Source organism: Chlorocebus sabaeus, chromosome 16, assembly GCF_047675955.1.
Source record: "Chlorocebus sabaeus isolate Y175 chromosome 16, mChlSab1.0.hap1, whole genome shotgun sequence".
NCBI lineage: Eukaryota > Metazoa > Chordata > Mammalia > Primates > Cercopithecidae > Chlorocebus > Chlorocebus sabaeus.
In genome coordinates this window covers 16,060,309-16,182,204 of record NC_132919.1, presented here as the reverse complement: position 1 = coordinate 16,182,204, position 121,896 = coordinate 16,060,309, and the positions used below count along the sequence as shown (strand labels likewise).

Sequence of the window (121,896 nt, the reverse complement as noted above, 5' to 3'; positions counted from 1 at the left end):
CTTGGCCTCCCAAAGTGCTGGGATTACAGGTGTGAGCCACGGCGCCAGGACTTTTTTTTTTTTTTTTTTTTTTTTAATGGAGTCTTGTTCTGTTGCCCAGGCTGGTGTGCAGTGGCACGATCTCGGCTCACTGCAAGCTCCACCTCCCGGTTTCACGCCATTCTCCTGTCTCAGCCTCCCAAGTAGTTGGGACTACAGGCGCCCACCACCACGCCCGGCTAATTTTTTTGTATTTTTAGTAGAGACGTGGGTTTCACCGTGTTAGCCAGGATGATCTCGATTTCCTGACTTTGTGATCCGCCCGCCTCGGCCTCCCAAAGTGCTGTGATTACAGGCGTGAGCCCCCACGCCCGGCCGAGGCCTTTTTTTTTTTTTTTTCTTTTAAAGAGATGGGATCTCACCGGGCACTGTGGCTCACGTCTATAATCCCTAGGATTTTTGGAGGCCAACAGAAGGGGATCGCTTGAACCCAGGAGTCGGAGGTTGCAGTGAGCGGAGATCGCGCCACTGCGCTCCAGCCTGGGCAACAGAGCGAGACTCCGTCTCAAAACAAAACAAAACAAAACAAAACAACAACAACAAAAACCCCAAGCATTTAGCAGGCATGGTGGCGCACACGCCTGTGGTCCCAGCCACTCGGGGGGCTGAGGTGGGAGGATCACTTGAGCCAGGGAGTTCGAGGCTGCAGTGAGCAGTGATCGCGCTAGGGGACAGAGCCAGAACTTGTCTCAAAAAAAAAAAGAAAAAAGAAAAAGAAAAACAAAAAACCGGCCAGTGTGTGAGGGGCGCACGATTTTTAAGATGTGAGAGGGAATTGTGCTTCACGGTCACCACCAGATGTCGCGACATCGGGTGCCGCGCCGTCCCGCGTCTGTGGCGCAGTGGCCTGAGAAACTGGCTGCAGAGCCCGCTCTTCCTAGGCTACTGCCCGAAAACGCAGAATTTGGGGAATTGGAACTTTGGAGGCGGGAGCGAAAGACCTCTTCTTCTCCCGCTGGAAATACCCCTTTTTTCGGGAAGCGCGCCCCTGCCTTCCAGAAAGGAAGAACTGTGATCGCGCCACTGCACTCAAGCCTCTGGGTGACAGAGCGAGGAGACCCTGTCTCCAAAACACAACCAAACAAAAAAGGTAATGGGGGGCCGGGCGCGGTGACTCAAGCCTATAATCCCAGCACTTTGGGAGGCCGAGGCGGGTGGATCACCTGCGGTCAGGAGTTCGAGACCAGCCTGGCCACCATGGTGAAATCCCGTCTCTACCAAAAACACACGCACACAAAAATAGCTGGGCGTGGTGGCGGGTGCCTGTAATCCCAGCTACTCAGGAAGCTGAGGCAGGAGAATCGCTTGAACCCGGGAGGCGGAGGTTGCAGTGGTCTGAGATCACACCATTGCACTCCAGCCTGGGCCACAAGAATGAAACTCTGTCTCAAAAAACAAAAAACAAAACAAAACAAAAAGGGTAATAGGAACATTGCTGGTAATTGCTGTGTGAGGACACTGTAATGCCACATTTATACCTGTCTTTCTGAACTTCTATGCCAATGTAAATATGCATATGTGTATAGATATCTCCATATATAGTTACTCTCACCTTGTTCACGGCTGCATTTACACTAGATATACCATTTTCTCCTTCAAATAATGTTATTGCTAACTATGAATGTAATACATGCTCAGTGTAGGAAATTTGGGAAACATAGGAAAAGAAAGCACTCATTATCCCTACCATCCAAGGATATTCACTTTGGCATGTTTCCTCTTTTCCCAGTATTAATTTTTTACTTAAATAACAACGAATACAATGCAGTTGTAAGGACTCAACCAGCAGACACATAGTGAGTAAAAACATTGAAGTCCTTTTTCAGTGTCCTTTCCCAGCTGTCCTCTTCCCACGCATCTTTTTCTGTGCCACTTGCTAGAAGTTTGGTGTATTTACCACCAGATTGTTTTCAATGTGTCACATATGTTTGTGTTATATAAAAACATACTTTAAAAATTATATATAAATGGAATTATACATTACATACCCATCTTTCTTGGAGACATTTCCATGCTAGCACATATAGATGTGCCTTATTCTTTTCAAACTGCTGCAAAATATTTCATGGTATAGATACACCATATTTTACCCTTCTCCTTGCTGATGGTATTTAGATTGCTTCTAATTTTTTACTATTAAAACAATACTGCAATTAATATCCTTGTAAATATCTCTTGTCACAAATGTGCAAGTATTTCTTCAGGATATACTAGAAGTAGAATTGCTGTATCAAAGATTATGGCATTCAAAAATTGGGGATTGTTACAAAATTACCCTTCAAAAGACTGTACAACAAACAATGGAATATTATTCAGCCTTAAAAGGAAGAAAATTCATTTAGCAGAGCAGAAACTGAAAAATAAAAAAAGGAACTTCTGACTGGGCGCGGTGGCTCATGCCTGTAATTCCAGCACTTTGGGAGGCCGAGGTGGGCGGATCACGAGGTCAACAGATGGAGACCATCCTGGCCAACATGGTGAAACCCCGTCTCTACTAAAAATACAAAAATTAGCTGGGTGTGGTGGCATGCACCTGTAGTCCCACTCAGCTACCTGGGAGGCTGAAGCAGGAGAATCGCTTGACCCTGGGAAGCAGAGGTTGCAGTGAGCCAAGATCAGGGCACTGCACTGCAGCCTGGAGACAGAGCGAGACTCTGTATCAAAAAAAAAAGAACTTCTGTTGGGCGCGGTGGCTCACGCCAGTAACCCCAACATTTTGGAAGGCCAAGGCGGGCAGATCACTTGAGGTCGGGAGTTCCAGACCCACCTGGCTAATATGGTGAAACCCCGTCTCTACTAAAAATGCAAAAATTAGCTGGGTGTGGTGGCGCACGCCTGTAATCCCAGTTACTCCGGAGGCTGAGGTAGGAGAATCGCTTGAACCCAGGAGGCAGAAGTTGCAGTGAGCTGAGATTGAGCCACTGCACTCTAGCCTGGGCTACAGAGCGAGACTCCACCTCAAAAAAAAAAAAAAAAAAAAAAAAAGACCAGCCTTACCGACATGGTGAAACTTGTCTCTACTACAAATACAAAAATTAGCCGGGTGTCATGGCAGGTGCCTGCAATCCCAGCTACTCTGAAAGCTGAGGCAGGAGAATCTCTTGAACGTAGGAGGAACTTCTGACACATATTACCACATGGATGAATCTTAAAGACATTACATTAAATGAAACAAGACAGACACAAAAGGACAAATACTGTGTGATTCCACTATATGAGGTAGCTAGAGCAGTCAAACTCATAAAGACAGAAAGTAGAATGGTGGGCGCCAGGGACTGGGAAAGGAGGGAATGGGGAGTTAGTGTTTAGTGGGGAAAAAGACAAAAAGAGTTCTGGAGATGGATAGTGGTGATGGTCACACACAATGAATATTAATTAATGCTACCAAACTGTACGCTTAAAAATGGCTTAAATGGCACATTTTTTGTTATCGTTGACCACAATTTTTAAAAAGACTGTACCAATATCAATTCCCACCAATACTGCATAAGAGAGAGTATCTAGTCCTCCACCACTTCATTAATATTATACTTTGGACACATTGAGGGGCAAAAACAACACTTTATTGTTTTAATTTGCATGTGCCCGATTACTTCTGAGATTGGATACCTTTTGAATGTTTATTTAACACTAATTTGTCTTGTGAATTATCTGTTCATTTCCTTTGCCCAATTTTAGTATGAATTTGTACAAGTTCTTTATATATTCTAACAACTAATAATTTATCTAATTGTGGTAAATATTGTCTTTCAGACTTACTTCACTTTTTTTTTTTGAGACAGTGTCTCACTCTGCTGTCTAGGCTGGAGTGCAGTGGTGTGATCTCCGCTCACTGCAGCCTTCACCTCCTGAGTTCAAGACTCCTGAGTAGCTGGGCTTACAGGTGCATGCCACCACACCCGGCTAATTTTTGTATTTTTAGTAGAGGCGGAGTTTCACCATGTTGGCCAGGCTGGTCTCGAACTCCTGGCCTCAAGTGATCCGCCTGCCTCACCCTCCCACAGTGCTGGGATTACAGGCGTGAGCCACTGCGCCTGGCCTTACTTCACTTTTCAATTATGGTGTCTTTTGTAAAAACAGACGTTTTTTTTTAAAAAAAAAAAAAAAAGCTCCCATCTCTCCAAAAATACAAAATTAGCTGGGTGTGGTAACACACACCTGTTGGCCCAGCTATTCGGGAGACTGAGGTGGGAGGATCACCTGAGCCCAGGGGTCAAGCCTGCAGTGAGCTGTGATCTCCTCACTGCTCTCCAGCCGGGGTGACAGAGCAAGACCCTGTCTCAATCATCATCATCATCATCTGACAATCTTTTTCTTTATGGCTTCTGGGCCAAAGGATTAAATGAAGGTTTAAGGCTTGTTGATAACTATTAATAACACACATTAAAAAAAAAAAACTATACATAACACACATTTGAAATCTACGGCACATTGCCTGAAGTTGGCATGTTGGGTTCTGGCTCTGTCTCTTGCTTGAACAGTGTTTGGAATGAACAGACCAGGGTGCTCCCTCTTCCAGCCTCTGATCGCCTCCCATCTCCTTTTCACTTGCAGCCTCCGACGCCATCTTCTTGGCAACCTCCTGCTTCGGGGCCCAGCCAACACTGTTTTTGTGGTTATCTGCTTCTTGTCCCCAAGCATGAGCTCCCAGATGTGTCAGAATGACTCCACCCAGGTGGAGGAAGCCACCAACTGCCTGGTCAACCGGCATCTCTCTGAGCTTCTACTTCGGCCTCGACGATGTGGCTCTGGAAGGCAAACTGGTCAAGTGTCTCTGGAAGATGCAAAGCCAGCGTGGCGTCTCCCTCTTTTGTAGGACCTGCAGATGAGATGAGTGGGATAAAACCCTGGATGCTGCAGGGGCAGCCTTGGCCCTGGAGTGGAGCCTGAACCAGCCTCTTCTGGGTCTTCATGCCCCAGGTTCTGCTGGCACAGACCTCATCTCTGGGACTTCCTAGAGAGGCCTTTCCTAGATGTGGTAGTGAAACTCGTCAAGAGAGTGGATGATCGCCTGACCTCTGCGGGCTGGCCGCCAGGAACCAGGCCAGGCAACTGTCTTTTCCAAAGTCTTGCCACCCTCAAGCACGACTGGGAGCCTAGCGAGCCCAGCGACCTCTGAGAGGCTCCTTTCAAAGGATCAGCGTTTCTGCCTGCCTGAGCCTCCCACTCCAGGCACTAGGCCGCTTTTTAACCACCCTGGAGCCCTCGCCCAAGCCTCGCCCAAGCCAGGGACAAAAGAGGGGCAGGGCCTGGGGTGGGGAAATCAAATTCATGACCTTCTTAGGGTAAGGATGTTCCAGGAAGAGGAAACCTGCCATCCCACAACCCCTAGACCATAATAGCATTTATTCCCTCCAGGGATCAACAAACCAGTGATAGACTGTGGAGCCATTGAAATCTGCTATTTAAGGCCGGGCATGGTGGCTCACGCCTGTTGGCACTTTGAGAGGCTAAGGCGGGAGGATCACGAGGTCAGGAGTTCGAGACCAGCCTGGCCAACATAGCAAAACCCCATCTCTACTAAAAATACACACACAAAAAAATTAGCCAGGTGTGGTGGTGGGTCCCTGGAATCCCAGCTACTCAGGAGCCTGAGGCAGGAGAACCACTTGAACCTGGGAGGCAGAGGTTGCAGTGAGCCAATATTGTGCCATTGTACTCCAGCCTGGGCGACAAGAGCAAGACTCCGTCTCACCAAAAAAAAAAAAAAAAAAAAAGAATCTACTGATTAATGCCTATCTTAACTCCAGTGTCAGTAGCAGCTTTGACAAACGCCTTTTATATCACATGACTATACTTTGCCAAGCATACTGAACACTATTATAATTGTTTCCTAATACCTCATGTGATACCCCCATGCTTCTTCATAAGTTCGTAACACATTTAAAAATAGCATGATGCCGGGGGCGGTGGCTCATGCCTGTAATCCCAGCACTTTGGGAGGCTGAGGCGGGTGGATCACCTGAGGTTGGGAGTTCAAGACCAACCTGACCAACATGGAGAAACCCTGTCTCTACTAAAAATACAAAATTCACCAGGTGTGGTGGCCCAGGCCTGTAATCCTAGCTAATTGGGAGGCTGAGGCAGGAGAATCGCTTGAACCCAGGAGGCAGAGGTTGTGGTGAACCGAGATTGCATCAGTGCACTCCAGCCCGGGCAACAAGAGCAAAACTCCGTCTCAAAAAAAAAAAAAAAAGAATTAGCTGGGCATGGCGGGTGGGAGCCTGTAATCCCAGCTACTAGGGAGGCTGAGGCAGGAGAATTGCTTGAACCCAGGAGGCAGAGGTTGTGGTAAGCTGAGATCGTGCCATTGCACTACAGCCTGGACAACAAGAGCGAATCTCCATCTCAAAAAGAAAAAAAAAAAATTTCAGATAATCTGGAACGGTAAAAAGAAAAGAGTAAAATTACCCAAATAAATTACCAAATTCCCATCATCTGGAGGTAACTACTGATAGCACAGATTTTTTAAAAATGGGTTATCATATAATGCTTTCTATTTTTTATCCTGCTTTTTTAAACTTAATTTTTCTACTTAACATTGTTTTATTCTAATAAATATATATCTTCATTTAAACAGCTGCATAACTTTCTGTTGTATATATCATAATTTATTTAACTCATACTAATGGGGCACTTATAAACAACTCTATGATATAAATGCATCTCTTCATATATTTATATGTGTGTGTGTGTGTGTGTGTGTGTGTGTGTGTATTTAGAGATAGGCTCCCACTCTGCTGCCCAGGCTTGTGTGCAGTGGTACCATCATAGCTAACTGTAACCTCAAATTCTGGGGTCAAGTCATCTTCCCACTTCAGCCTCCTGAGTAGCTGGGACCACAGGCACGTGCCACCATGCCTGGCTAATTTATTTTTATTTTTAAGTTTTTGTAGAGCTGGGTTCTCACCATATTGCCCAGGCTGGTCTCAAACTCATGGCCTCAAGTGATCCTCCTAACTCAGCCTCCTAAAGCATTGGGATTTAGAGGCAGGAACCACTATGCCCAGTCTCTTGACATATTTTGTAAATAAAAAACGAGGAAGAAATGTTTACAACAGAGGCATGTGCCACCATGCCCAGCTAATTTTTTGTATTTTTAGTAGAGACAGGGTTTCACCATATTGGCCAGGTTGGTCTCAAACTCCTGACCTCAAGTGATCCGCCCACCTTGGCCTCCCAAAGTGCTGGGCTTATAAGCATGAGGCACTGTGCCTGACCTTAAATGACTAATTTCTTCCTTTTTTTAAATTTTCTTTTGAGACAGGATCTTACTCTGTCACCCAGACTGGAGTGCTGTGATGCAATCAGAGCTCATCGCAGTCTCCACGGGTCCCAGGCACAAGTGATCCACCTCAGCTTCCCAAGTAACTGGGATTACAGGGGCACACCACTATACCTGGCTAATTTTAAAAACTTTTTGTAGAGACAGGTTCTTGCTATATTTCCCAGAGTGGTCCTGAACTGCTGACCTCAAGCAATCCTTCTGCCTCAGCCTCTGAAAGTGCTGGGATTACAGGCATGGGCCACCGCACTCACCAAAAGGACTAATTTCTTCAATATATAAGCGGTTTCTATAAATATATGAGAAACAGATTAATAACACAATAGGAAAATGGACAAAGGACAGGATCAGACAATTCACAGAAAAGAAAATTGTTCTTTTTTTTTCTTTTTTTTTTTTTTTGAGACGGAGTCTTGCCCAGGCTGGAGTGCAGTGGTGGCGCTATCTCGGCTCACTGCAAGCTCCGCCTCCTGGGTTCACGCCATTCTGCCTCTGCCTCCTGAGTAGCTGGGACTACAGGCGCCCACCACCACGCCCGGCTAATTTTGTTTTTTCGTATTTTTAGTAGAGATGGGGTTTCACCGTGTTAGCCAGGATGGTCTCGATCTCCTGACCTCGTGATCCACCCGCCTCGGTCTCCCAAAGTGCTGGGATTACAGGCGTGAACCACCATGCCCAGACGAAAATTGTTCTTAAACACATGACAAGATGTGCAGCTTCACTTAGCATAAGAAAAATGACCATTCAGTGTATGAAGTGGCTTTTTTTTTTTTTTTTTTTTGAGACGGAGTCTCCCTCTGTTGCCTAGGCTGGAGTGCAGTGATGCGATCTCGGCTCACTGCAAGATCCATCTCCCGGGTTCACGCCATTCTCCTGCCTCAGCCTCCTGAGTAGCTGGGACTACAGGCACCTGCCACCACACCTAGCTAATTGTTTTGTATTTTTAGTAGAGACAGGGTTTCACCGTGTTAGCCAGGATGGTCTCGATCTCCTGACCTCGTGATCCGCCTGCCTCGCCCTCCCAAAGAGCTAGGATTACAGGCGTGAGCCACCGCACCCAACCCTGAAGTGGCATTTTTTAATATTTCAGATTGACAAAGATAAAATGAGACTGTTAATACTTTTGTTTCCAAGAGTGCAGAGAAATGCATCCTCATGCATTGTTGATCAGTGTAAACTGGTACAACCTCTTCAGAAGGCAGTTGGGTAAGTAGCTATGAAAATCTCACTTGCAGCTAGGTGAGGTGCCTGTCATCCCAGCACTTTGGGAGACCAAGGCGGGTGGATCACCTGAGGTCAGGAGTTCAAGACTAGCCTGGTCAACATGGCAAAACCCCGTCTCTACTAAAAATACAAAAAAAAAAAAAAAAAAATTAGTCAGGCGTAGTGGCAGGCACCTATAATCCCAGCTACTTGGGAAGCTGAGGCAGGGAGAACTGCTTAAACCCAGGAGGCAGAAGTTTCAGTGAGCCGAGGTGGCACCATTGCACTCCAGTCTGGGCAACAGAGCGAGACTCTGTCTCAAAAAAAAAATAAACAAAAGAAAATCTTGAGTGCACATACCCTTTGTGCCAGCAATTCCACATCTGGGAATTTTACAGATACTCTCACAGATGTGAAAAAAGAAGTATGAGCACAGATGTTCCCTGCAGTATTGTTAATAGAAATACACTCAAGGCTGGGCACGGTGGCTCATACCTGTAATTCCAGCACTTTGGGAGGCCGAGATGGGTGGATCACTTGAGGGCAGGAGTTGGAGAGCAGTCTGGCTAGCATGGTGAAACCCTGTCTCTACTAAAGATACAAAAATTAGCCAGGCGTGGTGTCGCACCCCTGTAGTCCCAGCTACTCGGGAGGCTGAGTTGGGAGAATCACTTCAACCCGGGAGGCGGAGTTTGCAGTGAGCCGAGATCACACCATTGCACTCCAGCCTGGGCGACAGAGAGAGACTCCATCAAAATTAAAATAAAATAAAATAAAATAAAAATAAATAAATAAAATAAAATAAAATAAAATAAAATAAAAAAGTAAACCTTAGCAGCAGCAAGGCAGCCATCACCTTTGCTCTCTGAAGCCTGCAGTAGGGATGGGTATGAATTAGCTGTGGCGGGAGGGGCTGAGTAAGCTCTGAGACCAGGTGGCTGCTGGAAATAGCAGAGGGAGGCAGTGGCCCAGGCTTCCCAAAAACCAGTCTTCAGGAATAAAGATAATGCTCCCAATTTTCAGAACTGTTCTGCTCACTCTGAATCAGAGTGGAAAACACTGACTGCTGCATCTAGCAAAGGAGATGTTTCAGCACTGTTTTGGGAAGAAGGGCCTGTAGGGCTTATCTGACGAGGGCCTTACTGTCATCTCCCCACCATGCCAAACAGCCTGTCCTTAGACCCAGGGCTCCCACCCCCACTTTCAGATTAGCTGCCAGCCTCCAACACTCTGCAGTTTGCCTTTCCTGCGAAGCAGCCCCTGTGAAAGCTGTTTGTCTGAGCATCAGGCCTGAGCATAATCTGCTTTAGAAGCTGACGTGACCTGTTCTTCTTTTACTGACAACACTTTAATACAGAAATTCTGTTGGCCTTTTAGATTTATATATGCTTCTCCTTCCCCCTGGGCTTTTCCTGGAAGCAGGTTGGCAAGGTTTACTGGAACAGTATGGTTCCTACCCCCACACCAGCCAAGTCCTTGAGAAGGGAGAAGGTGCTGAGCCACTCAAGCACATGGCCAGGGGAGCTTAGAAAAACAGGGACTTGCAACCTGCCTGGGCAATACAGTGAGACTCCTTTCTCAAAAAAAAGGGGGGGGGGGAAACCAGAAAAACAGGGACCTCTAAACACAAGGAGGGAAAAGCTGAAGAAGTGGGTGCTAGAAGAGCCTGGAGATGTATAGATGGCAGCCTGTCTGCTGCTCTGGGCCTTGGCCATCGCCTGTGCTGCTCATGCTTCTGCTGTCTCTTCTCCTTTCACAAAACTATAAGAGCTCAGGTTGGGGCTGTTCAAAAGCTTCCCGCAATGTGCTGATTCACTCTAAGTGCCTGATCCTCTGCAGACTGACTTCATACACTTAAAATAATTCACTCGTTTCATTGTTAGCTCTGTCCTCTCCACTTGCATTTCAGGCCAGAGCAGTACAGTGAGGTCCCAAGCTCTGTCCTGTAAACCACAAATACAATTCTAAGGCCCCTCCACAACCATCTGAATGGGCCCTTCTCCTTGGCTAAGGACATTCCCAAGCAAATCTGAAAATCTGGTTCAGGCCATGATGGAAGAGCAGGTCCCACAGGCATCATTATAACCTCCTCCCTTTTGGAATTCAGGAAAAGCCAACCAGCATTAACATCAACACAGATCTTAAGTCTGGTAAGAAACATTTGAGATCTGTTTTCTCTGAAGCTTGCTATCTGAAAGCTTCATCTGCCTGATAAAACCTTAGTCTCTACAACCGCTTATCACAACCCAGACATTCCTTTCTACTGATAATAACTCTTTCTTCTTTTTTTTTTTTTTTTTTTTTTGCTAGACAGTCTTGCTCTGTCACCCAGACTGGAGTGCAGTAGCGCCATCTCGGCTCACTGCAACCTCCTCCTCCCGGGTTCAAGTGATTCTCCTGCCTCAGCCTCCCAAGTAGCTGGGATTGCAGGCACGTGCCACCACACCCGGCTAATTTTCTTTTTTTTTTTTTTTTTTTGAGACAGAGTTTCGCTCTTGTTGCCCAGGCTGGAGTACAATGTCGCAGTCTCGGCTCACCACAACTTCTGCTTCCTGGGTTCATGCGATTCTCCTGCCTCAACCTCCCTAATAGCTGGGATTACAGGCATGCACCACCACACCCAGCTAATTTTGTATTTTTAGTAAAGATGGGGTTTCTCCATGTTGGCCAAGCTGGTCTTGAACTCCTGACCTCAGGTGATCCACCCGCCTCGGCCTCCCAAAGTGCTGGGATTACAGGCGTGAGCCACGGCACCTGGCCAACTCTTTCAACCAATTGCCAATCAGAAAAAATTTAAAATCTGCGTGTTACCTGGATACACTCCCCCCAAGCACTTTGAGTTGTCCTGCCCTTCCATATGGAACCAATGTAAGTCCTATATGTATTTGACTGATGTCTCATGTCTCCTTAAAATGCATAAAACTAGGCTGTGCCCTGAGCACCTTGGGCACATGTTCTCAGGATCTCCTGAGGGCTGTGTCACAGGCCATTGATCACTCATATTTGGCTCAGAATAAATCTCCTCAAATACTTTTTTGTCAACAGTCGAGTGGGCTCAGGTGAGCAGGGCCTGAAACAGATAACATGGAAATTTATAATAAAATAAGGGGCCCATGCCTTAAGACATACCACAGAGTAAATATAACACTGTATAGGCTCTCCCGGGTGACCCTGGACTACAGAATGTGGGTTGTGGGGAGGGAGAGACGTGGACTTTTTCCTGCAGGTCACAGCTTGGGTGCACCTAGAAACAGGCAAATACCACCCCTTCTTTTCTGGAAAGGTGGGGCCTGACAGCTTTGTGTGGGGAACCAGTTCCCTGTTAGAGTCCAGGTCTAGCTCTGTCGCCCAGCCTGGAGTGCAGTGGCGCGATCTCCACTCACTGCAAGCTCCGCTTCCCAGGTTCACGCCATTCTCCTGCCTCAGCCTCCCATATAGCTGGGACTACAGGCGCCCGCCACCGTGCCCGGCTAATTTTTTTTTGTATTTTTAGTAGAGATGGGGTTTCACCGTGTTAGCCAGGATGGTCTCGATCTCCTGACCTCGTGATCCGCCCGCCTCGGCCTTCCAAAGTGCTGGGACTACAGGCGTGAGCCACTGTGCCCGGCCTAGAGTCCAGGTCTAAAATGCCTCCTCAGTAAATAAGCATGTTGTTCTCAACCTAACCCTAAAAGCCTGATATTTGTAGGAATAAAATTGATCTTTCCTACCCTGGGCAAAGTGCTCCCCTGACAAATATGCTCAGTCATGGAGTGGAGACAGATAAGTCAACAGATGCTGGGAATAGAGTGGAGACAGATAAGTAAACAGATGCTGGGGATATGTCGTGATACAGAGCCAGGCCAGAGTCAAGCAAGGTCCTGCATTGAAAAGGTGTGAAAAAGCTATTGCGGTGATGGGAAGGGGTGTACTGTTTTGAAATGGGAAGATAAAAACAGAGCCACGGGGGTTCTGCACCATCGCCTTGGAACAAACAGTATCTGCCTCCACATCTGCAATGACTCAGATCTCTGCTCTGGGCATACTTGCAGTCAAATCAGGGCTACCCAGACATCCTGTGTTTGTGAAATGCTGAGAAAAACAGATGGGGACTAACTGGCTTCCAGCAGTTGCCTACTCATCCACCCTCTTCCAAACACCCAGGCTGGGGAATGACATTTTGGGGATGAGTCCTCCTAATGCTGCTTCTCTTTGGAGAGCAATGTGTGAAAATTGACCCAAGGAGTTGTCTCATGGAGTGAGGCATGATTGGCTGTCTTTTTTCAGAGCCTCCCTGAGCTCATCTACCCCCATTCCCTGAGATCACTGGAGCCTGCCTGGCCAAACAGAATATACCCACTAAGGGAAATAAATTTCCAGGCCACAATAACAAGCATCACCACTTTGAAAAGAAAAAACCATAAAATGAAATTCTTCAGAATAAGAATTTTTAATTAGCCTAATAAACACATTAAAAGATATAAGGAAGATACTAGAACTATGAAACAAATGAACACAAAAACACCAAAAAGAACCAACAAGAAATACTAAGTTGAAAATATAACAGTTGAGGCTGGGCAAGGCGGCTCATGCCTATAATCCCAGCACTTTGGGAGGCCAAGGAGGGTGGATCACCTGAGGCCAGGAGTTCGAGACCAGCCTGACCAACATGGTGAAACCCCGTCTCCACTAAAAATACAAACATTAGGCAAGCATGGTGGCGCCTGCTGTAATCCCGGCTACTCAGGAGGCTTAGGCAGGAGAATTGCTTGAATCTGGGAGGCGGAAGTTGCAGTGAGCAAAGATTATGCCACTGCACTGCAGCCTGGGTGACAGAGTAAGACTCCATCTCAAAAAAAAAAAAAAAAAAAAGAAAATAGTACAGTTGTTGCCAGGCTTGGCAGCTCACTCCTGTAATCCCACCACTTTGGGACTCCGAGACAGGTGGATCACCTGAGGTTGGAAGTTCAAGATCAGCCTGACCAACATGGAGAAACCCTGACTCTACTAAAAATACAAAATTAGCTAGGTGCGGTGGCGCATGCCTGTTATCCCAGCTACTCGGGAGGCTGAGGCAGGAGAATTGCTTGAACCCAGGAGGCAGAGGTTGCGGTGAGCCAAGATCGTGCCACTGCACTCCAGCCTTGGCAACAAGAGCAAAACTCCGGCTCAAAAAAAAAAAAAAAAAAAAAAAAGGCCGGTCGCAGTGGCTCATGCTTGTAATCCCAGCACTTTGGGAGGCTGAGGAGGGCGGATCACGAGGTCGGAAGATCGAGACCATCCTGGCTAACAGGGTGAAACCCCGTCTCTAGTAAAAATACAAAAAAAAATTAGCCGAGCATGGTGGTGGGCGCCTGTAGTTCCAGCTACTCTGGAGGCTGAGGCAGGAGAATGGCGCGAACCCAGGAGGTGGAGCTTGCGGTGAGCCGAGATCGCACTACTGCACTCCAGCCTGGGGGACAGAGCAAGACTCTGTCTCAAAAATAAAATAAAATAAAAAATAAAATAAAATAAAATAATAAAATAAATAAAATAAAATAAAATAGTTGTACTAAAGAACACAAATGATTGAATAAACAGCAGAATGGACAGAGCTGAGGAATATATTAGTGAACTGGAATAACATGAATTCCCCAAAAGGAAGAAGAAAAAATAAAAGAACAGGAAATAAAAAAGAATAGCTAAGAGATATGGAGAATAAAAGTGAAATGGTAACATTCAGAAGATAAGATTCCTGGAAAGAGAAAGAGAAAAATAGAGAAGAGGAAATATTTAAAAAAATAATGAAGAAAAAATTCTCAGAATTAGGAAAAAAAGATGAAGTGTGAACACAAGATCTGTATACAGATTATTCCTCATTAAAAATAATTTTGGCCAAGCGTGGCCAGGCGCGGTGGCTCATGCTTATAATCCCAGCACTTTGGCAGGCCAAGGCGGGTGGATCACGAGGTCAGGAGATCGAGACCATCCTGGCTAACATGGTGAAACCCCGTCTCTACTAAAAATACAAAAAATTAGCCAGGCGTGGTGGCAGGCCCCTGTAGTTCCAGCTACTCAGGAGGCTGAGGCAGGAGAATGGCTTGAACCCAGGAAGCGGAGCTTGCAGTGAGCCGAGATTGTGCCACTGCACTCCAGCCTGGGGGACAGAGCAAGAGTCTGTCTCAAAAAAAAAAAAAAATTTTTTTTGGCCAAGCGTGGTGGCTCACACCTGTAACCCCAGCACTTTGGGAGGCCCAAGGCCAGAGGATCTCTTGAGCCTAGGAGTTAGAGATCAGTCTGGGTGGGCAAAACCCTGTCTCTCAAAAAAAAAAAAAAAAAAACCTAAAAAAAGTTAGTCTGGTGTGGTAGCACAAACCTATAGGTAGGAGGGTCGCTTGAGCCTGGGAGATGGAGGGTGCAGTGAGACATGATCACTCCACTGCACTTCAGCCTTGGCAACAGAGCAAGACCCTATCAAAAAAAAAAAAAAAAAAAATGAGTTGGAATATGTCAATGAGGAGAGAGAAGGAAAAACTTACAGCCAGGGCCGGGCACGGTGGCTCACACCTGTAATCCCAGCACTTTGGGAGGCAGAGGTGGGCAGATTATGAGATCAGCAGATCGAGACCATCCTGGCTAACACGGTGAAACCGTGTCTCTACTAAAAATACAGAAAAAATTACTAAAAATACCACACAGCTGGGTGTGGTGGCAGGTGCCTGTAGTCCAAGCTACTTGGGAGGCTGAGGCAGAAGAATGGCGTGAACCTGGGAGGCAGAGCTTGCAGTGAGCCGAGATCGTGCCACTGCACTCCAGCCTGGGTGACAGAGCAAGACTCCGTCTCAAAAAAAAAAAAAAAAAAAACAAAACCAAAAAACTTATAGCCAGAAACATTTGGGGGAAATTTAAGAATATCAGAGACAGAAAGAGCATTCTAAAAATTTCCAGAGAGTCAGATCACAGATAAAGGAAAAAGAGATCTATTTATTTATTTATATATTTTTGAGACAGAGTCTCACTCTGTTGCCCAGGCTGGAGTGCAGTGGTGCCATCTGGGTTCACTGCAACCTCTGCCTCCTGAGCTCAAGCGATTCTCCTGCCTTAGCCTCCTGAGTAGCTGGGATTACAGGTGACTACCACCAGGCCCAGCTAATTTTTGTACTTTCAGTAGAGATGGGGTTTCACCATGTTGGCCAGGCTACTCTCGAACTCCTGACCTCAGGTGATCTGCCCACCTTGGCCCCTCAAAGTGCTGGGATTACAGGCATGAGCCACTGTGCCAGCTGAAGAGGCCTATTTATTAACATTAGATTTTTCAACACCAATACCAGGTGGAAGAAGACAATGGCAAAGAATTTTCAAAGTAATGAAGAGAAATATCTTAGAACCTAGAATTTCTTTTTGAGACAGGGTCTTGCTGTGTTGCCCAGGCTGTAGTACAGTAGTGTGATTATAGCTTACTGCAGCGGCAATGTCCCACGCTCAGGTGATCCTCCCATCTCAGCCTCCCAAGTAGTTGAGACTATGGGCACACACCACCATGCCCAGCTAGTTTTTTTTATTTTTAGTAGAGACCCGGTCTTGCTATATGGACCAGGCAGGTCTTGAAGTCCTGAGCTCAAGCAGTCATCCTGCCTTGACCTCCCAATGTGTTGGGATTATGGGCGTAAGCCACTGTACCTGGCTTTGACCTTTAAAACAAGAAACCTCCCTACTGCCCATGGACCCCGTATCTCCTTCCAGTTAGTTGCCACCTCTCTGCTTCCCTCTACAATGAAGCATCTCCAAAGGGTGATCTGCAGACATTGTCTCCACTCCCTCCGCTTTTTTTTTTGTTTTAGATTGCCTTTTTTTTCTACAGTCCTGAAAATCATCACATATAGATTGTCTTTTAAAAAGAAATAAAATAGGCTGGGCGCAGGGGCTCATGCCTATAATCCCAGCACTTTGGGAGGCCGAGGCAGGTGGATCATCTGAGGTCAGGAGTTCAAGACCAGCCTGGCCAACATGGTGAAACGCTGTCTCTACTAAAAATACAAAAATTAGCCGGGTGTGGTGGCGGGCGCCTGTAATCCCAGCTACTCAGGAGGCTGAGGCAGGAGAATTACTTGAACCTGAGAGGCAGAGGTTGCAGTGAGCCAAGATCGCGCCACTGCACTCCAGCCTCGGCGACAGAGTGAGACTCCGTCTCAAAAAAAAGAAAAGAAAAGAAAAGAAATGAATATGACAGTTATGTTTGGCTTCCAGTTTAAAAATGGCTTCCTGCATAAATCCCTCTAGAATAATTATACAAAAATTAAAAAGTTGTCGGGTGCAGTGGCTCATGCTGTAATCCCAGCACTTTGGGAGGCCGAGGCGGGTGGATCACCTGAGGTCAGGAGTTCAAGACCAACCTGACCAACAATGGTGAAACCTCATCTCTACTAAAAACACAAAAAATTAGCCGGGTGTGGTTGCGGCGGGCGCCTGTAATTCTAGCTACTCGGGAGGCTGAGGCAGGAGAATCATTTGAACCCAGGAGGCGCAGGTTGCAGTGAGCCCAGATGGCGCCACTGCACTCCAGCCTGGGCAACAGAGTGAGACTCCATCTCAGAAAGATCTTATTTTCTTCGTGTGTTTTGTTGTTGTTGTTGTTGTTTTGTTTGCTTTTTTTTTTTTTCAGAGACTGTCTCAACTTGTTACCTAGGCTAGAGTGCAGTGGAACAATCATAGTTTACTACAGCCTCAACTCCCAAACTCAAGTGATTCTCCTGCCTCAGCCTCCTGAGTAGCTGAGATTACAGGCATTCACTCCCATGCCTAGCTAACAAGGAGTTCTACCTTATAGGAACTGGTTTAACATTGTTTAACCCAGCGTTTTCCAATTTTCAATTTCAGTTTCTATTTCAGTTTTTGTGTGTGTGTTTGCGGTGAGTGGGGTGGGGGACAGAGTCTTGCTCTGTTGCCCTGGCTGGAGTACAGTGGTGCAATCTTGGCTAACTGCAGCCTCCGGCTCCCTGGTTCAAGTGATTCTCAGCCTCTGTCAGTAGCTGGGACCACAGGCCCACTCCAGGATGCCTGGCTAATTTTTGTATTTTTAGTAGAGACAGGGTTTCACTGTGTTGGCCACGCTGGTTTTGAATTCCTGACCTCGAGTCACTTTAGGAGATCCTCCTCGGCCTCCTAAAGTGCTGGGATTATAGGCGTGAACCACCGTGCCCGGCTTTGTCCCTGGTTCTTTAGCCAATGTGTCATCCCCTCAAAACATTCTTGCCCACTCTCCTTTTCCCCAAGCAGTGGCAATAAACTTTCCTTAAAGTCTGTGAGTCTGGTGGAAGGCGGAGGCTGCAGTGAGAGGTGATCGCACCACTGCACCACAGCCTAGATGACAGATGACAGAGAGAGACTCCGTCTAAAAAAATTAAAAAATTTAAAAAAAATTTTTAAGAAAAGACTATGGGTCTGGGAGGCAGGTCAGACACTGCCAACGGCAACTGCAGCAAGAATAAGAAACACAGTCCCTTCAAAGGAGCCAGGTGCACAGATGCGCACCAGGGGACTCCACTCCTGTGGCGACATGGCAGGGATGCAAGGATAGAAATCAGATTAATGATTATCAGAGACTGGTGGCAGGCGAGGGGGGTGCGAAGAGGCACCAGGGCACTTTTTTTTTTTTTTTGAGATATTTTATCATTCTTGTCACCAAGGCTGGAGTGCAGTGGCCTGATCTCAGCTCACTGTAACCTCCACCTCATGGGTTCTAGCGATTCTCCTGCTTCAGCCTTCCAAGTAGCTGGGCTTACAGGCGTGTACCACCACTCCCGGCTAAGTTTTTCTATTTAGTGGAGATGGGGTTTCACCATGAAGGTCAGGCTGGTCTCGAACTCCTGACCTTAGGTGATCCACTGGCCTCTGCCTCCCAAAGTACTGGGATTACAGACAGGTGTGAGCCACTGCGCACCAGGACACATTTTGGGGTGATGGAAATTCCCTATATGTTAATTATGGTGCTGCCGGGTGTGGTGGCTCACACCTGTAATCCTAGCACTTTGGCAGCCCGAGGTGGGTGGATCACGAGGTCAGGAGATTGAGACTATCCTGGCTAACAGGCTGAAACCCCTTCTCTACTAAAAATACAAAAAATTAGCCGGGTGTGGTGGCGGGCACCTGTAGTCCCAGCTACTCAGGAGGCTGAGGCAGGAGAACGGAGTGAGCCGGGGAGGTGGAGCTTCCAGTGAGCAGAGATCGTGCCACTGTACTCTAGACTGGGCAACAGAGCAAGATTCTATCTCAAAAAAAAAATATATATATATATATGGTGCTGCTCACACCGTTTGTCAAAATTCTTTGAACTATACACTTAAAAAGAGCATAAACTTTTAAAAATTAAATGAGTGTAAATTAATGTTAAAAAGGGTGTAAATTATACCACAATAAATCTGATTTTTTTTTTTTTTTAAGTAGGAGATGAGAAGGTAAAGGGAGAGAATACTGTATTGTAGTCTATAGGAATGAGACCTTCTGGGTTCAAATCCCACCGTCATCACTTGCAAACTGTGCAGTAACCTACAGCAAGTCAGTTACTTTTCTTTTGACCGAAGTGGAGGTTACAGCAGAACCTACCTCCTGGGGTATGGAAAGGATGAAGAAAGAAAGCGGCAGGGCGCAGTGGCTCACACTGGTAATCCCAGCTCTTTGGGAGGCCAAGGCGGGCTGATCACGAGGTCAGGAGATCGAGACCATCCTGGCTAACACGGTGAAACCCCGTCTCTACTAAAAATACAAAAAATTTGCCTGGCGTGGCGGTGGGCGCCTGTAGTCCCAGCTACCGGAGGCTGAGGCAGGAGAATGGCATGAACCCGGGAGGCGGAGCTTGCAATGAGCCGAGATTGCGCCGCTGCACCCCAGCCTGGGCAACAGAGCAAGATTCCATCTCAAAAGAATAATCCTAATAAATAAAAGAGAAAGAAAAGAAAGAAAGAATCGGACTGTGGCGGTGGCTCACACCTGTAATCTCAACACTTTGGGAGGCCGAGGTGGGCGGATCACCTGAGGTCAGGAGTTCGAGACTAGCCTGGCCAACAGGGCGGAATCCGGTCTCTACTAAAAATGCAAAAACTATCCAGGTGTGGTAGTGGGCACCTGTAATCCCATCTACTCGGGAGGCTGAGGCAGGAGAATCTCTTGAACCCGAAAGGTGGAGGGTGCAGTGAGCCAAGATCATGCCACTGCACTCCAGCCTGGGCACAGCCAGACTCCATCTCTAAATAAATAAATAAATAAACATTAGCCAGACGTGGTGGCACGCGCCTGTGGTCCCAGCTATCCGGAGGCTGAGGCAGGAGAATCGCTTGAGCCCGGGAGATGGAGGCTGCAGTGAGCCGTGATGGGGCCGCTGCACTCCAGCCTGGGCGACAGAGCAAGACCCTGCCTCGAAAGAAAGCGTCCCAAGGCGCCTGGCTCACCGCTCCAGAGCGCGCTCCGGGGTCGGCCCCCGCCCTCCAAGCCGGAGGGAGATGCTGTGGTCCCGCCGTCCGCCTGCATCCTCAGGTTCCTTTGGAGGGAAGGGGAGTGGAGCCCACAGTCCCTGACACCCTTACAGTCCAGCTCAGTGACTTGGGGAAGGGAGTGGCGCATGAGGAGCGCGAAGCCGGAGTCCAAAGGAAGGTCCTTCCGTCCCGGCCCCCGACCCCGGATCCGCCGAAGCGACTGCGGACGCGGTTCCCAGGCCTGTCCCAGGAGGGCGTGTCCGGGAGGGGGACCGATGCCTACGTCAGAAAAGAGCGCGGGAGACTCGCGGGATTCGTGGAGAGGCGTGAGGGGAAACAGCAGGGAACGTGCGCGGGGGATGCGGTCGAGGCGCAGTGGGAGGGGCCCAGGATTCTGGGTAGTTAGTTGGGGGGACGCGCCTGAAGCTCAGTAGCTAGAGGAACTGGAGTAGCGGTGGGGGTCTTAGCAGAACCGCTGTGGAGCCGACTACCCGAGAGACGGGGTGGGGGGCGCGGCTGAGGCGGGTCGGGGTGTGAGGGGTGGGAGGCGCGGCTGAAGTGGGATGGGAGGGCGTGGAGAGGCAAGGGTGGGAGGCGCGGCTGAGGTGGGGTGAGAGGAAAGTAGCGGGGTGAGGGGTAGGGGAGGCAGAGGCGAGGGTGGGAGGGAGGTGGGGGTGAGGGGTAGGGGGGTGAGGGGTGGAGGAGGCAGAGGTGGGGTGGGAGGCAGGTGGGGGTGAGGGGTGGGTGGTGAGAGGTGGAGGAAGCAGAGGCGAGGGTGGGAGGGAGGTGGGGATGAGGGGTAGTGGGGTGAGGGGTGGAAGTGGCAGAGGTAGGGTGGGAGGCAGGTGGGGGTGAGGGGTAGGAGAGGCGGATGTGGGGTGGGAGGCAGGTCGGGGGGTGAGGGGTGGAGGAGTTGGAGGCTGGAGGGGCCGGGGTGGGGGAGGAGGAGGCGCGGTGGGAGGCAGGTGGAAGAGTGAGCGGTGGGGAGGCGGAGGCGGTTGGGAATGCATCCTGTGCCTGCGGAAATTGGGGGAATTCCCCAGAGGGGTAGGGGCTTGGGGCTGGGCTCCTAGATTTGGCCCAGGACCTACCTGGCTGTGGCTATTCTTGGTCCTGGGAGAGACGGAATGTCCGGGCCTGGCCGAGCTGTGGCCTCTGGGGCTCCCTGGGGCGGTGTGGGAAGGGGCACGCTTTCCGTGAGAGCGGAAATTCTCTCAGGCCGGGGCCGTCTGTACCCAGCCAGCTGGTCCCCTTTGGTCCCCTCCGGCCCTGTTTGAGGACCAGCTAGCATTTTTTTTCCTTCGCCGCCTCAGTCTTCCTTGCTCCAGGAAGCCTGTGCTGCCTGCTAAACTGTCTTATTCTTTCTTCTTTTCTGTCAAACTCAGACACAATCTGCTCAGGGAAGCTACATCTGGCCAGTTAGACATAGCCCCAGCCCTGGCTCGGGGCCAAGTTTCAGAATTAGTACAAAGAGAAGCAAAGGCTGCAGGTTCAGGCCCTGGCTTGTCTACACCGCTCCAGTCCCTACCCCCAGCACCCTCAAGTGTCCCACCGTTTTTTCCTTTTAAGGCCAGGGCAGTTTCCACCTTCCAGACCCTGAAATCCTCTCTCCCACCTCTTTTTTGAATTTATATTATGCACAGGCTTTAGACATCTCTTGCACATTTGAGTTGAATTTTTTTTTTTTTTACATCTAAATGAGATGCCAATTCTATTTTTTAAAGCCAGTGGCAAAAATTTCAAACAGGCGGGGCGCGGTGGCTCACGCCCGTAATCCCAGCACTTTGGGAGGCCCAGGCGGGCGGATCACCTGAGGTCGAAAGTTTGAGACCAATCTGACCAACATGGAGAAACCCCGTCTCTACTAAAAATATAAAATTAGCCGGGTATGGTGGCGCATGCCTGTAATCCCAGCTACTCGGGAGGCTGAGGCGGAGGTTGTGGTGAGCTGAGATCCTGCTATTGCACTCCAGCCTGAGCAACAAGAGTGAAACTCCGTCTCAAAACAAACAAAAACAAAACAAACAAACAAAAAAACCGGGCGCGGTGACTTACGCCTGTAATCCCAGCACTTTGGGAGGTCGAGGTGGGTGGATCACCTGAGGGCAGGAGTTCGAGACCAGCCTGCCCAACATGGCGAAACCCTGTCTCTACTGAAAATACAAAAAATTAGCCAAGTATGGTGGCGGGAGCCTATAATCCCAGCTACTCGAGAGGCTGAGGCAGGAGAATCGTTTGAACCTGGGAGGCGGAGGTTGCAGTGAGCCGAGATCGCACCACTGCACTCTAGCTGGGCGATGAGCGAAACTCCATCTCAAAAAATGAAAATAAAAATAAAAAATAAAAAAATTTCAAATATACAAAGGATGTATCTTATGTGCCTTCCCGTCCCTGACCTCTAGTTCCCTGCTCCAGAGGAAACATCTGCTACATATTTTTGTGATCTCTCTTTGCTCTTATTAAAAATCTATCTGAAAGAAAATTCAAATAAAAGAAACATTTACAAAAAGTTACCAAATGAAATGAAGCACAATCGGAAAAATAGGGTGCAAAGCCTGCTTGGGGTAGATTTTCCTTAGGTGGACACTGGAGTGAGTGAGGCTTCTTTTTTTTGTTGTTATTTCTTTTAATGGAGTCAGAATCTTGCACTCCATCTCCCAGGCTGGAGTGCAATGGCACAATCTCGGCTCACTGCAACCTCTGCCTCCCAGGTTCAAGCAGTTCTCTTACTGCAGCAGGACAGGCCACAGACAAAACCTTTCAGACACCAAGTTGTAGAAGGAAGGGCTTTATTCAGCTGGGAGCATCGGCCAAGCTACCATCTCAAAATCCGAGCTCCCCGAGTGCATAATTGCTGTCCCTTTTAAGGGCTCACAACACTGAAGATTTCACATGAAAGGGTCATGATTGATTGAGCAATCTAGGGGATACGTGACAGGGGTTTAATGCACGGATAGAAACAGAACAGGGCAGGGAGTTTCACAGTGTTCTTCTATACAGTGTCTGGAATCTATGAATAACATCGGTTTCTAAGTTATGAATTGATTTTTAACTACTGGGTTTAGGCCAGGCAGACCCAGGCCTGGTTTTGGGCCTGGCGCCGGGCTGCCTGTCTTTGGTTTTACCTCCTTGTTTTTTTTCTTATAACAGGTACTGAGTATAAAACAACATAAAACAATGTGAGAGGATCTTTTTCTTTCCTCATTACCTCAGCTTCCGGAGTAGCTGGGACTACAGGTGCGTGCCGCCATGCCCGGCTAATTTGTGAGACTTCTTTTTTTTTTTTTTTTTGAGACGGAGTCTTGCTCTGCTGCCCAGGGTGGAGTGCAGTGGCCAGATCTCGGCTCACTGCAAGCTCCGCCTCCCGGGTTCACGCCATTCTCCTGCCTCAGCCTCCCGAGTTGCTGGGACTACAGGCGCCCGCCACCTCGCCCGGCTAGTTTTTTGTATTTTTTAGTAGAGACGGGGTTTCACTGTGTCAGCCAGGATGGTCTCGATCTCCTGACCTCGTGATCCGCCCGTCTCGGCCTCCCAAAGTGCTGGGATTACAGGCTTGAGCCACCGCGCCGGGCCTGAGACTTCTTGAAATATGAATCCAGTGGTATTGAGATTGAGGAAGTCTTGCTTCCCGGCTTGATTCACTTCCCACTAAAAACACAGGCATTGTTCCCTACACAGAGGACTTTTTAAAACAAAGATATAATTCACATACAATTCACAAATATAAAGTGTACATTTAATTGGTCTTTTAGTATAATTCACAAAAGTTACACAGCTGTCATCACAATCAACTTTAGAACATTTTATCACCCGCAAAAGAAGCTTCATACCTGAGCTGGGTACATTGGCTCACACCTGTAATCCCAGCACTATGGGAGGCTGAGGTAGATGGCTTGAGTCTAGAAGTCTGAGACCAGCCTGGGCAACACGGCAAAAACCTGCCTATATAAAAATGCTATACATGGCAAAACCTGCCTATACAAAAAAAAAAAAAAAAAAAAAAGACCCAGGTATGGTGGCATGTGCCTATAACTACTTGGGAGGTCAAGGCAGAAGGATCCCCCGAGACTGGAGAAGTTGAGGCTGCAGTGAGCCGTAATCACGTGCCACAGTATTCCATCCTGGGCGATGGAATGAGACCCTGTCTCAAAAAAATAAAAAAAGAAATCTCATACATTTTAGCAGTCAGTCCTTTCTACACTCACCCCCCAACCCCCCCTTGCCCTAGACAACCACTCTACAGTTCCCTGTTTTGGATGTTTCATATAAATGGAATCATGCAGATTACTTCTTGACCTTTCAGCTAAAATCAAGTGTAATATCTGTTCTTATCAGTTTGATGTGTCCCCTATCTGAGGATGTAATAAAAATAAACATAAATAAATGGAATCATGCAATATGTGATTTTTGTGACTGACTTCTTTCATTTAGCCTAATTTTTCAAGTTTCTTCCATGCTGTAGTGTATATCAGTATTTAATTTCTCTTTTTGTGGCCAAATAATATTCCATTAAATGGATATGCCACATTTTATTTATCCATTCATCAGTTAATCATCATTTGGGATGTTTCTATTTGGTTATTATGAATAATGCTGCTGTAAACATTCATGTACAATTGGTGTGGACATATGTTTCCATTTATTTGAGTACATACCTAAGAGTGGAATTGCTGGGTCATATGGTAACTATGTTTAACTTTTTTTTTTTTTTTTTTTTTTTTTGAGACAGTCTTGCTCTGTTGCCCAAGCTGCAGTACAATGGCAGGATCTCAGTTCACCGCAACCTCTGCCATCCGCCATCCGGGTTCAAGCAATTCTCCTGCCTCAGCCTCCCCAGTAGCTGGGATTATAGGCATGTGCCACTGTGCCCCTCTAATTTTTTTTTCTTTTTTCTTTTTTTGAGACAGAGTCTTTCTCTGTCGTGTAGGCTGGAGTGCAATGGGGCGTTCTTGGCTCACTGTGACCTCCGCCTCCCGGGTTCAAGTGATTCTCCTTCCTCAGCCTCCGGAGTAGCTGGGATTACAGGCATCCCCCACCATGCCCAGCTAATTTTTGCAATTTTAGTACAAACAGGTTTTCGCTGTGTTGGCCAGGCTGCTCTCGAACTCATGACCTCAGGTGATGCACCCGCCTTGGCCGCCCAAAGTGCTGGGATTACAGGCATGAGTCACCGTGCCCGGCCTAATTTTTGTATTTTTAATAGAGGAGGGTTTTCACCATGTTGTCCAGGCTGGTCTCAAATGCCTGACCTCACATGATCCACCCACCTCGGCCTCCCAACATGCTAGGATTATAGGAGTGAGCCACCGCACCCAGCCCTCTATGTTTAATCTTTTGAGGAGCAGCCGGACTGTTTTCCAAAGTAGTTGGACCATTTTACAATCTCCCAGGAGTGTAGGACAGGTCCAGTTTCTCCACACCCTTGCCAACACTTTGTTGTTACATATCTTTTTATAATAGCCATGCTAGTAGTGTGAAGTGGGACCACATTGTGTTTTTGATTTGCATTTCCCCGATGGCTATGATCCAAGGCCTTTTTGTAACCAGAATTTGCAGTTAAGGTTGTTTGTCTAGCCAATTGTCATTTTCACCAGATGTGGTGATGGCTCTGGAGGACTTCAGGTTGTCCACTTTTCACTTTTTTCTCAGCAGCACAGCAGTGCCCTCTGCACTGTGATTATAATTAGCCACCCTGTCACTCAAAGCCTTCTTTAGCACCACTTGCATGCCAGGCACTGTGCTGGTTGTTGGGGAGACAGCAAAAAGCAAGATCTCACCCCTTGGAAAGTATGGTGGTAAGCATGTGACCCTGGACTTGAATCCCTGCTTTCTCACCTCCTAGCCTTGTGGCCTTGGCCTTTCCCATGCTCAGTTTTCTTGTCTGTGAAATAAAGTTGCTCTGGGAGTTACACATTGAGCACTTAGCACAGTGTCTGGTACATAGTGAGTGCTCACTAAGTATTTTTTATTGTTAAAGGTGAAGGCAGGCATGGTGGCTCCTGCCTGTAATCTCAGCACTTTGGGAGGCCGAGGTGGCTGGATCACTTGTGGTCAGGAGTTCGAGACCAGCCTGGCCAACATGGTGAAGCCCCGTCTCTACTAAAAATACAAAAATTAGCTGGGTGTGGTGGTGTGTGCTTGTAATCCTAGCTACTGTGGAGGCTGAAGCAGGAGAATCACTTGAATCAGGGAGGCGGAGTTGCAGCGAGCCGAGATCATGCCACTGTACTCTAGCCTGGGCAACAGAATGAGTCTCCATTTCAGAAAAAAAAGTGAAGCCAGACAATATAATAAATATTACAGTAACAGATAATGAGATGTGATAGGGGAAGTACAGAGTGTCATGGGAGCACAGAGTGGCCATCCCCAGCCCAGTTCAGGGTCTAGGAAAGGCTATGCAAAGGAAGTGATGCTTAAATTGAGAGGTGATGGATGAGCAGGAGTTGGCTAGATCAGATCAAGAGCAGTGTGTGTGTGTGTGTTCCTGGCAGGTGGAACAGAAGAGGCATGGTATACTGGGGAGACTGAAATATGTTCAGAATGTCTGGAGCAGTGCTGTCCAATAGAACTCTATGTTTACGAAAAATTTCTCAGGCTGGGCATGGTGGCTTATGCCTGTAATCCCAGTACTTTGGGAGGCTGAGGGGGGCGGATCTCCTGAGGTCGGGAGTTTGAGACCAGCCTGACCAACATGGAGAAACCCCGTATCTACTAAAAATACAAAATTAGCCAGGCCTGGTGGTGCGTGCCTGTAATCCCAGTTACTCGGGAGGCTGAGGTAGAAGAATCACTCGAACGCAGGAGGCGGAGGTTGCAGTGAGCTGAGATCACGCCATTATGCTCCAGCCTGGGCAACAAGAATGAAACTCTGTCTCAAAAAAAAAAAAAGAAAAAGAAAAAGAAAAAAAAGAGAAAAATTTATCTATCTGTGTGCTGCCCGATATGGTAGCTACTAGCCACATGTGCTGATTGAGCATTTGAAATGTGGCTAATGGGACAGTAGAACTGAATGTTTACTGTTATTTTATTATGTATTTATTTTTGAGACAGAGTTTTGCTCTTGTTGCCCAGGCTGGAGTGCAATGGCACAGTCTTGGCTCACTGCAACCTCTGCCTCCCAGGTTCAAGCGATTCTCCTGCCTCAACCTCCCAAGTAACCGGGATTACAGGCATGCACCACTACGCCTGGCTAATTTTTTAATTTTTAGTGGAGACTGGGTTTTACCATATTGCCAAGCTGGTCTCGAAGTCCTCACCTCAAGTGATCCACCTACCTTGGCCTCCCAAAGTGCTGGGATTAGGGGCGTAAGCCACTGCGCCTGGCCTAATTTTGTATTTTTAGTAGAGATGGGGTTTCACTATGTTGGTCAGGCTGGTCTCAAACTCCTGACCTCAGGTGATCCACCCACCTCAGCCTCCCAAAGTGCTGGGATTACAAGAGTGAGGCCTATTATAATTGATTTAAATCTAAACAGCCATTGTGGCTAGTGACTATCTTATTGGATGGCACAGGTCTAGAGTGTAACGTGCATGACAGGGTTGCCATGAGTGACGGATAGCGATGGAGAAGGGCATCTGGACTTTGAGGGCTCATGGTATGGAGTTTGCATTTTATTCCAAGCACCATGGGTGAGGTTTTGTGATTAAGTCAAGGAGTTAGGTGACCTGGTTTTCTTTTTTTTTTCCTTTCTTTTTTTTTGAGACAGAGTCTCACTCTGTTGTCCAGGCTGGAGTGCAATGGCACAATCTTGACTCACTGCAACTTCTGCCTCCCAGGTTCGAGCGATTCTCCTGCCTCTGCCTCTCAAGTAGCTGAGATTACAGGTGCCTACCACCACACCCAGCTAATATTTGCATTTTTAGTAGAGATGGAGTTTTGCCATGTTAGCCAGGCTGGTCTTGAACTCCTGACCTCAAGTGATCCATGTGCCTCGGCCTCCCAAAGTGCTGGGATTGCAAGTGTGAGCCACCGCGCCCGGCCTTGGTTCCCATTTTTAAAAGGTCACTTCAGTTGCTATAAGGAGAAGTGGATTATGAGTGTGGGGCAAGAATGAAGCAGGGAGACCAGTTTGGAGGTGGCTGCAGTTGCCTAGGGGAGCAATGATTGTGGCTTGGACCAAGCAGAAAGACAAATTTTGGAGGCAGAGCTGATGCCAGGTTTTGGGAGTGAGGGAGAGGGAGTCCTAGGGCTACTTCGGTGGCGGCTGGGTCCCCAAGCTCCAAGACTGAGTCCAGACCAGGGCCCAATCGGTGGTGAGGTCTGATTTTAGCAGTGTGTGCCCACCTCCTTGTCTCCACCTGCTGGCTGGTGCTGGGAGCATCTTTAGGGGAACTTTAGCCATGAGTCCTGGGGTCAGGAGGCTGGGGGAAGGTCCTGGGAGGTGGGAAAGTCCCCCAACTGCTGGGTGAATGGGTGGGTGGGACTGTGTTCCCAAGGGCATCTGCTGGGCTGAGCCTCTCCCTGGGGGCTGTCCACATCAGCTCTCTCCCCTGCTGTGGGTCAACTCAGGCCCATTTATGGGCTATATGGCTGCTGGAAGGCGTGTGGTGGTGGAGAATGGGAGGGGATAGCTGTCAGTGTACTTGAGGAAGAATCCCCCATCCATGGCAGCTTCCATGGGAGGCAAGGCCCCAGCATCCAAGGGCTGCCTCTGATTGTTACCCACCCCCAACTGAGACCTTAGTGGTTAGATGGGGGAGGGGTGGGGGCGGGGCCTGATTCGCAGCAGGGTGTGTCCAGATGGTCAGTCTGTGGTGGCTAGCCTGTCCTGACAGGGGAGAGTTAAGCTCCCACTCTCCACCGTGCCAGCTGGCCAGGTGGGCTAAGGGTGACCCAGAGACCAGAACCTGCTTGCTGGAGCTCAGTGCTCAGAGCTGGGGAGGGAGGTTCCGCGGCTCCTCCGCTGTCAGCGCCCGCAGCCCCTCCCCTCTTCACTTCCTCCCGCAGCCCCTGCCACCGAGAAGCTCCAGGATCCCAGCAGCCGCCACACCCAGGCTTCAGCCTGCGCAGTAAGTCGGTGAGCAATGCTGGGGATGTTGGAGGGGGCCGGGTCCTCAAGCCTGACAGCGAATGATGGGGTGGGGAAGGCTAGTGGGCTCCTGGCTTCTACAGCCTGGAGTCAGGGTCTGTGTGGGGCTCCGGCTCCCTCTCCCTGGACCTCCACACCCCTTCCTCTGCTGCCAGGGTGGGTGGGGGTCCCAGGAGGTGGGGTAGGGGCTGGACAGACAGCTGTTGCTGCTGAGGCTTGGGAGTCTTGGGCTGGAGGAATGGGCCAGGGTTTGGTTGGGGACAGAGATGGGCTAAATGGTACGAAACAGAAAGGACGCCCTCCTGCCCCAGTGTGCGTAGAAAGGGTGGTGGGTCACATCTGCAAACTGAGGCAGTCAGACAGCTCCCCGCCTCCCATATTTCCATGGGAAAATGCCCCACGTGGGTCCCCAGGGCCTGATCCCAGCCTACCCTCTCCACTTCCCTCTGCTGCTGCTGCTCCTCTCTGCTCTCTGCCCCCGGCCCCCTTCTCCACCCTTCTGTCTCTTTACCACTCTCTGACTTGTTTTTCTTCTTTCTGATCCTGCTCACTGGGCTCACGGGGGTTGCCCATCCCTGACCGAGGCCCCACCCTTGCCAAGTGATGGAGGCTGTGGTTTCAGTTTTCCTGTGAGGGTGAGATTGTGCTGTTTGCTGAGCTTCCTAGGCCAGCCTAGGGCCCAAGGCAGGGTGGTGGAGACAGCCTGGGCCACAGGCTAGGGGCCTCCCTCCCCTCGTGAAGCCCCCAGAGGCCCTGAGGCACAGAGGTGGCATTCGATGCCTTCAGAGCTGAATCAGACTGAAAATATAGACAGACCCTGAAAGACTTTGAGAACAGAAGAGGAACCTCATGGTAGACGCGTGGTGTCAGATCCGGCTCTGCCAACGACTGGTGACCTTGGGAAAGCCACTCCCCCTTCTAAGCCTTAGTAGTCTTGGCAGCAAAATGAAGGGCTTGATAGTTTAGTGGTTTTCCCAATTATTTCTCCTTAGAGCTCCCCTTCTGTGGTGAGGGGTTGAGTGACTGGCCCCATCCCAGCCATCGCACTTTTCTCTGTTGGAATATTGGCCGCCAGGCAAGATGTTGTGTGAAGAAAGGATTGTGCTGTTAATGCAAACGGGAACAGGGGTTGCGACCCCTCAGATACCAGGAAGTCCCAGAGGAAAAGTCGGGGACAGTCATGGCTCTCCCTGGGGAACAACATCAAAGGGGTGGCCCTGTTGGTTCCCTGCTTCTCACACCACAGGCTTCCCTCCTTCTCCTCACCCCTGCTCCTCATCCCTCCTGGCCCACTTCCCCTGTATTGCGGCTGGGCTCCCACACAGCGGGTGGACCTACTTGCGCTTGGCTTTTTTGCGATTAGAAGTAATGAGAAGTAATGGCAAAAACCGCAATTCCTTTTTTTTTTTTTTTTTTTTTTGTGAGACAGAGTCTTGCTCTATTGCCCAGGTTGGAGTGCAGTGGTGCCATCTTAGCTCCTGGGTTTAGCAATTCTCCTGCCTTAGTCTCCCAAGTAGCTGGGATTACAGGCACAAGCCACCATGCCTGGCTAACTTTTGTATTTTTTTTAGTAGAGCTAGGGTTTCACTATGTTGGTCAGGCTGGTCTTGAACTCTTGACCAGCCTGCCTCAGCCTCCCAAAGTGCTGGGATTACACGTGTAAGCCACCGCGCCCAACCTTTTGCATCAACCTAATACCTCCTTTTTCAGGCTCCAGTAAGGCCAACACCGACCCGCAGCTGGGAGGAAGACGGGACCCTTGACATCTCCATCTCCACAGAGGTCCTGGCTGGACTGAGCAGCCTCCTCCTCCTAGGATGACCGTACCCCCCAGCTCTCCAGTTTTCAGGCTGGAGACATTAGATGGAGGCCAAGAAGATGGCGCTGAGGTGGACGAAGTAAAGCCGGCTTTGGGGAGCGGGCTGACTCCCATGGAGTCACCGTTCCAGGGCGAGGACCGGAAATTCGCCCCTCAGATAAAAGTGAACCTCAAGTATGGAAAGGGAGCAGGTGCCAGGTGAGGCAACAAGTGGGGTCAGGGAAAAGGGGGTCCCCTGGCCAGCTCCAGCAGAGAACCCGGAGTGAGACTCATTGACCAGCCCAGCACCAGTGCCCCTTCCCACAGCCTGTGGCGTCCTCAGTCTGCCTCTGATGGCTCCTGGGCCTGACCATCTGACCTCTGCTCTGCTATCTGGCATTGCTCTTTCCAGAGGCTTCCCCATTCTTGGCCTTCTGCCTTCTGAGGTCATGTTCTTTGTGAGATACATTCTTGAGCTCTAAGTCCTCAGCTGACCCTCAAATCCCCCATTCAGGCCAACTCCCACCCCTGTCATGGTCCCTGCTGGGGAAGGCAGCAGGATCCACACTCCATCCAGTGAGAATCAAGGACATCTGGAAATGTCCCAGGCTCTCCTCAGTTCTGCAATGCTGAGCCTGTCACTCAGGGGACGTGAACTGTGGGATTGAGGATAATGGGCTTCTGCTTGGAGTCATCTGCACTTTGATTTTCCTGTGGTCTTTCCACCAATTCAGATTGTGTGAGCCCCATATTCCTGAGAGTCCCGCTTCCAGTCCTGCTGCATCTGGCACCACTTACCTCCCTGCCTGGGGTGGGGGCCTGCCCAGTGAGACTGGAGAATCTTCATGGGCCAGGCTAGACTCTGCCACAGAAGCCCCTTCTTCCCTTGATGCTTGAGGTGCTTGAGGTACAGCCACCAGCTTTGGCCTCCCAGGCTAGAGCCGCTTCCTGTTTGTGCTGGAGGATTGTGGTCAGATTCAGCACCAGGGTAGGGGAGGTTGCGTGAGGAGCTTCTGGGAGCTGTGGAGCCTGCCCGACACAGGCAGGATGGGCCCTCGATGTCTTCAGTGCCTCAATCTGTGCCCTCGTTGGGCTTCTCTACCCCAGGACCATGATGCCACCCTGGTGACAGAAAGTCATTTGTCCAAATGGCCACTTCTGTGAGCCAGACTGTCTACAGGGCTCCTGTCAGCAGCAGATAGAGCCGTCATGGTCATGTGTGGCTTCCTGGTGCTGACGAGGGAAGCCTGGCTGTAATTACAGTCATAGCTGTTGGCTTAAAAAGTCAACCCTTGCAATCCCCACCAGAGTCAAGGAGGCAGAGGTTGCAGTGAGCAGAGATTGTGCCACCATACTCCAGCCTGGGTGTCAGTGAGACTCTGTCTCCAAAAAAAAAAAAGTGACTGATCCCAACAGTCACCTTGTCACCAACTTTTATTTGGTCGACCCATTCCACAAGAGAAGTTAAGCTGGGATCTGAGGGTACACAAAGCATCAAATAGCACCCCCTGTTATTTGTCTTCGCATATCTGCTGGTGGTGGTGCCAGAAGCCCCAGAGGCAAGTTGGCCCCTGTGAATAGTAACACAGCCCAGGAGCCAGGAGGGAATGACTCATGCCCTTCCCACTTCCAGTCACCAGATGCTGCTAGATTGGGATAAGCTACCAGACCCCTTCTGGGGTCTGTGGGAGAGATTTCTCCTTAAGTGTGCCTTCTCGGTGGTGTCTGATATGTTTCAACATTGGGCCCAGTGTTAGGCCCAGGTAATGCTCTGTTTCTGGGAAATTTCTTGCTGCCAAGCCTAGAATCTCTCTGGGGGTTCAGAGTCAGGGTCTAAAGTTAAACAGCCCTGCTGAGATTCCCAGTTTGGCACTGTGTGACTTTGGCAAGCTACATGACCTCCTTGCTTATCTAAAGGCAAAATGAGTGGTTTCCGACCGGCAGGGCTGAAGTGAAGATGAAAGACACAGAATATTCTGTAGTTAATAGCTGGTTTCTGAGAGGAGAAGGGAGCTTTTCTCCATTCTTTCTTTGAGGGCAGTGAGCATGCAGCCACTGTGAGTCTACGGGGACCTCCCACAGCCCTATCCAGACCCAGGCCCAAGTTCAAGAGCCACCACAAGTTGTGTGTGCTGAAGGAGACCCAGTGGGATATCGAGGCTGTTGAGAGATGGTACATCAAGGCACCTGGCACATGACAAGCACCTGATGCTGAAAAGTGTCTGTGATGACTGGTGTCATGGGGATGAAGCAGCTTAGTGCCTGGACAGGCCCCTTTTCCTTCTCCCGGGGTCTCCTTGGTTGGCTGTAGGTGGATAGAGGCCCTCAGAAGGGCTCTCACTGGGCTCTTGGGCCTGAGGGGTGTGCAGTGTGTAAAGGACTCCCTGAAAGGGCTCCCTGGGATGAAGGGCTTTTGGAGGGGCCTGTGGTCCTTGTCCAGCATGAGTCACAAACAACATCCTCCACAGTCAGCCGGATCCAAACCGATTTGACCGAGATCGGCTCTTCAATGCGGTCTCCCGGGGTGTCCCCGAGGATCTGGCTGGACTTCCAGAGTACCTGTGCAAGACCAGCAAGTACCTCACCGACTCGGAATACACAGGTAGACCCTGCCCTGTGCATCCAAGGCTAGGCATCCTGTAAGCTGATAGTTAGGTGGGCTGGGTGGGCGTGATCCCTGGTCAGGAGCCGAGGAGTGAGTGTTCTCAGCAGCCCTCCCACTAGAATTATTGCTGGGGGAGCTAATCAAAGATGGCCTCCTGTTGGTCTTGGCTGTGCCTCCCACTTCCACCCACCCCTCAGAGCTCCTGGCTACCTCTGTCACCTTTAGCCCATTAGCCCATTGCAGTGGCTGAATGGAAACCCAAAGCAATCTTTTTTTTTTTTTTTTTTAAATAACAGTGTTGTTGAGATATAATATATAATGGGCATACCATATACTTAACCCATCTCAAAGCACTCTTTGCCGAAAATCTAAATATCTGTATTATTTGGGCTGATCAGAAAAATAACGTGGCCGGGCGCGGTGGCTCAAGCCTGTAATCCCAGCACTTTGGGAGGCCGAGACGGGCGGATCACGAGGTCAGGAGATCGAGACCATCCTGGCTAACACGGTGAAACCCCGTCTCTACTAAAAAATACAAAAAAAACTAGCCGGGTGAGATGGCGGGCGCCTGTAGTCCCAGCTACTTGGGAGGCTGAGGCAGGAGAATGGCGTAAACCCGGGAGGCGGAGCTTGCAGTGAGCTGAGATCCGGCCACTGCACTCCAGCCTGGGCGACAGAGCAAGACTCCGTCTCAAAAAAAAAAAAAAAAAAAAAAAAAAAAAAAAAAAAAGAAAAATAACGTAAGTACTCTAGAAGATTCAACAGTAAGGAAACATATACAGCCAAGGTTAAACACAGTCTCTCATCCTGGGCCCCTATTAATGGTTTGAGAATGCATCTGTTTGGAGTTTCTTTCTTTCTTCTTTTTTATTTTTGGAGAGATAGGGTTTTGCCATGTTGCCTAGGCTGGTCTCAAACTCCTGGGCTCCAGCGATCCTCTCACCTTGGCCCCCCAAAGTACTGGGATTATAGGTGTGAGCCTCCGTGCAGCACCTGTTCAGACTTTCCCTCCCTCCCTCCCTCCCTCCCTCCCTTCCTTTCTCTTTTTTCTTGAGAAAGTCTTGCTCTGTCGCCCACACTGGAGTGCAGTGGCGAGATCTCAGCTCACTGCAAGCTCCGCCTCCCGGGTTCACACTATTCTCCTGCCTCAGCCTCCCGAGTAGCTGGGACTGCAGGTACCCACCACCATGCCCAGCTAATTTTTTTCTTTGTTTTTTTTTAGTAGAGACAGGGTTTCACCGTGTTAGCCAGGATGGTCTCAATCTCCTGACCTCGTGATCCGCCTGCCTCAGCCTCCCAAAGTGCTGGGATTACAGGCGTGAGCCACTGCACCCGTCCTGTTCAGACTTTCTTAATACATAAGTATATATTTACATAAATGAGGTCTTGACATATATACTAATTTGTAATGTGCTTTTCTTCCACTTAATACATCTTGTAGCACTTTCCATTTCAGTACATGTCTAACTTAGTCACTTTGACAACTGCAGAGTGAGTTTTCCACTGTGTCCTTTATCATAATTTAGTTAACCAATTCCTTACTTATCAATGGTCATTTAGGTTGTTCGTAGTTTTTGGCTTCAACTAGTTGTGTGCCAGGCCCTCTGTGTGCTATCCACTTTGTTTATATTATTCCTTTTTTTTTTTTTTTTTTTTTTGGAGACGGAGTCTTGCTCTGTCGCCCAAGCTGGAGTGCAGTGGCATGATCTGCAAAACTCCACCTCCCGGGCTCACGCCATTCTCCTGCCTCAGCCTCAGCCTCCTGAATAGCTGGGACTACAGGCGCCCGCCACCACGCTCAGCTAATTTTTTGTATTTTTTTAGTAGAAACAGGGTTTCACTGTGTTAGCCAGATGGTCTCAATCTCCTAACCCTGTGATCCACCTGCCTCGGCCTCCCAGAGTGCTGGGATTACAGGCATGAGCCACTGCGCCCGGCCTTTTTTTTTTTTTTTTTTTTCCCTGAGATGGAGTCTTACGCTGTCACCCAGGTTGGAGCGCAGTGGCGTGATCTCAGCTCACCGCAACCTCCGCCTCCCGGGTTCAAGCAATTCTCCTGCCTTGCCTCCTGAGTAGCTGAGATTATAGGCGCGCACCACTTTGCCTGGCTAATGTTTATATTTTCAGTAGAGATGGGATTTCACTATGTTGGTCAGGCTGGTCTCGAACTCTACCTCATGATCCGCCCGCCTTGGCTTCCCAAAGTGTTGGGATTACAGGTGTGAGCCACCGTGCCTGGCCTTATATTCCCTTTGAACCTTACAATAACCCTGGAACATTCCCATTTTACAGTAGGGAAAACTGAGGTTAAGAGAGGCCACGTGACTTGTCAGAGGGGAGAGAGACATTAAGTGGTGAAGTCATGTACAAATACTGCTCTGAATATTCTCGTGTAGACAGCATTTCATGAATGATGACTTATGTCTTAGAAATGTAGTGTCTAAGCCAGGTGCGGTGGCTCACACCTGTAATCCCAGCACTTTGGGAGGCCGAGGCGGGCAGATCATGATGTCAGGAGATCGAGACCATCCTGGCTAACCAGTGAAACCCCATCTCTACTAAAAATACAAAAAAAAAAAAAAAAAAAAAAAAGCTGGGCATGGCGGTGTGGGCCTGTAGTCCCAGCTGCTGGGGAGGTTGAGGCAGGAGAATGGCGTGAACCCGGGAGGCAGAACTTGCAGTGAGCTGAGATTGCGGCACTGCACTCCGCCTGGGTGACAGAGCAAGACTCTGTCTCCAAAAAAAAAGAAAAAAAGAAAAAGAAAAACAAAGACATTTAGTTTGTAGGGCAGAAATTGTAGTCATACCTGTTGGTATTTCTTATGTGTTACTTGGAGCCTTAATACCCTATAGCATGGTTGTGCTCCCACCAGTTATGTGTAGCACCTCTTTTAGTCCTCCCAAGGGGGACTTGGAGCCAGGCTTGCTATACCAGCTATCGGGCAGTCCAGCCACTCCAGGTCTTAGCACCACTGTGCCCCTTACCCTCCCTTCTTCCCACAGAGGGCTCCACAGGTAAGACGTGTCTGATGAAGGCTGTGCTGAATCTTAAGGATGGGGTCAACGCCTGCATTCTGCCGCTGCTGCAGATCGACCGGGACTCTGGCAATCCTCAGCCCCTGGTAAATGCCCAGTGTACAGATGACTATTACCGAGGCCACAGCGCTCTGCACATCGCCATTGAGAAGAGGAGTCTGCAGTGTGTGAAGCTCCTGGTGGAGAATGGGGCCAATGTGCATGCCCAGGCCTGTGGCCGCTTCTTCCAGAAGGGCCAAGGGACTTGCTTTTATTTCGGTGAGTGAGCCTTTCTTGGATAAATTGAGGCAAAGAGCGGGTAAGGCCTTGTTCAAGGTCATATGATTAGTGTATGACAGAGCTGGCAGTTAAACCTAGGTCTGTCTGACCCCGACACCCTGCTTCTAACCACTAGGCTGCCTGCGAAAGCAGTTTGTTTTTTGCCCAGGCCAGTCTCAAACTCCTGGGCTCTAACAATCCTCCTGCCTCAGCCTCTCGAGCTGGGACTACCAGTTGCACCACTACATCCAGCACTAATTTGTCATAAGAGATGTTTCATCCTCGTCTGGCCACAAGATGGGCATGCACCCAGACCCAGGGAAGGGAGTAGTGGGCTGCTAGCACTGGCATGTGACTTGACCAGGCAGAGCCTGAACAAAGAGGCAGCGTGCCTGGGCTCTGGCAAAGGAGACAGCAAAAGGCAGCAGGTTGGCTGGCCCCTGTTCTGCTCCCTTCAGTGGTAAAGAAGCCTGATCTGCTTCAAGGAGGGCCGGCCTTTTGTCCAAGGAGCATGAGGAGTAGGCAGATGGAAAGCAGGAGGCCTGGGGCCCAAGCTGCTCTCTTGGCCTGCAGGTGAGCTACCCCTCTCTTTGGCCGCTTGCACCAAGCAATGGGATGTGGTAAGCTACCTCCTGGAGAACCCACACCAGCCCGCCAGCCTGCAGGCCACTGACTCCCAGGGCAACACAGTCCTGCATGCCCTAGTGATGATCTCAGACAACTCAGCTGAGAACATCGCACTGGTGACCAGCATGTACGATGGGCTCCTCCAAGCTGGGGCCCGCCTCTGCCCCACCGTGCAGCTTGAGGACATCCGTAACCGGCAGGATCTCACACCTCTGAAGCTGGCCGCCAAGGAGGGCAAGATCGAGGTGAGTGGCTGTCCCCTTCCCACTTTCCCTCTCCAGGAAGCAGTAGGTCTCACCCCAAAATTTCTGCAGAAAGAGCCCAGGGGTGGTGAAGAGCAGTGGCTTCTCTGCTTTTCAATGGAACACTCCTGTTAGTAAGAAAATTTTCAGTATGTACCTCTAATATATGTGTGTTTATTTATAAATTGTATATGAACTATTGAATATATTACATTATAAAACATTGGGATTTTTGTTTTTGTTTTTTTTTTTGAGACTGAGTTTCACTCTTGTTGCCCAGGCTGAGTGCAATGGCGTGACACCGGCTCACCACAACCTCTACTTCCCAGGTTGAAGCAATTCTCCTGCCTCAGCCTCTCAAGTAGCTGGGATCACAGGCATGTGCCACCACACCCAGCTAATTTTGTTTTTGTTTTGTTTTGTTTTGTTGTTGTTTTTTTGAGACACAGTCTCGCTCTGTCACCCAGGTTGGAGTGCAGTGACACGATCTCAGCTCACGGCAACCTCCACCTCCCGGGTTCAAGCAATTCTCCTGCCTCAGCCCCCTGAGTAGCTGGGATTACAGGCACCTGCCACCACGCCTGGGTAATTTTTTTTGTATTTTCAGTAGAGACGGGTTTCACTATGTTGGTCAGGCTGGTCTTGAACTCCTGACCTCATGATCCACCCGCATCGGCCTCCCCAAGTGCTGGGATTACAGGCACACACCACTGCACCCAGCTAATTTTTTGAATTTTTAGTAGAGATGGGGTTTCACCATGTTGGTCAGGCTGGTCTCGAACTCCCGACCTCAGGTGATCCGCCCACCTTAGCCTCCCAGTGTTGGGATTACAGGCGTGAGCCACGGCGCCCAGCCAAACATTGGGAATTTTTAAAAGTCGTTTGGGTTTCTTTATTAAGAGATCGCCTTTTTATATCTCTTGTCTATTTTGCTATTCTGTTTCTGCATATTTATTGATAACTTTATAATGAATTTAGTATTTTGTCTACTATAGCACTTGTAAAATTTTTCCTAGTTCATCATTTGTTTTTTGAATTTTATGATTTTTTTTTTTGCCATACAGAATTTACAAATTTTTATACTCTGCAAGTGTAATTATCTTTTCCTTTAATTTTCCTTAGTTTTGCTATTGTCTAATTCCTGCTGCAAGATTATATATATGTACATAATATATAACTAGTATACATTATATTATAGATTATAATTATATATAGTATATATATAATCTTCATACCCATATTCTTTTCCAAACTTTTGCAGCTGCATTTTTTTTTTTGAGACAGAGTTTCGCTCTTGTTGCCCAGGCTGGAGTGCAGTGGTGCAATCTCGGCTCACTGCAACCTCCGCCTCCCAGGTTCAAGTGATTCCCCTGCCTCAGCCTCCCGAGTAGCTGGGATTACAGGCATGCACCACCACGCCTGGATAATTTTGTATTTTTAGTAGAGACGGGGTTCCTCCATGTTGGTCAGGCTGGTCTCAAACTCCCGACCTCAGGTAATCTGCCTGCCTCAGCCTCCCAAAGTGCTGAGATTACAGGGATGGACCACCACGCCCAGCCTGCAGCTGCATTTTTAATGCTAAGGCTTTGACTAGCTGGAAGTTTTTCTGGTAGGAAGAGTAAACATGAGGCGGCCCCCACTTTGTTCCAAATAGCTTACCAATGACCTGTTTCAAATAGTTTTTGCCAATAGCTCACCAGGGCTGGTCTCATGGGCTTACGGCGGAGATTTCTGAAAGGTTAAGGAAACGATAAACATAAATAGAAGTTTTAACCCTTTTTCGCTGCCCTCCCAAGTTTCTTGGAGTGCTCCCTGGGGTGTGTGAACCTCACTTTGTTGTCTAGAGGCACTGCTGTGTAGCCTATGAAATCAGTGCCCTGATCTGTTCCTCCTTTCCCGTTCCTCACGTGTGAAACCAGAATGCTTCCTAACCTGTTTGGATTAGGGACCACTTTCTAGTCTGCTGAAAACTCTGGATTCTAACCATGAAATTGCACACACAGATACAGCTAGTAGACTCTGATCTCCGGGGCCTCAAAGACCCCAGGGCTAAGGATCTCTCTGCCATTTGAGGAGTTCAAGGAAGGCCACAGGGTTAGGGAGGGGAAGGAAGAGCCAGGCTGGTTGGCAGGCTGGGGCAGATGTAGCTGTGTGTGTGTGTGTTTAAGAGTTTAGACACACAAGGACCTGCATGTACGGGCGCATGTGCACGTGTCAGCTGCAGCTCTGCAGACCGTGGGCAGCTGCAGGGTCCTGGGTGTTTCCCAGCCTTGGTCCAGGATCAGTGCCAGGAGGGGACCATAAAGGCAAGCTCGTATGGCCACCCTGCAGATTTTCAGGCACATCCTGCAGCGCGAGTTTTCAGGACTGAGCCACCTTTCCCGAAAGTTCACTGAGTGGTGCTATGGGCCTGTCCGGGTGTCGCTGTATGACCTGGCTTCTGTGGACAGCTGTGAGGAGAACTCGGTGCTAGAGATCATCGCCTTTCATTGCAAGAGTCCGGTGAGCCCACAGGGGCGTGGGTGCACATAGAGGACCCAACAGAGCTCCCAGCAAGGTCCACAAATTGGAGCTGCCTGCTGGACCATATCTGCCCCGTTCCTGTGCCAGTGGGGGTGTGGCTGCATGTCCCAGTAGGCATGACCCTGACCCATACTGGGCCCATACTCAGTCCATACTCCAGTCCCATCCAACATGGGGATCATGCCAAGGGCCTTGTGGCAACCATCCAGGTCCTCTCTGTTAACCAGCATCTCATTTGGAGGGCAAGCCCCTTGGTCACACTGTAGCTGGGAGGGTTGGGGTGAGGTCCTTTGGAGCTCCTGGGGTGTGGAAGCCTGCTCCCTGTCCTCTCTCCTCATTTCCTGGGCCCTTGCTTTGATCCTGACATGGAGTGGGCAGCCTATTTGCACTTGTTGACTGTACCCGTGGCTCTCCCCTCCCCACCCCAGCACCGACACCGAATGGTCGTTTTGGAGCCCCTGAACAAACTGCTGCAGGCGAAATGGGATCTGCTCATCCCCAGGTTCTTCTTAAACTTCCTGTGTAATCTGATCTACATGTTCATCTTCACCGCTGTTGCCTACCATCAGCCTGCCCTGAAGAAGGCAAGGGCGGGAGGTGGGTGGGGGGCACATCTTGGGGGAGGCCTGCTTGAAACAACCCTGGGGGAAGATGGGGCAGTAATAGTGCTGAGGCAGGGCTGCTGGAGTGACATGCCCAAGCTTATGGGAGCCAGCACCCCAGTGCTAACAGTGATACAGTGAAGATTTACTGAGTGCTCACTGTATGTGAAAAAGGATTCTAGGTGATGGACATGTGTTGACTAATTAATGTTCCCCAAAACCCCTGAGATGGTGAATTATAATCACCCTCAGTTTACAGTAGAGGGAAGGGAGGCACAGAGAGGTTAAGTCACTTGTCCAGGGTCACACAGGCTGAAAGTGGTGTGGAGAGGGAATCTGAATTCAGGCAGTCTGGCTTCAGACGCCACATTGAAATGCTACACAATGTACCTCTCAGGATCTGGTGGTCCTTCCCTGGAGCCCATGTTCCCCTGCTGTTCTGAGGGGTTCTCCACAGCTCAGGCTCAGAGTGGGCCCTCAGCTTCAGCTCTCAAGGGTGAGCTGCTCGAGAGAGGACCCAAAGCCCTAGGTCTCATCTGAGTGTGTCTTCAGCAGGCCGCCGCCCACCCGAAAGCGGAGGTTGGAAACTCCATGCTGCTGGCAGGCCACATCTTTGTCCTGCTAGCGGGGATCTACCTCCTCGTGGGCCAGGTGAGTGCCCCTCCCCTTCTCCCACCAAGAAGTAAACCTAGAATTCTGCTTCAGGAGGCTTAGAGCAAGTTAGCTGCATCCCCTCACTGACAATAGCCGGTCCCATCCAGAACAACCAACCTCACCGAAGCTGAGGGCCAGAGGTTCTGGCCTTGCTTTCTGAGTCCCCGGCAACCCTCTGCCATGCTTTTGGGGTTCCTCGGGGTAGCAGATAACTTCTCTGATTCCTTGGCAGTACACGCTCTGCTCCCCCAGGAATGGAGCTGGAAGCCCCTGTCCCCAGCCAGGCCCCTCGGCTGGGAAGTTCCCCTCTTAGGGAGCACAGAGACCGGGGGTAGGTGGGGTTCAGGCCAATCCACCCAGTAGGGCCTCTTCAGTGGGAAATGCTGTAAGCCTGCAGGACACAGGCTGGACACCAAGACATTGGGACCTCCTTAGAGTGGGCAGAACTTGGGCACCAAACCCAGGTTGGCTGGGGTATGGGTGCTCCCTGTGAGGCCAGGGAGAAGGGAAGGGAAAGGCGTCCTTCCCCTTCCTGCATGCAGTGCAGAGGTTCTTCATCTGTACCCCCCGGCCTTGCCTAGGTGGCTGCTCTTTCTGGAAAAAGAGTCCCAAGCTATCTCAGCTATCAGAAGTATTCATGAGTCCCCCAAAACCAAAGCTGCTGACTTAGCCCTAGCCGGGGTGACAGGCTCCCGCTCAGCCAGGCCAGCAGGGGGCATTCGGGAGAGCAGGTTTCACAGCCCTCTGTCCTCTCTCCGCAGCTGTGGTACTTCTGGCGGCGCCACCTGTTCATCTGGATGTCGTTCATAGACAGCTACTTTGAAATCCTCTTGTAGGTGGATTCTCACTCCTCCTCCCCTCAACTGTCTCTGAGGCCTGGAAGGGGCAGGTGTGGCAGAAGGCACCAGGTTGACTTTAGAGGCGAGGACACGGGGCCCAGGAAGTCGGGACCTGTGTACAGGCCAGACCCAGGGGTCTGGACTGCTGTCCAGCCTGGGGCCCTTTGTGCTCCTATCACTGTAGATGGTGATAGTGACATTTACTAGGCCTCGGCACACACCTGTTTCACTGAGTCCTTGAAAACACTCTATGTGTCAGGCATCATTATTATGATGCCCATTTTACAGTGGGAGGGAACTGAGGCCGCCGAGGTTAAATGTCTTGCCTAAGATGGAGGTCAGGACCTTGGTCAGCGCAGGCCAGTGGGGGCTCAGGAAGCCAAGTGGCCAGCAAGCCCACCTGGATCCTGCTCCCATACAGCCTGTTCCAGTCCCTGCTCACAGTGCTGTCCCAGGTGCTATGTTTCCTGGCCATCGAGTGGTACCTGCCCCTGCTTGTGTCTGCGCTGGTGCTGGGCTGGCTGAACCTGCTTTACTATACACGTGGCTTCCAGCACACAGGCATCTACAGTGTCATGATCCAGAAGGTGAGAGAAGGGGGTGGTCCAGAGGGACTCTTTTGGCCTCATCAGGCAAGAGCCTTCCTCCATAGCTATCCTAGGCAGAGGAGGGCATGTGTACATCTGCCTGCGTGCCAGCACCCAGATACTTGCTGGATGGAAGCTTAAGTACAGGCATGCATATACCTCTCTCAGGGTTCTGCATGTACATGCAAACACATGCACATATGTGTGTTTGCAGGTGTCCACACGGGAGCATGTGCATCCTTCCACATGCAAGGAGAAAATAATATGTGCATAAGCTCATCTGCGTGTCTGTGTCCCGGGATGTGTGGGCGCGGGCATGTAACTGCGTTCATTTATGTATTCAGCACATGTTTAGGGAGTGCCTACTGTGGGTCGGGCCCTGTTCTAGATGTTGGGAATATAGCAGAGAGCAAAACAAGTCCTTGCTCCCCTGAAGGTGATGTTCTGGTGGGAGGAAATGAAAACCTTAAGAAAACAACTGAGAACACTCCACACTACTAAATTCTATGAAGGAAAAAAAATGCACAGGACAATGTGATGGGGAATGGCTAGGATCAAGCACCCTTTAGATGGGATGGTCTGGGAAGCCTCTCTAAAGAGGGGATGTTTAAGTTGAGACCTGAAAGAATGATTCAGCCACCGCAGGGTGAGGAGGAGATATTCTCAGCAGAGGGCACAGCAATGGCTGCCGTGAGCCAGAAGCAGCTTGGGGTGCTTGGGACAGGGCGAGGAGGCTGGGTGGCTGGGGAGATGGCAGGAGGGTGGAGGTGAGGAGGTTGGGAGGAAGGGAAGGGCCAGGGGCCCCTTCCACGGGGAGGAATTTGGAGGCCCCCAGAGGCTTTTTTTTTTTTTTTTTAATTGTAGTAAAATACATCTAACGTAGAAAGTAACTGTTTTTTTTTTGAGACGAGTCTTGCTCTTGTTGCCTAGGCTAGAGTGCGATGGCATGATCTCGGCTCACTGCAAACCCCTATTCCTGGGTTCAAGCGATTCTCCTGCCTCAGCCTCCCGAATAGCTGGGATTACAGGCACCCACCACCATGCCTGGCTAATTTTTGTATTTTTAGTAGAGACAGGTTTTCACCACGTTGGCCAGGCTGGTCTCGAACTGCTGACCTTAGGTGATCTGCCTGCCTTGGCCTCCCAAAGTGCTGGGATTACAGGCGTGAGCCACGGTGCCTGGCCCATTTTAACCATTTTTTTAAAAATATACAGCTAAGTGTCATTAAGTACATTCACACTCTTGTATAACCATCACCACCATCCAGCTCCAGAACTTTCTTGTCATCCCAAACTGAAACTCAATGCCCATTAAAAACAACTCCCCATTCTCTCCTTCCCCCGGTCCCTGGAAGCCACCATTCTACTTTCTGTTTCTACGAATTTGACGACCATAGCTACGTTGTATAAGTGGAATCATACAGTATTTGTCCTTTAATGTCTGGCTTATTTTACTCAGTATAATGTCCTCAAGGATCAGCTATGTTGTAGCATATGTCAGAAATTCCTTCTTTTTTTTTTTTTCTTTTTTTTTTTGAGATGGAGTCTTGCTCTGTTGCCCAGGCTGGAGTGCAGTAGTGCAATCTCGGCTCACTGCAACCTCCGCCACCCAGGTTCAAGTGATTCTCCTGCCTCAGCCTCCCAAGTAGCTGGGACTACAGGCATGTGTCACCACACCTGGCAAATTTTTTGTATTTTTAGTAGAGATGAAGTTTTTCCATGTTGGCCAGGATGGTCTTGAACTCCTGACCTCAGGTGATCCACCCCTCTTGGCCTCCCAAAGTGCTGGGATTACAGGCTGAGCCACCATACCCAGCAATTCCTTCCTTTTTAAGACTGAGTAGTATCCCATCGTGTAGATACATATTTTGTGCGTCCATTCATCTGTCGATCCACTCACCTGTTGCTTCCACCGTTTGATCTTTGTGAATAATGCTGCTATGAACAGGGGTGTACAAGTATCTGTTAGAGTCCCTGCTTTCAATTCTTTTGGGCATATACATACCCAGAAATGGAATTGCTGGGTCATACGGTAGTTCTATATTTAATTTTGTGACCCTGGAAGGTTTTTCTTTTTTTTTTTTTTTTTTGAGATGGGACTCATTCTGTCACCTAGGCTGAAGTGCAGTGACACAATCATAGCTCATTGCAGCCTTGACATTCTGGGCTAAAGCAATCTTCCTGTCTCAGCCTCCTGAGTAGCTGGCACTGTAGGCTTGTGCTACCATGCCTGGCTGCTGGAAAGTTTTAAGCAGGAAAACAATGTGATCTGAGACATATATACATACATATATTATTATTATTTTGAGACGAAGTCTCACTCTGTAGCCCAGGCTGGAGTGCAGTGGTGTGATCTTGGCTCACCACAACCTCTGCCTCCTGGGTTCAAGCGATTCTCCTGCCTCAGCCTCCCGAGTAGCTGGGATTACAGGCGCAGGCGTGCCACTGCACCCGGCTAATTTTTTGTATTTTTAGTAGAAACGGTTTCACCATGTTGGCCAGGCTGGTCTTGAACTCCCAACCTCAGGTAATCTGCCCGCCTCAGCTTCCCAAAGTGCTAGGATTACAGGCATGAGCCACTGCACCCAGCCAGATCTGAGATATATTTTTAAAAGACTCCTCTGCTCAGTGTGGCTCCACAGGGCCCACGCATGCATAAGTATGTGTGTGTATGTGCAGTGTACACGGGAAACATGCTGCTGTGGGTGAGGCAGGGGTCTGGGGCCGTGACTGGTGGCCCAGCTACCCACCTTGGCCCCTGGGCACATGTGTTCTAGGTCATCCTGCGGGACCTGCTGCGCTTCCTTCTGATCTACTTAGTCTTCCTTTTCGGCTTCGCTGTAGGTAAAGGCTCCCTCCGGCCCCCTTCCCTTTCCCCACGTTCCTTGTCCACCCTGTATACTCTCAAGGCTGCCTGCCAGTCTCCTGGGCTGAGAACCCCTCTCCCTTCATCCCATAGCCCTGGTGAGCCTGAGCCAGGAGGCTTGGCGTCCCGAAGCTCCTACAGGCCCCAATGTCACAGAGTTGGTGCAGCCCGTGGAGGGACAGGAGGATGAGGGCAACAGGGCTCCGTACAGGGGTATCCTGGAAGCCTCCTTGGAGCTCTTCAAATTCACCATCGGCATGGGCGAGCTGGCCTTCCAGGAACAGCTGCACTTCCGTGGCATGGTGCTGCTGCTGCTGCTGGCCTACGTGCTGCTCACCTACATCCTGCTGCTCAACATGCTCATCGCCCTCATGAGCGAGACCGTCAACAGTGTCGCCACTGACAGCTGGAGCATCTGGAAGCTGCAGGTGCCCCCAGAGAGACTCCCTGCCCCCACCCCACCCCACCCCGCACTCAGGTGGTGGGGAGTGCTCTGGACCCTGCAGAGTTGGGCCTTCCCTAGCCAGGGGGTGCCGGGTTGGGCAGCTCTACCTTGTCAGTCTTCCTCCTCCTTTTTTTTTTTCCCTGGAGACAAGGTCTTGCTCTGTCACCCAGGCTGGAGTGCAGTGGCACGATCACGGCTCAATGCAGCCTCGGCCTCCTGAGCTCAAGTGATCCTCCTTCCTCAGCCTCCTGAGTAGCTGGGGTTACAGGCAGTTGACATCACACCCGGCTAATATTTTTATTTTTTGTAGAGAAGAAAGTCTCACTATGTTGCCTGGCCTCAGGTGATCCTCCCACCTTTGCCTCCCAAAGTGCTGGGATTACTCCCTCCTCCTTAAGCAGCTCATAGATGTACTCAGGACAGTGTCCAGCACCAAGTAGGTGCTCAATGTGCCACCAGCTACTATTATCATCATTGTTGTCCAGTTTCTTTCTTTTTTTCTGAGTCAGAGTTTTGCTCTTGTTGCCCAGGCTGGAGTGCCATGGCACAATCTTGGCTCACTGCAACCTTTGTCTCCTGGGTTCAAGCAATTCTCCCACCTCAGCCTCCCAAGTAGCTAGGATTATAGGCATGTGCTACCACACCCCCACTAACTTTTTGTATTTAGTAGAGACAAGGTTTCACCACGTTGGTCAAGCTGGTCTTGAACTCCTGACCTCCGGTGATCCACCTGCCTTGGCCTCCCAAAGTGCTGGCATTATAGGTGTGAGCCACCATGCCCCACCCTGCTGCTAATTCATTGTTGATCTTGGGGAAAGTCATTTATCTCCTCTGAGCCTCGGTGCCCTCCTCTGCAAGGTTCTGTGCCCCACCTGACTCACTGGTATGCCTCTGGGCAGGCACATGTGTGGGGTGAGCAAATGAAGTTCTGTTCCTGGTGGTGTGGCCATCTGGAGCCTGAACGATGTAAGAACAAGTAGCTGTCAAGTACTTATAACGTACAGACTTCCCATTAGCTGTCTGAGGCACTTTGTCCTCAGTCTACAAATAGGGAAACCAAGATGCAGAGAGGCTGAGGGCCCAACCCCACACAGGTAATCGGATGTTGGAGTCGAATTTGAATCTGTGTGTTTAGTTGACTTTGGGTTATACTGTGAAGTGCTGCAGGGCACTTTCCTGCTCCGCTTGCCTTGTGTGCCTTTGCCCCCAGGCAGGGTCCCAGGACGTTCTGTCTGATGCATCCTTTGTCCCCAGAAAGCCATCTCTGTCCTGGAGATGGAGAATGGCTATTGGTGGTGCAGGAAGAAGCAGCAGCGGGCAGGCGTGATGCTGACCGTCGGCACTAAGCCAGATGGCAGCGCCGATGAGCGCTGGTGCTTCAGGTGAGTGAGTGGCGGGAGGGTCTCCTGGGGCCTTGCTGTCCAGCAATCCCTGGGGCACAGCTGCCAGGAGCCAGGTCTGGTGGGAAGGGCAGGTACAAAGAGCACCAGGGACTGAGCCTGAGCAGATGAGGTCAGGGGTCTGGATCTCACAAGCCATGGCTGCCACATGACTGGCCATCTGCCTGTCCCAGTGGCTTAAACTGAAGATCCCCTCCTGGTGATCTCAGACTCCTCCTTGTAGCCTGAAATGTGGTACAGTAAGGAGGCCAAGAAGTCAGAGGGACCCTTGGGTTCCCAGCACTCTAGCCTTGCCCTGGCTGCTCTGTGTCCCCCCACCTCCAATTCTGCCAGCCTGATCTCGGAGCTACAACCCCTTCCATGGAGAACGTGCCCTTCTGTGTCCAGGAAAGGCTGGGACACTGGGAGAGGGAACCTAGCGACAAACACACAGCTAAAAACAGATACTGTCGTGAGGCAGCAGATGAGCAGAGAGAGCAGAGAGCAGAGAGAGCAGATGAGCAGAGAGAGCAGAGTCTCAGGCGTGAGGAACAGCCGTGAAAGTCCCCAGAACCCGGGAGCACAGATACACCTGATCTGAATTCCTCTTTTCTAGTTGCTCTGGGCAACCCAGGCTGCTGTGAGCAGCCAGAAGCAATGGATGCTGATTCCTGCAAGTGGGCACCTGCCTCACAGGACAGGGCTCCAAGTGGGTGGCCCAGAACCCTGCAGAGAGAAAGCCTGTCCTCCTCAGGGCCTCTGTGTCCACCAGAGCATCTCTGTGTAGTCTCCCAATTTGGGGGGCCAGGCCCCTCTCTGGGGTGGGGGGGCACGGTCAAAGCAGGCAAACCTCAGAGCTCCTCTGTTGCCCTCAGGGTGGAGGAGGTGAACTGGGCTTCGTGGGAGCAGACGCTGCCTACGCTGTGTGAGGACCCGTCAGGGGCAGGCGTCCCTCGTAAGTAGGCTGGCGACTGGAGCCTCTGCCCTGGGGTGTGTGTCTCTGCTGCTTGGCCACAAAGCCTTGGAGAGTCTGGGGCGGGACCCAGAGACCTCCTCATAGTCACTTTGCAGATCCCTGCACACCAGCTCCTCTTACAGGGATTGCCTCCTTAAAACAGTGGTTTCCTCCTTTCCTTTCCATCCACACCTTGCTTTCAGGCAGGAACCAGGGAAAACCTCTGAGGCTCTTAGCGCTTCCACCAGCCCAGCCTCTGGCTGCCCTCTCTCCGATGCCAGTCAGTCACAGCCTTTGCCCATTCAATTGATTATCAAGGGTCTGTCCCTAGCCAGGCCTGGGCTGAACCTGGGGACTCAGCAGGGGAATAAGTTAGGAAGGGCTGTGTCACAGCACAGCCCACAACAGAGGCAGCATCTCCCTGGACCCTCAGAGGAACTGCCCTGCATAGGCCCTCAGCCCCTTCACACCCCAAGTCCCCCACCTCTGAGAAACCACTTCCCATGCCTCCCCCATGTCCGTGGCCTGTGTCCTCTCCATTCTAGTGTAGTGATGGCCCCTCCTGTCCCCACCCTGCTGCCTCCACCAAGATCGGTTCCTTCCTCCCACCCTCAGAGGCCTGAGGATTAGCTGTCTCCCCTGCATACCCTTTCTTTCTAGAACCTTCAATAGCTCCCACCTTCCACTGGTTCACCTCCTCTCCTTTCTCCATCTCTTTCCTGACAAATTTCACTTGCTTCTGCCTGTTGTCCCCCACAATAGCCTCCTGAGTCACCTATGGCCCCTGTTGTAGGGAGGCTACTCTGGCCTCTTCTGCCCCACAGCCTGCTGGTTTCCCAGGCTCCTGGGCCGTGACCATGGCCTCACATACAAACAGGTTTCCCTTCACCCTCTCTTTGCATCTCCCTCCCTTCACTACGATGCCAGGAAAGTCACCTCTGAAAGTCATCTTGTCCCTCCCTCATCTTGCCCCAAGCACTCCACACCCCACTGCCTGCTGGAGCCTCCAATGTGACATTCCCAACAGGAGCTGCCTTGGGGTTGCCCCAGCAGGTCACATGTATGTCACCTCACCCCCTCCTTACCCAGGTAGAAGGCCTTGAGTCTCAGCCTATTCCCCCCGCTATACCGACTCTCCCACCTGGAGCTGAGTGTCCTTGACCTCTCAGGCGGCCACTCATCCCTCTGCCCTGCCTCTCACTTCTGCTTCTGCACCACTGCAGGGTGGCCCAGCCTGCACCTTATCCCATTCCAGTCCTGCTAATGTGGACAAAAACTACATGCAGCCCACACTACACAATGCCTCCCGCTGCCTGGAAGGCTGCACTCCTCAGAGCGGAGGTCAGGGCCCAAAGCTGTCTAACCCACTCCCCACACCTCCATCCAAGGTGGCGTCTGCAGTGCCCCTTGTTCTTTGCTTTCCTTGGTTCATCTCTGGATTTGTCTCTGTGAGAAGTGCTCTTCCTCCCCTCTGGGTGTCCAAATCTGCCACCTCCCCTGCGGGATGGGTCCCCTCTCTCCTCTGAGCTCCCCCCAGCATGTCTCAGGTGTTCTGATCTCTGACACACAAGTCTGTCACCTCCAGGCACTTTAAGCTCCTGGGGGTGTTGGGAAGCCCCTGATATGGCAAGAGATTGGGAAATGCTTGTGGAGTGAGGGAAGCAGGGAGAGGGACTGCTGGCCTCCAGAACTGCTGAGGCTGTCCCCATGGCATGACATGTTTTCATGACTGTGGCCCCTTGTTTCCCTGGTGCCTGCTTCCTGGGGACACACTCGAGGATTAAGCTACAGTGCTTGCCATCTGTTAACAGGAACTCTCAAGAACCCTGTCCTGGCTTCCCCACCCAAGGATGAAGATGGTGCCTCTGAGGAAGACCATGTGCCCCTCAAGCCTCTCCAGTCCAACTGATGGCCCAGATGCAGCAGGAGGCTAGAGGACACAGCAGGGGATATTTCCAGCCACATCTGCTGGCTCTGGGGTCCCAGTGAATTCTGGTGGCAAATATATATTTTCACTAACTCTTCTGGAAACATTATTTGAGCAGAGTTGCTGGGACCCATAGAGCTGGTAATGTCTGCATGTCTCTGTGTACACAGGTCTGTGTATGGGACTAGGTTGCTCCTGCCCTTGCCTGGGCACAGAGACCCTCAGCTGCTGTGTCCCCACCCTCACCCCCACGTCCCCAAGTCTGGAGACTGCCCTCTTCCTGGGTGCAGGCAGCTGGCTGAGGTGCTGTGCCCATTGTGGCAGATATATGGTGGTGGACATGGGCAAACAGCCACCTCTCCTCTCTCTCCACCACGACACCCTTTGCTTTCCACACCCTCCCTGCTTTTGGGCAGGCACCTGGGAAAACCCGTTAAAGCCACCTCTCTTGCTTTCTCTTCCTACTGGGCTGCTTGCTCAATTCCCACCCCTCCCAAGCCATTCTCTGCAGGGCAGCCAGAGAGGCCTTCCTAAGATACAAGACAAACATGTCCTTTTTGTGCTCTGAAGGCCTGAGAGGCTCCCCAGTACCCACGGAATGCCCTAGCTGGCATCCCGAGACCCCCACGGTTTTGCCCAAGCATTTCCAGACACCTCCTCCCCTCCACCTCTGTTGCCCTTCCCTCCTTAGCACTCTCCCCAAATACAGGCAGGCCGAGGGACCTCGTGCTTGATCCCTTGACCTGGCTCTTGCTGGAAGCCCCCTCCTCCATTAAAACCGTACTCTTGCCAGGCATCTGTAATCCCAGCATTTTGGGAGGCCGAGGCAGGCAGATCACCTGAGGTCAGCAGTTCGAGACCAGCCTGACCAACATGGAGAAACCATGTCTCTACTAAATATACAAAACTAGCCCGGCGTGGTGGCACATGCCTGTAATCCCAGCCACTCGGGAGGCTGAGGCAGGAGAATCACTTGAACCCGGGAGGCAGAGGTTGCGGTGAGCGGAGATCGCGCCATTGCACTCCAGCCTGGGCAACAGGAGAGAAATTCCGTCTCAAAAAAAAAAAAAAAAAACCACAAAAACTAACAACAACAAAAAACCCTACACTTATTTCTAAGGCCAGCTCAAAAGGTGTTACATGACTGCCTTCCCAGTTTCTTGCAGTCAAAATGAATTTCGCTCCCTTGGTATAACGTGTGTGTGCAAAACGTGGTTGCATGCATTATTTTTCAAGGAGAGAGCTGAGTATGTTCATAGGCTGAAAGGAAAGCTTCAGTAGAGAGTTTTCCATGGAAAGTGAGACAGGGGCATAGATGGATGAGGCCCCAAGGAATGAGAGGAAAGAAGGTGGGCAGAGCTTTACCCCAGAGGCGAACAGAGGATGGACGTGGATCCAGATAAGACGTCAGCTCGTTCCCTAAAGGTCGTGCTGAAGGAGTAATGAGGGTGGCCAGTGCGCAGGGGTTTGAGAGGCCCCGTGGATATGGTGCTCTGGGGAAAGTATTTGGCGATGCTCAATAGTTCAGGAGAAGATACTAGGATGAATGGTTGCTGTGTGCCACGGTTCTATAGGGTTTCACGTGTGTTATCTTATGTGATCTTCCGGGGCGCCGGTGTCTCCGTCTTCTGGATGACCAATCGGAAGCTCACAGAGAATGAGTAATTGGCCCTAAACCACCCACCTAAGGCGTGGCAGAGGCGGGGCCGAAACGCGCGCTCCAGCCCTCGCGCAGGCGCCCTGGAACTCGCCCGCGTGTTGTGACCCAGAATTCCTGGGGCTGTGGAAGAGACCATAGGCTCAACAGGAGGGTGAGCCCTGGGTTGCGCGCCGGTCTGCATCGCTACTTGGCGGAAAGTTCCCATGAGTCTTTGCCAGCGTCCCCCTCCTTTTGTGAGGAATAGGATATCCCGACTCCTTAAGGGCCTGGAGCGCATAAGTTGTGACCTTTTCATTCCCGTTGTTATGGAGGTAGGGTCTCCGCGAATCTGGGAGTGGTAGCTGGGGGCAAAAGCAAATAAAGAGCTCGAGCTTCTGTGGTCTCTGGGGAGATGTTCCCGGGAAGCCTGGCTAGAGGGCCGAGGGCAGCTGTTGAGATGGCGTGGCTCCCCGGCTCCTGCGCTCGCGTGGCCTTCGGCCCGGTGTTGGACAGCCTGGCAGGGCAGCGGGGGGCTGAATCCGGCTGCCGTGGATGAGGCTCATGGATCACCCTTTTGTGGTAGGGCCACATCTGCCAGAGCCTGGAGTCTGCGAAGGCCGGGACCCGGTTCTCCGGCCCGCCGTGGGGAGTGTGCAAACCCGAGAGAGCTGGGTAAGTTGGTGTCGGCTTTGCAGTTTGGGGTACCCCGAGGGCGGTGTACGTCGGTAAGATTGTAACAGGATTACTGGAAGACTTACTCGACTGTCCTGATGATACTTGTAATAGGAAGTGCCGTCAGAAGCGATAACTGACGACGTTTAACGTCTATCTGACCGCAGTCGCTGAAACCTTTACAACTTAGTTGACCGTAACTGCCAGAACCTGCCCTGAATTCTTGTTCTTCACTCCCTCTTTCAGATTTCCTGCCCACCGCAGAGTGCTGAAGACCGGGTAGCCATGAGGTAAGAGGCCCTCTAGGGTAGGGTTTAACGTGGAACGTAGTTTTGTCATCTTGAATGCACGGAAATTGGCGTTTTGACAGTTTTCTACGTTTAGGTGTTTTATACACTTGAGGGTAATGTGTCAAATCATTGCATATGATGGAACTTAAATAGAAACTGGAGATGGCTGCCCACATTCCTAACCTAGAACTGCATTTAAAGCAAAGTGATAGGCAGAAGCAAACTCCTTCGTTAAGAAATGTCTCCAGTGGCAGCGTTAGATTTTTCAGGTAGGGTCTAGATCTCGAGCAGTACTGGAGAGTTGTGAGGTGCTTGACTGCTCTGATGAAATCACTAATAGGAAGTGCCGTCAGAAGCGATAACTGACGAAAACTACTCCTGTCTGATCGCAGTTAAGTCTTCACCACTTGCTGGTTCCCAGGAGTAAACTTGTCTGAACGGTGACCTAATTGCTATATTCACCTAGGTTGCAAATTCGTGAAGATATCAGCAGCATGTTTGGCAGCTGAGTATTGGAGCAAGGAGCCTGCCACAAGGTAAGCCTTGCTCTATGGGGAGGCTAGTGGCTGACCATGCCTAGCTGTCAGGTGGAATGTTGGCAATTGGATTTGGTTAACCTGATACCTTGTAACAGTGTAGCCTATCCCAGAGATACCGATTTTGCTTTCCGGTGGCATTGGAGCCAGGGTGGAATAGCTAGAAAGAGGGGCTACTCTATTTACCTCTTGGCTGTTTAGTCTTGGGCAAATTACCTGTCTGCTGAGATGTAGTTTTCCTCAGATATGAAAAGGAAAAGTAAGCTCTGTGATGTTTAAAGTGATGTGACTGAAATGTAGATTGCAACTCCCCTGAGGCTGGCTGGGCACGGTGGCCTATAATCCCATCACTTTGGGAGGCTGAGGTGGGTGGATCACCTGAGGTCAGGAGTTCAAGACCAGCCTGGCTGGTCAACATGGTGAAACCCCGTCTCTACCAAAAGTACAAAAATTAACCGGTGTGGTGGTGTGTACTTGTAATCCCAGCTGCTTGGGGGGCTGAGCCAGGAGAATCGCTTGAACCCGGGAGGTGGAGGTTGTAGTGAGTTGAGATTGTGCTACTGCACTCCAGCCTGGGCAACAGTGAGACTCCATCCCCCCCCCCCAAAAAAAATTACAACTCCCTGAGAAGCTAATTAAGATTTGTAGTCCTCAATAATTTACAAAAATTTACAAAAATTACTTCTAATAAGGTCTTAAGGGGCTTTTGTTAGGATGGACTTAAATTTGTAAAGTCATTAATTGACGCTGTCATCAGAAATGCCTCTCCTGCTCTGCAGTCTCTAAGATGTATGCACCTTCTCCATTCCCCCAGGTTTTGAGAACAGAGTGCCATTTTAGAGCTGGCGGCAGCATCTTAGCCCAAAAGAAGGTAAGCCTTGAGCTGGCTAATGACCCCCTCAACCGAATAGTGGAATGAATAAACAGCTGATCTTCTTAAAACTCGCTTGAAAAAAAGATATCAAATGATGAAATCACCCAAAATAGCTGGAATTACCGGCAGATTGTGTAGTGGTGAACCTACCTACGGTTTTCTGAAGATATCTCTTACCCTGTGATTGACTGTCAGTTGGTGCAGAAAGTGAGATTGAAATGTAGTTTCTTTGCAGGTTATATTCCCAGAGGATGTCAATCCCAAGGACCAGTAGCTGCCGTCAGTTTGGATTATGAAAACTTTAACCAGCATCAACATTGGGTGTAGAAACATGCTTGCTTTGTGTATCAGAGGACATGCTCAGCAGATCTAAGAGATATATTTGGCAACTTTTTATAGAAAAGGCACATTGGGTATCATTCATTACATTCTTGAGTTTTTTTGGTTTTTTTGTTTTGCTTTGTTTTGTTTTTTTTTTTTGAGACAGTCTTGCTGTGTTGCCCAGGCTGGAATGTGGTGGCACAATCACAGCTCATTGCAGCCTCAATCACCCAGGCCTAAGCAATCCTCCTGCCTTGTAGCTGGGACTATAGCTCACAGCACATCTGGCTAAAATTTTTTTTTTGTTGAGACGGATTCACTGTGTTACCCAGGCTGGTCTCAAGCTCCTGGGCTCAGATGGTCCTCCTGCCTCAGCTTCCAAAGGCATGGGCCATGTTGTAGCTTTGTCCCTTGCCATCCTGCCCAACAGGGGGTGCTGTACCTTTTAATGAATTGACTTTCATAAATTGGTTATGTTGGTGGGCAAGTTCTTTAAGCTGGAAATTGTAAATTCTTCCTGAAATGTTTTTTCATGCAGTTACCATGAACTAATACTACAATAAAGGATCGTCTTGGGTATCGATTCTTAAAAATGTGTATTTGAAGAAAAAGTAAATTTCGCCTACTATTGTCAGATATTAGCAGTCCAGATATTTGCTCTAGCTTGTAAACTTCCCTGTGGTCTGCCTAAGCTCTTAACCCCCATTCTACAGCTTTAGACTGAAGGCAGAAATTCAAAGCATTTCGGCCCCTGCTGCTCTGTTGGCTGTTCCTTGGTGTAGCTTTCTTCCAGCTCCTGCAGCACTGCACCATTCCTAACCACAACCTTAACAGCACGCAGGGCCCATACTCTAGGCCCCATCTTGCTGTCTTCCTGTGTTGGAATCTTGCTTACCAAGGCCTGTCGGAGCGTACTCCCCATACTGTTTTCTCACAAGGTTCAAGAGTGATTGGCTCCCAATCTCCCAGCTACTTGGGGGTCTGAGCCAGGAGAATCGCTTGGCTCTTAGATCTAGGGGTTGCCTGTTATTTAGAAGAGATTCCTTAACTGGTAGGGCCCTTTCACTAGGAGAGCATTTGGGTAAGGGGAGGGTGTAAGATGAGAACCTTTGCTAAGTTAGGCTCCTTTGGGAGCCCCCAGTTTGTTTCTCCCTCTCCCCAGTCATCTTGCTGGATCTGCCAAGAGACTGGACTCTGTCATGGTCCTAGGTTTTTAAGGTTTTAAAGCCCACCTTCTGCAGCAGGTTTTCTGGAATGTGTTAGTGGATTACTTAAGAGTTATGGGAAAAGAGTTCCTGTGGCCTGTCTAGGTCAGTGAAGTCATACTGGCAAGTGACGAGAAGGAAGCCAGGCCTGTCACTTGGACTGCATGCTAAGGACATCAGATCCCACACAGAAGTCTGGTAGTTTTTCAGCCAGCAGTGGGTAGGGAAGGTTGATAAGGGATTTCTGAACAGGACTTTATGCCTGTATGCATGGGCACCATGTCTGTCCTGAGCACTGCCACAGGGCATCATAGGCTGCTCTGATTGTTAAAGGGCATAGTGATAGCTGGTCCTATGGGTAGATACCTGAAATCACAAGGTGGGCCTCAGAAATGGGACTGAGTCTCCATAAGGAGGTAGACCACGTTCAGTCCACTCGTAGCATAGATGGAACTGGGGTCTCTGGCAACCAACCCCTTCCCCCCAGGTTCTTGAGTTACAGGAGTTTTGCTAAAGATTCCCACCTCCCTTGAGTAAGGACACGTTCATCTGGTTGGAGCTTGTTCCCCTAAATGAAAAATGTGATGCAATGCAGGTAGGGGCCCTACTGTATAATTTTTCTGGGGGAAAGCTCTTGGTTTTCACAATGGCTCAGGCTTCTAGTACCTCCAGCCATGTGCCCATTTCCACGTCTTTGGGGAAGGCCATGGGCTGAGCTGAGAGAGTTCTCTGGGGCCTGGGATGACTTAAGAGCCAAATGGCAGATAATGGGATTGGGGGCAGATGGAGAGGACCAATGGGAAGTGTTAACACATCACCTTCCCCAGATGCTATGGTTTGCCTTTCTGTAGGTGGGTGGCCCAGGCCAATTTTTGGCAATATCCTTAACCCACCTGATAGAAGCTCCCTCCCCTTGCGCATTCTACCCAACAAGGACTCCCTGGTGAGGCCCTTCACTTCCATGTCACGTCTGAGCTGCAGCTACAGTCTCCTTGCCCTCATGGTGGTCTTCGGCAGGTGCCACAGGGCCCCCTCCAGGGTCTTCCTGGCCTACTGTGCCTTCCCGGACCTCCTCCCCACTACCCGGGCCCTCACCCAGCTCCAGGATGGTGGGTAGGTGGCCCTGCTTTGGTGAGCGCTTGCGCAGGCTGAGCAGGAAGGGCTGGGGCAAGGAGAAGATGTCCACGTTGTTGCCCAGGTCAATCCACGTGACATTGGGGAACTTGCTGGGATCCTTAAGGATGTCAGTGAGGTCGCGCAGCACAGCCCGGGTCAGCCGGTTGCCATTGAGTGCCAGTGTGGTGAGGCGGGGCAGGGTGCTGAGCGCCGGCAGCAGCTGCAGGACCATGTCATCCGTGAGGCCTGTGAAGCCCAGCTCCACGCTGTCCACCTGCTCCCCACAGCGCTGTAGGTAGCTGGTCACCCGCTCCAGGTCTCGGGAGGTCAGTGGGATGCCCGACAGGTCCACTGTGTTGTCTGGGGGGTTCCCGGCCAGGACAGCCTTGAGGCTGAAGGGAAAAGGGACAAGGAAGGCTCAGGCACATGGGGCAGGCCTTTCCCCCAGAAGCTGCAGTGCCAGCCTCTGCTCGGCTCTCTGACACTAGGGACCGCTTTTACGAAACGCTTGGAGGTTCGGACGCCACAAGTGCAGAGGTGGATGTAACCAGGGACCTCAGTCCCCTGACATTGCTGCACATCTCAGCTGTCAGGGCCCAGCTGGCCATAGCCTGAGGTATATGGCTGCCCTCATTTACCAGAAAAATTGAGTTAAGAGTACCATTGGGCTGTTACATGAAATAAGTTCATAAGTGCAAAATAGTGCCTTGTATAAGTGAGTGATGAATAAACATTTGCTGCTGTATTCATCACTTCGACTCAGCTTCCCACTTCTACCACCCTTGGGTGGCAGCTCAGCTCCCATGAATGGCACAAAGGATATCTGAGTCCCCTCTTTCAAGACCATCTTCCCCACCGAGAAGGATTCCCTAGGGGGAGCCGGTAAGACAGCAGGCAGGGCAGGGCTCAGGGGCTCTGAGCCTGGTGGCAGCTGCTGACTCCTGGAGGCTGAGTGCCTTACTCCTTGCTTCTGCTTGCTCTTGGGACAGACCCCAAGCAGCTCAAGCTGAAGGCAAGTGTGCCTTTCCCGGCACACCCCCACCCCCCACCCCACCCCCGCTGTCTGTTTGCTGGCTCCAGGCCCAGGTGCAGAGGTGAGATGTTCATTTTCCGCATTTCTTTTCTTTTTTTTTTTTTTTTTTTTTGGAGACAGTCTCACTGTCGCCCAGGCTGGAATACAATGGCACGATCTTGGTTCACTGCACCCTCTGCCTCCCGGGCTCAAGGGATTCTCCTGCCTCAGCTTCCTGAGTAGCTGGGATTACAGGCGTCTGCCAACATGCCTGGCTAATTTTTATATTTTTAGTAGAGACGGGTTTCACCATATTGGCCAGGCTGGTCTGGAACTCCTGAACTCAGGTGATCCACCCATCTTGGCCTCCCAAAGTGTTGGGATTACAGGCATGAGCCAACACGCCTGGCCATTTTCTGCATTTCTTTTTCTTTTTTCTTTTTTTTTTTTGAGATGGAGTTTCATTCTGTCACCCAGGCTGGAGTGCAGTGGCACCATTTCGGCTCACTGCAACCTCCGCCTCCCGGGTTCAAGCAATTCTCCTGCCTCAGCCTCCCGAGTAGCTGGGACTACAGGCATGTGCCACCACGGCTGGCTACTTTTTTTGTATTTTTAGTAGAGATGGGGTTTCACTGTGTTAGCCAGGATGGTCTCGGTCTCCTGACCTCATGATCAGCCCACCTCGGCCTCCCAAAGTGCTGGGATTACAGGCGTGAGCCACGGTGCCCTCACCTCGGCCTCCCAAAGTGCTGGGATTACAGGCGTGAGCCGCGGTGCCCAGCCCCATTTTCTGCATTTCTAAGTGTGCTGGGAAGGAGAGGGAGGTGGAAGGGGCTCCCAGCCCGCTCCAAGAGCATATGCTACTGTCAGCAGCTCAAGGGTCATGGCCTGTACTTCCTGGCAACACAGGGCACATTCGTCCTTGAGATCTAAGCTGGGAGGCTGTCCACAGTTTGATCATTTTGATTCTGACTGGGGTCCAGCCCCAGGGAGCTGGAAGGTAAAGCTCTCAAGGCGTGACATTTAAATGCTTAGAATGCTGTCAGCCATCTGTGCAGCTTGATTTAAGTGTTGGTGCTATTATCGATGCCATTCCACCAGGGAAGCAGTGTGGTAGTGAACAGCCTGAGCTGGGTTTGAATTCAGCCCCACCGCTTACCAGCTGGATGATCCTAACCAGTCAATTGACAACAGTGATATCTCCTCCCCAATTTGTTGCTTTTTGTTTTTTGGAGACAGTCTCACTCTTGCCCAGAGGGGAGTGCAATGGCGCGATCTTGGCTTGCTGCAACCTCTGCCTCCCAGGTTCAAGTGTTTCTCCTGCCTCAGCCTCCTGAGTAGCTGGGATTACAGGTGTGCACTATCAGGCCCAGCTAATTTTTTTATTTTTTTATTTTTTATTTTTTGAGACGGAGTCTCGCTCTGTCACCCGGGCTGGAGTGCAGTGGCCAGATCTCAGCTCACTGCAAGCTCCGCCTCCCGGGTTTACGCCATTCTCCTGCCTCAGCCTCCCGGGTAGCTGGGACTACAGGCGCCCGCCACCTCGCCCGGCTAGTTTTTGTATTTTTTAGTAGAGACGGGGTTTCACCGTGTTAGCCAGGATGGTCTCGATCTCCTGACCTCATGATCCGCCCGTCTCGGCCTCCCAAAGTGCTGGGATTACAGGCTTGAGCCACCGTGCCCGGCCAATTTTTTTATTTTTAGTAGAGACAGGGTTTCACTATGTTGGCCAGGCTGGTCTTGAACTTTCTACTTCAGGTGATCCGCCCATCTCGGCCTCCCAAAGTGGTGGGATTACAGGCGTGAGCCACTGTGCCCGGCCCATTTGTTCTTTTAACAAACATTTGTTAAACTCACCTGTGTGCCAGGCAGTATCCTAGACACTAGGGTCACAGTGGTGAACAGGATGGACAAAATCCCTGTTCTTCCTCTACCAGGGGGAGACAGACCACACACAAAACCATGTGAGTGTGGGGTGACAGAGTAGCGTGGGGCTGTGGCTACTCAGGAGAAGGTAATGTGTGAACTGACACATGAAAAAGCAAGCATGGGCCATCAGAAGAGTTTGCCGAAGGTTCCAGCAGAGGGCACAAAGGCCCCGAGGCTGGAAAGGGCCTGGTGTGTCTGAACCAGCAGGAAGGCCAGTGTGGCTGGGGTGGGAGAGCAGGAGAGGTGAGACCAGGGGGCGAGGACGGCAAATCAGAGGCCCATGCTTGAATTTTTTTTTTTTTTTTTTGAGACAGAGTCTCGCTCTGTCGCCCGGGCTGGAGTGCAGTGGCCGGATCTCAGCTCACTGCAAGCTCCGCCTCCCGGGTTTACGCCATTCTCCTGCCTCAGCCTCCTGTGTAGCTGGGACTACAGGCGCCCGCCACCTCGCCCGGCTAGTTTTTTGTATTTTTTAGTAGAGACGGGGTTTCACCGTGTTAGCCAGGATGGTCTTGATCTCCTGACCTCGTCATCCACCCGTCTCGGCCTCCCAAAGTGCTGGGATTACAGGCTTGAGCCACCGCGCCCGGCCTTGAATTTCATTCAGGTGCCATGAGATTCCACCCGAGGGGAATGAGACCTCATGACATGGCTTCCGAATGAAGAATAGACTGAGCATGCGTGTGTGTGGGGAACCAGGAGAGGCCCTTCCAGCAGAGCTCAAACTTCCAGCTTTCCAATGCTAAAGAACCAGCTCAGTCTCCTCATGGCTTTTCAGGTTCCAAGGGCCCCCTGTCTTGCTTGACATATATCCCCATATATGTCCCCTCTACCCAGGTGGAGCCCCTCCCGTGGCCAACACCAGGACAGCCTTACACTCTTCATCCACCTGGGAATGAGCCTCTCCAGGATCCATCTCCTGGTTGTGGGCGGGGGTGGGGGGCGGGTCCAGAACAGAAGGAGGCACCAGAGTTCTTTCTTCTTCATGAGGGAAGGGGACAGCCCCTCCCTCCCCAGCCTGCAGAGACCTGCAGGGATGAGCTAGCAGCAGCACCAAGGCCTTGCCAGAGTCTTTGTGAAGGCACACCACTGGGCTACCATTTGCAAAAAGATAGGTGTGCTTCCTCCTCCAGGAAGCCTTCCTTCCAGGCTCCCCTCTACTTGCTTCCTACAGTGTTATCACAGCCCACAGGTTCTGTGTCCTATATGCCCCTCAACCCCTACCAATTTTCAAGGGACTCTGAACCCCCTTGTTGCTGTATGGACCAGGGACATGGCTGGGGTCTGGGTCCCTATGAGGACATCCGAGATAACTGAGGAGTTCAGTAGGGAGTGCTCTGTTGCCCAGGCTGGAGTGCAGTGGCGCCATCTCTGCTGACTGCAACCTCCGCCTCCTCGGTTCAAGTGATTCTCCTGCTTCAGCCTCCTAAGAAACTGGGATTACAGGTGTATGCCACCACGCCTGGCTAATTTTTGAATTTTTACAGGGTTTCGCCATGTTGGTCAGGCTGATCTCGAACTCCTGACCTCAAGTGATCCACCTGCGTCAGCCTCCCAAAGTGCTGGGGTTACAGGCATGAGCCAAACACTGTGCTTGGCAGGGAGTGCCCACTTTAGCACACCAGGAATTAGAAATTTCTCAAATCTTCCTCCTGCCCATCCCATCTCAGTGGGCCCATACTCCCCAGCTCCCACCCACCAGGCCAGGGTCCCCCTCTAGCTGTTTCCCCATCCTGGAATCCTCCTTCCATCTTACCTCTTTCAGGCAGCTTCTATGACCGCCCCCCATGACTCCCGCCCTTCCCTTCCCTGCATCCCTGAGAGGGGCGCCCTGTATCACACACTCAGCCTGGCATAGACCCACCCAGGGGACTGTAACTCACCAAGCCTGTGGCTTCCTTTTCACCAGCCCCCGGTGCCGCCTCCACTGGGAGTGGGGGCTGAGGTGGTATGTCAGCTGCCGGCACAGCTTCTCCATGGCGCCCAGCGCATCGCCTTCCTGCAGAGGCAACCAGGGGTGGTGGGGCCCTGAGTGGCTGGGTGCACCAGTCTCAGCCCCCAGGCTTCCTGTCTCCCGGGTACGAGCCCAGCTCCCCCAGGCTGAGCTGGGGGTGGCCTAGGGTGGGCACCCTAGGCAGACGGCAGTGGCTACAAACAGGTCTGCAGGATGGTTTTAGTTTTTGTGAATTAGTTGCTAGCATTGAAAAACAGATGTATGTAAGTCTGGATTCCAGGAGATTGGACAACAGTTGGCTGGAGCCAAGTGCCTGCTGACCCCCTGGCTGGGACTCGTCATGGTCCCCGCCACTCCCCAGTGTCCAGGGCTGCTCTGTGCATTCTCTTGCTCAGCAGATTTATTGAGCACTTACTGGGAGCCAGGCACTTGTTCTAGGAAGCTAGGATACGGCCAAGAACAAATGTTCATGTCCTTGTATTTCACATAGTAAAGAGGAAAGTGAGATATTTTTACCAGTGTCTCCCTCAGAAGTGAGAACAAATGAATGAGGAGGCCAAGTCTTTCCCAGCCCAGTTCATTCACAGGCATTCTTGTCTGGCCCGTCGGCACTTGAGTTTGAAACCCTGGGTGTCATAGGCTGAACGGTGTCCGCTGACAATCACATATTGATGTCCTAACCCCTAGTACCTTGGAATGCAGCTGTATTTGGAGACAAGGTCTTTAAAGAGGTGACTAAGGTAAAATGAGGTCAGAGGAGTAGGCCCTAATCCTATATGACTGGTGTCCTAAGAAGAAGAAATGAGGACACAGACATGCAGAGGAATGACCACTGGAGGTCATAGGAGGAGGGGCCGACAGACCTAGGAGAGAGCCTCAGGAGGAAACCCACCAGCCAGCCTTGGATTTCTGGCCTTTAGAGCTGTGAGAAACTAACTGTCTGCTGTTTAGACCACCAGTCTGTGATTTTTTGTTATGGCAGACACTGGGTTAAATGATGCAGCTGAAAGATGCTACAGACTCCGACTACATCCCTAGGAAAGTCCATCCAACAGTCCCCGGAGCCAAACTGGTGCTGGACAGGGTGAGGGCATGAGTCACTCCAGGCAGTGAGGGCCACAGTGTGCTCTTGCCAGTGGGCCAGTGCTGAGGCTTGGATGCAAGCGCTGGGCTCGAATGCGAACCCACATGCGGCCAACGACTCGGTGTGGGGAGGTCCGGCGCGTTAACCACGCGCAGTGGTCGGCGTGGTGCCTGGCACAGAATGGGTGCTCAGTAGGCCGCTTTGTCATTACAATTCCCACACCCCTCTGCTAGCGGACAAACAGCGTATTGAGTAGTGAAGAGCAAAGACCTGGGGCCAAACTGCGGGGATTCAAGTCCTGGCTTTGTCCCGTTCTGTGTGGCCTTGGACAACTGCTTGACTTCTCTGTGCCTCCAAGCCACATCTGTGAAGGGATTACAGTACAGACCTCACAAGAGTTTCTGTGAGGATTAAATGAGTCACTACTAGTAGAGTGCTTTGAATAGAGGCCAACCCACAGCGACCTCTCCAGGCACGCTCTCTAAGTGAATACCGGCACCAGCATAGGGAACTCTGGCAGGGCAAGGAGGGAAGGTGACTTCTGCCTAGGCTTAGATTTGAGCTCAGCTTTGTTTTAATTTTTTTATTTTGTTGAGATGGAGTCTTGCTCTGTTGCTCAGGCTGGAGTGCAATGGCGCGATCTCGTCTCACTGCAACCTCCGCCTCCTGGGTTCCAGCGATTCTCCTGCTTCAGCCTCCCGAGTAGCTGGGATTACAGGCACCGGCCATCTGCCCAGCTAATTTTTATATTTTTAGTAGAGATAAGGTTTCACCATGTTGGTCAGGCTGGTCTTGAACTCCTGACCTCAACTGACCCACCTGCCTCGGCCTCCCAATGTGCTAGGATTACAGGTGTCAGCCACTGCGCCCAGGCTGAGCTCAGCTTTTGAGAGCGATGGGTTAGTGATTTCGGATGGAGAAAGAAAACGTGAGGCATCCCTGAGTGAGGAGGAAACAGTCTGTGGCAGGGCTTGGGGATGTAGCAGCCATGGGGTGTGTTACTGACATGAGGGCAGGTGAAGGCCTGGGGCCTGATCACATCTGGTCCCTCCATGGTTCAAGCCACTGTCAGCCCTGCACACCAGACATCATGCAAGAAGGTTATGGAATTCCCACAGCACCCCAGGGCAGTAGATACTTTCGTTATCCCCATTATGCAGTGGGGGAAATTGAGGCCCAGAGGGCTGGGGACGGGCCTGGGGCTGATGGGAAGGCAAGAGAAGGAGAATCTGAGGAAGGGGGACGAGAGAGAGGAGGTGGGAAGATGGGAGTTGAATTTCCAAAGGAGAGAGGCATCTGTGGAGGGACCCAGGAGGCAAAGGAGGGTCCGAGACTGAACTGAGCGGATTTGGAGGAGCCCCCTGGGCTCCAGTTCACAGCCCGTCCCCACCCCTGCCCCCAGCTTCCTGGTGCCTGGCCGTCTGATGAATAAGCTTGTATCACCTGCCACTTGTGCCTGTATCATACCTGTGTGCTACACCTGTGTGTCACTCTTGTGTGTTGCAGATGTGGAGGCAGGTGGGCATCTGTCTTTACAGCTTCATTCCCCACCCCTGGAGCTGACACCTTTTGGTTCCTAGACTTGGCTTCTTGCTGAGCCTGGCCACACTACTGTGCGGGGGGAAGCAAGGCGGGTGAAGCAGGAGGAGCTGGTCATGGGGGCTGCAGGGGAGTCCCTGAAGGGGGCTGTTCCTTGGACTGGGAGATGGAGAGAGGGGTGGACAGGAGATGGAGAGGGTGACTCAGGGCCAGGCTATTGGAAGAGGCTGAGGGGACAGAGGTCACGCAGCTGACTGATATGCTGGATGGAGAAGGTGTGGGCAGGGAGGGTGAGGAGGGTCTAGGCTTTGGGCTTGGGACCTGAGTAGAAGTCAAGGGGCTCAGGACAAGAAGAGGGTGAGAAGGCAGGAGGGTGAGCCCACGTGGGGCCACGGTAAGTTTGAGGGGCTCACAAGACCTCCAGCTGTGGATGTCACTGGACTTACGGGGCTGGGGCTCAAGACAGGTCCAGGCTGGACACATTCATCAGTAAGATTAAACCCCTGGCCAGAGAATGAGCCGAGCAGAAGGGAGAGAGGACACTGGACACACAGCGGTCAGAGAAGACTCCGTCAGAGCAGCAGGAGGAGCGGAGTCCGGACACCAAGGAGAAGAGTGGCTAATGGGGTTAGACCCCCACCCAGAGGCCACTGGGTCTCCAACAAGGAGGCCATGGCCAGCACAGGTTCAGGGAGAGGGGCCATGGTGAGAGCTGACCTTGGAGCTCAAAGGGAGAATAGGGGCTGGGTGCGGTGGCTCACACCTGTAATCCCAGCACGTTGGGAGGCCAAGGTGGGTGGATCACCTGAGGTCAGGAGTTCGAGACCAGCCTGGCCAACGTGGCAAAACCCCATCTCTACTAAAAATACAAAAATTAGCTGGGCGTGGTGGCATGTGCCCATAATCCCAGCTACTCCGAAAGCTGAGGCAGGAGAATTGCTTGAACCCAGGAGGCAGAGGTTGCAGTGAGCCGAGATCGTGCCACTGCACTCCAGCCTGGGTGACAGAGTGAGACTCCATCTCGAAAAATAAATAAATAAATAAATAAAAATAATAAATAAATAAAAACAAAGGGAGAATAGGACGTGACACTGGAGATGGCCCATCTAGAGCTATGCTTCTTTACCTTGGAATCTTGCATACGGGAATCTCGCATACTGGAATCTCAGGGGAGCTTTAATGTTCACTAATGGGCCAGGTGCTGTGGCTCACTCTTGTAATCCCAGCACTTTGGGAGGCTGAGGCAGGAGGATCACTTGAGCCCAGGAGTTCAAGGCTACCCTGGGCAATACAGTGAGACCTGCTCTCTACAAACAAACAAACAAACGAACGAAGCCCAGCATGGTGGCATGTGCCTGCAGTCCCAGCTACCCGGGAGGCTGAGGTAGGAGGCTCTTGAGTCCCGAAAGTGAAGGCTGCAGTGAGCCATGATCACACCTCTGCACTCCAAACAGAGTGAGACCTAGTCTCAAAAAACCAAACCAAACCAAACCACAACAAAATAACACTGATACCTAAGCCACCCCAGTGATGGGTGGGTGGCTCAGGCACGGGGAATTTTTTTTTTCTTTTTTTTTTTTGAGACGGAGTCTCACTCTGTTGCCCAGGCTGGAGTGCAGTGGCGTGGTCTTGGCTCACTGCAACCTCCATCTCCCAGGTTCAAACGATCCTCCTGCTTCAGCCTCCCAAGTAGATGGGATTACAGGTGCCTGCCACCACGCCTGGCCTAATTTTGTATTTTTAGTAGAGATGGGTTTTCACTATGTTGGCCAGACTGGTCTCGAACTCCTGACCTCAGGTGATCTGCCCGCCTCGGCCTCCTAAAGTGCTGGGATTACAGGTGTGAGCCACCCCACCTGGCCACATGGGAATTTTTAAAAGTTTCCCAGGTGATTCCCTAGTGCAGCTGAGGTGGAGAAGCACCAGTTCAAAAACCATAGGTGGGATCAGGTGGTCTGCCCAGCATCGCTCCTGGAACCACCCCAGGACAGAATGTTGCCAGTCTCCAAAGCTTAGAACTGAGCTCCTCAGCTGCAGCTCCTACTTCAATCACTTCCCAGGGTTTCCAAAATCTGGGGCCAAAATCCCTGTCCACCCTCTCAGTCCACCCTCTCAGCCTGGGCAGTTGAGCCTTAAAAGAAGAGAACAGAGGTCGGACGTGGTAGTTTATGCCTATAATCTCAGCACTTCGGGAGGCCAAGGTGGGCGGATCACAAGGTCAGGAGTTCAACACCAGCCTGGCCAATATGGTGAAACCGTCTCTACTAAAAATACAAAAATTAGCCAGACATGGTCGTGGGCGCCTGTAGTCCCTACTTGGGAGGCTGGGGCAGGAGAATCACTTGAACCCCGGAGGTGGAGGTTGCAGTGAGCCGAGATCATAGCACTGCGCTCTGGCCTGGGCGACAGAGCAAGAGTCCGTCACACACACACACAGAGCAGAGGACAAGGGGGCATCACTGCACTGCCACTGCCACAAGGGGGCAGCCACGCACAGGGCCAGGCTCCGGATGGACGTGCATCTGCCACTATCGGAGAACTGAGGATCCTTGGTCTCCTCACTGGCTAGACAGGAACAATAGATATGGACACCTCATAGAGTTGCCTTGAGACCACAAGTGAGCTGATGTTCTCTCTGGAGTGAGAGTTCCCTTCTGCTTGTCTGAACACGTACTGAGCAGCTGCGATGCATTGGGCATCTCCTCTCAGCAGTGTTTGCATGAACTTTTTGGAGCTCAGCATACAATTCCAAAGCATGGTGCCGGGGCCAGCAGAGAGCTTTGAACTAAAGGAAATTGGAAAGCCTCAGAAGCAAAGTTTTTCTGCCCTTCTGCTGCCCTCCTGTCTCTAGCCCTTCTCCCCCAGAGTGAGTCAGAGAAACCAGACTTCTTCTTCCCCAAGGCAGGTCACAGAAACTAGAACCCGTCTCCCTCAAAGCAAGCCATAAAACTAGGTAGGTCACTCTCTCCCTTCTGTCTTGAAGACCATTCCAGAGGGGTATGAAGGAACACTGCACAGAGAGGCCAAGAAGAATCTGCGCAGACAGCCTTCCTGGGTCCCCTCAGCCTATCACCATTGAATCACACCCTTTGTCCAATTGCATTGCTACAAGCTGTGTACTCTTTACCAAACCTGAGTACAAAAACAGATAGCTGGCTGGGCACGGTGGCTCACGCCTGTAATCCCAGCACTTTGGGAGGCCAAGGTGGGTAGATCACCTAAGGTTAGGAGTTTGAAAGCAGCCTGGCCACCATGGCGAAACCCTGTCTCTACTAAAAATACAAAAAATTAGCTAGGCGTGGTGGCGGGCGTCTGTAGTCCCAGCTACTTGGGAGGGTGAGGCAGGAGAATTGCTTGAACCCAGGAGGTGAAGGTTCCAATGAGCTGAGATCACGCCATTGCACTCTGGCCTGGGCAACAGAGTGAGACTCTGTCAAAAACAAACAAACAAACAAACAAACAAAATTACTTTGCTCTGCCTCCCAAAGTAATCCCAGCACTTTGGGAGGCAGAGCAGGCCCGAGACTAGCCTGACCAAAATGGAGAAACCCCATCTCTACTGAAAATACAGAATTAGCCGGGCATGGTGGTGCATGCCTATAATCCCAGCTGCTCAGGAGGCTGAGGCAAGAGAATCACGTGAACCCAGGAGGCGGAGGTTGAGGTAAGCCAAGATCGCGCCATTGCACTCCAGCCTGGGCAACAAGAGTGAAATTCCGTCCAAAAATTAATTAATTAATTAAATTAAAATAAAAAATTCAAACAAACAAAAAAAAAAAAAAAAAGAAAAAGACATCTTTCCCTGGGTTTTGGGGTCATTTCTTTCTCTCTTTTTTTAAAGAGATGGGAGTCTCACTATATTGCCCTTGCTGGTATTGAATTCCTGGCCTCATATAATCCTCCTGCATCAGCCTCCCAAGTAGCTGGGACTAAGGGTCTTCATTTCTTTTCTTTCTTTTTTTTTTTTTCAGTGACGGAGTCTTGCTCTGTCGCCCAGGCTGGAGTGCAGTGGCACCATCTCAGCTCACTGCAACCTCCGCCTCCCAGGTTCAAGTGATTCTCCTGGCTTAGCATCCTGAGTAGCTGGGATTACAGGCGCACGCCACCATGCCCAACTAATTTTTGTATTTTTAGTAGAGATAGGGTTTCACCATGTTGGCCAGGTTGGTCTTGAACTCCTGACCTCAAGTGATCTGCCTTATCTACAGTTTTAGCACCTTGATCTAACTTGGCTGTCTGTGGACACCACAAGACACCTCGGTATCTGAGGGACACATTTTCTTCCTTGCTGGAGCCAGCCTGCCTGGGCTTCTGTTATGTACAGCAGAATCCTAACCCACCCAGGAGGCGCAATGACTGTGTGCAGAGTCAACTCTCTGCAGTCCTCCCCCGATCCCTGAAGAAGGCAGGAGTGGAATGTGGCACAGTCAAGGTGACTGTGAGTGCAGGTCAGGGCAGCAGCCTCTCCAGACCTTCCCAGTAAGGCTGCCCAGGTCCTGGGGCAGAGTGTGTTTGAGGGGTTTCACATTAATCTGTCAGGAAAGATGGCATGCCGACCTGCAGGCTGACCTGGAAGGGGTCCCAGCACCCGACACTGCTCTGGCCGTCAGCCATCAGGCAGTGATACCATCTGCCATCTTCACTCCCCAGGCACCTCTGTAACTGCTCCAGGACCCCGACAAGCACAGCCCTCCACTGCCCTCCATTCAAGGGTATCCCTCCCTCATTCATAAATTCATTCATACATTCATCAAATGTGGACTGTCCCGCTCATTATGCTGGACACCATTCCAGATGCAGAGACTGTGTGCCGGCTTTTCTGTCTCCTCTCGCCCCACAGTCCACTCTGCCCTTCTCTGCTCAGAAGGCTGGGCTCTAGAGACCGCGTCACGGGGCTGTCTTCCCCCTGGCTTCCTCTTAGGTTCAGCTAATGGGAGCAGTGGCAGCAAGACCAGAGGGCAGGAGGAGAGACAGATGGGGGGCTTTATTCTGATTTCCACACTTCGGCATGTGCAGCAGCCAGCCTCCGAGACAGCCTTGCTGCTCTTGGCTCCTGGCATCTGTGCCCCTGTGTAGTGTCCTTCCACATTGTAGCAGGGCTGGTCTGGGTGAGCAACAGAATCATCAGAATCAATAGAATGGCAGCAATGATGGTTTGTGACTTCTGAGACTGGGTCTTAAAAGGTATTGTGGGAGTTGGGCTCACACCTACAATCCTAGTGCTTTGGGAGGCCAAGGCAGGGGGATTGCTTGAGGCCAGGAGTTTGAGACCAGCCTTGGCAACATAGTGAGGCCCCCATGTCTATAAGAAAAAAACCCAAAAAATTAGCTAGGCATGGTGGTGCCTGCCTCCAATCTCAGCTACTCAGGAGGGTGAGGTGGGAGGATCACTTGAGCCTGGTAGTTCCAGGCTGCAGTAAGTTATGATCACACCACTGCACTCCAGCCTGGGCATCAGAGTGAGACCCTTTCTCAAAACAAACAAACAAACAAACAAACAAAACAAAACAAAAAAACAAGGCCAGGCATAGTGGCTCACGCCTGTAATCCCAGCACTTCGGAAGGCTGAGGTGGATCACCTGAGGTCAGGAGTTTCAGACCAGGCTGGCCAACATGGCAAAACCCCGTCTCTACTAAAAATACAAAAAATTAGCTGAGTGTGGTGGCAGGTGCCTGTAATCCCAAGCTACTTGAGAGGCTGAGGCAGGAGAACTGCTTAAATCCAGGAGGCAGAGGTTGCAGTGAGTCGAGATCGCACCACTGCACTCCAGCCTAGGTGATAGAGTGAGACTCTGTCTCAAAAAAAAAAAAAAAAAAAAAGGCATTATGGCTTCTATATTATCACCTGTTGTGGGATAAGCCAGCTGCCAGCATGTGAGGACACTCAAGCAGTCCTATGGAGAGGCTACAGGGCGAGTGTGCCGCCCTGGAAGTGGACCTGCCGACTTCTTCTTTTTTTTGAGATGGAGTTTCGCTCTTGTTGCCCAGGCTGGAGAGCAATGGTGCGATCTCGGCTCACGGCAACCTCCGCCTGCCGGGTTCCAGTGATTCTCCTGTCTCAGCCTCCCAAGTAGCTGGGATTACAGGCATGTGCCACCACTCCCAGCTAATTTTGTATTTTTAGTAGACATGGGGTTTCTCCATGTTGGTCAGGCTGGTCTCCAACTCCCAATCTCAGGCGATCTGCCCCCCTCGGTCTCCCAAAGTGCTGGGATTACAGGCGTAAGCCACGGAGTCTGGCAGAGCTGCCAACTTCTGCAAAGTCTTCTGACACCTGCAGCCCTGACCAATGTCTTGAGAGACCCAAAGCTAAACTACCTAGTAGCTGAGACTAGAGGCAGGCACCACCATGCCTCTGCAATCCTGACCTGCAGAGACTATAACAATAAATGTCTATTGTTTTGGGGTAGTTTGCTATATGGCAACGGATAATGCAGCATGGCTCCGGACCAGGTGTTCTCACCCTGCCTCTGGCAATACAGCTTGTCCTCCTGTGAAACAACTTCCTACCGCTGCTGTCTCTGGATGTCTCAACATCCCCTGTTGACTTCCTTTATCCTGTCCTCAACCCTTTACTAAACTCTCTTCAAATTTCACAATGGAATATGTTACCTCCTTCCCGCCTGGTGCAGGATGGAATTGTGAACAAGACAGACACCCTTCCCTTCAGAGTTTATATTCTAGTGGGGAAAACAGACCATAAGTTAGCCAACAAGTAAATAAGCAAGGTGATTTCAGAGACCAGTAAGTAAAATGGAGAAATGAATGGAAAAATAAATGGGGCTCGAGACAGGCTGATCAGGAGCCTCCATGAGGCAGGCTTGTCAACGAAGGCCTCTCAGAGGCCAGAGGCTCAGTCTGAACTCAGGAGAAGGAAGCTCGGACAGAGGAGGCTGGAGCAGTCAGAAAGAGCAGTCAGAGGGAGCAGCGATGTCCCTAAGGTAGGAGAGGGTGTGGAGGTGTCAGGGGCAGAGGAGGAAGGCCCACATGCTAGAGCAGAGCTTGCAGGGTGGCAAGTAGGAGAGGGGAGCTCAGAGACTCAGGCAAAGCCAGGTGAGGAGTTTGGGTTTTATTTAAACTACAGCACGGCCCCTCACTGAAGGATTTTCAGTGAGGGTCTGTGTAGTATCCAATTTACCTTTGGAACGAGCTCTCCGGTCTTGACACCTCTGTCCACAATGTCTAGACCCATAACGTGGGCTGACGTGAACTCAGATGCAAATTGCTCTGACCAGGACATCCTGGTCAGCCCTCTGGGGTGGATGGAGGGGCTGCTCCTACCACCAGCCTGGGGACCTCCCACCCCTGCCTCATCCAGAGAGCCTCGCTTGCCACATGGGCACGAAAGGGGCCCCCCAGGTCTCTGGGCTTCAGCAGGGCTCGCCCACTCCGGCAGGGTCTGACTTGTTTTGAGGAAAACAAAGTCCAGGTAATGAAGTGGTTTGAGGAAGGTTACACCATGCAATGGACTGAATGTTGGTATGTCCCCAAAATTCACATGTTGAAACCTAATTCCCAGGGTGATGGTATTCAGAGGTGGGGCCTTTGGGAGGTGATTAGGCCACGGGGGTGGAGCTCTCACAAAGGGATTTGTGCTCCTTTGCCCATTTCCTGCCATGTGAGGACACAAGAAGGTGACTGTCTGTAACCCAGAAAAAGGTCCTTGCCAGTCACCAACCAGGCTGGCACTCAGATCTCAGACTTCCAGCCTTCAGAAGTGTGAGAGATAAATTTCTACTTTTGTAAGCCACCCGGTCTACGATAATTTGTTACAGCTACCTGAATGGACCACAACAACCCAGGTAGGCACCCCCCGGCCCCGCCCTACCCAGACAGAAAGGGAAGATCAGAAGGCAGGAGTTCCCGCCCCTCCTCCTGGCCTCGCCTGGCCCTGTCTCACAGGGTCTCCCGATGGCCCTTACCCACTCCCTGGCCTGCCTCTCTCTCTGAGAGGGTGGGTCCTTCTCCCCACACAGGCCATCCGTGAGGCAACTTGTGAGGGGCAGGTTGGGGAGGGAGGGGAGCTCGGCTGCTCCGACCAGGCCCCTCCTCCTGCCCCTTGGGCACTGACCACCCAGGGACCCCCGGCCTGTGTCCCGCCCAGCTCTGAGTCACTGCATAGGCCCAAATCACACCCATGGTTCTCCTCGGAGGTGTAACCTTGCTCAGATCACTTGACTGAATTTTGTTTTCCTCAACTCAAAGATGGGCATACACATAGCCCTCCTATTTCCTTTTTGCTTTTTTGAGAGCCCCATTGCCTTTCGCTGTCTCATCTCTGAGCAACTCCATTCCTGCTCTAGGAAAGGCAGGGTCTGGCACCTGGCAAGGCCTCCTCACAGGCCTGACTCCCGTCCCTTCCCCCCTCCCCAGGCAGAACCAGGTGGAACTGCATGAGAAGCGTCAGAGGCGCCAGCCCCAGCCAGCGCCCTGTGGCTCCTGGCACCAATCAGGCCTCAAGGCTTCCTCAACACCAGCTTTCCTTCCCCTCCCATTGGGCCCTGTATCCCGACCTTCTGCAACATTGTGCTCCTGACCCTGGCCAGCTCCCAGCCCTCCACAGCTGGGCCCCCACCTCAGAGCCTTCATATCAGGTGGCCCCAGAGTCAGAGAGAAGGCCCCCGAAAAAGCCGCAGATAGAGCTCAGCCCCAGGAAACGCCTTTCCAGAGCAAGGCTCCAGCTCACTGTAGGACCACGGTCAAGTCTGTGTCCAGGCCGAGCAAGGGGTGGACTTGGGAACCATCTCACTCCTGGCCTAGATCCTACACCAAAAGGAAAAACTTCCCTCCCGCACCCCTTCATCCTGCTCTGGTTTCCTGACTGCCAGCAGGGAAGCACTTCTTTTGGAAGCCACTGGAAATTGACGGATGAGACAGAAAAAACCAAAGCAACAGAGAAGCGCTCAAGTGTGGAAATGTCCCCGCCCAGCCCTCCCCTTCCCACCGGGTCCAGCTGCATAGCCCCGGGGAAGCCTAGACCTGGAACTGCAGGAACAGGGCAGAACCTCCCATCCAGGAGGGGCTAAGCGGCAGATGTGGAGCCTGGAGAGCCATGGAGCTTTCCCTTCCGAGCTCCCAAGGCCAGCAGGAAGAGGACATGAGTGAAGGGATGGGTGTCAAAGGACATTCAGCCTCAGAGGTGAAGACATCTGGGAGTGGTGGGACTGAGGCAAAGTGGACAGCCCCATGCAGGGCCCTGGCCAGCTTTCTATAACACCTTTGTGCAAATAAGAAAAAGTTCACCTCCGGGGGACACAGGCTTGCACCAGGGCTCACGGCTTGGTGGGTAGAGAGAGGGCTGGATTTGAACTTTCCCCTTCCTCCCCTACCTCGCCACCCCTCTGTATGCATGCTTTTGTGCAAGGCACAACCTGTACAACTGTATGTGGTGGCCTTGGCCCCGTATAACAGGGATGGCTACTTAGCTCCAGCCCTGCAGAAATGAGGGCTTCATGTTGCTGGAGCTTCCAGTTTTTCAAGGGCAGCTGAATATAGGGATCATGTGAAAAATTCTGGTTTTTAAATGTTGGCAGTGAATTCACCCCCTGGGCCAAACAAAACCAATCTGTGCTGGTGGCGCCAAGGGAGAGCACCTCAGGCTCTTGGCACCTGCAGGATGGGCTTGTCCTCCTTGGGCATAAAGCTGCTCTGCCCTGACACCCACCGCACACCCCGGGACCTGGCTGGCTCGGACCACAGCCACCCTACCGGCTTGGGACAGTGGATGTAGCGTGCCAGGCTGATGATGAGGTCGTGTGTGATGGGGTCCACCAGGTTCCGGAAGCTGGCGTAGCGATACAGAACATCATCTAGTGAGGTCGACTCCATGCCCAGGTCCTGCAAGAGCAAAGGATGCCCAGAGGTCAGGGCTGGCTGCCCCACCCAGCTCACCCACCATCCCCAGGAGAAGTAGGCACAGGCCCCTGGAGGCAATTCTGCCTCCCAGAGCCCCAGTGGGGAGCGTCTGCAGAACTTCCCTCAGGGGCCGGGCAGGCCCCTCCTGTTTGTCTTTACCTCCAAGTTGAGAAGAGTGGGGACTGGCCTCTGCAGGCTCCACAGTTTGTGTGGGTCCTGGCTTGTGGCCCTCTCCTAGGACAGCCTCTGACCTTTGTCTCTCTGGTTTTCCAGAGGAGGAAGCCAAGGGTGGCCCGCCTTGGTGCAAGCAGCTGCTTCTCCATCGTGGCAAAATTTGGAATTGACAAAACTGCCTTGTGACAGGATGGTTTATTGATATTTATTTGTGTTTTCTTCCTGCTTCCGACGTTTTTACTGCTCCTTCTGTAGCTGATGCAGCCTGAGTGTTCCTTTGCCTTGGGGGTTTCGGGGTTGTAAGGACAGCCTGCTAGGCACCCAGAAGGAAACCTCACCAGGACTCCCTCAGAAAGGTACTGAGTGGAATCTTCCCGACGGGAGGGGAGTAGCTTGGAGGCGAGTGACACTAAGTGTGGTGGGGCCGCAGCAGAAGCCGCTGGAGCAGAGCTTCCCTGGGTCTGAGGGAGGAATTGGGTCTGGGGGCTCAGGACACACCACCCCAGAATATGGCACCCTGGCATCTGAGGTGGCAGCCGACGCAGGAAGGTCTCTCTGACTGCCATCCTCCCCTGAAGCAGGCCCTGAAGAATACTGTGACCTTCCTCTAAAGTAGGTCATGAGACCCCGAGCTTAAAACGGAGTGATGGGCTTTGGAGAAGTAAGGAAACATGACATGCCTGCCCTGGGGTGGGGACTAAACTTGGTGCCACTCCATGTGAAAGGGGTAGTTACGCCTGCTCCCTGTCCTCAAGCTCCCCCGCCCCCACCCCCGCCCAATTTCTGCCATCCTTGGGTATGAGCTACACTGCAGGTCTGACCCTAGTTTGGTGCCTTACACAGACCAGGAAATGCTGACATTTCCATCCGGAGACTGTCCTCACGCCATCCTGGGGAACAAGAGGCATCCCTGGGTGGGGGGCAAAGCAGGCCCACCCACTGCGGGCCGTCCTCATTCTCGGGGCTCCCACAGCTTCCCCAGCACAGCCCAGAGGTGAAAGGCTCCCAGCCCAGGTGGCTGGGGTCCAGTACCCTGGGGACAGAAAGTCTGGGCAGGGAATGTGTGGGTGACCAGCTGAGTTTGCTCCTTGTCATTTTGTTTGTATTCTGAACTTTTAAAATACCTTCCCCACATGATTCTTAGAAATCCCTGGAAGGCAAACAGGCTGGACATCATTATACACTGTCTACAGATGGAGACACCAAGGCCCACGCCTTCTGTGCTGTTGGAATTTCAGGAAGGATGGGGGTGGGGCGGCGCGGCCTCAGCCCTGGGCCTGTTCTGCATATCTCATTGCTCTTATCTGCCAGGGGGTGGTGAGAGGGTGGTTGAGCTGGGCAGATGGAGGGCAGGGATGGGCTCTGTGGTCTGGCAGCTGACATTGCTACAAGCAAATAAAGAGTCTTTGCTGGGGGCTCTGGAGGGCCTGGGTGTCACGCCTGGGGGTGGGAGGAGCCTCCTGGGGGGAGCCCCTTGGAGCCCACCTGCCAGCCAGGTCCTACCTGCCATGGTTGGGGGGCACTCTGCCCCCACCCTCATTAAGGCTTCATTCATGCCTCAATGAGGACACAAGGCCAATTGTGAGGACTCTGTTTTCCACGTGGCAGGAATGAACCTTGGAGGCGAACTGCCAGGCCCTGTGCCAGGCTCTCTGGCTGCTGAAAAAATTTGCTGGGAACCAGGACCTGGGGGCTCAAGGTCTGGTGTGGATGCAGTCAGGGGAGGCTTCTGAAGCACTGGCTGGTAAAGGTTCCAGAGCTGCACTCCCTTGTAGAAGCAGGTGCGATATCCGCCGTCACCCTCTGGCCTTGCCCCGGCTTTTTCAATCCCTCAGCCAGGGCTGTGTCCTGAAGCAAGCAACCTGCCACTGCTGAGCCTGTTTCCTCATCTGTAAAATGGGGACAGTGACCCCAGCATCACAAGGAGGTAAGGGGAACAAGACCAAGTGCTACATGTAAAGCCCCTGGCAGGGAACAGAGAAAGCAGCAGTGCCCTTTCTACTTCATTTCTGCCCCCTCCTCCCTGGAAGGCCCGTCCTCCCCTTCTGCAGGGGTTCTCCATCTCCGGGACTACAGACAGACCCATTTGAGAATGTGTCAAAAGCCATGAGCTCTCTCCCTAGAAAAATGCAGGAATCAGGGCCAGGCGGGGACCTGGGCACACAGAGTCCACGCTGGCCTCATGGTCAGGAGGGTGTGTCGGAGCCGTGTGGACACGAGGGACACCAGGATACAAACTGTCACCCACTAATGTGCAAAATCACAGCCCTGCCCTCCCTGGGGCGGGAGGAGGCTGGGGACACAGGAAGGCTGAAAGTCAAAGTGCTTGTGTTCTACAATCTCAGAGGGCCTGTGTGGTCAAACAGGCTGTGGCCCAGTGCCTGGCTTGCCAGCCAGACCCTGCCTACAGCTTGAGGCTCCCCTTCCTGGGGACAGGGAGCTGGGGAAGGAGGGCAGTTGAGGTGGAAACAGAAGGGTGGTTATTCCCGTGGTCAGAGGCTGCCCTGGTGGCCACGGGGAGGAGGCCAGAGGCATGCAGTTATTTTTCTTTTACAGTCTGTCGAGCAGGCTGGGCTGCTCCTCTGTGGTTGGTGACTTAGTGCCAGCCTCTATCCCTCCTCTGCTTCACCCCTGGGCACCCCTCTCCTCCGTGAGCACTCCTGGCACCTAGTGGTATCCTCCTTCCAACTGTCCCTGCAGTCTGTCCCTGAATGACCCTGGGAAATAGCACTGGGTTTTAGGTCCTGGCCAGCCCCAACTCGCTGTAAGTCTGTGGTAAGGGACTTCCCTCTTGTGATCCATTTTCCCATCTGTTAAATGGGCAGATGAACCACACTAATGGTTATTAAACTGTGTTCTAACATCTTGGGGCTGACGGTCGGGGGCTGCGGTAGACAAGAGGGAGGTGAGAGGAACCAGCAGGGCTGTAGGCTGCGGTTCTTACAAAGCAACTCCTGGTTACAAACAAACGCAGTTCTGTTCCAAAGAAAAGCGTGAAAGCCCTGGACCAGATGACTGCCTGGGTTTCTTGTGTTCCTAGCAGCCTTGCCTCATCTTCCTGGACCCCCTACATCTCCAAACCAGTCTAGGCCACCCCTGGAAGGACCAAGAAAATCCTAGTTGCCAACCCAGGAGGCTGGGCAGGTCTGTGAAGATGCCAAACGTCCTTTCCGGAGCCCAGTCCCCTGCCATCTCCTCGCGCCGTCCCCCTGGTTGCCCAGCTGCTGACTGTGGCTCCACCTCTCTGGAGCACTGTCGGGTTCATGTGGTTGTTGCTTGGGAGGGGAAAAGGAGTGTAGAGGCAGGATGGGAGGGAAGGAGGAGGGTCTTCTAGAAGGCAGCTCAGGGTCACTGTGAGTCACGGCCAACCAACGCTGGCCCGCCCTGTGAATTCCAGCTGGGGTGGGGCTCCCCGAGGTCCCAGGGCTAACACAGGGAAAGCCAGATAGAGGCTGGCCAAAGGCCATGGCACACATTATTGCTTTATTGCTTTATTTCGACCCCACCTAAGTCCACAGGATGCTTGTGCTAATTGAGGGCACTTCATAGTCCTGAAGACCTTGGGCTACTTCCTGCCTCCGTGATGTCCTCTCCATCCCCCCTCCCCTAAGCCAGGCTATTGGAGATGATGGTGTCACCAGCTGCTGGGACTACCCATGGGGCTGGGTGTGAGGGAGAAGAGGTCACCAGATCCTCAGGTATCTCAGGAGGCTGCAGCCTGGGCCACAGCCCTGGGAACAGGCTCCTTTCTGACTCTGCACCCATGGCCTGCCCTTGTTCTCAGGAAGACACAGAATGGGGGTAGGCACACGAGGCCTGCTGCATGTGCAAAGGAAGTAGAAGTATCAGATCCAGGTGTGGTCCCTGCAGCCCCTCCTGTGCACTGTACTACTCTTGGAGGGGCTGGTTTGTCTTAAAAAGCACGAGGCATTGAGGACAATCCCATTTTCCTCATGATAGGTCTAAACGGTACCACCTCTAGTACTGTTGGTGGACGGTTCCTCATCAGGATGTCTGGGAACACCAGCAGGTACGCCTGAGTCACTGCTGGTGGGGAGTGACACTCGGAGAGCGTGGCTGGCCTGACACCAAGTCACCCTTGGCTCCCTTACCGAGCTGCCGGACCCAACACACATGGTATCTCATGATACATGGTATCTCAAAGAAGGGGGCCCTACATGACTGGAGCATGAATAAACAGGTCTGGGGACTCACTGCAATGGGGAGAGATGATGGGCTTGGGAATAGGGGTGCATGTTTCCAACAAGTGAGTAGAGATTCATGCAAGGCAGTCAGAATGGCATTTCTCAAAGTGTGGTCTGTAGACTTTGGAGAAGCACCCTTAATACCATTTTAGGGGTGCTGTGGGGACCTCTTTTCCAATGACATATCTATGTGATGCCAGATTTTCTTCATAGACGTCAATTAAAACAACCTGTCGCAAGACCCAATGCAAAAGCGTGAGTCTGATAGCTGTCTGTCTTCGAGAAAGTGAGACATGCAAGAGAGTCACAAAAATGGGGAGCAACACCACTCTCCTCACGTGGTTTTTCTTTTCCTTTGGAAAATATAGTTATTTTCATAAAATGTATTTCTTCACTTGTGAACTTATTCTTTTTTATTCTGAGACAGGGTCTTGCTCTGTCATCCGGGCTGGATTGCAGCGGTGCGATCATAGCTTGCTGCAACGTTGAACTCCTGGGCTCAAGCGATCCTCCTGCCTCAGCCTCCAGGGTAGCTGGGACTACAAGTGTGAGGCACTGTAAGGAGCTGCTGTTATTTTTTTAGATGTGAAAACAACCCTATGAATGGTAACAGCTGGCATTTTGCATTCACGTTTGCACACATGTGTGCAAGGCAATGGCACGGAGTGTACATGCTCACTGCCACTCACTCGATGCCTCCCCACAGTTGGACTTGCACCTTCACTCTGTATTTCTGTGCCGTAGGGAAGTCACCCAGTACATGTTTCCCCCAAAGCAGAATACACAGGTGGTTTCTCTTCTGAGCTCTGGCCTCCCTGAGAATTCCTTCATGTTGATGACACACCTGAAGACAACCTGGCTCAACAGAAACTCCCTGCAAAATATTGCAGACAGACTTGGTTACCCTCTGACTTTCAGTGCTGCAGATGAGAATGAGGCTATCTGATTTTTGTTTCTTTAGCTGCTTGTTTAGCCCTGGCACCTGTAGGGCTGTCTTTGCCATAAAACCCCACTGTGTCTCCTGGATAGCCCCAGCAGACTGTCCTCTTCCTAGGAATATCAGTTCAGCATACAGGAGACCTCTGAAGCAACTGATATCTCTACAGCAACTTCTCCAAGTCACCAAAGGGGCATCTCATTCATGACATCGCCCAAACTCCAAAAATCCCTTCCCTGTATCTTCCTCGCTACTCCAACCATCCCTCGCTTTCTCATTTCCACCCTGAAAACCCAGCCCAAATCTTTCTAATACAAATAAACTTAACTTCTCTGGCCAATCCAGTTCTCAGATCCAAAAAGCCCCGTAAAATCCCAGAAAATAACAAGGGTTGGCAAGAATGTGAAGAAACTGAAACCTTTGTGTGCTGCTGGTAGGAATGCAAAATAGTGCAGCCACCATGGAAAATGGTGTGGCAGTTCCTTAAACAAATGAAACACAGAATTGCCATATGATCCAGCAATTCCACTCTTGGGAATATATACCCCAAAGAACTGAAAGCAGGCACTCAAACAGCAGCTATGTCTCCAGCAGCATCATTCACAGTAGCCAAAAGGTGGAAACAATCCGAGTGGCCATCAACAGATGAATGGGGTACACGGAGTGGGGTCTAGCCATGCAACGGAATATTATTCAGCCTTAAAAAGGAAGGGGATTCCAACACATGCTACAGCATGGTGAACCTTGAGGACACAGGGACAAATAAGTGAAATAAGCCAGACACAAAAGGACAAATACTGTCTGATTTTACTTATATGAGGTACGTAGACTAGCTAATTCAGAGACAGAAAGTAGAATGGTGGATACCAGGGGCTGGGGGGAGGGGAAAGAGGAGTTACTGTTTAATGAGGACAGTGTCCGTTGTGCAAGATAAGAGTTCTGGAGATCAGTTGTGCAACAGTGTGAATGCACTTAACACAACTGAGCTGTATGCTTAAAAATGGTTGAGATAGTACATTTTATGTTATTGTATTTTACCACAAATTTTAAAAAGGGCCAGGCCCGGTGGCTCATGCCTGTAATCCCAGCACTTTCGGAGGCTGAAGCAGGAGGACAGCTTGAGCCAGGGAGGTTGAGGCTGAAGTGAGGTATGACAGTGCCACTCACTGCACTCCAACCTGGGTGACAGCCAGACCCCCAAGAAGGCAAACATAGACACGTTCTTGGGATAGGAGGGAGCAGGGGAAGGTGCACATTCTACCTGGCTGTTCTTTTTCTGGCCCTGACACTTGGTTATTAAACATTTTTGCCACCATGTGTCTAGTAGTGGATCTGTTTTCTTTGAATTTCCTTTCAGGTATTGGTCTGCAGAACATAGACCTTTTCTCAGGCTGGCGCTTCCTCAGGAAAACCAACGCTGGCTCTGTGTCTTCTGTATTTGTCTTTTTTGGTATTCTGTGCATGATACACTTTCATCCAGGGTTTCCAGTTTGCCTTCCATGTCACTGATTTCACATCCATCATTACCGCTCTCACTGCCCCCAAGAAGGATTGCAAGTCGGCTAGCATTTCATTTCCTTGCAATTCTTATTTTGCTTGTTAATCTCTCCTTTCATCTCACCCTGTTGGTTTTCTTTTCCATCTCAGCTTGGCCTCTTTGGGTGGCCTTTTATTCTTTTCCTGCAAAGTTCATTTCTTCTGGATCCTGCTGTAGATCATTTTCAGAGGTCGGGGTTCAGGTTCCAGGAAGCTCAGGCTTCCCCCATCCCCAGCTTGTGCACTCTCGAAGAGATCTAGTCTATCAGCGCATCCTTGTCCCCATGACAGCCTCCTTGGGTTGGGGCTGAGTCCACCTCTCAGGACTCTGGCTTGCACAAGAGTCCAGCCCCAGGATGAGACTCAGGCACCGTGCTTACGTGACTCTGACCTTGAGAAGGGACATCTTCACCCACTTCATGGCCTGAATCTCCAACTCTCACAACAGTGAAGTCCACGGAAATCTATAACAATGTCTGTATGTTCAGGACGCTTCCTGTCCTTGGACAAGCCCACTGGCTGCACTGGACTTCTCAGACGCCCTCTCTTCCCGCCTTGGGAGTTGCTGTCTCTGAACGGATGCAGACAGAGGCATGGGAGAGGATGAAGGGAGAGGGGAGTGGAAGAGCCCTCCTTCTACCTCCAAACTGTCACTTCCATGGTACAGGACCAGTTGCCTGGCTTTCTGATTGGCACAGTCCTCAGTCTAAGGGAGAAAGCGGCTTCCTCCCTTCCTTCCGGAGGTCTCAGATTCTTGGAGGAAGGCTGGATGGTGTCTTTCTTGGCCTTGCTCCATGTGTCTAGCAGTGAGGAGGCTCCTCTCAGACTGCCCACCTGTCTTTGTTTCCAGTGTGCTGAGCGTTTGTGTTTTTTTGGTGTGTCATCTTAGGTGTCTTAGGGGAAAGCTAGGAGAAGCCACAGAGGAGGCCGCCAGGCATACTCTATTTTAAACCTCAACTCCCCCCTTCCCTCTTCAACTCATTTTTAACCCCACTCCCAGAAGGAAGGCCCCACGGGAAATTAGCTTTCATTTGTCTGTCTTCTCCAGGCATGACTCTACAGTTTCTGCAACAACACAGCCGAGGAAAGGAGGACGCAGCAAGCGCTGAATATTAACAAGCAAAGGTAGATGCTTCAATATCGAAACCACCAGGGCCCGCATGTGCAAAGCTACTTAATGAGGGTGTAATCAAACACAGTCCACCAGAAGGAAATTAATTAGAGTCCAGAGGGCAAGCAGGAAGCAGAACCAGGCTGCTCTCCCTCCTGGCTCTAGAACATCACTGGCAGCCACTGCTAAGGGAGGGACAAGCCTGGGGGAAGCCAGGCCTCAGCTGGGTGCCAGGGCTCCTGTCCTCTTCCCCACGACATTCCGGCTTGCCTTTGGGGGACACCCAGGGGAGGGAAGGGAAATGTCAGGTTCTGTTAGGGAAACACAGCCTGAGGAAGCCCCCAGGGAGAGAAGCTGGGACATCCCAGAGTTAAGGAGCTGGGCACGGATAAGGCTTGCTTCTCTAGGAAGACAATGGTCTCATAAGGAGGACGGAGTCATAAACAACAGAAATGTATTCTCTCATAGTTTTGGAGACCAGAAATCTGAAATCAGGGTGTTGGCAGAGCTGCACTCCCTCTAGGGATTCTAGGGGAGACTTCATTCTTTCCCCATGTGTGACAGGGAAGGGAGGGATGCCAGGCACAGACCTGTGCACCAAATGAGAGAGACAGATACAGGGTGCAGTGGGATGAATGGTGGCCCCCAAAAGACATGCCCATGCACCTGTGCCCAGAAACTGTGAATGTGACCTCATTTGGAAAAAGGGTCTTCACACACAGATTACCTTCAGGACCCTGAGATGAGATGATCCTGGTTTATCCAGCTGGGAGGGCCCTGAATCCAAAGCAAGGGTTCTTACAAGAGACACAGAGAAGACAGCAATGTGTAGGTGGAGGCAGAGAAGGGAGTGACGCGGCCGCAACCACCAGAAGCTGGAAGGGTGAAAGAGTGAAATGTGCCCTGGAATCTCTGGATGGAACACCGCCCTGCCGACACTCTTACCTCAGACTTCTGGCCTCCGAACCATGAGAGAGTATGTTTCTATTGTTCCGAGTCACTCAGCCGGTGGTCATTGGTTACGGCAGCCCCAGGAAATGAATGCACCAGATTGGATCAGGACAGAGGTGGCATTTTCCCCAGGGGCACACCAGGCAAAAGGGAGAAGAGATCAAGGCAAGGGGCCGGGACTCCTCCCTTCTTCCACTGCTGTGGACCTCAGCCAAGAGCACAGCTGTGGGCAACCAAGGACATTACTGCCAGAAATCAACTTGCTGTCTCCACCAGCCCCGGAGCCTCTGTGGGTATATGACACACACTCCTTTGCTGTCTGCTCGCAGAGACAGGGCTATACTAGTCAGAAATGCTTCCTATAGGACCCCCAAGGTGTTTCTCAGCTCAACAGGGGAAAGAACCTTTCAAAACAGGTGATGAAGGAAATGCCAACACCACTCATGACAAGGGCGAGGCTTGAAGACACTCCACTAAGAGAAATAAGCTAGGCACGAGAGGACAAATACTGCATGAGGCCACTTACATGAGGGACCAAGGGTATCTAATTATTCAAAGTACTCAAATTCACAGAGACAGAGAGTAGAATGGTGGTTGCTGGGACTGGGGAAGAGGGAATTCGTGTTGGGTGGGGACAGGGTTTCAGTTTGGGGACGATGAAAAAGTTCTGGAGATGGAAAGTGGTGATAGTTGCACAGCAATATGAATGTGCTTAATGCCACTGAACTGTGCACCTAAAATGGTTAAAACGGCATTTTATATTTGTATATTTTATCATAATAAAAAAATAGTGGTGAGCTCACCGTCACTGGAAGGATACAAGCAGAGGAGAGACACTCATCAGCCGGCACTGCTGAGGCAGGATTTCTGGACCACAAGGAAGGTGGCCACTAAGAGCTGCCCTCCAGCCCCCTGTGACTCTTCTCATCAGCATGGCCCAGGATGCAGGATCCTGGCATCCAAGGAGGTGCCACTAAGTAGCTATAAGACGTGGGGCCTGGTGAGAGGAACTAGGAAAGAACTCAGAAAAAAAAAAAAAGCAGCAACAACAAAAAGCCAGTGACGAAGTTGCGTGGATGGCGGAAGGGGAGGAGGAGTTTGGTGATGGAGTTTGAAGACCAGGACTGAGACCCCCCCGCTGGAGGGGTATGTGGGGTGCAAAAGCAGAAGTGGCACCAGTGGGCTTGACTGCTCCAGAGAGGGGCATCGCTCCTCAGTGCCTTTAGCCCTGAAAGTGCCACTGTCACACAGGGCGGCCCTGGAGCAAAGTGCGAGTGCACTGAGGCATATGGAAATCTGGTATCTCACACATTTGTCACGTCATGTTCAGGAGAATTAGGCGTATCAGAGTATCTAACAGACTGGCCTTCCAATCCCCACTTAAAACGGGTAATTGAGTAGCTGATTTTAAGCTTATGATTTGAAGCAGAACACCGGAAGTGGATTCAGCCAAGTTTGTAAGTTTTGAAATGTTTCAGAGAACTAATAGTCATCATATTTATCAGTTTATTAAATTTTAAGAACTGTTTAGGAACCCGGGAAAGTCCTGCTTTTTAGGATGAGTATTTATAAACTTAAGAACACTGGTTATGTTAAATTTTTAAATTTATAAAATTGCATCAAGATAATTAAAGAAATTTAATGACTTAAGTTATAAACCCCCTACCCTTGAACATGGTCATTTAAATGAACTAGATTCATGAGATGAATAATGAAATTGGTATGTTAAATGCTTCAGGAAACACTAGGTTTAAAAATTTCCACTTCAATATATATTGAATATTAATTGAGAAAATTCAAGTAGTTGTAAGTAGTCTGCGCGCGTGTGTGTGTACCCCAAGAATAACTAATGAGAGATAATGCAGACGAGGTGGGCACCCTGCAGAGTCTGGGGCAAGAGCATCAGCACAGCTAGAGAGGGAGGACTACGCAGTTAAGAGCCCGAGGCACACTGCTCAGGCTTGGAAGACACCAAAGCAAAGCAGACTAGCAAAAGTAATGAAAGCAACTGCTACATCCCCTCCCCCTAACAAAACCACTGGACAGCGTGGGAACCCTGTTTGAAGATGAGGCCTCCTCACACTCCTGCTGATGTCTAAGGTGGGCATTGCCTAGCTCCTGGTCCGTCTTGGGGGTTGCCTCTCAAGGGCACCCTGGCTTGGTGCTCACCACCCCCACAGGCCTGTGAGTTTGGTGCCCATGAACACCCAGCTGACCGAAGTCAGCCAGATGCTGCCAGGGAGGGCTGCTCTGCGGAGGTCTGAGCCAAGAAACTGCTGCTGGGGGGGTCACTGGCACCCACTCCCCGCTCCACCAGACTTGCCCAGCCTGTCTGAAGGATGAGAGGTAAAGACTGGGGTTCTCTGGTTCCACCTCAGGGCCCAGGGGCAGCTCATGACTCTCCCACCCGTCCAACGCCATGTGGCCCCTGCAGGTTTTTGAAGCCAGGCACTCCGGCAGGCTGGCCCTCCTCAACAGTGACGAGTGTTGCCACCAGGTCTGCCTTGCCCAGCAGGAGTCAGCAGCCTGGGCGGCAATGTTTGGCAGCTTTGCTCAGTGAGGGGCTTCATGACTGCGTGTTGTTTGTGTTTTAACTTTGAAGTCTTAAAAAATGACACCCTCTGTGTGAAACAGGCCTCTGGAAACAGATGCCCGGCCGTTGCCAAGTGTAACTTAATTAAAATCCAAGAAACGGCTTTAGCAACAAATAAATATCTAAAGGATGCCTTCTCTTCAGAAAAATCTAAAGTAAGCTAGGAAGCGCATCAAGCCATACGGAGGATTTTGTCTGCTCCTTCATGGTCATGGCTCTGCCCACACGTGGCTGAGGGTGAGCGACAAAGACTGGGGTTAGACCCTAACTCACTGTGTGGCCCTGGGCAGGCCACCCTCCTACACCACAGCTTCCCCACCTACAAATGAGAAGGTTGCACCAGCTCATTCTTCCAAAGAGTTGGAGAGGGCAGCAGAAGAGGGACTTGGACCAAATACGTTTGGAACACAAAGAATTCAACAAATAACTATTTTCCTTTTCATGCTGGACATTTCAGCTACTGTTTTATGACTCTGAAAGGGTGGTGGCATTTGCAATATTTCCCAGATTTATTTCCCAAGCCCCTCCCCTGCTTCCCCGTGACCTCTTGTGGACTCGGATTCTGCAGTATGTCTGGGGCCAGATGGTCTCTGAGGTCCGCAGTCCCCTACATTCCACGAATTCTCGGCACTTTGTCATCCATCCCAGCGCCCTCCTAATCTCTCTGCTTGGGAAATTATCTGAATCGGTTGTTTATACCTTCTGGCAAACGCATTTCAGTCCATTTGTCCCTCTCTGCAGTTTGCCCAAGTGAAATGAAACATTTGGTTCATCCTCAAATGATTTGCAGGTAAAATGGCAAAGAGGTAGAGGAATGACTTAGAAGATCCTTCTGGCTCCCTAACAACCCACGTTCCAAGCAGGAGAGTCTTCATGGGAACAGCCCATTTCTCAGAGTGAAAAGCTGGGGGCTGGAAGGTTGTCTCAGACAGTTAGCCAGTGGCAGGGATTGGGGGCTCCAGAGCCCCCAGAAATTTCTGACTCTGCCTCTGTGAGCCCTTGGAAGTTAAGTATTAGCCAGGGTTCTCCCGAGAAACAGAACCGATAAGATGTGTGTGTGTGTGGAGAGAGAGGAAGGGATTGATTTATTTTAAGGAATTGGCTCACATGATTGTGGGGGCTGGCAAGTCTGAAGTCTGCAGGGCAGGCTAGGAAGCTGGGGACCCAGGGAGGAGCTGGCAGTGCTGTCTGGAGTCTGGAGGCAGAATTCCTTCTTCCTCGGGGACCTCTCTTTTCTCTTGGAGCCTTCAACTGATTGAATGAGGCTCACCCATATTATGGAAGGTAATCAGCTTTTATCCATTTATGCTTTTGAGATGGAGTCTGTCACCCAGGCTGGAGTGCAGTGGTGTGATCCTAGCTCACTGCAGACTAGAACTTCTGTACTCCTGTAGTCCCAGCTATTCAGGAGGCTGAGGATCAGCCTCCTGAATAGCTGGGACTACAGGTGCAGGCTACCACGCCTGACTAATTTAAAAAAAAATTTTGGTAGAAATGGGCTGAGCATGGTGGTTCATGACTGTAATCCCTTTGGGAGGGCCGAGGAGGGCGGATCACCTGAGGTCCAGAGTTCGAGACTGGTCTGGTCAACATGGTGAAACTCCCTCTCTACTAAAAATATAAAAATTAGCTGGGTGTTGGCTGGGCATAGTAGCTTACACCTGTAATCCCAGCACTTTGGGAGGCCGAGGTGGGTGGATCATGAAGTCAGGAAATCGAGACCACCCTGGCTAACACAGTGATACCCTGTCTCTACTAAAAAATAAAATAAAATAAAATTAGCTGGGTGTGGTGGCGGGCGCCTGTAGTCCCAGCTGCTTGGGAGGCTGAGGCAGGAGAATGGCGTGAACCCGGGAGGTGGAGCTTGCAGTGAGCCAAGACTGTGCCACTGCACTCCAGCCTGGGCAACAGAGCAAGATTCTGTCTCAAAATAATAATAATAATAATAATAATAATAATAATAATTAGCTGGGCGTGGTGGCACTTGCCTGTAATTCCAGCTACTCGGGAGGCTGAGGCAGAAGAATCACTTGAACCCAGGAAGAGGAGGTTGCAGTGAGCCGAGATTGCACCACTGCACTCCAGCCCAGGTGATGGAGTGAGACTCTGTCTCAAATTTTTTTTTTTTTTTTTTTTTTTTTTGTAGAAATGGAGTCTTGCTTTGTTTGCCCAGGCTGCTCTTGAACTCCTGGCATCAAGCAATCCTCCCGCTGTGGCCTCCCAAAGGGCTGATTACAGGAGTGAGCCACTGCACCTGGTTTTATTTGGCTTTTGTTTTTACTCAAAGTCTAGTGATTTCACATGTAGGTATTTCAGATTTCTTTTTTTTTTAGGCTGAATTTCACTCTGTCACCCAGGCTGGAGTGCAGTGGCGCGACATCGGCTCACTGCAACCTCTGCCTCCCCAAGTTCAAGCGATTCTCCTACCTCAGTCTTCAGAGTACCTGAGATTATAGGTGCCCATCACCACGCCTGGCTGATTTTTTTCTTTTTGAGGTGGAGTCTCGCTCTGTCGCCCATGCCGGAGTGCAGTGGTGCTATCTCGGCTCACTGCAAGCTCCGCCTCCCAGGTTCACGCCATTCTCCTGCCTCAGCCTCCCAAGTAGCTGGGACCACAGGCACCTGCTACCATGCTCAGCTAATTTTTTGTATTTTTAGTAGAGACGGGGTTTCACTGTGTTAGCCAGGATGGTCTCGATCTCCTGACCCTGTGATCCATCCGCTTTGGCCTCCCAAAGTGCTGGGATTAAAGGTGTGAACCACCGTGCCCGGCCACGCCTGGCTGATTTTTGTAGTTTTTCTAGAGACCGGTTTCACCATGTTGGCCAGGCTGGTCTCAAACTCCTGAGCTCAAGTGATCTACCCACCTGGGCCTCCCAAAGTGCTGGGATTACAGGCATGAGCTACCATGCCTAGCCTCAGATGTTAATCACATCTGAAAAATACCTTCATAGCAGCATCTAGACTAGTATTTGACCCAAAATTGGGCACCACAACCTAGCTAGACTGACACATGAAGTTAACCATCACAAGCTAAGGGTCTTTACCACTTTAAATCTCTAGGTCAGAGGCAAGGCCAAGGCCAAGGCCAGACCTCCAAGAATCTAGATTCAGACCTCTTGCTGCCCTCCCTCTGGGTGAGCAGAGATGAGTCATGCTGGATGAGGAATCCAGCTCCAATCCAGCTAGCTTTCAACTTCAGGCAGGAAGGGGAGAGCGGGCGGGATAGAGGAGGAGGGCCCCAGGACCCACGACTGTGGCCAGGGCTGAGGCCCTGCCTGTGCTCTTCCACCTCTCCACGCTTGGCCACTTTCCCTAAGACGTTTCAAAATGCGCTCTGGGCAGTGGGGAGGGCAGGAGCCGGCCCAGGAAGGGAGCCACAGATGCCCTTCCAGGGGCCTTCCTAGCAGGAGCCAGAAGGAGCACCAAGGGGCTGCCAGACCCCGCAGCCAGGCAACGTCGTTCCCATCTTAGGGCCCTGCTTCTCAGGGCCTGATTCCCCTCCCCAGGGTGGAAAATCAGCGAGCCTTCTGGGCTGCAGAGGAGGGGACAGGGTGGGGGTGGTGTCCTCAGGGCTGGGAGGGGCCTATGCCTGGTTTCTCAGTGGTCACTGAGTTTGTCTATAGCTTCAAGATACTGGGAGGGAGCAGCTAGGAGCTGTGGGAGTGGAGGTGGGTGAGGCAAGACAGCCAATGCCATGGGCCAGGCAAAGGCTCTGTGCTTCCTGTGGCATCTCAGGCCTCTCTCTCCATCCAGCATCCCTGATCCCACCCTGAGGGTCTCTCTCGCTGGACTCCCTCCCTCAGAGCATGGCCCAGGTAGAGACTTGGAGCATTTTGCTGCATACCTGCTCTCAGGTCACCAACCAGCTGCCCACACTCCACCTCTTGCCCATTTTCTTTTCTTTTCTTCTTTTTTTTTTTTTTTTTTGAGATGGAGTTTCATTTTGTCACCTAGGTTGGAGTGCAGTGGCATCATCTCAGCTCACTGCAACCTCCACCTCCCAAGTTCAAGAGATTCTCCTGCCTCAGCCTCCCAAGTAGTTGGGGTTAGGCACGCACCACCACGCTCAGCTAATTTTCGTATTTTTAGTAGAGATGGGGTTTCACCATGTTGGCCAGGCTGATTGTGAACTCCTGACTGCAGGTTATCTGCCTGCCTCAGCCTCCCAACGTGCTGGGATTACAGGAGTGAGCCATCGCACTTGGCCTCCCATTTTCTAAAAAAGTCTAATTCCAGCCCAAAGTCCCTCCCCGCTCCATGTCCCCATTACCCTCAGAGAGCCCTCTTCTGGTCCTGGCTCATGGACCGGCCTCTCCCTAAGACAAGCGACACCAAAGCCATTTCCATTCACCTCGCCCTGCTGGACCTTTTCTGGAGAGATGGGAATTCTTGGAACAGGTAACTTATTCTCTTTTGTGTCTGAGTTTCCATGTCCCAAACCAACCCCTCTGAGTTCCTGCTGGTCTGTCTTGGGCCGACAGCTGTCTGGAAACCCCACCAGTGAGAATCCTGCCTAAGACTGTTTTTACTCCGAAACGCCACAACTCCAGAAGGCTGTGGAAAACATAAGTCTGCAGCTGAGAATCATAAAAAGTTCAGAAGACTGGCACATCCTAGGAAAAACTAAATCCACTGGAGTGACTAAGCCTGAAGAAGTGGAAGTTACTTACCGGGGTAGGAGCACCCAGACCTCATTCCCCCAGAACTGCCAGAGGCAAGGATGTGAACCGTCTGGGAAGCTTGAGGGGAGTCCTGGACCCCTGCAATACTGCAGGGTCTGGGGCTCAAGGGAGCCCAACAAGGACACCCTGATGCCTCTGCTGGTGCCCTCGGTGCCCCTGACTGGGTGAGTCCAGATCCACTCAGGTTGTCTTAGATTCTGTCTGATCCTCTTTGAGAGCCAGGGTGTTGAGCTGGAACTTTCTAGAAGATTCCCAATTCCTGCAGCTCCTCGATTCAAGAGAAAGAGGGCAAGTACCCAGTTGAGAGGCAGAAACCAAGTTCTGTCAGGTGTTCCGCAGTTCATTGCCTCAGGTGATTTAAGAAGGCTGTGCCTGAGGAGATGCATGGGAGAAGGGATAAGGCTCCTTAAAGGCCTCAGCTGATAAAGACTCTAAACTTCCATGCAGTCTCACCAATGCTGCCAAGTACAGCTGTGCAAGGCATGCACTGCACAAGTGTGTCTGGGTGGGGCTGAACTCACCAAGCCTTGACTCTGACCGTGCCCAACCAGACAGGCACCTTCTTCCACTTCTCATAAAAGCACTCTATGGGCTAGAAGCCACATTCCACCTCAGTGAAGGAAATCAAGGTGATAGGCATCCTTGAGTGACCTGACTCAGTCACTGAATGGCCTCTACACCCCCAAGTTCTTGGTTTTCCTGGGCTGCCAGCAGCAGAGCTGTAGCCAAATTCTAACATGGAGGCAGCGAGCTCATGAAGCTTGCCCCTCGCTAGGAATACCTTTTCAGGTCATGGTCCTGCTCTCTGCTTCCTCCAACACTAGGTCATCATTGTCATAGCCACCACCGTCTCAACATCTTACTTTAAGAAATAAACTGTTCGCCTGTGGTCCCAGCACTTTGGGAGGCCGAGGCGGGTGCATCATGAGGTCAGGAGATCGAGACCATCCTGGCTAACATGGTGAAACCCCGTCTCTACTAAAAAATACAAAAAATTAACTGAGCATGGTGCCGGACGCCTATAGTCCCAGCTACTGGGGAGGCTGAGGCAAGAGAATGGCATGAACTCGGGAGGCGAAGCTTGCAGTGAGCTGAGATTGCACCACTGCACCTCCAGCCTGGGGGGCAGAGCGAGACTCTGTCTCAAAAAAAACCCAAAATAAATAAAATAAAAATAAAAAAGAAATAAACTGTTGAAAAAGTGTCACTAGGAGCATGGGTCCCGAACCCCCAGGCCACAGACCAGTACCAGTCTGTGACCTGTTAGGAAGCAGGATGCACAGCAGGAGATGAACAGTGGGCCAACGTTCCTGCCTGAGCTCCGCCTCCTGTCAGATTAGTGGCAGCATTAGGCTCTCATAGGAGCACAAACCCTACTGTAAACTGCAAATGTGAGGGATCTAGGTTGCACACTTATGAGAATCTAATGCCTGATGATTTCTCACTGTCTCCCGTCACTCCCAGATGAAACCATCTAGTTGCACGAAAAGCAGCTCAGCGCCCTCACTGATTCTACATTATGGTGAGTTGTATAATTATTTCATTATATGACAATGTGATAATAATGGAAATAAAGTACATAATAAGTGTAATGTGTTTGAATCATCTCAAAACCATCCCCCACCCCTGGCCATGGAAAAACTGTCTTCCAGGAAACTGGTCCCTGGTGTCAAAAAGATTGGAGACCGCTGACTTAGGAATACACTCAAGGTAACTATGCTCCCCATTCTTCCCCTCTCCTGAGGCTGTCCCTCCCCATCTTCTTCTCCTGCCACAGTGAAGGGACAGCACAGGTCCTCTGTGTCCCAGAGCCCCCTCTTCCATCTTGCCTATGATGAGGGTACCCAGCCCACCTGTCCCAACCCGAGGAAGCTCAGAAAACACCGAGTTTTTCACTGGGACAGACCTAGGCATCACTTCCAATACTTCTCCAGGGACCATTGGGCAGGGCAGGATCTTGGGAATCAGGGACCTGGTTCCAGTCCTATGTGACCCTGCAAAGGCCACTCCTTGTCTCTGGGCTGTGTGCGCCTCTGTTGAACATCTCAGCTCTGACTGCAGCAGGCCTTCTCACCAAAGGAGCCATGGAACCCCTCCTTCGGCCATTTCCTCCAGGGAGGGAAAGGGGCAGAGGCAGATCCAGGCCACTTGGCCCTCTAAGGACATTAGAACCTCAGCGCTGCCTGTCCTCTGATGGCAGTGAGCCAGGACCATTGCCAGGAGAGAGCCGGTGAGACCACAATGTGCAAGGCAGCCAGGTAGCCTGTTACAAGGCCACAGGACTGCACCAGGTACTAGCACCTACCTGGTGCCAGGTGAGACGAGAGCCCCTCCATGCTTCCCTCTCTGTGGCCCCTGCTCTCTCCTGCCCACTCATAGGAAGTGTGATAGTCAACTGTATGTGTTTATACATGTAAATCTCCTTTTGATTCTGTTTCTCTGGAGAAGCCTGGCTTATAATACAGGAAGTAACATCCCCATGGGAAGACATTAAGAGCCTTAAGTAGGAAATTATGAACCAATCTCAGGAGCATCTCACTGTCATGCTGAGTCCACTGTAGGCCCTGCCATAGGAACGCAGAGCTTCAATCTTCAACAATCTTCAACACCTGGGCCCCGGCAGGTGCAGTGCAGGAAGACTGCTGGCTACCCCCTGCCCTCCTCCATGATGGCCTGGCAGAAGCAGGTGTCTGTGGGTGGGCGAGATGGTCCTGGCATTCAGCAGAGGAAGGGAGACATGTCTCTTCCCCGAGCCCTGTCTGTGCTTGTCCTCATCCTGCATCTGAGCTATGGGCCCTCCACACAGTGGGGCAGGCAGTTCCAGGCTGACCATTTACCAGGAGGGAATCAGAAAAAGAGGTTTTGTTTTCAGCCGCCCAGCCCACCCACAGAGCTCTGCCTCCCCAGGAGCACCTGCAGCTCCTGTTCCTCTGACTCCCCCATCATCTACAACACAGCCCTTTCCACAGTCTGCACCCACAGGGGACTCCCCAGGTCCCCATGGGGAAAGGGGTGTTGGAGGGCTGCCAGGTGCGCGGTGTGTGCTGGGCGGTCCAGGTCCAGGGCAGGAATTCTGACCGTTATGCTTGGTGCGGGGCTGCCTCTCCTGGGCCCTTACCTGCCCCTGGCACCAAGGGAGAGAAACCTGCCCCACTCCTGTCCCTTTCTATCGGGCAGGGCCTGAACCTGGGGCTCCAGGAGGCCATGACTGCATAGACAGAAACTAAGGGCAGTGGGGTGGGACGGGGGACATCACAAGTTGCCAACTTCCCAGGCTGCAAGTGCTGGCTCCCTGTGGTGCTGGGTGTCCCTCAGTGGATGAGGGCTGTCCTACAAGCCTCCGTGGCACCTGTATCTGTGGGCGGAGGCTCCATGGGGACAGCGGCTGTAGGGTAGGAATGTGCAATGCATGGGGTCCCAAGATAGCTGGGGGCACTTCCTACAGGTCCCTGGCATGCTCTGGGAGAGATCTGGGCTGAGGGCCGTGGGAAGGCCAAGTGGGTAGGAGAGGGACAGGCTTGAGGACCAGGGCTGCTGGGAGGCGCTGGCAGAGCAGGTCAGGCAAAGCCCACCTAAGAAGTGGGGGAGATGGGGCTACCCACAGCTCCTGGGCCTAGTGCCTGTGTCCACTCATGAGCCCCACTGAGGAAAGGGGTTTGCCCAGCAGTCAGTGTGTGCGTGCCCTGCACCTGTGTAGGCCTCCATGGCCAGAGACAAGGGCAGAGCTGGAATCCGACCATGGCCAGCCCTACAATCACTTGCCAGTCCTCTATGGCATCAGTGGCTGCTCTGAGCCCTTCTAGAAATGAGCGCCTTGGCCAACCCTGCCTTCCCTACTTGTTCCAACTGGTGCCAGCTCTGCTTAGGTGCCCAGGGACGTCTGCTGAGTGAAAGAACCAAGTACCAGTGCACAGTCAGGTGCCAGGCAGGGTTCTTGCCCTCTGAAGGCAAAGGCCCTGAAGCTTGGCTGGGGCTGGCAGGTCTGGGTCTCTGTGGACAGGATAGAGGCCGGAATGGGGACAGGCTCCATCCAGATGAGCATGGAGAGTAGCCCCTCAGAAAAGGCAGAGCGGAAAGTAGAGGGAGGGGAGAGAGACCAGATGTGCGAGGGGCCAGAGCAGCCCCCACAGTAGGCGGAAAGGTGGCAAGGGAGCCAGGCACTGAGTTACATGGGCAGTGGGTCCCAGCAGAGCCTGCCCCAGCCTCATTCCCCTCCCCAACGCTCTGAGATGAATGGCTTATGGCACACAGGGCAGCTCGGGCCTCTGTGAGTGCTGGGTTTTGCTCATGTGTGAAAGTCTGCAGGTTCCCTGGTTCTGGCCTCTGCCCCTGGCACCCTGTGATGAGGCCTTTCACCCTCCATCAGTTAGGACTGCGGTCAGCACAGACAGGTTGGCCTCAGCCATATGGGGGTCGGCCCCAGTTACCTGGTGGGGAGGTATCTGTGTCCCCTCTCTGTCCTGGGACTGCTGCATCCCAGCTCTTGCACCAGCTGAGGCCAAGGTGGGTGAACTTAGGGCTCGAATGTGAATCTGGCTCAGGGCCTGGAAGAAATAACTGACCACACATGGGAATGAAGGGGTCTTTCCAAAACCACAGGCACCTGCTGGAATCTCAGTGGTGGTAGTGAACCTCAGGGGTCATTTCACCCACCACGCCTTCATTCTGGAGATGGGGAAACCGAGGCCAGAGAAGGGAAAGGGCTGGGCAAGTTAGGGTTTCCACTGGGGCCAGAACTGAGGGCTCCTGGCTCCCAGTGAAGCCAGCCTCCCTTCTGTGCCAGGCTGTGCACCTGTACTGGTGCTGGCTTCTGGGGTCTTTGCCATCCCTCCCGGAGGGAGGGAAACAGTTGCTGCCATGGTTTTCTCCTGGTGAGTTGCCTGTTGCATCCCCAGTGCCTAGACTGGTGCCTGGAGGAGCAGGAACTCGATCGTTGAATAAATGATTTAATGCATACTGTTTTTTTTTCTTTTCTGCTCATCTAATTTTCTCATTTTTCTATAATTGTATATTGCTTTTATAAAATTTTTAAAACCACCATTTTTACTTTAAGCAACATTCTGTCAGCTTCACAAAACCACCTAATGAGGCCAAGCGCGGTGGCTCATGCCTGTAATCCCAGCACTTTGGGAGGCCGAGGCGGGCGGATCATGAGGTCAAGAGATCAAGACCATCCTGGCCAACATGGTGAAAGCCCATCTCTACTAAAAATACAAAAATTAGCTGGGCATGGTGGTGTGTACCTGTAATCCCAGCTACTCAAGAGGCTGAGGCAGGAGAATCGCTTGAACCTGGGAGGCAGAGGGTGTAGTGAGCTGAGATGGCGCCACTGCACTCCAGCCTGGCGACACAGCGAGACCCCATTTCAAAAACAAACAAACAAACAAACAACAAACAAAAAACCCCACCACCTAAGGAGCAAAATAAACATGAGAAAATGCTTTATGGACTAGAAAGCCATGTGCAGATGGGGGAGGTGTCCCTAATGCCTGCTCTCCTGCCCAAGGCACGGCTGACACTCAGACAATCAAATTGAGCTGGGCGCCCTTCTTGACCGCCACCAACCGCTTCCAGTTCTCACAGCCCCACTCCCCAACCTTCCTGCTGGCAAAGGATGGGAGGCTGCAGAGGGGAGCTGACCAAGATCCGGCAGAGGAACAAGAGTCTGCTTCTCACCCAGGGAAGCGGAAAACACTCAGCAGGGAAGAGACAGTGAAAGAAACAGAGACACCAAGAAAAGCCGCAGGGAGTGGGAGGCAGAGAGGCAGAAGGACACGCGGACACCGCCTGGACACCGAGGGTCGAGCAGGGGCAAGGGGCAGCTCTGAAGGTGGCCCCGGCATACACTCACACACAAGGGCACTCCCCACACTCAGCTGCGCTCCCATGTCTCTCCTGGTTAAGATAAAGTTAGAAACATCAAAATGCCACATCTCTTTGAGCAGCAGCCGCCGGCAGAGCTCCATATGGCTGCAGCAGCCAGGAGTCTGAGCTAATAAAAGTTAAAAAAAAAAAAAAAAAAAAAGCTGGGAAATGCTCCTGGAGAGCCACGTGGGCACTGCTCGGGGCTGGGTGGGGGTGGGGAGGAGAGCAGGCACCACAGGAGGGGGGTCCCCGCCCCTGCTTGGCGCGCCAAGGTCTCTGTTCTCATTTAGAACACCCAGCCCTTTTAGTAATGATGAGTCCAAGATGCAGCAACCAAATCTGCTGTTTTAGATGCCTGGGCCCTCTCCTACCTCCATTCCAGTTTCTCTTAATGGGAGAGGACATGACAGTCAGTGCTGAATGTTTGTGTCCCCTCCTCTCCACTCCCAAATGTATATGTTGAACTCCTAACCCCCAAGGTGACGGTATTGGGAGGTGGGGCCTACAGGAGGTGATTTGGTCATGAGGCTGAAGCCCTCATGAATGGGATTAGTGCCCATATAAAAGAGACCCAGACAGACCCTTCATTCCTTCCACCATGCGAGAATGCAGCGAGAGGGCACTATCACCAGAAAGCAGCCTCGCCAGACAGTGAATCTGCCAGCACCTTCATCTTGAACTTTCCAGACTCCAGACTGTAAGAAATAAATATCTGCTGTTTATAAGCCACCCAGTTTATGGAATTTTGTTATAGCAGCCTGAAAGGACTAAGACAGTCTTCGAGAACAGCCAGGAGGAGCCAGGACCAGCAGAGAGAGACAGAGAGAGAGAGAGAGAGGGAGGGAGGGAGAGAGAGAGAGAGAGAGAGAGAGAGAGAGAGAGAGAGAGAGAGCGCACGCACATGCATGGTTTTTTCGCAGGGCACCAGCAGCCCTGCTGTTGGTGAGGAAGGGGAGCCAGATGGCTGGCTGAGGATCCCCACACTGGGGGGAGAATCTCCAATGCTGACCCCACCCCCTCTGCATCCTGATGGGGGAGTTGGAGAAGACCCTGGTCACTAGATAACCCTTCTTCAAGGAGCCTCTCCCCTGCAGACAGGGTGTGGGGATGCAGGGAGGAGTCATGGCTTCCACCCCACAGGTTACAGGGGGATGGGGGAATATCCCGGCCCATGCTCACAGTAGAAACATTTTAGAAGTCTGAGCCAAACCCCACTGTCTCCTGCGAGAGAACGCCAGGGACAGAGGCTGGAGGAAGTGTGTGCCTGATGGGAAGTTTCAATCCATTCTGTAAGAATTTCCTGAAAACAGATTGTGTGCCAGTTTTTATGGCCTCTGCCCCAGAAAAGCACGCATGGCAATGAAATGACCCTGGGGGAGGGGAGGGTGCACCCACCCTGATGGTCCATGGATAGAGGCCAGGGTACTTTAGGACTTCTGAAGACAGCAAAGCAGTTTCTGGTAATCTCTGAGGAGGTGGCATTTGTTCCAGAAAAAAGGACCCTGTAACCCCATCCCACCATCTCACCAGACCCTAAAGTCAGAATAACTGGCCCAGCTACAGCCCCTGCAGTCGTGCTTAGCCACTACAGAGGCTGCTATTTCCCCAGTCACTGTCCCTGGCAGCCTTGGAAACCAATGAAGCAGGCTTGACACAGGAATCCCTCTGCATCTTTATCACTGGAAAAGCCTCGATCCAGCCCAGGCGGAGAGCGGCGGATTTTAAAAAGGGAGGTTTTTCTTTGTGGAGGAAATGAACATGATTCAGCACAAGAGCCGATCAGGAATGTGGAGGCCAGGCTCTCCCATCAGGCTCCACTCCCCTCCCGCCACCTCGGCAGAGGCCCCAGACTGCACCTGCCGGATGGGATCCCGTGGTGCCACGGAGCCTGGGCACCATGCCACTCCTCTCTCCAAGAACACCACCACCTGGCAGGCTGCCAGGAACAGCCAAGCCCTGTGGACATCACTCCCAGAAATCCAACCACACGGAAAACAAACGTGCTGTGTCTCATGACAGTACTAACAAGCCTGGTAAATCAGCCCACAGTTGCACAGCCGTAGCTGGGGAATCCAAATGCTTTCTGAGGACACACTGACGACAGCAGCAGAGACACACACGCGTACACACATCTTCACGGCACCCAGACTCACTAAGGTATGCCACAAGCCTGCAGGTTTTCAATACCATACAGTGGATAACAGTGGTGGCGGCGGGTCTCCACCCTCAGGAAGCACTAGACCTTATCTGACAAACAAAAGGAAGATCAGGGAAAAGCTCTGCACGGACTGAATGCCTCCCAGTGTGGTAGGACCTCAGAGGCACATGGATCTCTGAGCTTAGGCTGACATGCCCAGGAAGGTGGCCCTGGAAAGGTAAGGTGCATTCAGGAAGAAGCGCAGGCCCAGCGCAGGGGCCCCCTGCTCGGTGTCTGGTAGACTTCCAACCTGCTCACCTAAAGAGGTGTTCTTAGGTGGGGGTGGGAGGAAAAAGGTGACCTTCAGAGGTCATTATGCTCATTTTTCTGCTTCCAGGTAGTAATGACCTGTCCAGTCTCCACATCTCCAGGGAGTCTCCAGGTGCCTGTCCATTATTCAGCTCCTCTTGAGGGATGAGTTAAACTCTTATGTCCTGGCTCTGTGGCCCAGGCTGGAGTGCAGTGGCTTGATCTTGGCTCACTGCAACCTCTGCTTCCCAAGCTCAAGCCATCCTCCTACCTCAGTCTCCCAAGTAGCTGGGACTACAAGTGCACACCACCACACCTGGCTAATTTTTGTATTTGCATTTGTAGAGACACCCATGTTGCTCAGGTTGGTCTTGAACTCGTGAGCTCAAGTCATCTGCCTGCCTTGGCCTCCTAAAGTGCTGGAATTACAGGTGTGAGCCATTGCGCCTGGCCTCAGTGGTTCTTGTTGGCATTAGCTGATGTGGCTCCTATTCCCAGGTGCAGAGTAAAGCCAGCCCCACCACCCCAGACAGCAGAGGGAACCAGGATTCTAGGCCCTAACCATACCAATGGGGGGCCCAAACAGGTTAATATAGGAACAGCCCTGCTTAAGGGGCGTGCACCCTACTTCAAGTAAACCAACCCCATCAGCCTCTTCTCATGGAAAGCTGGGGTGCTGGTGAACATGAAGACAGGGGCTACCTCAGCTGGGTGTGTCCCAGGGAAACAGATGTCTTTTTCTGCTGCTCCATGACACAGGCTGACAGCTCAGTCCAAAATTTTGAGGACTCAGGGAAACTGCTGGGCTGAAGAGATGACAGCTCACCTTCCAGGTGGCCTAGCACTTGCCCTCTCTCAGTGACGGAAGGTTACTTCTTCTCCAGGCCTCCTTAAAGACAGCAGGCCTGGCTGGGTGCGGTGGCTCATGCCTGTAATCCCAGCACTTTGGGAGGCTGAGGCGGGCGGATCACGAGGTCAGGAGATCGAGACCATCCTGGCTAACGTGGTGAAACTCTGTCTCTACTAAAAATACAAAAAAATGAGCCAGGAGTGGTGGTGGGCACCTGTAGTCCCAGCTACTCAGGAGCCTGAGGCAGGAGAATGGCATGGACCCGGGAGGCGGAGCTTGCAGTGAGCCGAGATCATGCCACTGCACTCCAGCCTGGGCGACAGAGCAAGGCTCCATCTCAAAAAAAAAAAAAAAAAAAGACATCAGGCCTGAGCCCAAGACTTGGGGAAGGACATCTGGGGAAGGGGAAGGCCTGGAAGGATGGCGGCCAAAAAAGGACAGAGGAACAGCCTCTCCCATCCAAAGCTGGCTTCTTTTATCTCCACGAGCACTCGCTCCAGATGCTTCTAAATGTGCAGTGAGTTTCTGATCCAGACTGAACCCTGGCCAGGTAGATAGAATCCAAAAAATCCTTGGGCCAGGCCTGAGAAAGGATGCCACAACCCTGCCCCTAGTCTGGCCAGACCCAAAGTAAGGCAGATTTTCCTGTTTCTTATCATAGTCACCAAGAGAATGTGTCTTGAATGGCAGCACCAATACCATTTCACACACTTTGTAGCATTTGCTCTGCTCCGTACCCCAGATCCCTCTTTGGGAAACAAAGAAACACAACTCAGAGAGGTTATCTGCTGGGCCCAAGGTCACAGCTGACTGAGGACAGGAAGACGAGCTGCCTACTTGATCCTTGGCCCTGGACTCTTCTCAGATTACACTCATCTTAAAGGGAAGGGGATTACTTTCTGTTCCTTCAAGGTAGATGCCTGGCATCCTGCCTGCACCCCTGGCCACAGCTCAGGGTCGTCTGTGCTGAATGAGGCTTCCTGCTACCTCTCCAGCAAGTGACAAGCTGGAGAGACACCCTCCAAATCTTAGATGCTGAAGAGGGGCATTCAGAAGAAGTGGCACCAGCAGCCACAGTCCTTCAGCCCACCGTGAACGGCCACACATGCACCCGGGTTGGGTCTCTCTTTCCAGATCCCCAGCCTGGAGCAAGTCACAGCAGGCAGAACAGTGGTATTGGATTGGAGCAGAGATTCTGAACTTGGAGTCTGTAGCTGGGTTTCAGGGGCTTTGTGAACCCTCCGAAATTGCCTGTGAGATCGCGTGAGTCAGTGCATTTGTCTGGGAAGACTGTGTGTAGCTCTTTCAGAGCCTCAAAAAGATCAAGGACTCGAAGAGGCTAAGAAGCACAGGAACAAAGGCTCCTGAGGCCCCACCAGCCATATGGCTCTGGGCATACACAAATCCAGCAGCGAAATCCACGTTATCAAATGCAGGAGAACATGCTGTGTGAATGGAGGTGAGGGCTACTGTCCTCGCTGCTGTGCCTGCTCACTGACCCCCACCCCAGAGGCCTGCATGACATTCCTGCAGAACTCAGTGTCCCACGCTTTGCAGACCCCTGTCTTTACTGGCTGTCTTGCTGGTCTGACCCCAGTGAGGCTTGGGTGTTCTCATGGCTCTCACTGGCTGCTCATTCCCTTTCTGAACATCACCACCTCCAGACTAGAGGAGGAAACTGGAATGGAAAGGAAAATGCAATTTGGGAGAAAGAGCCACTTCAGTGCACAGCACAAATCCAGCTGGACATTCCTCCAAATGGCCTCAGGGTCCTAGAAAGCCACCTCTCTGTCACAGGCATGTGAACACTCCTGTGCTCCACTCCCACACTGCTCAAGGCCCATGACCACTTTCTGGAGGGGTCCTGCTTCATCCATTCCAGGACACACAGGGCAGCTCCAGGCCCATGGCCCTCACATCCCCAGCCAGCGGTTAAAGGAGCCCAACACGAGCCCAGAGCCTGAGGACCTGCTGCTTTCACAGAAAAGGGGGAAGTCTGATAAGCCCCTTCCCACCCCCCATCAGTCCTCCCAGTCCTCCCAGTCCTGCAGCTGAGGCGGGTACCAGGACACCAATAAGACCCATGTGCAGATGTCTGAGGAAATGCTTCTTGTTTCAAGGATCCCACAGTGGGGCTGCAGGGGCTTATCTACTCCCCCGCAAGGCAGGCAGAAGCTCAATGTTCCCAGGATGTGGAATCATACTCAGCCATACAGGGACTGGGGAGCCCAAAGTATCTGCCCACTTTGGGTCCAGTCTCCTCCCGTGGGCCTCCAAGCGACCCTCCATCATGCAAGCTTATTTTACTCTGGTCTTTCACCCTCCAAGAAGTGCTTGCCAGCTCCCTCTGCTCTACTGTATCCGCCAAAGCACCCACTGCAGGGTGGGGGAAACAGCATGTGATCAGGAAAACCTTACTGTATGGTGTGTAAATGGGATACCATGGTCTGGAAAACCCATTCTTCTGTTTGAAAGTGAAAGAGTTACTACAAAGGCCATATGTCAGTTTCCAATTTTCAAAAGACAAAGAAATACACACTGCTAAAGTTAAGTGGTGCATAATGTCATCTTTCTTTGATGACTGAACTCAGAGAAGGCACATGGGGATCTGGCAGCGTCTTGGGCATCATTCTGGAGGTTGTTGGGAAAAGCAGAGGCAGGAGCAGAAGTCTCACATCTTCCCAAGTCCCCACGTCTCTGCTTGCCTCTCCCTGTGCAGTGCGCAGCTTGGGGACACATACTTTAGGGTAAGAGCGCACCAGATACAAAGGTGGGGGAGAGAGCTGCAGAACCCAGGAGGGATGTGGGTCTGATTAGATTTTGGAAGCTCCTCCCAGGAAGGTGCTCCTACAGCCTCTTTCATCAGTGACTGGAAAACCTCAGAAAGGTCACCTGAGATTTTCCCTCTGCCATCCACGGTAGACTCCACCTCTAATGGGGTCAGTCTAGCAAGAATATGGGGCCTGGATTGTCTACCCCCCAAAGCCAGGCCAAGACAAGCTGTTTGGTGATGCAGGAGAGCAGCTTTGCACTCCCCTGCCTGACTTATACTCAACAAAATGCATGGCATGGGCCATGCTCCTCTCCCCACCAAAGACACTGAGGAAGGAAAACAAGCCACAGAGAGGTGAGTGACAGCATTAGCCCCAGGGCAGCCCCAAAGCACTGGCCAATTCTGCAACATCTGTCCCTAGCCAGTGGGGCAGGCACAGGCTAAGGACAGAGTCCTGGCAGCCTCCTGAAGTTCTTGCTGGCCAGGTGGTCACGCAGGACACCAAATCCAGCTCTCCTGTCTCTACAGCTTTCCACAGGGGCTCATGGTTGAGGATCTGCCAAAGTTAGTCAGGGGAGAGGAAACAGTCTCCTTGAACTACAATCCAGGATGCCTCCCAGGAGAGTGAAGGACCTAGGGACTGGAATCTCATTAGCCCCAGGGCTGTGTCCCTGGACTGGCTCTCGGGAAGCCAAGCCAGGTCCAACTGATAACCGCATTCCTTGAGGACCCTCGGCAGGGAGTGACTGCCAGTGGGCAGACAGGAAGAAAAGACCCTGGCCCAGATCAGGCAGGCATCCCTGCTTCCCCGCCCACCGACTATCCCCGGAGACCAGCCTTCTTCTCTGCCTGTGGAGAGCAGTGGGGACATTATGCCAACAGGTCCCCTTTGGCGGGCCTCACCGGCCAGCCTTCCTCCACCCTGCCCTGAGGCCCCAAATTCAGCGGGAGCGCCGAGGCACCTGCTGCCAGACAGTGCTCCATCCCCGCGGAAGGGGGCTTTGGGCGGTGCCCCTCGGTGCCCCCAGCTTCCTCGGTTAGGGGTGGGGCGCCCCCTGGCCCGGCGCGCCCCCCGCGCCCCCTCCCCGCGCTCACCTGGCGCAGGTGCTGCAGCAGTGTCCCCGCCTCCTCCCGCCGGCCCTGGCGCACCATCCGCAGCAGCTCCTGGACCATGCCGACGCGCCGGTGGTAGGGGGGCAGCCCCGCGCCCGCGCGCCCCGCCTTGTCCCCGGCGCGCAGCAGCAGCGACGCCCAGAAGTCGGGCCGTTCGCGGCGGGGGCCCGGCGCAGCGCCGGGGCTGGCTCTCTCCGCCAGGCTGCCCTTGGTCTGCCGGGTGCCCATGCTGCCGCCGCCGCCCGCCGGGACTCTCTGCGCTGGGCCGCGAGGCCGCGTCCCCGCCAACCGCCCGCCCCTCGGCCGCCCGTGCGCGCCCGCCTCCCGGGCTGCAACTTTGGGGGAACTGTTGCGCGCGGGCGGCGCGGGGGCGGGCGGGCGGCTGTCGGCGCTCCCCGCGCTCCTCCCTCTTGGCTACCCGGGCGCGCTCCCCGGGCGCTCGCTGCCTGCCTGCCCGCCGGCCCCGCCCCGGCCCGGCCCGGCCCGCCCCGCCCCCGGCCCCCGCCCCCCGCCTCCGCGCCCGAGCTCCGCGGCGCCGCGCGTCTCCCTCCCCCCGCGCTCCGGCTCCTTCCCGCCCCGCGGCTCCGGGCGGGGGACCGCCAGGCGCTCCCTGCCTGCGTCCTCCTGGCAGTCGCGCCTCCTGCTGGTGGCAGCGCTGCGCTTCCCGGGGCCGTGGCGTGGGGGCGAGGGGAACGGGCAGGCCCCATGGGTCGTCGCTTTCGGTGCCCACCGGGCTCCCCCGACGCTTCCACCTCCGCGAGCCCGAGTGAGGCCCGCGGGAGGCGTCCGGTGCGTCGGGCGAGATGGGGAAAGTTTGGCGCATGGGGGTATGTGTGTTGGGGGGCTCTCTCAGGCCGAGTCGGGTTTCTCAAGGTGGGTTCCGCTGAGCCTTAACGCCCAAATCGTCGGAGGCGCTGATTAAAAACACAGGCTCCCAGGCCTCCCCCGAGACCTACTGAATGATAATCACCTTGGTGCTGGGATCCACCTTTTTAGCCAGCATCTTGGGTGATTCCCATGCACGCTCCTTTGAGACCCGGCCTGCTTGCAGGGCGCTGTAGTAGTGATGGTTGGTGCGCGAACCTGGAAACTGTGTGCGAACTTATGTGTTGTGTGCGTGCCCTTTCATGGAGAGGGCGTGTTGCTTCCATCATGCTCTCAAAGCATCTGGACCGGAGAGGTGTGAACTCCTGTGTTCTCTTGCTCTCACTCTCACAGCCCTGGAGAAGGGGCCCTGGGATAGTCCTGGTACAACAAAGCAAACGCAAGTCTGCGAGTTGGCCCAGCGGCACACCCCTGCTGGCCCACCTTCCTCCCCGTGCCTCTGCCAGGCCCAGCCTGTAAGGGACCAGAGCCCTGGGATCTCATGGTGTTGCCAGGGCATGCCAGAGTGAAGGCGAAGGCACGTGGGGGAGCTTCTCTGTTGCAGACCACAGGCCGCCCTGGTCCCCGCGCAGGGCAGAGCAATTGTGCAAGGTCGCCTCTGACCCCAGCCCTGGGTGTTGCTTGAGGGTGTAAAGGCACATGGGCTGTAGGGGCAGGAGGCTGGATCCCAAATCACAGGAAGCCGAGCCCCACTACTTAGCCCTGAGTATCAGGCGAGTCTTCAGCTTATTCTTTTTTTTTTTTTCTTTTTTTTTCTTGAGACGGAGTTTTGCTCTTGTTGCCCAAGCTGGAGTGCAGTGGCACAATCTCGGCTCACCACAACCTCCGTCTCCCAGGTTCAAGCAATTCTGCCTCAGCCTCCCGAGTAGCTGGGATTACAGGCATGCACCACCACACCCGGCTAGTTTTGTATTTTTAATAGAGACGGTGTTTCTCCATTGTTGAGGCTGATCTTGAACTCCTGACCTCAGGTGATCCGCCCGCCTCGGCCTCCCAAAGTGCTGGGATTACAGGCGTGAGCTACCGCGCCTGGCCGGCTTCAGCTTCTTGAGTCCTGCTTCTTTCTCTGTCAGGCTGGGATAATAACACTGCCAAGAATTGGGAGAGTAAAATCGGTGGACACTGCTAGAGGAAAAAATTCTTTAATGACATGAGTTAAAGTATTGTAAGGAAGACTTTATTCAGGACCATTACCATAGGTGTAGGGACCTCTGCAATGAGATTTTGCAGTTGTGGGGAAAGAGAGATTGAGCTCAACTCCAATTATAGCATGGGCAAGTGGGAATTCATTGCCAAGGAGCAGGGTGAGGGTCAGTGGATAGAAATTTACTAAGGGAAACATCAGGACTGAGGGGGATTCTGGCTAAACAGCGTGTATAGAGCACCCTTGACATAAGTAACTCCATCTTAGGAAAAGGGTTCGTTTTACATTTGAAAAAGTCCTATGCCAACGGGAACCAGATGTTCGCCTAATCAATAAAGACTACACCCCACCAGATAAGGACATAAACAGGCACACTCTTTACTATCAGTCCTCACCAGAGGACTCTGGCCATAAAAAGAGCAGGACTTCAGCAACTGGAGATGACCGTCTGGCTAGACCCCATCTTGCTCACACTCTGTGGACATCAAAGACTCTTCCTTGCAAGACATTGAGGACTGTTTGGATCAGGCCAGGAGACTCTTCTTGTCCAAGTCACTCTCCTTGGACTGTATTGTTAACCCCTTCTTCCCTATCCCCTTTTCTTTTGACGTGAAATGTTACTTTGATGTGGAATGTGTAATCTATAACATTGATATATTGATTAAGTATACTACCATGTATGGTTTGCAGTATTGACTGACTTGTGGAGTGACTTGGGCCTGTGTGCCCGTAGCTCTTATTACCAAGTGAATGGGGGAATACGAAGGAGAATTTGCCAACTTGAGAACTCCAGGTAGCTTGTGGCTTTTATGACTGAAATAGCATCAGTAAAAGCCGGACGTTGTAGAAAGACACACATGTGCATGAACCTGATTATTTCTGACCTTGTGCCACTCACAACACCAACCTAGCAGAATTCTTGCTTTAGACAGGCCAGGTGACCAGACATCACCTGGGGGAGGGTGGGGGATGATAAACCTAATCAGATATTGAAGATGATCAGATATACAAGATGGAGGGTTCTTGCTAAACTGACTTAACAGGGTTCTTTGCTAAAACTGGATTTTACATGGAAGTGCACAGAGGGTCTAGGAGAAGGTTTGGGAGCCTGACTAAAGTTTGGCCAAGCAAAGAGTCTTTGTCAATATATAAACTTCAAGCAGAGTAGAGGTGTTCTGCAAATGAGAGTTCCTCTTCCTGCTCTGGGATCACGGGTTTTCCATAGGTGTCTTCTCCATTATCCCTGAGTACCTTGAGTATGAGTCCTGGCATCTCTCCTGCAGGCTTTCTCTTCCTTTTGGCCACCCCACTCCCAAATGTCCATCTCTGCCAGCAGAGAACACTCAGCCTTCCTACAAGCTGGCTTTGCAGGGCTTGGACAGCACTTTCCAAACTTACCTGAACCCTTTGTATACAGAACACACCTGCTGGCATCTTCAGATAACCCAGCTTGAAAAATACTTAGGTGTCTCTCATCTCTGGTCTGCAGGACCGCCAGAAAGAGTGACCACCAAGGAAACCTACTGACCAGGCCCCTCCCTGCAGACAGTGAGCTCTACCCACCTGGAGACGGACCACACAACCTAGATAGCCTGTTGGCCTGCTTGAGGGTGTGTGGTGGGGGCAAATGCCATTTCAGTGGGAGAGGGCCCAGACCAGCCCCTCACTTGGGCTCTAAATGTTAGCCCTCTCCTCTTTTTCAGAGACCTGATTCTATCCTCCTCCCCTTGCTCTTAATTTTTTTACTGTGACCTTTCCTCTTTTCTGGTTTGTTCTCCTCAAGATATGCTCTACTCAAGTCTCTTCCATCTATTTGAAAAATTTCATTTGCCTCTGCCTGCTTCAGTCACCAGTGCCCTACCTTTATTCTTCCTTTTCAGCTAAGGTTTTTAGTTATTATCATTCCTTCCTCCCTCCCTCCCTCCCTTCCTTCTTTCCTTCCTTTCTTCCATTTTTCTTCCTTCTTTCCTTCCTTCCTTCCTCCCTTTTTTTTCTCTCTCTCTGTCTTCCTCCCTCCCTTCTTTCTTTTTTTTTGAGACAGGGTCTTTCCCTGATGCCCAGGCTGGAGTGCAGTGGCACCATCACGGTTCACTGCAACCTTGACCTCCTGGGCTCAAGCTAGCCTCCCACTTCAGCCTCCCAAGTAGCTAGGATCACAGGTGCACGCCACCATGGCTAGCTAACTTTTGTAATTTTTTTGTGGAGACGATTTTACCATGTTGTCCAGGCTGGTCTTGAACTCCTGGCCTCAAGCAATCCTCCGGCCTTGGCCCCCCAAAGTACTGGGATTACAGGTGTGAGTCACCACACCCAGCCTATTGTCATTCTTTCTTTACCTCCATTCATTCCTCACCCAGTTCAGTTTGGCTTCTGGCCACACCATGTCACTAAAATGTCTCTTGCCTTTAGCCTTTAGCAACAGCTAAATAAATGACCTAGTTGCTAAACTCAGTGGCCACATTCAGTCTTTGTCTTACTTGACTTTTAAGCAGCATCTGATCCTGTTGCCTACTCTTTTGATTGAAATTCTACTCCCTTGGCTTGCAAGGAACTATTCTCCTCTAGGTTTCCTTCTTGAGTTCTCCTGGGAGCTCCTTTTCTTACCCTCATTCTTTACTTGTTGCCATTGCCCAGGGTACTACCCCATATCTCTTCCTAGGCAATGCTATCTATCTATCTATCTATCTATCTATCTATCTATCTATATCTATCTATCCATCTATCTATTTATTTAAGACAGGGTTTCACTCTGTCACCCAGGCTGGAGTGCAGTGGTGCAATCATAGCTCACTGTAGCCTTGAACTCCTGGGCTCAAGGACACTCCTGTTTCAGCCACCCGTGTTTCTGGCACTATAGGCACGTACCAACATGTTCTGCTGGCGATATTATTTGTAATCCTGGCTTTACTTGCCAGTACACACTGATGACTCTTTCCAACTTATAAGCTAATAAATTAACCTGTCATTGATTCATGGATGCTGACAGAAGACATGACACTCTGGGGTCAGAAACATAGGACTTTGTTACTCAGAGCACAGCAAGAAGCATGTGCATCAGCATATTTGCCTCCAAGTCTCACAGGGGCAATGTGGGGGGCCCCAGATGGTTGCTCCACAGGCAGTTGGTTAGCATCATAGCTGAGGAACACTGAGCCTGGAGCTGCTTATGCAGGGAGGAGTAAGCAAGCCTGCTCTTCCTCCTCCAGGGAGATGGTACCTCATCCCTCAAGGCAGCTCGCTATAAACACAGCACTGAGAAGTGGCCCAGGTTAAAAATGGTCAGGGTCTTGCAGTCTTGGCATACACAGCAAGATGTGTGAGAGTGCAAGGGACCCATGGAGGATCATCTCTTCCAATAGTGGGCACTTCATGCTCAACAAATGAGCTCATCCTCTTCCAGGCCTCCCTCCCAATCTACCCACTGCTGTCTCCGCTTTTAGTAACAGCAGGCCAGAAACCTGGGAGTCACTGTGCACTCTTTGTTTAACCTGCATCTGGTTAACCAAGGGTAGTTAATGATGCCAAGGATAGGAGCTCTCATTATCTGCGCATTTCCTGTGTGCTCGGTCTTGGGTTGTGTTCTTTGCATATATTAGGCAATTCATCCTTTCCTTGCGCAGCTGCAAGGTAGGCTTTGTTATTGTCCCGATTTCCCAGGTGAGGAAATGGAATCCTAGAGAGGTTAAATGACTTGCCCGAGGTCGCACAGGTAGTAAAGGGCAGTGTTGAGATTCACACTTAGGTCTGCTAGCATTGTTAAGGTCCTACGTTTTTTTTTTCCAGACAAGGTCTCACTCCCGTTACCCGTTACTCGGGCTGGAATGCAGTGACGTGATCATGGCTCACTGCAGCCTTGACCTCCCAGACTCAGGTGATCTTCCGACCTCAGCCTCCGGAGTTGCTGGGACTATAGGCGTGCACTACCGGGTTCCACTATGTTGCCTAGGCTGGTGTCGAACTCCTAAGCTCACGAGGTTCACCAGCCTCAGCCTCCAAAAGTGTTGGAATTATAGGCATAAGCTACTGTCCCTAGCCTTGGTCCTGCTTTTTTTTTTTTTTTTTTTTTTTGCGATGGAATCTTGCTCTGTCACCCAGGCTGGAGTGCAGTGGTGCCATTTTGGCTCACTGCAACCTCTGCCTCCTGGGTTCAAACGATTCTCCTGCCTCAGCCTCCCGAGTAGCTGGAACTATAGGCACATGCTACCACGCCCAGCTAATTTTTGTATTTTTAAGTAGAGACGGGGTTTCACTGTGTTGGCCAGGATGGTCTCGATCTCTTGACCTCATGATCTGCCCGACTTGGCCTCCCAAAGTGCTGGGATTACAGGCGTGAGCCACCGTGCCCTCCTGTCCTGTGTTTAAAATACTTCCCCTTCCTACCGCCACTGCCTTGGTTGAGGATTTGTCATTTTCACCCCAGCCTTATTTGTAACTTGTCTCCCCACCTCCAGCCTTGCCTCCTCTGATGCATCTTCCACGAAACAGTTGTAGTGATCATCATAGAAGGGAATCTCTCTCTCCACTTCAGTGATTTCTGTCACTTTCAGTCCAAGCTGCATACCATGGCATTGCTGTCCCAAGGTGCTACCATGTCCTTATGTCCTTCACATCAGTCATCATTCCATATTCCCTACCACTCTCCCAAGACACCACATTTTGTGCCTTTGCACATGTGGCATTACCTTCCTAGGGTGTCCTTCACCTCCTTAATAGATACCTGGCCATCCCTTAAGGCTCGGTGTAGATGTCACCTCCCTCAGGAAGCCTTCCCCAATGCTCTCACGTCCCCTTATGTGACTGTAAGGCTCTGTGGATAGGAAAGCACATCCTGTACTGTGCTTCTCCCGCTTGTTTGCACGGGCTGCGCTTCTGTCCCGGGCATCCTTCTTCTTCCCCTCATTGGTTAATCCCTCCTTGACCTTTAGACTAAACTCGTGTTTCCTCCTCAGGGATGGTTTCTAGGATTCCCTTCGCTGTCACTGGCTAAAGTCAGGAGTCCCTCTTGTCTTCTATGAGTCTCATTGCCTGCACCAGACTCTGCAGTAATGGCTATAAGTTTCTCAAGGCCAGGTTGTTATTAGTGGGAGCTGTTGTCCATCAGTGCTGACACAGCACAGCACCAGGCACACTGGAAGGGTCCCATAAATACTTGCTGAACGAAGCAACTCCACAGCCACCTCCAATGGCTGAGCTTCATGCCAGGAACTCAGTATAGGGCAGGAGCTCAATGAAAGGGATGGAATGAAACAGAGCGCTAAGATGCCCATTGGATTTGTTGACATGAAAGCTACTGATTGCTGAACTCCAGGAAATTAGTTTCCAGGGAATGAGAGATCAACCGGGAGGCAGGTAAAGAAGTTGAGGCTAGGCACAGTGGTTCACGCCTGTAATCCCACCACTTTGGGAGACCGAGGTGGGCGGATCATGAGGTCAGGAGATCGAGACCATCCTGGCTAACACAGTGAAATCCTGTCTCTACTAAAAAGTACAAAAAATTAGCCGGGTGTGGTGGCGGGCGCCTGTAGTCCCAGCTACTCGGGAGGCTGAGGCAGGAGAATGGTGTGAACCCGGGAGGCGGAGCTTGCAGTGAGCTGAGATCGCGCCACTGCACTCCAGCCTGGGCGACAGAGCGAGACTCTGTCTCAAGAAAATTAAAAAAAAAAAAAAAAGAAGTTGAGAGCGCGATTGTAGCTTGTTCTGTCAAGAAACTCAATTGGGACTAGGACGATAACCAGAGGGGCACAGGGCAGAGAACGCTGCTGATGTTGCTGTTGTTTTTCATTTTTTTAACAAGGGAGATCACCTTATTCAAGAGATAATCATGGAATTTATCCTGTCAATAATCATTCTCTTGTAAGCAAGTAATTTCTGTAATATGGAAACACTGGACTTTTCTCACCATCAAATCTGGAATTAAAAAATTCTCATCATGACTTTACTTGGAACATTTGCTTCAGTTTCTGATCATGTTGTGAGGATTTGAACCATAAGATGCCTAATGAAATTTAGGCATTCATATTATATAAATATTTAAATAAAAAATCTAACATATGGATCAAGCAGTAAATATTTTTATTCGACATGTCAAGCTCTTATCACTTTGATAAAAAAATTTTGTATTTGGGCCGGGCGCGGTGGCTCACACCTGTAATCCCAGTACTTTGGAGTCCGAGGCAGGCGGATCACGAGGTCAGGAGATCAAGACCTGCGTGGCCAACGTGGTGAAACCCTGTCTTTTCTAAAATTACAAAAATTAGCCAGGCATGGTGGCGAGTGCCTATAATCCCAGCTACTCGGGAAGCTGAGGCAGGAGAATTGCTTGAAACCAGAAGGTGGAGGTTGCAGTGAGCTGAGATCGCGCCACTGCACTCTAGCCTGTGCAACAAGAGCGAAACTCTGTTCCTCCAATGCCCCCCAAAATGTGTATTTGGGCTGGGCACGATGGCTCACGTCTGTAATCCCAGCACTTTGGGAGGCCAAGGTGGGTGGATCATGAGGTCAGGAGATCGAGACCATCCTGGCTAACAGAGTGAAACCCCAACTCTACTAAATATACAAAAATTAGCTGGGCGTGGTAGCACACACCTGTAGTCCTGGCTACTCAGGAGACTGAGGCAGGAGAATCGCTTGAACCCGGGAGGTAGAGGTTGCCGTGAGCCGAAATGGTGCCACTGCACTCCAGCCTGAGTGACGCAGCGAGGGTCTGTCTCAAAAATAACCAAACAAACAAAACACACACACACAAAAGTTTACATTTGTAATATTTCACCCTTTTCTTAATAATCATGCAAAAGGTGTTATGATACCTCTTTTTATAGTGGCAGAAGCTGGAATATAGAAAAAGTAAATAATTTGACCAACGCCTCCTTGATAGTCATTGGAGAGCTGGAATTCAAAACTATGCCTGCACTATGTTAGGGAATATAGATTCTCAGTTTATATTTTTAAAAATTTTAGACCAGGCATAGTGGCTCACACCTGTATTCCCAGCACTTTGGGAGGCCAAGGCAGGAGGATCACTTGAGCCCAGGGGTTCAAGACCAGCCTGGGCAACATAGCAAGACCCCGCCTCTAAAAATATAAAAAGACAAATTTCCCAGGTGTGGTGGCATGCACCTGTAGTCCCACCTACTTGGGAGGCTGAAGCTGGAGGATTTTGTGAGCCTAGGAGTTCAAGGTTGCGATGAGCTATGATCACGCCATTGCGCTCCAGCCTGGATGACAGAGCAAGACCCTGTCTCTAAAAATAATGTGTTTGAAAATGTTGTCACATAGTTGCTGTTTGTTTTTAAGCATTAGAAGAGAATCTGGGCAGGGAGAAAGCACAGGTGAGGCCTGAGTCTCCTGGGCCCATGGTGGGAGATGACCTGGTACAGCTGGAGGGATGAGTCTCTGATGTGCGCCAGGTAGACTCACACTGATTCAGAAGAAAAGGCCTCAGCTGGGCGTGGTGGCTCATGCCTTTAATCCCAGCACTTTGGAAGGCTGAGGCAGGCGGATCACAAGGTCAGAAGATCGAGACCATCCTGGCTAACACGGTGAAACCCCGTCTCTACTAGAAATACAAAAAATTAGCCAGGTATGGTGGCAGACGCCTGTAGTACCAGCTACTCCGGAAGCTGAGGCAGGAGAATGGCATGAACCCGGGAGGCAGAGCTTGCAGTGAGCCGAGATTGCACCACTGCACTCCAGTCTGGGTGACAGAGTGAGACTCCGTCTCAGAAAAAACAAAAACAAAAACAAAAAAACAAAAGAAGAAGGAGAGATGCAAACAAGTTTGCAGATGGAAGAGAAATTGGAGGAGTTTTGGCCTTATGGTCTTACTTTCTTTTTTCAATGACATCAAAAGCTACCTGCTAAAATGCAGCAGAGAAAAGCAGGCCATGGGTGTGTGGAGAGAGCTGGCCAATGGACCACAGCTGGGAAGCTTCTGCAGAGGCAGGAGACAGGAGCTCAGAGTGGCATCCTGTGGCTATGAGGTTTGCTCTGGCTGCTCCTGACATCTCAAGAAATGGGGGATGAGGTTGATCCCCTGCTGAGGTTTCCTAGGGCATTCATTTGTGATAGAAGGATAGGGGCAACATGGGTGGTAGTAGGTCCCAGACACAATGACCTGTGAAATATTGTCTGGAAAGGTGATGAAGCAAGAAGGAATCCAGGGATGGCATACAATGCAGCACTGGTTTAGGTGGTGCTCAAACTTCAGCCTGCATCGGAATCCCCTGGAGGGCTTGTTAAGGCACAGACTGCTGAGCACCACTCCCAGAGTGTCAGATTCAGCAGGGCAGGGCATGTGCATTTCCAAGGAGTTTCCAGGGCTGCAGATGCTGCTGTTAAGGTTGAGGACCACGCTTTGAGAAGAGCCAGAAGAGCTGGGGTGTGGGGAGGAGGTAAGTGAGGGTTTTTCTCTGCTGAGGTCTCATTAAGGTCTCCAAGAGGACAGAACCATTTTAGACTGAGAGGAATTTAGGGTGTCACTGCAAGTACTGACTGTGAGGGGACACCAAATACACACACACACGCGCGCACACACACAGTCATACTCTCTCACACATTCACACTCACACACACACATACACTCTTACACCCACACACTCACACACCAAAGAGATCCCTGTCCATTAGTTGACAAGGGTTCTCTGCTTGACCAAACTTTAGTCAGGCTCCTGAGCCTTTTCCTAGGCCCATCTGTGCACTTTCATGTAAAATCCAGTATAGCAAAGAAGCCTGCTAAGTCAGTTTAGCAAGAATCCCCTCACCTTTATTATCTGATCAGGTTCGTCAGCCTCCACCATCCCGCAGGTGACATCTGGTTTACCCTGGCCTGTCTTCAGCAAGAATCCCATTAGGTGGGTTTAGCCAGAATCCCCCTTACCTCTGACGTTTCCTCTTAGTAATTTTCCATCCATTGACCCTCACCCTGCTTCTTGGCTATAAACTCCCACTTGCACCAGCTGTATTCAGAGTTGAACCCAGTCTCTCCCCCTACTGCAAGACCCTATTCAGTGGTCCCTACGTCTATTGCAATGGTCCCAAATAAAGTATTCCTTACCATGATTTACCAAGTGTCGTAGTCTGTTTTGTGTTGCTTTAAGGAACAGCTGAGACTGGGTAACTTATAAAGAAAAAAGGTTTATTTGACTCATGATTCTGATGTCTGGAAAAGTTCAAGACTAGGCGTCTGGTGAGGGCCTCAGGGTGCTTCCACTCATGGCAGATGGTGAGAGGGACCTGGTGTGTGCAGATCACATGGCAAGAGAGGAGGCAAGAGAGAGGGAGCGGGTGCGGGGTCTTTTCAACAACCAGCTCTCTCAGCGACTAATAGAGCGAGAGCTCATTCACCCCCAACTACCCCAGGGAATTACTCTATTCATGAGGGATCTGTCCTCATGACCCAAACACCTCCCCTTAGGCCCCACGCCCCAAACTGGGGATACATTTTGACATGAGGTTTTTGGGAACAAATGTCCAAACTATATAGCACTATGTATAATTGAATAACTTTTTTTAATATAAGTTTATTTTCTTCTCAAAGAAGAAACACCCCACCCCTTTTCTAGGGTGCCCGGGTGAGTCCACTTCTCTTTTGGCAACTCTTCCAAACCTAGTGACTTCTTTTTTTTCTTTTTCTTTCTTGCTTTTTTTTTTTTTTTTTTTTTTTTTTTGAGACAGAGTCTCCCTCTGTCACCCAGGCTGGAGTGCAGTGGCATGATCTCAGCTCCCTGCAACCTCCATTTCCCAGGTTCAGCTGATTCTCATGCCTCAGCCTCCTGAGTAGCTGGGATTACAGGCGTTTGCCACCAAGCCTGGCTAATTTTTGTATTTTCAGTAGAGATGGGGTTTCATCATGTTGGCCATGCCTGGTCTCGAACTCATGACTTCAGGAGATCTGCCTGCCTTGGTCTCTCCAAGTGCTGGGATTACAGGTGTGAGCCACCGCGACTGGCCCCAACACTGGTGACTTACTTTGGTGACCAGGTAAAATGTTTCTGAGTCCCTAAATAATGACATATGCCAGGGATGAATACAGACCCCTACATTTTCATCCAAAAAACTGGACAGTACAAGCAAACGCCTGTGTGACATCCCAAACATCCAGCCCAGCCTTTAATCGGGAACCTAGAAGCCCTAGGATACTTGGCCCAGGCCTTTGGCAGACAGCGTACTGTCAGATGTTCAGAAACACTGACGAGAGAAATGTCCTCTGCAGGAGAGAGAGCCAGTGGAGGGCAGGAGAACTGGCATCCAGGTCTCCACGAGGTGTAAGCTCTCTCTTTGCAAACAGAGCACCAGAAGGACGCATCCTGGGACCCATCCACTGAGTGCCACTGAGAACTGTGGGCGAGCTGCCTTCATGCTTTTCCCTTCTATTCTCTAATTATTTCTTCATTGCTCCGTGCATGGCTTGCTTTAATTTGGTTATTTAATCCATTACATAAGAGGAGTCCATGAACTCACCATGCAAAGCAAAATAGAACCAAGCCAGATCCTTGACAAGAAGTGACACTGACTCGTAGGGTTCTCTGCCATCCCATTGCTCTGCCTCCCCCCATGTCAATACCTGCATCCTGAATCCGATGTTCATCATTCCTTCCTTTTCTCTTCGTATTATTTTAAACTTTCTTTTTTATAATGGAAAATGTCAAAAATACACAAAACTAGAGACTAGTCTATTGAATCTACATGTACCTGTTGTCCACATTTTAACTTCAAATCATACCCAGCCTTGCTTTATCCTACCCCCACCCCACATTTTCTCTGGTTCCACATTTTTAGGCTGTTGTATTTTATCTATATGTGTTCCTAAAGGGTGTCTATTTCTATTTTGGTTGTTTCTAACTTGATAAAAATACATTCTGCAGTATTTTTTTTTTTGAAGAGACTTTTTTTCCCCTCGTACTATCGTATTGGTAAGAATCATCCTCATTGCTGCCTGTCACTGGAGTTCATTCATTCTGTGTCCTTTGTATCTTGATTTATTCCTCCACTCTCCTCTAGATGGCCATTCAAATTGTAGGTTTTTGCTATTGTGAAGGGCGCTGCTATAAATATTCTTTTTTTTTTTGAGACGGAGTCTCGCTCTGTCACCCAGGCTGGAGTGCAGTGGCACAATCTTGGCTCACTGCAACCTCCACCTCCTGGGTTCAAGCGATTATCCTGCCTCAGCCTTTTGAGTAGCTGGGACTACAGGCACACACCACCATGCCCGGCTAATTTTTGTATTTTTGGTAGAGACGGGGTTTCACCATGTTGGCCAGGATGGTCTTGATCTCTTGACCTCGTGCTCTGCTTGCCTTGGCCTCCCAAAGTGCTGGGATTACAGGCGTGAGCCACCATGCTCACCTCAAAATATTCTTGCCTCAAATATTCTTATATGTTCTCCACCTACACCTGGTATAGTCCTAGGAGTGAAATTATTTAACTTTAAGATTAATGCTGGATTGTTTTCTAAAGTGGCTACAGCAAATTACTGCCCCTAGCATTGGATTCCCGTTATCCATATCCTCTGCTTCCCTCTAATGCTTTTATTGATAAGCTTGTTAATTTTTTCTGATTACCTGGCCATCTAAAATGGAATCCCATTTGAGCCTTCATTTACATAAATACCATAGGCTGGATTTTTGCTTACTTGGAACTTGTCACTCCTTCCTTCCTTTTTATTTCTCCTTTTTGAAATGGGAATGTTTATCCTATGCCTGTCCCACTACTGCATTTTGTAAGCACATAATACAGTGCTTACTTCTCTGGCTTCGCAGGTTCACAGCTGGAGAGGAATGTTTTCCTGAGATAAATCATACCTTGAGTCTCACCCATATCTGATTTAGATAACATTTAGATCAGACTTTGGACTTCAGACTTTAGGGCTGATGCTGGAATGAGTTAAGACTTTTGATTATGTTGGGACGGAATAAATGTATTTTGTATGCTTTAAGGACATGAATTTTGGGGGAGGCACTGGGGTGAAATGCTATGGACTGAATTATGTCCCCCAAAATTTGTATATTGAAATCTGAATCGCCAGGGTGAAGATATTTGGAGATGGGGACTTTGGGAAGTAATTAGATTTAGTTGAAGTCCTGAGTATGGGATTAATGCCCTTGTAAGAAGATCATGGAGAGTGCCACCCAATCCACCAAAAAGGCCATGTGAGAACACAGCGTGAAGACGGCTGCATACAAGCCAAGAACAGCGCCCTTGCAGGAACCTGACTTGGTTCCCAGCAACTTCCAGCCTCCAGGACTGTGAGAAAATAAATGGCTGCGGTGTAAGCCCCCCAGCCTATGGTATTTTGTTATGGCAGCCAGAGCTGACTAAGACAGCTGGTGCTGTCGACCATCTCTTCATCTGTTTACTGGTCCATCTGTTGCCTTTATAGTTAAATGCCTGATCACATCTTTTGTCTGTTTTTCAATTAGGTGGTTCTATTAGATACCGAGAGCTGCTGTAACCAGTTACCACAAACTTGGCAGCTTAAAACAACACAGTTCTATTATCTCACAGATCTGGAAGTCAGAAGTCTGAAGTGGGTCTCGCAAGGCTACAGTCAAGGTGTGCAGAGCTGCCCGCCTTCCAGAGGCTCTCAAGAGAATTTGTTTCCTCACCTGTCCCAGCTTCTAAGAGTTGCCTGAATTCCATGGCTCATGGCCCCTTCCAGCAATCACATCACTCTGACCTGTTTTTCTTCTTATCTTTCTCTCCCTGATCCTCCTGCCCCCGTCTTATAAGGACCTTTGTGATTCCAGTAGGCCCATGCAGATATTCTTGTACAATGTTCCCATCTCAAGATCCTTAATACAATCGTATCTGCAATGTCCCTCTTGCCATGTAGGGTAACATATTCAGCGGTTTAGGGGATACGGTTGTGAGTCTCCTTGGGGAGAGGGGCATTGTTCTGCCTACCATAGTTGTGCTTTTGCCTTTTTTCATGGGTCAGTATAAGAGGAGCCTCCTAACAGAAAATAAAAAGTGTTAGCCGGGATGTGGAGAAATTAGAACCCTTGTGTCCTGCTGGTGGGAATGTAGAATGGTGCGGCAGCTATGGAAAACAATGTGGCAGTGCCTCAAAAAATTAAAGATAGGATTTCTATATGATCTGGCAATTCCACCTCTGGGTATACACCCAAATGAGACGGAAGCAGGGACTTAGTCAGATGACCTGTAACCCCATGTTCACAGCAGTGTTCTTCACAATAGCTGAAAGGAGGAATCAACCCAAATGTCTATCAACAGATGATGGATAAACAAATGTGGAATACACAGACAGTGGAATGCTTGAAAAGAAGGAAATCCTGACAAATGCCACAACATGGCTAAACCTTGAGGACATTATGCTGAATGAAATAAGGCAGACACAAAAGAAGAGCTATTGTAAGATTCTACTTATATGAGATTCCTAGAGCAGTTAATTTCCTAGAGACAGGAAGTAGAATGGTGGGCCTAGGGTAGTGGCTCGTGCCTATAATCTCAGCACTTTGAGAGGCCAAGGGAAGAGGATTGCTTGAGGCTGAGAGTTTGAGGCCAGCCTGGGCAACATAGTGAGAACCTCTCTCTACAAAAAATAAATTAAATTAAAAAAAAAAAAGTAGAATGGTGGTTGCCAGAGGCTAGGATAAGAGGAGAATAGTTCTCTCCTCTTATCTCTATTTAGAGAATAGTCAAATCTCTAAAGTTACCGTTTAATGGGTAGAGTTTTTGTTTCCCAAGAGGGAGGTGGAGTTCTGTAGATAGATGGAGAGTCTGGGTTTCCCAATATGGGGAGAATTCTGTAGACAGATGGTGGTGATGGTTGCATAGTAATGTGAACGTGGCCAGGCGTGGTGGCTTATGTCTGTAATCCCAGCACTTTGGGAGGCCGAGGCAGGTGGATCACCTGAGGTCAAGGGTTTGAGACCAACATGGAGAAACCCTGTGTCTACTAAAACTACAAAAATTAGCCAGGCATGCTGGCACACGCCTGTAATCCCAGCTATTCAGGAGGCTGAGGCAGGAGAATCGCTTGAACCCAGGAGGCGGAGGTTATAGCGAGCCAAGATCGCATCACTGCACTCCAGCCTGGGCGACAGAGTAAGACTCTGTCTCAAAAAAAAAAAAAAAAGTGAATGTACTTAATGCTCCTGAACTGTACACTGAAAAGTGGTTGAGATAGTAAATTTTATAATGTGTGTATTTTTTACCACAATTAAAAAATGAAGAGTGACATATCAGCATTTGCATGTGCAGTATTGTTCATTTTTTTTGTTCAGTAAACTCTTTTTTTAAAACAATTATTGATTTATCATTTTTTAAGAGTTGGGGTCTTGCTTTGTTGCCCAGGCTGCAGTGCAGTGGCATGAGCATAGTTCACGCTAGTCTAAAACTCCTGGACTCAAGTGATTCTCCTGCCTCAACCTCTCAAGTAGCTAGGACTACTTGAGAGTATGCCACCATGCCCAGCAAATTTTTCATTTTTCAGTAGAGACAGAGACTCACTATGTTGCCCAGGGTGGTCTACAAACTCTGGGGCTGAAGCAATTGTCCCACCTCAGCCTCCCAGAGTGCTGGGATTACAGGTGTGAGCTACCATACCTGGCCTCAATAAACTCTTATTAGTGAATAAACATTCTCCAGATCCTGTGTCAGGCACTGGGGCTCCCAAGAAGAATAAGACACTGTCCCTGTCCTCAGAGCTCATGGTTTCAGAGAGACGAGGTGCACAGCTAAGCAATGTATGCAACAGAGTCCTCTAGAGTATTCTGGGTGATAAAAGCCTATAGGTGACCCGAGGAATACAGGGGAGGGAGTGGCTGGTTCTTCTAGCAGGCTACATGGCAAGTCCGGAAGCCTTCTAGAAAGTGTAACATGTGACCTGATTTCTCAAGCCTGAACAAGTAGTCACCAAGCTTTGGGGGTTGGGGAGGGAGAAATTTGAGCAATGCAGGGGCCTGACATGTCGTGGTGTGTTCATGGCTCTGCACTTGGTTCTTTGGGGCTCGAGGTGACAGAGGAAGCCTGGGCCAGCAGCAGATAGTGTAGAGAAGGAAGCAGAGGCCAGACCACAGGTGTCTCTGGCTGGATGAGGTGCTGGACACTCCCTGTAGGCCATGGGAATGGCCTGTAGGACAGATTCTGAGCAGGAGGGTGACAGGATCGCCTTGAAGTTAGAACCATCAATCGGCAACGCAAGACTACTTATCCGATTTATTCATTCTTGCTTCTAGACTATGTAGAAACTAGCAAAAAGCCTAAAAGTCTAGTGTTTTCAGGCCTATTTGGAGAGAATGATGGACATGGGTTTGTGAAATATCAAATGCTTATTCTGACCCAAATTGCTCATAATCAGAAGGGGTACTTTTTTATTTGTTTATTTTTTGTTTTGCGATAGGGTCTTACTCTGTTGCCCAGGCTGAGGTGCAGTGGCATGATCATAGCTCACTGCAGCCTTGAACTCCTGGGTTCAAGGGATCCTCCCAACTCAGCCTACTGAGCAGCTGGGACTACACTGCATGCCACCACACTTGGCTAATTTTGTATTTTTTAGTAGAGAGAGAATCTCGCTATGTTGCCCAGGCTGGTCTTGAACTCCCTGCCCCAAAGGATCCTTCCACTTGGCCTCCCAGTGTGTTAGGATTTATAGGCACGAGCCACTGTACTCAGTCAGAGGAGTATGAGTACTTAGATATTTGCACACAAATCTCAGTCTGACGTAAGTCTGTAACTCCAGCAGCAAAAAAAAGTCTCATTCTCTTTTCTTAGCAGTGTTTCAAATTGAGCCTTATTGATTATGACCTTGTAGTTTATCTCTCACAAGTAGCTTTCTAACAAAAAATACTTATGTAACTGTTTTTACTTAATGTTCAAGAGTCTAGCATATTCTCCGTGAATCAGAAGACTAATATTTTATGCTGGCAGTGACGCAGAAACCTAGAGTTCATCGTCTGAGACTACAGCTTGTCCCAAAGATCCCCAGGGAACACGAAGTAATCCCCATCAGCTACAACCAGAAAATCAGTTTCCTATGAAGTTAGAACAATACGGCTGGGTTCCAGGAGGTAAAGCATCCTGCAGCTTTGCTGGATGGTATTATTTCTGGTTTTCATCAGGCTGCAATGAATTTTCACTTGTTATAATAGGGAAGTCCATTTCCTGCAAAGAAATATCTTTCCTAGGGGTCTGTCTACTCTCTAGCTCACCACATTCAGAAAGAACAAGAACTTTACAAGTGTTTACAAACATCGTCTTGTGTTAAGCAAGTATCAAAAAATCTTGTCTCTCACAGACATTTCGGGGAATCCACACAAATAA

General features: G+C 51.0%; 2 protein-coding genes, 2 long non-coding RNA genes, 3 other non-coding genes and 2 pseudogenes across 10 annotated transcripts; 7 read left to right on the top strand and 2 right to left on the bottom strand.

Moving 5' to 3' along the window:
• Positions 1–439: 439 nt before the first annotated feature.
• On the top strand, positions 440–6,069 carry LOC140708607 (uncharacterized). Its single transcript, XR_012088754.1, has 2 exons — positions 440–1,129; positions 4,594–6,069. It is a non-coding gene; the product is annotated as an uncharacterized lncRNA (long non-coding RNA).
• Positions 6,070–24,236: 18,167 nt separating this feature from the next.
• On the top strand, positions 24,237–24,338 carry LOC119620368 (U2 spliceosomal RNA; annotated as a pseudogene).
• Positions 24,339–28,673: 4,335 nt separating this feature from the next.
• On the top strand, positions 28,674–50,417 carry TRPV2 (transient receptor potential cation channel subfamily V member 2). 3 transcript variants are annotated; one of them, XM_008010468.3, is made up of 15 exons: positions 28,674–28,962; positions 30,693–30,999; positions 33,249–33,382; positions 36,388–36,678; positions 37,252–37,550; positions 39,879–40,049; positions 40,499–40,654; positions 41,225–41,323; positions 42,088–42,158; positions 42,587–42,752; positions 45,530–45,596; positions 45,712–46,046; positions 47,318–47,445; positions 48,318–48,397; positions 50,209–50,417. In XM_008010468.3, the coding sequence occupies exons 2-15, from the start codon at positions 30,800–30,802 to the stop codon at positions 50,304–50,306; spliced, it is 2,295 nt and encodes a 764-aa protein (XP_008008659.1). In that variant the 5' UTR covers positions 28,674–28,962; positions 30,693–30,799; the 3' UTR covers positions 50,307–50,417. The 3 variants fall into 3 exon arrangements, with proteins under 3 accessions (XP_008008659.1, XP_008008660.1, XP_008008658.1); XM_008010469.3 differs by having other exon boundaries at positions 28,674–28,970; positions 41,228–41,323; XM_008010467.3 differs by having other exon boundaries at positions 28,674–28,970.
• Positions 50,418–52,202: 1,785 nt separating this feature from the next.
• On the top strand, positions 52,203–55,249 carry LOC103242442 (putative uncharacterized protein LRRC75A-AS1, mitochondrial; annotated as a pseudogene).
• LOC119620365 (small nucleolar RNA SNORD49) lies at positions 52,727–52,798 on the top strand. Its single transcript, XR_005236900.1, has one exon. It is a non-coding gene; the product is annotated as a small nucleolar RNA SNORD49 (small nucleolar RNA).
• LOC119620364 (small nucleolar RNA SNORD49) lies at positions 53,243–53,313 on the top strand. Its single transcript, XR_005236899.1, has one exon. It is a non-coding gene; the product is annotated as a small nucleolar RNA SNORD49 (small nucleolar RNA).
• LOC119620375 (small nucleolar RNA SNORD65) lies at positions 54,425–54,501 on the top strand. The gene has a single exon (XR_005236908.1). It is a non-coding gene; the product is annotated as a small nucleolar RNA SNORD65 (small nucleolar RNA).
• Positions 54,764–103,923, bottom strand: LRRC75A (leucine rich repeat containing 75A). 2 transcript variants are annotated; one of them, XM_008010466.3, is made up of 4 exons: positions 103,569–103,921; positions 74,201–74,329; positions 61,799–61,914; positions 54,764–57,369 (listed from the first exon to the last, which is right to left on the bottom strand). In XM_008010466.3, exons 1-4 carry the CDS (start codon positions 103,812–103,814, stop codon positions 56,826–56,828), a joined length of 1,035 nt encoding a protein of 344 aa, XP_008008657.1. In that variant the 5' UTR covers positions 103,815–103,921; the 3' UTR covers positions 54,764–56,825. The 2 variants fall into 2 exon arrangements, with proteins under 2 accessions (XP_008008657.1, XP_072860818.1); XM_073004717.1 differs by lacking the exon at positions 74,201–74,329 and having other exon boundaries at positions 103,569–103,923.
• LOC119620326 (uncharacterized) lies at positions 79,359–103,478 on the bottom strand. Its single transcript, XR_005236884.2, has 2 exons — positions 83,256–103,478; positions 79,359–79,600 (listed from the first exon to the last, which is right to left on the bottom strand). It is a non-coding gene; the product is annotated as an uncharacterized lncRNA (long non-coding RNA).
• Positions 103,924–121,896: the final 17,973 nt, after the last annotated feature.

Bases quoted from the DNA above. Each gene is read 5' to 3' on its own strand.
- TRPV2 (XM_008010468.3), top strand. From the start codon at position 30,800: ATGACCGTACCCCCCAGCTCTCCAGTTTTCAGGCTGGAGACATTAGAT. The intron at 41,324-42,087 runs GTGAGTGCCCCT...CTCTCTCCGCAG, and splicing joins TCTACCTCCTCGTGGGCCAG to CTGTGGTACTTCTGGCGGCG. The intron at 42,159-42,586 runs GTAGGTGGATTC...GCTCCCATACAG, and splicing joins AGCTACTTTGAAATCCTCTT to CCTGTTCCAGTCCCTGCTCA.
- LRRC75A (XM_008010466.3), bottom strand. From the start codon at position 103,814: ATGGGCACCCGGCAGACCAAGGGCAGCCTGGCGGAGAGAGCCAGCCCC. The intron at 61,915-74,200 runs GTAGGGTGGCTG...TTGCCTCTGCAG, and splicing joins ACATCCACTGTCCCAAGCCG to GAAGGCGATGCGCTGGGCGC. The intron at 57,370-61,798 runs GTGAGTTACAGT...TTTTCCCTTCAG, and splicing joins AAAAGGAAGCCACAGGCTTG to CCTCAAGGCTGTCCTGGCCG.